Genomic DNA, 135,122 nt, shown 5'->3' with positions numbered 1-135,122 from the left:
TTTTTGAAAAATCTGTTTTTTTTTTTAAATAATATTAATATAACTATTAAAATATCAAAAATTATTTATTATTAAAGTATGTTGAAATTATTTATTATTAAAATTATTAATATTCAATAATAATATTTTATAATAATATTTACTATTAAAATATTATATTGATATAAAAATACTTAAAATAAAATTATTTATGATTTTTATATTAATATTTTAAAATATTTAAATAGTATTAGTTTTCTTAAAATATTATTTTTATTAATATTAACATAGTAATATTTATTATTAAAATATTTATACTATTAAAATATCTATATTTTGTATTGAAAGTGTCTACTATTAAATCAAAAAAATCTTTTTTATTTTATATTTAGTATTAAAATAGTAATACAAATACCATAATAAATAAAATATAAATTTATATATTTTAAACTAAAAATAATAAGAAATTATAAAAAAAATTCATATTAAGAAAATAATATTACTATATTATTTAACATTAATTATTAAAGTAATAAACATATTATTAGATATGTTATTATTTATATTAAAATAATAATATATACTATTTATTATTGAAATATTAAAAATATTTTTGTTTAATAATATAAAAATAAAAATATTTAAAATTGAAATATGAAAAAACTTTTAATGCTAATGTTTTGATTTTTTAATTAAAATTAAATAAAATATATTTATTAATATAATAATTTTTAAATCGAATCAAATTAAGTTCGAATTTAAAATATTATATTCAAAATCTTATTTGAGTATTACTACAAAAATGTTAATATTAAAAATTTTTTAATATTTAATTTTTTAAATAAAATTAAATAAAAATATTATTTATTAATATAATAATATTTTAGATCGGATCAAATTAAATTTGAACTTAAAAAATCATGTACAAGATCCAACTTGCAGAAAATCATACTTAAACACATTGAAAGTAATTATATTCATAAACAGTTATTTTTTGGAAATTATCTTTTCTTTCTGAAAATGGTAAGACAATTTTTAGAAAAATTGCTACATTATCTGTTGACCATTAAATCATATTTTGTTAATCAAATTAGTTTTCTACCAAATAGACACCTAAAAATGCAAAAATAATTTTTTAAAAATTATTTTTTATGAAACAAATAGAGTTATAATAGGAAAACATTTGAATACATTATTATTTTTATATTTTAATAAAAATGGTAGATTAAATAGATAAGAACATTAATTAATTAATTATTATATTAAAAGGAAAATTAAAAGTGCTAATTTTATATCTTCTCTACATAAAAAATGTGAATTCAAAAAATGTTAAAAGTGATTAACTTAAATATTTTATTTAAAAAAATTACAACATATTAATATTCAAATTCATGCACGTGCAATCTCTTCCCATATTTTTAGATTATGGCCTAATTTGTATAAAAATATTTTATTAATTTATTATTAAATTAAAGAACAATCATTTATGTTAATTCAAAGACTTAAAAAAAACCAAGAGGGGGGATAAATTGGTTGATAATAAAATTTTTAAAAATCAATATCTAATAAGCACAAATCTATAAAACAAAATTTCTAAGTCAAATGAACACAAGATATGCAAGTAAACTAGCAATCTTAAAAAAAATAAGAGATAGAGATGAAGAATTAGATAGCAAGATTTGTATATGTTCGATTCTTTTTTTAGGCACCTATATCATCTCCCTAACCTCACTTGCTAAGGAGTTCAATCTACTATATGTTGAAGGTTACAACTTAGCTTCTCAAAGCTCTAGACAATCAACGCCATAAACTCTTAAGGGTTATCATCCCCCTTAAGCTCACAATTTCACAAATACAAAGTTTTTGAAGTGTTTTGCAAACTTAAATAATCTTTCTAAGGTTGGGTGTTTGCTAGCTTGAAGTACAAAGTAATATTAACAAAAGAATTTAGAGAAAAACTAATACACGAAGGATTTTTTACACTTTTCTCTTTGAACTGGTTTGAATGCTTGAACAAGATGGTTGATTGAGGCAATAAGTTCTTCTTAGCTTTTCATACTCTTGATAGAAGCCTTCATTTATATATACAAAAGGAGTAGATAGTTGTTATTTTGCATTTAATGCTTCAAACTTGTAAAATATCATATAAGAAAATAGCCATTGGGATTCTCTGGGCATCAGGGGATTGATTCCTTCATGTAGGAGACCGATTGGATCAATTATAAGAAAGCCCAATTTTGTGCGAGAAAACACATACCCGATCGATCAAGTAGTATACCTGATTGATCCAGTGCTTGGGTGATCAATCCTCTATGTGAGGAGATTGATCCCTTTTGTTGTTTTTTGACCCCATTTTGCATTTTATATAAAAAACAAATTGATCCCTTTAAGGGAGGGATCGATCAGTAAGTTCAAACCCTAACCAATCGATCCTTGCAGGGAGGGGATTGATTGGTTCTTAATGAATTTCCAAAAGTTTTACTTTTGGAAGAAAAATGGATCGATCCCTTTGGCTAGGGGATCGATCAAGCAAATGAGGGGATCGATCCCTCCTCATAGGGGATCGATCCTTTCTATCCAAAACATGCCATGAACCCGTTTTGTTTTCAAAATTTGTTTGTTTTAGTTCTTAAATGAATTTTGGCAAGATAGAATACTGAAAAAATATTCAATTTAAGATTAAGAGAATTTGATTCAAGTTAGGTAAATTTTTGTTTTGTCAATTCAAAACTTTTAATCAATTCAAGGCTAACAATCTTCCCTTTTTTGATATGACAAAACTAAGTGAAAATTTTGCTTAAAAAACATTTTTTCATTTGAAAAATAAGCTCCCCCTGAATTTAAGCATAAATAAATTTTAAGAGATTTAAAAAAAACTAAGAACAAGAACAATGTCAAGATCATCAAGTAAAAATTTTTCATACCATCAAGATCATCAAGTAGGAATTTCTCATATCATCAAGATCATCAATCAAATAAAAAAATTTTATACCATTTTCTCTCCCTTTTTTTTATCATAGCAAAAAGGATGAAGTCAATTAAAGGAAGATAGCAATCAATTCGATGCCATACCAACTCAATTTCACAACTCAAGCTCATACCAATCTCAATGTCAAATCATTAAGTAATATACCAATTTCACATGTCAAATTTCAAAGTGATTAGCAAATATCATAATGAAGATGAAATGTATATTTCATTAATATAAACATCAAATACTAAAGATTGATAAAAAAAACATACTACAAAGTGTTTTTAAGGAAAAATTTACAATATAAAAAAAATAAAGATGTGGAAAAACATATGAGAAATGGCATTGGGAAGGATCATTAAAGAGGAGGTGGAGAATGAGAAAAATGAGGAGAATGGTGTCCTATTTGTTGTTGTGCATTCCAAATGTGTTCAATATCAACTCTAACTTGATAAATTTGGGAAACCAACTCTTGTTGGGTCATTTTCATATTTTTCAATCTAGAATTCATAGTCTCAGTCACTAAGTGTAAATTGTTCATTTGAAGCATAAGCATTTCTAAAGCTTCTTGGATATCAAATAGTGGGGTAGAAGGTTCTTCTTAAGGTGCATAAGAAATATCTAAGGTATCATGCTCTTCTTCTTTTTTTTCTTGTACAACATTAATTTCAATTTTTCTAATTCATAACCCAGCTTCATTTTATGTGTATCCCATACTATGCAAAGTAGGAGCACCAAGAATGCTCAATGGATCATTAAACATAATTTTTTTATCACCTCTAGTATTAATCCTCAATTTTTTCAAAAGATTACTGATTGTAAACCCATATACTAAGATGTAGTCTCTATTTTGTACTACCCTCATCATATCACTAAAAATAAAAGTGCACTAGATTGGATTTTTTCACATGTTTGATCTTATACATCCATCAATAATCTTGTTTCTTAATGGTTGAGTATTGAATGCCAAAAAGTGCCAATATATGAGTGACAATAAGGTGTAATAACCTATCAAGCATTAAAAGTCTAGTGGCTTGAGTAGGAGCAACTCTTAAATTGTCATTTTTAAATATATCTTGAGCTAGTTCGAGCATGTCACACTTAGTGTTAGTGTCTTTCTCATCATCTAGCATAAATACTTCAGCTAACAATTGTTTACTAACTACAATTTTTTTTGCCCATCACATAGGTTCTAAATCTATTAGGATAATATCTATATGTAGACCCTTCAATTTCAATACAAGTAGCATTGCTATAGAACACTTTAACTAGATTTTCAAATAAAATTTCATCCATGCACAAATAGTTCATCCACCAAAATCTCTCAAATGCATGTAAATAAAGGAACTCAATAGATTGTAGGAATTCAAGAGAGATTACCTTCCCATGCTTGACTTTTTTATGAGCAAAGTGTGTTTGATATCTCTAATTAGCATTAGGATTTGTAAAATTTTGATTAAATAAAGGCCTTATTGATGAATTAGAAGCCTCCATTGAAGGATTCCTCCTTGTTCCAACATTTTTTTTAATCTTTGGGGCTATGAAAATAATAGGATAGTGGAAATAGGTAGGCTTATATAAAATTGATGAGAAAATTGGTGATTATAGGTGATAAGTAGTAAAATATGTTTGAAAGAGGCAAGAAAATTGAGTGAATATATTAGTTTAAAAAAAAGATCAATTTTCTAGAGTGAGAATAATGAGTGGAGATTTGTGTGATTTGAAGATTTTTAAGGATGATTTTTGTAAGAAATTAAATAGAAATGAAGCAATTTGTAAATGATTTTGGTTAAGAGAGATGAATTTTGAAAGAAAATAGAGAAAAAATTACTAGGGTTTAAGGAAAAGGCGTTTGGAGAAGAAGAAGAAGAGATGAAGGGCTGGAATGATTGGCTAAAAAAGAGAAGGGACTCAATTTTGAAAGGCCAAAATAATGTGCATAATGTTAGTTTTGCACGACTCGATCGATCGGTTATGAAAGGGGATCGATCAGGCATAAGTTTGCCATGGACCAATTAATTAGGTTCATAAGAAGGATCGATCAGTTTCTCACATTTTTCATTTAATTTGGCTACTGAACGAAAAATCGATCTATCCAGTCCAAGGGGGATCGATCGGTTCCTTAACATTTTCCCTTAATTTGCTACTAAATCAAAAGCCAATTGATCTGGTCCAAGGGGGATTGATTGATTTTGCTTGTAGCAATTTCTTTAAAATAATTTAAAAACCATGCAATATGAACATTCAAATATGCATCATATAATCTACACAAGATTAAAAAAAAATGTCAAGATAAACATACATTTGATCAATTAAAGTAGCAATATTCATCATACCATCAAGAAATTCATTTCAAAGAGCATTCATCATACCAAGTTTACCTTTAATTGTATAAAATCTATCCTTATCAGGAGGTTTTATGAAAATATCAACTAATTGATACAAGGTATCAACATATTCAAGCACAATATCATCTTTTGAACATGATCTCTAATAAAGTGATGCCTAATTTCAATATGCTTGATTCTAGAATGTTGAATTAGATTTTTGGTGAGATTGATGGCATTAGTATTACCACATTTAATGGGAATGTGATCCATGGTAATTCCAAAAACCTCCAATTATTGCTTAATTTACAAAACTTAAGCACAATAACTTCTGGCCACTACTTATTCGACTTTAGTTGTGAATTGAGCAACATTATTTTATTTCTTGGAGAACCATGATATAAGCATATTTTCAAATAATTAACAAGTACCGAAAGTGCTCTTTCTATCAATTTTGTAACCATCAAAATCCATATCAGAATAGGCATGCAAAGCAAAAGATGAACTTTTTAGATAGCATAATCCTAGTTTATAAGTGTCATTAAGGTATCTAAAAATTTTTTTGATAGTAGATAAATGTGATTCTCTAGGTGATGATTGAAATCTAGCACACAAACATACACTAAACATTATATCTAGTATACTTATAGTAAGATATAGCAATGAACCAATCATAGCCTATATAACTTAGAATCAATACATTTACCTCTTTCATCCTTGTCAAGTTTTGTTGAAGTGCTCATAGGTATTGAGCAAGGCTTTGATTCTTTCAATCCAAACCTTATGAGCAAATCCTTGATGTATTTAGCTTGATTGATGAATATATCATCTTTTGTTTGCTTTACTTGTAATCCTAAAAAAAATATAAGTTTTTCCATCATGCTCATTTCAAATTCACCTTGTATAGTTTTAGCAAATTTTTGACAAAGAACTTCATTAGTAGCACTAAATATGATGTCATCAATATAAATTTGCACTATAAGAATATCATTTCTTTTTGTTTTAATAAAAAGTGTAGTATCAACCTTTCCTTTATTAAAACCATTTTTAATTAAAATTTTGGACAATATTTCATACCAAGCTCTAGGAGCTTATTTTAAACCATATAAAGCTTTTGAAAATTTATAAACATGATTTGAAAATTTAGGATTTTCAAAATCGGGAGGTTGCCTACATACATTTCTTTATTTATAAAACCATTTAAAAATGCACTCTTGATATCCATTTGAAAAAGCTTGAAATTTTTGAAACATATAAATGCAAACAACATTCTAATGGCTTCTAACCTTGTAACTGAGGCATAGGTTTCATCATAATCAATTCTTTCTTCTTAACTATACCATTATGCTACCAACCTAGCTTTGTTTTTAACAACATTTTCATGCCCATCCATTTTATTCCTAAAAACCCATTGGTGCCTATAATAGGATGATCACTAGGCTTAGGTACAAGATTCCACACTTGACTTTCTTTAAATTGGTTCAATTTTTCTTGTATAGCTAATATCTAATGATCATCTCCTAAGGCTTTATCTATGTTCTTGGGTTCAATATGAGATAAAAAAGTAACATAATTACACACATTAGAAGAAGACCTAGTTTTTATCCCTTGAGTTAGATCACCAATACTCTCACTATCTTTGACATATTTTCTTTTTTTATGGTGATTTGGTTCTTTCTTTATATGTTGTGGCTCATCTAGAAACTCATCATTTTTTTTTGTATGTTTTCTCTAATGTCATGTGATACATCATTGATATATTCTTGAAGTATATTTATATCATCATCATTAAGATGCACTTTTCTCAAAGATAGATTAGATTCATCAAAGATAACATGTATAGACTCTTCAACCACTAATGTTCTTTTATTAAAAACTCTGTAGGCTTTTGAATTCAAAGAATATCCTAAGAAAATTTCTTCATCACTTTTGTATCAAAATTTTTAAGATCATATTTTTCATTATTCAAAACAAAATATTTGCAACCAAAAGAATGAAAATAACCTATGTTAGGCCTTTTTCCTTTAAAAAGTTCATAATGAGTTTTCTTTAAAATTGACCTAATCATAGCTCTATTTATAATATAACAAGAGGTATTTATGGCTTTTGTCTAAAAATATCTAGGTAAATTATTTTCATAAAGCATGATTCTAACCATTTTTTCTAAAGTTTTATATCTCCTTTCGACTATCCCATTTTATTGATGAGTTATAAGAGCAAAAAAATTATGGCTAATATCATTTTCATTACAAAACACATTAAAGCCAAGGTTTTCAAATTCTTTTTCATGATCACTTCTAATACTAGATATTGAATAGCCTTTCTTATTTTGTATTTGCTTACTAAAAGTGATAAATTTTTTCAAAGCTTCATTTTTTGAATGTAAAAAAAGAACCTATGTGAATCTAGTAAAATCATCAATAATAACAAACTCATACTGTTTTTCACTAAGACTCATTCTTCTAGTAGGACTAAAAAGATCAATATAAAGTAGTTGAAATACAATTTTTAGGTTTGAAAGAGATTTTTCTATGTTTTCTTTAAGCACATGCATCACAAACCTTGTCATTTTCATATTTCAATTTTGATAAACCAACAACTAAATCATTTTAAGAAAGTTTTGAAATTACATGCATACTTGTATGTCAAACGCTTCTATGCCAAATCCAACTTTCATTTTTTTTAGCCATAAAACAAACATTTTTAAAGGAAAGATTATCTATATGCATTACATAATTATTTCCTTGACGATGTCCAACAAAAATAAGTTTATTAGTTTTGATATCAATCACTTGACAGCATATGGATTCAAACACAACTCTAAGTCTTTTGTCACATAATTGACTAATACTAAGTAAGTTATGCTTAAGTCCTTTTACAAGTAAAACATTTTTAATAGTAGTAAAAGAATTGTTACCAATAAAGCTAATGCCTTCAATTTGGCCTTTAGAGTTGTCACCAAATGTAACATCTCTTTCATTTTTAGCTTTTAAGTCTTTAAAAAGAGTCTTATCTCTGGTTATGTGTTTTGAGCATCTACTATCAAGATACCATGGATTGTTCTTACTTGAATTTATTTTGTAGCAATGCTCATCCACCTTGGGCTCGTCAAGAGTTATGAGATATAAATTGGCTACTTCTTTTTCATTTGATTTATCATCGAAAAAGTCATTATCACTCCATGTTGTAACCATTACTTTCTTCTTTGGCTTTATCATGTTTTGTTTTTTCCATAAAAGACAATCGAGTTTAATATGATCTGATTTATTGCATTCATAACAAATAATCTGATGATTTTCTCTTTTACTTAATTCTCCTTTGATCGTTTCTTTTTGTGGTCTTCTTTTACTTGAGGACTTATTCATCCTTATGAACTTTTTGAATCTTTTTGCAAACATGACTATTTCTCCATCTTCATCATCCTCTTCTTGTCTAAGATTTTTTTTATCTTCTTAAAAAGTTTATTTAAGAGTAATGCCACTTTTTTTATTGGTTTTTGTCCCCTTTTGAGCTTCATCTCATAGGTAAAAAGAGAGTCCATTAGTTCATCCAAAAAAAGTATGTAAAGATCTTTGGATTCTTTAATTGATATCACTTTAGCTTTCCAGCCCTTTGGTAGACTATTTAAAATTTTTCTTACCATTTTACATTTGAGTAAGTTTTTTCAAGAGCCTTTAAACTATTAATGATGTCGGTGAAGCGATATGACATTTTAACAATGGTTTCATCTAATTTCATCTTGAATGACTCATGATCATAAGTGAGCATGCTAATTTTGGTCTTTTTCACTTGATTGGTACCTTCGTGAGTGATGATCAACTTATCTCAAATTTTTTTTGTATTTTTACACAAAGAAACTCTATTGTACTCATTAGGCCCCAATACACAAAAGAATGTATGCATTATTTTGGCATTGAGTTGAGCCATCTTTATATCATGGACATCCCATTCACTCTCTTATTTGATCACCTCCCTATTATCTACCATCTTCATTAAAATTTGAAGGCCATTTATAATGACTCTTCAGACTTCATAATTATTGGCTTGAATAAATAATCTCATCCTAATCTTTCAATAGGAGTAGTTGTTACCAATAAAGAGAGGAAGTCTTGTAATTGAATGGCTTTCACTTCTAAGAGATGTAATGACTATTTCATTTGTCATGAGACACATTTCTTGTTGCTCATTGCATTTATTATAGCTTGAGAATGGTTGTTCTATATTGATCATCATATTTTTTTGAAACATTTTCAGGATCATTCTTGTGTTGGTAGACCTACAAAAAGAATACTAGCTCTAATATCAATTGTTAGCTCAAAAACCTGAAATAAACTAAGAAAGGGGTGAATTGGTTGATAATAAAATTTTTAAAAATCAATATCTAATAAGCAAAAATTCTACAAAATAATTTTTCTAAGTTAAATGAACACAAGATATACAAGTAAACTAGCAATCTTAAAGAAAATAAAAGGTAGAGATAGAGAATTAGACACTAAGATTTATAGAGGTTCGATCCTTTCTTTAGATACCTACGTCCTCTCCCTTAGCCTACTTGCTAAGGAGTTCAATCTACTATGTGTTGAATGTTACAACCTAGCTTTTCAAAGCTTTAGATAATCAACACCATAAATTTTTAAGGGTTATCCTTTCTCTTAAGCTCATAATCTCACAATACAAAGTTTTTGAAGTATTTTGCAAACTTAAATAACCTTTCTGAGATTGAGTATTTGCTAGCTTGAAGTACAAAACAATATTAACAAGAGGATTTAGAGAAAAATTGATATAAGAAAGATTTTTTACACTTTTCTCTTTTAACTGGTTTAAATGCTTGAACAAGATAGTTGGTGGAGGTAATAAGTTCTTCTTAGTTTTTCATACTCTTGATTTGTAGTGAAAACCTTCATTTATATATAAAAAGAAGTAGATAGCTGTTGCTTTGCATTTAATGCTTCAAACTTGTAAAATATCAAATAAGAAAATAGTCGTTGGGGCTTTCTAGGCATTAGGGGATCAATCCTTTCATGTAAAGGATCGATTGGGTCAATTATAGGAAAGCCCAATTTTGTGCGAGAAAACACATACCCAATCAATCAGGTAGTATACTTGATTGATCCGATGCTTGGGTGATCGATCCTCTATATGGGGGGATCGATCTCTTTTATTATTTTTTGACCCTATTTTGCATTCTGTATAAAAAATAGATCGATCCCTTTAAGGGAGGCATCGATCGAGGAGGTTCAAACCCTAACCAATCGATCCTTGTAGGGAGGGGATCGATTTGTTCTTGATGAATTTCTAGAAATTTTACTTTTGGAAGAAAAATGGATCGATCCCTTTGGTTAGAGGATCAATCGGACAAGGGAGGGGATCGATCCCTCCCCTTAGGGGATCGATCCCTTCTATCTAAAACATGCCATGAACCCATTTTGTTTTCAAAATTTGTTTGTATTAGTTCCTAAATGAATTTTAGCAAGATAAAAGGCTGAAAAAATGTTCAATTTGAGATTAAGAGAATTTGATTCAAGTTAGGTAAATTTTTGCTTTGTCAATTCAAAACTTTTAATCAATTCAAGGCTAACAATTTATTTTAACTATCAATTAATTTTTATTTTGTTAGACTCTATTAAATGCAACACATATAAGCCATACATGTATTAACTAAATCAATTATTAAAATTATCCTTGACTAAATAATAGAAGAAGTAATTGTATATGTTAGAATTTGAATTTAAAATCTACTTAATATCATCTTTTACGAGTTACTACATAAATCAAATAAATTAAAAACTCTGTGTTTCATATGATTTCACTTTTGAAAGTATATAAAAAACTTGTGTTCTATCTAATTTGACTACTGTCGAATTGTTTTTAACTTTTACTAATTTGTATTAATGTGAAGCAAGTAATTTCCAAGAAAAGATGAACAGATTGGTTGTTTTTGTTGCTATTTGTGGTAGATATGCTTGGATGGTTCTGAGCTAAAGTATTTTTGCAAGCTTAAAAAATCATTAGACAAGTGCTAAGTGGTGCAAAAGGCAAGCAAGGTACAGTAATTATGATAGGAAGGCAAAATAGTCAATTTAGAAACGTAATTTTTTTTGTCAAATAATGAGAAGAGTAATTTGGTAATATCTTTAGGGATTCTTTTCTATATATATATCTATAACAAACAATTATTGTTGTCCCTATAGTCTTTTAAACATTGATTTGGGGAATAGCTATTTAATGTCTTTAAAGAGAATTGAAAAAGACATTTGGGGATAGAAATATTGCTTTGTTATCCTTTAAAGTAATCTTTAATAATTCTACTACCTCTTTTAAACAGAGGTGGAGAAAGTGAGAAGCTTCTAGACACATTGGGAAAGTAGAAATTTCAACATTTAAAAGTTTCACAACTTTAAAAAATGAAGAAAAAAAAGGCAAAGGGAAGCAGAAAAAGAAAGAGAAGAAAATAACGAGAACACCATCTGGTAAAAGGATGGGTTTAAAACTTTCGAAAGAGTGATGAAAAAAAGCAAGACAAAGGGATTGAGCATGGGATTTTTAGGAAATAGGAGATTTTCAAGAAAAAATTAAAAATAATAAAAAAAAAGACAATGGATTGGGTGGGAAGGAGATGTTGGAAAATGAAGAGAAATTCAAAAAATGTCGAGACTGAAGAGGAAAAAGAAAGATCTTTTCATCAAATTTGTTTTTTTTTTTTTTATTATTTTCGAAAGAATAGAGGGAGGAAAAGGGATGAAACAAAATAATGTAAAAAAAAAAAAGAAGAGAGATTTGACCTAGAAAACATCAATCTATTTGCCATAGAAATTGGGTCATTGATAAATGAGGTTTTTCTTATTCAAACTTTCAATTTGATATTTATCCATTTTATTTTATCTATTTTTTGCTATATTGTTTGATTTATTTTTTAGGATTAAATTTGTTTGTTGTAATTTTTCTATATAGTTGATGTATGCATTTTCATCCAAGTTCACAAAAGAGATGATTTGATTTAGTAGAAGCAAGTCATGTTTACTAGTGTATATGACATATGTAAGCTTAATTAGTTTTATTTTTTAAAATTTATAAAAAAAATAAGAATTTAATTATTATTACTTTCTTTTTTATTGTATTAAAAGATTTAGCACCTTTTATTATTTATTTTCATTTTCCAAAAGCAATTTGAGTATGCTTACATATATGATACAAGGAAGTGGTTTACATTTTCTTAAGGCTTAATTATAAGACTACATGAAAATTGTCATATACTGACGCTTAAAAATTCATCAGTATAGCATAATAAACATTATATCGACGGTTAAAATGTATATTTTGTTAAATTTTAATTGTTAATATATCTCTTGTTGGTATAGACTTATATTGATAGTTTTTAAAGTGTCAAAATGGGTAGTAGAAATATACCAACGGTTTGAGTTTGTTAGTAATTGTATATCTGTTGGTATAGTATTTGTTGTATGTTCTGCTATTATTCATTTTACCAATGGTTAACTCCAATCAATATAAACTTATATGTTTTAATTTTTCTTACCTATACTGACAGGTTATTTGACAATATATCGTTGACCAATAGTCAATGCTCGTCAATATAGCCTTATATGTTTTTACTTTTACCAACAGTTGACGATTGGTGATATCAGTTGTAGACACCCCATTTTGTCCGATATTCTTTGTCAATTAAGATTAATCCAAGCTCAGTTGCAGAGATTTTTATTTATTTTTATTTTAGATTGTTTTATTTCATATTTATCTTTTTTTATTATCTGATTTTTTTTTTTTTTTAAAAAGGAAAGATTGAGATTAAGGTGGATGATGATCAGAAAGCATGATTGGTGGCTAATCTTTAGCATTGGAGGACTAAGTGGAATAGAACTGAAATTCTATAAAAAACAGCATGGTTTTATAAAACGAAAAAAAGATGGAGGAAATCGGAATAGGAGAGAAGAAGAATCCGAATAGGAGACGAAAAAAAAAGAGGAGAAAGGAGAGAAGAAGAATCCGAATAGGAGAGAAAAAAAAACAGAGGAAAAGATGAGTCTGCACCCAGTTTGCATACCAAGAGTTGTTGCGTGCTGGGGCAGTATTTCCCCCAAGATCTGAGAGTTCTGCACCCGTACTTACTCCTCCTAAAACACAGTTTTTGTTTTGCAACAAACAACTTCTGCATCACAGCAGAATGCCCTTGTTCTCTTTGATATGTTCTCTGATAGTAACAACACCTCTGATTCTGTTAACACCCAGTTTTCGGGTTTAGATGGACAAACCAATCCTTGGACCCCTCAAATTCAGCAGTAGCAGCCGGATTTTCATGCGAAGGGAACTGCTACAATGGGTATCTTTCCACAATCTACTAGACAATGGAAGATAACAAGAAAATCACAAGAACCGATTTTGATGTCGCAGTCTTCTGGAAGTGTGTCATTGAGCATCTCTCCATAAAATAAAAATCAATGCAAGAAAGCAAGAAAGTTAACAAAACCAGGGTTATTCACAAAGTCCTTGAAGAGTGCTTCAGTTTATATTTCCTCACAAAATAAGGGCCAATGGAGAATAAAAAAGAAGCCAGTGAAATCGGTTTTGATGTCAAAGACCTTCAAAGGTGCCTTATCGCCGACGTATTCACCCAATGGAAGTCAATGGAAGATGACAACAAAAGATCAGCGATTGCATAAGTTGGTATTTGAGGAAGATGGACTGCCTGATGGAACTGAAGTTGCATACTGTGTGCATGGACAGAGATTGCTTGAAGGTTACAAAATGGGCTATGGGATAATTTGTCGTTGTTGCAATTGTGAGGTTAGCCCCTCACAATTTGAAGCTCATGCTGGTCGGGCTTCTCGCCGAAAACCCTATGTTTACATTTACACATCTAATGGGGTGTCTCTGCATGAACTGGCAATATCTCTCTCAAAAGGTCGTCGTTATTCTGCCAAGGATAATGATGATGCATGCATCATCTGTGCTGATGGTGGAAATCTTTTGCTTTGTGATGGATGCCCGAAGGCCTTCCATAAAGAATGTTCATCTCTACCGACAATTCCTCGTGGTCACTGGTACTGCCAATAGGTGCCGAGGCTGGTGGCTGGAAGCCATCATTTGCTCCAACCACAAATGGTGGGCTTTCCATGCTTATATATTGGCAAGGTTACTACGGTCCACTAATGGTTTTCCTCCACAGCAGCAACCTTTACTCCGACTCCCACCTGGCTTGCCAATGCCACCTTCCATACAGCAATCTATGCAATATCTAGCCATGAATGTGTCATTACCTGTTACAGCTTCTAACTTGCCAACTTCTCAATTTTCTGAAAACAGTCAGATGCTGCCACCCTTTGCTCAGAAGGACGTGGAGACCGTTTGTGTGTCATCTCCAAAATTGACGTTAGCACCAGACATCTCTGCACTTATTCGAAGAAGGATAGCTGCCTATCCTATGTTTGTGATGATAGAGAGGAATACAGTTAGCAAAACCAGCTTCAAGACAGGCTCACCCAAGACCTTAAACCCGAGCCATTCACTAATCAAAACCAAAGCCTTGAGTTGGAACCCATTCAAGAAACAATCTAGGCCTGATTCAGAAAGTTGACTTAAATTGGTTTTGATCCGAGATTAAGCTCAATTTTTGGTAAGATATTTTCTATCCCGTTTTGATTTTTTTTGGTTGTAGCATGCCATTTATTCACTCATTTTATTTTATGTTTTCATGATTTAAAAACATTGGTTAATAATAAAAATAATAATTTCAAGAAAAAAAATATTTTTGAGGAAAAGTTAAAAGTATCAATTTTTCTTAAAAATAAATTAAAAAAACGATTTTTGAAGAAAAGTTAAAAGTATCAATTTCCCTCAAAATCAAAATTTCCAAAAAAAATATTTTTGAGGAAAAGTTGAAAGTATCAATTTTTCCTGTACAAGAACAATCATCCTTTCCTCCCTTTTTATTTTGATTTTGATTTTTCTTTAAATAATCCGACGACGGAGCCTCTGCAAGTGAAACAGTAGTTTTTCTTGCATACTCCTGAGGTGAGGGAATTTTTTCAATTTTTTGCTAAAAGTATTAGAGTCAATTGAGAATAATTTTCAATAATTAATTACTTGGTAAAATTTTAAGGCTTATTGGATAACACAAATTTCAGTTGGTACCATCTTTTGATGGGCGTTGTGAGGGTGCTATAACCTTCATTACACGTAACCGAACTCCCGAACCTTGTTCTGGTTAGTAGACCTGGACCTATTCTTTTAGGGACCCTTAAACTTAGGTGTTCCCTGAAAGGACAGATTCCTTAGGTGGCCAATCGCACCTAGATAAAAAAGATTGGTGGCGACTCCCTTAAGTCAATGTCTAGCGATAGATCACCGGATCTAGACGTTATGATAGACACCCAATTTGGTCCAGGCCCGGATCAATTGGGCTTGGCCCAAATGGGTAAGCCCAATTCGGTTCCTACTTTGTATTATTTTTATTTTTATTTTTTTTCTTTTGTATTTTATGTATTTTATTATTTATTTATTATTACTATGTATTAATATATGTATATCTTTATTTATTTATTTATTTTTTTCTGTTAATATTTATATGTATTTTATTTATATAGTTATATATTTATTATTATATTATAATTTATTTATTATTATTATTATTATTTTATATTTTATTTATATTTTATTTTTATTTATCTAATTATATATCTGTTATTATTATTATTTTTCTATTTATCCTATAATATTTTTTTTATTTATCTTTTCTAATTATCTATTTTTTTATTTGATTTTTATTTTGGAAGGTTGAGATTGAAGGCTGAAGAATCCTACTGGGAATGAGGATTCAATCAGAAGAGTCCAGATTGGATTCAAAGATTGAATTCCCGTCCAAAGAGGAATTGGGATTGATCAGAAACTCCTGATCAATCCCTATAAAAGGGACTCCTAGAACAGAAGCAAACACACAGACAAAAACAGTGAGCAAAGCTACTGATTTGAGAGAAAAGGAGGCGTATAGGAAGCTAAGAAAAGGTTTAGGAGTGTTCTGGGAGCTAGAAGAAATTTTTTGAAGATTTTTGGCGATTTTTTTTCTGGGAATTTCTGGAAATTCCAGATTCCGGTGAATTTCTGCCAGACCCGCGCGTGTCGCCCCCCTCCGAGCCAAGCCGAGCCGAGCCGAGCTTCCAAGCCACTCCCCCGAGCCGTTTTCTCTTCCTTGAGCCGAGCTGATAGCCGAGTCGCTTCAGGTTTTTTTTTTTGAAATTTTTTATTTATTTGTTTTATTTATTTATTTATTTATTTTTCATTTATTAGATTAGATTTATTTAATATTTTTTATCTTTATCTTATTTTTATTTTTGTTTTACTTTTCTTTATTTTTTATCTTAATTTATTTTCACTTTTATTTTGTTCTATTTTCTTTAAAAATAAATTTTCAAAAAATATTTTTGGGGAAAAGTTGAAAGTATCAATTTTTCTTAAAAATAAATTTTCAAAAAAGGGATTTTTGAGGAAAAGTTGAAAGTATCAATTTTCCTTAAGAATAAATTTTCAAAAAATATTTTGGGAAAAAGTTGAAAGTATCAATTTTTCTTAAAAATAAATTTTCAAAAAAAAGATTTTTGAGGAAAAGTTGAAAGTATCAGTTTTCCTTGGAAATCAAAGTTTCAAAAAAAATATTTTTGAGGAAAAGTTGAAAGTATCAATTTTTCTTAAAAATAAATTTTCAAAAAATATCTTTGGGAAAAAGTTGATAGTATCAATTTTTCTTAAAAATAAATTTTCAAAAAAAAAATCCTTTTGGGGAAAAGTTGAAAGTATCAATTTTTTCTACACAAGAAGAATCATTCTTTCCTTCCTTTCTATTTTGATTTTAATTTTTTTATTTTTCCTTAATTAATCCGACGACGGAGCCTCTGCAAGTGAAACGGTAGTTTTTCTTGCATACTCTTGAGGTGAGGGAATTTTCTCAATTTTTTGCTAAAAGTATTAGAGTCAATTGAGAAAAAATTCCAATAATTAATTACTTGGTAAAATTTTAAGGCTCATTGGATAACATAAATTTCAGCTGGTACCATCTTTTGATGGGCGTTGTGAGGGTGCTATAACCTTCCTCACACGTAACCGAACTCCCGAACCCTGTTCTGGTTAGTAGACCTGAACCTATTCTTTTAGGGACCCTTAAACTTAGGTGTTCCCTGAAAGGACAGATTCTTTAGGTGGCCAATTGCACCTAGATAAAAAAAAGATTGGTGGCGACTCCTAAAAGTCAATGTCTAGCGATAGATCCCCGGTTCTAGACGTTATGACATCAGTATAACCTAAAATATTTGAATAGAAAAGGCATCGATATAAATATTAAAGCGTTGGTGGAAACTTTTCTTTTGAATTATATTTTTAATTATTAATATTAATTTATATAATCATAATATGATGTTATTTCATATAAAGTGAAAATACACAACGAAATAAAAGATATTTAATAATATTCCAAATATAACTACAAGCAAATTATTTTATAATCCATAAACTTAGAATAAGTCAAGAACTAAAGTTATTATACTAAGTTTAGATAAAAACAAATGTCATTGAATGTTTATAAACATGGTACTTGAAGTAAATAAATAATTTTCCAAAGCAAATGATGCCAGCATAGATTTATACATAGAAGCATATGTATATGTAAAATAAAAAACACAATTAGATAATTAAATTAAAAGTAAAAAGATTTAGTGTCCATAGTAAGTAGGTGCCCCAAAAAACACAAGGGATCATCTCTAAAAAAGTTATTGGTTTCTATCAATATTATTTTATTAATAGATTTCTAATCAGTTTACCATCTATAATAGCTATGACAAAGTTCCAAGTCGTTTTCACATATCAAAGCTCAAAAATCTATTGAGTCTAAAAGAGGAACATGTACAAGAAGAGATAGTAATGCATAACTATGATAGAAACATAAGTTTTAAAAAATAATTATAGCACTCCACAAACATAATGATCGAAACTGAAACAATCATAATTGGAGCAAACACAGTTTTTGGTTCACATCCACTTATATAACAATTCATTAGCACAAAATTACTACAACGTGCCAATGAGTTTACCATTTTCCTTTTGATTAGATTGGTGACTAGAATTTGAAGACCAATAGTTTTCACTTGTGATTTCTGGAGTATTACTAGCATCAAAAACCTAAAAATAATTCAAAAAAAATTTGAATAAAATTCAAGATTCATGAACAAGAAGATAATTTACATATATATAAACTAAAATAAATGTTATATATACATCTCTATTCACCATGTGGGTAATAGTATTCAAGATATCCATATTCTTTTTAGAAAATTATTTTTGAAGTAATAATAAAATAGTACTTAAAGTTTCTTTCAAGTCTTTAATTTCAGCATTCAACACTTGTACATCTTCCTTATGTTAGACCAATTCAGAAGATAAAGGACCATGTTATTTAGCTAAAGTAGATATTGTACCCATACAATGAACACGGCCTTTTCTCTGTGGTCATTTAACTTTTGAATAAACATCATCTTTTCATGAACTATTTTCAAAATTTTGAGCACTAGTTTTACTCAAATTTATTTTTCATGAGTTTTTAAAATTGTAAACAAACATTTTAGTACAAATAAACTAAACATAAGTAAAAGCAAGTATAAACTAAATTAAATACCACAAATTCAGCTGCCTTGTCATTCATAACACTTTTATCTTTATGTGTATAAAAAAGAATATACACCTTAGCATGTGATGGTCATGGAATTCCATTAGCTTATTGTTTCTATAAAGGTATAATATTAATTATTGTAATGATAAAATCATATATATAAAAAGTAAACTTCATATTCGTTTAACTGAGTGCCACAAAGAAAATTGATATATGTACTAAGGTTTGAATGATCCTCGAAAATGATTTCGTTTTTACGCATTGAGGCTCATCTAGTTTTGAGCAATTTGTTTTGTTTATCTCACTTTATTCCTTTAATGAAAAAGAAAATATATATTATAATAGCTCATTGTTATATCATAGTGTTAAAAGAAAGTAAATAGTATATTTTATAAACATTTATCTTCGTTTTATTAGTCAACTAATGTGCAGTAAGAAACGAGAATTGATCATTGTCTACTTGAAAATAAACTTTTGCAGCTATTTCCTCTGGTGTCTTGTATTCATTATAAAATTTAGATTTCAATTCGTTCGTCTATTGCCTCTATTTAGCACCCATGTTTGTTATTACTCAAGACTTAATTTTTTAAATTATTTCTTCGTCAACGAACTCATCAGAATCAGACTTGTAAAATTCAAACTTCGACTATAATTTCAAAAAGGTAATTGAATTGTAAAAAAAATGTCAATATATATTATATGAATTGATACTATTAACTGAAAACTAAAATATTATTATTATGTCATTAACTAGCAACTAAAACATTATCGTATTGATACCTTTAATGTAACCATAATGATAATTTCCTATTTGTTAGAATTTTCAATCTTAATTTTATTGTTTTTTGCTTTTTTGTTTAAATGTTGTAAAAAAAGCATACATACCTTTGATGTGTTGAAAAGATATTCCAATACAAATATTAAGGTTGATGCTTGACAACATTTTCCTTAAAGGGTTTGCTATAAACTGTTATTTTCTTTTCTCTTTTGGTTATTTTCTTTTCTTTCACTATTGTATTCAACAAATATAAACAAATTAACTTAAAGAATATATATAGATGCTTTGGGATCCCAAACAAGCATCTTCTTCCATTTTCTTTTATAGACATTGAGCAAGCCATCATTCTTATTTAGATGTTTCTTTGTTTTTCCTCTTTTTCTTGCATGTGTTCTAAAATTGTTTATGACACTTTGCCTTGTGTTGTTAATTGGTTTTAAAATTGGTTACTCATTTTGATTTTCCTATGTTTAAGTTGTTATATTAATGCTGAGATTTTTTATGTTTTTTGTTGCATGTATTGTTGAAGGTGTTCTATCAATTAAGTTAAGGTTAGTTTTTATTTTTCTTTTATTGTAATATTGTTATTTGTTTTAAATCAAATGTTATTTATTGGATTATGATATTTGTATATCTAATGGCTTTATGCAGGAAAAAAGTGAGCTCAAATTTGTATTTTGAATCCAATTTGCTTTAGTTTTAAACTGTATTGACAATTTTAATTTCGATTATTGTTTTTGGTATCCTAATTAGCAATTTTTATCTAGAATTACCTTCACTTTCTATATGTAGTAGAAATTAGCTTACTTGTGTTAGACTATAGAGATTGTCCACGACATACATAATCATATAATGAACTTAGTTTATAAAATTGCATTTGAACTTATTACTTTTCGTGAATTGGCAACAACAACAAAGAATTTTAAAGTAGATTACCTTCTAGGTGTAAGAGATTTTGGTCGAGTATATAAAGGGTGATTGAAACATCGTAACATTGTAACATGCCAATAACTCATCATCTCTCATCCTTTTTTTTTTCAAACTTATATACTATTAATAGGCAAACGAAGAATAGTTACTCATTCTTAAATTTAAGTTGAGCAGATGATTTTGACGTTGTTACCAACATTTTGGATTGTGATACATACTGAAAGCATTCATTGAGCTTATCGATTTCAATGGTGTTTGCCTTATGTTATGGAGATTGTGCAGGCGATCATGATCTAATTATAATAACTGGTGTTGGTAGCATGGATAGTAAGAGCTACCAGTTTATAGGCCATCAAATAGGCAATGAAAAATGTTTTTCACAATTTTGCAAATGCAACTCCCCATGGGTATGGTTCAACGATATTTTATTTGAACAACTAATTTTAAGGTTGAGCTTGCATAAGATGTAATGTTTATTTAGTATTTGAATTGTCTTAGAATTTTTTCTTAGTTTATCTTACTTTGTAAAAAATATAAAGATAAAAAAAAATGTGATTATAACTTTTAATATGTAAGAAAACATGGTAAAAATCAATTTTAATTTTACTATTTTATGTTATAATTTTATAACTGGATTTTATTTTTTATTTAAGTTTTTTTTATGCAAAATTTATAATTGCTTTCAAGATTTTTTTTTTTCAAGTTAATTTTAAAATCCATCCTCGTGCCTATAATTAAATGATATATAATGTTTAAGCTAATTCCTATTCAAATTGTATATAGTAATATTTAATAGAGTATTGTTGAATATTAATTTTATAAATCTTTTAAAATAAGTTGATTTTTGTTTAGCTGCAACAAAATGCTGGCATTTCTTCTGGAAGATGTTAAAAGAGGCGTTAGTTTTCGTATTTTTGGATTATTTTTTTTAATTCAAAATGGAAGCATGATACGAGAGGGAAATTTTTTTTAATAAAATGTTGACGTGGCAAGTTGTACAACATTACCTTCGTACTACTAGATGTTACACTAGCAAAAGCGAACAGTCCTGGTACCCGAAAAGCGTGAAACCCCACGAGGCCCCTCTCTCTATTTTAAAAGGCCGCTCCGGAAATCTTGCTTTCTCAGTTCACCCGACAGCAAAACATCAAAGGCGAAACTCTCTTAAGCAACCAAAATGTCTAGGGTTTTAAAAGGTTTCAGGGCGCTGTTAGCTTCCCCAGCGGCGGCAGGGTCTTCGTTAGCAGCAGCCAAGTTTTATACTTCTGCTTCTGCTGCTGCTGGCGCTGCTGCGAAATCCGCTGCTTCGAAAGTGGCTCAGAAAACTCCGAAAAAGTCAACCACTTCAAAACCCAAGACTGCAAAACCAGCTGCTCCTCGAACCATGACTCGACCCTCTGGGATTTTTAAAGTTACTCCTGTTTCTCCTGCTTTGGGTCGGTTCCTTGGAGCCGGACAGGCTTCCCGTACTGAAGCTGTTAAGCAGATCTGGACCTATATCAAATCCAACAACCTCCAGGTCCTCTTTTTCTTTATTTTTCTTTTGCCTTCAACTATAGTTTTTTTTTTTTTTTTTTGTATTTTACTTGTGTTTTTGGCCCTCTTCCCTTGGGGTTTTTATTTTTATTTTATTAAAGTTTCTTTATTTTAATCTATCTTGTGAATGATGAAAATATGAAAAAAAAACCGGTAAATAAATTTTGGCTTGAGTAAATGTCTGGGGAAATGCTGTTCAACTTTGGTGTTTTATGTGTTTGATTTGTTTCTTTTGGGGTTTTTTTTTTTTTTGGGTGTTTTTGTTCTGGATTTAAAGTGACATTTATAGGAGAAAACTGGGTATAACTCAGAGAAGGGATGAGACAGAAGGTAAATATTAGTTTCTTCATGTAAGAAAGTGTTTGTAAAGGTGAAAGCAAAGAAGGGACGGTTCCAAAAGCGATTTCTAAAACTTTGGAGTCCGTCACCTCTGCTCACCACAGGTTATCCCACCATGGCCCTTCTTCTTGCATTTCCTGGTTTTCCACACATTAAAATTTTGCTTGGATTTTAGATAGAAAATTTTGAGACTGGAAAACTGGAATGGGACTTTCCTGTTTCTTGTGACAATTGATGTCTTCATTTGCTTTTCCACAGAGTTTCAAGAGTTTAGTTTGCTGGATGGGTATTGAAAAGGACTAGGGAAAGGAAATAAAAAAGAATTATATGAGGATATTGAAGAATCAGACTTTAATCTAGGGTGGCTTGTTCCTTCAATTTAGTGTTAGATCCTAGAGGAGGGTAAACAAATTGAAATAAGGAATTCTGTTTGTCTTCTAGACTAATGAGACTGTCCTTGACAAGGAGGCAGAGAGCAATAGGTGCTTTAGGTATTTGGTGATTGAGTTGTCTAGTTGCTTGTTGTATTTGGTGTTTCATTCTCTTTCTTGTTATATGGTCCCTCCTAGTCAACATTTTCAACCTCTGCTTCCTTTTTACTCTTTAATGCTTGCTTAAGAGATTTCATTGGAGAATCCTACTTCTTCCATATATTCACTCATGGCATATGCATTCACTACAAACAATCTAAGCACTTGGCCTTTTAGGGCATTTGATTGGCATTTTATTACTGATTAGCTATTAATGGTGAAAAGAGATCATGAATGGGGAAAGATGAATGTGGGAGAGTAGTTGAGATAAGTCTCCCTGCAGTGCCAGCTAATCCTTCTAACCTCATGCATGTGTTTCATATTATGTTTATGAAGTTGGGTAACACGAATTTATTCTGGCCATATTTGTTTTTCTTATAGGCAGGAAACAATACCCTTGATCATAATTTCACATGGATGCTAGTGTTTCTTTGTTTGCTGGATCATGTTAGCAGTTATTGTCATTATTTCCATATATGCTGCTTGTCATGATGTTAAAGTTGCTGATTTTACTAATTTATGTTTAATATATTTTGTTCAGATATCATACTGAGTGACTCAGACATTGTGTTATGAGGAAAATTTCTGTCTGATAACATACACTAACATATATGGATACTTTTGCCTGCAGAATCCCAACAACAAGAGGGAGATCTTTTGTGATGCAAAGCTTAAGACCATTTTCGCTGGAAAAGAAAAGATTGGTTTCCTGGAGATTGGAAAAATGTTATCCCACCACTTTGTGAAGACTACCTGACCTGTATTGTTTTATTTGGACTTGTGCTACCCAACCAATGTCGAGCTAGCTCTTCTTGTCATTCTGATCTGAACTCTTTTCAATGTATGTTCATGTTTTGCGTGTCGTTTTGAGAGCTGAGCTCGTAGGGGTGGTCTGGCAACTGAGAATGTTTCTAGCTTGGACTTGTGTAAAAATTTAGTAGGGACTTGAGACCGAAAAAGCCGCATTTTAATTTTACTGTGTATGTAGTTTAATCATTCAACCATGTGGAAACCATTGTTGACTTTAACATTCAAAGTTCACCGTTATATAAGCTGGCTCGTTTATGGGTATGGCAAGCGGTATCATTGTGAGCTCAGTGACTGCCCATGCAATAAGCCGTGCTCTAGCATATCGCTTAATTTGAGGTTCAAATTAATATAGGATGCATGCCGGTTCTTGAATTTCATGTCCATCGCGGTTAGGTTAGTTAAGTTTTCAGTTAGAAAGGTTTCTTAAAGTTGGGTTATTTTTACTATGATTTGAGTTTCCATACAAACATTAGTGGTTGGATCTGGGAGCTCTTGTCACCTATAGCCCATAGTCATCATTGATTTTCCATGGTCTATGATGATTATGAAAATGTCAATATTAATTGGGATTATAAGTTGGGGAAAAAATATTGGCATTTGAAGGTTTTGTTTTGAAAGTGGGGGAAACAAGATCTGGCAGGCTTAGCTCCATGGGATTGCCTAAGAACTGTTTATAGATGCATCTCTCCTGGCCTTCTGCCCCAGGGTAAAAGCTTGAGGCCTTTCTCTCTTCCTCCCTACCTGACATTTAACAAGGCTAGTACAAGTATACAGCTGGCGATTCTTTTTGTTTTCTTTTTTTCTGTTACAAAGGAACCTGTAATATGAGAATAAAAGAAAAGGTTGCAAGTGATAGGATTTCCAAGGAAAAGGTAAGAAACAAAATGAAAGAAGAAAAAACACCAATTTCAAATATTGGCAAGTATACAAAGAATAATATTGGGTGCAATGAGTTCATTGATAATTGATAAATCGATGTTAAATGAAGAGTCTTTTTTTCCTTTTTAGTTTTAACTTTAGTATCTCAGACTTGATTAGTTGAGAAGATGATGTATCCACTGCTCTACAACTTTGGGAGAACCATACCATGGTCTCGATACATCATCTGAACCAACCGGTGAGTGGTAGACTCCATCCAAGCTAATGTTAAGTGCTCCCTCTAGATGAGCTGATACTTCTGGCACAACTCCATCACCCCATACATCTGCCTGTCCACAAACCTGATTCAAGGCTAAAACTTACCATGAGAAACTAGCACTTAACAGACTGCAAAACATATACATCACTTCTGCAAAAATATTTTAGAAGGAAAAACAATAGAAATTTGAATGGAAAAATGAACTCTTATGAAAGCCTACGATATCAACATTTTTGTTTAAAGAACCAAGAACAAGGAGCCATGATGGTTGGTGTTACCTGTTTGTACCCTTGACCAACAAAGCGAGCACGAAAGGTTGTGGAAATGGTCGTTGAATCGGTCTTATTTTTTACAACAGCAACATCTGACATTGGTTGGTCATCATCAATGGAGACCACAGAATCGACATCCAGATTTGAGTCACTAAAAATGCGAGCTCCCTGAAGGTACCTGCATTTACCATTTAGATTAGAGGCACAAGTAAATTCTGCTAAAGCTTATTTGGTTTACTCTGCGTCGAAAGTTCTGTTATATGTCACTACTCATCAAATATAATAATCCATACTTCAGTTTTCAGCTTCATTATCACTGTCTTATCCAAATTTTTTATATTAAGAACACTGTGTATGGTTTTATGTGAATCATCAACAAGTTTCTGGAGTGAACCACATCCATACAACCATATATTTCATATTTGCGAGTTTGAGTTTTTGGTTCATAACAAAGGTTTCTTGCTTTCTTCCATAATTCTTAGATTCTATATAATTTTTACAAAAAATGTGGTTCAACCTTTAAAATCCTACCAAATACAAATATGTTTGCAGAGTTGACTACAATATCCCTCACCATTCATCTTAAACCAACAAGCCTTGTAAATGGTTTATTTTTGTGTGCATAATCCAAATGTCTGACCAGCTCCATCCTCTCAAAATACATTGCAATTTTCACTGCAATTGTGAGAGATATGAATTTCACATATTAAAAACAGCTTGTTCTCTCAGATAAGAAGGAACAGACAAAGGACGAAAGGGAATACGTCTTCCAGCAATATGTAGTATCATAGCCATTTATCAACTGGGTCAAGTCATGCATAGATGGTACCGTTAACGTGAAAAAAATTTGGCATCTTAAATGGAGTGAAGTAGGATTAGTGCAGAAACAGAAAATAGAATCAAGAAGAAAAGGATCTTGACTTTGATTTTTACCTCCCTGCAATACATACATATTTCAGCTCTGGAGTATAGACAGCTTTTTTGCAGTATTGTTCAACATAATATAGCAAACCCCTTGTTTGATCAATGACTCCTGTCAACCCTCTCGGAGGAGGCCTGCAACAGAACCAAAACATCCATTAGGCTTATAAAAATTTGCTTAAAGTTTCAAGCACCCTTCTTCCCTCCACCTAAGCCTTGAGTTGAGAGGTAGAATGATAAAAGAAAAAGAAGAATCCAATGCTCGCAAACGGAATTACTGTAGTTTGTAGAATATCCATTAACCCCTACAAGGTACTAAAATTATTGGAACAGAAAATAATTTGAGACAAAAGGATCAAAAACTCAGTCAAGAATTAATATTTAGAATTGAAATAAAAAAACCTACAAGTGAGGAGTACCAAGAGTCAGAAGCAAGGATATGTGGGAAAATTCAATTTCTTCCATGTAAACACGTGCTAGCCATCCTCCTGCTGAGTGTCCGATCAATGATAATGTCCCATCTACAATCAGATACTTTACTGGTTTAGAAGATATATACCTTTTGACAATTTCTTTTATGGGGAACCCAAGGAACAGAGACAAAGGGTTGCAGGAAAGGCAAAAATACACAAGGAATAGGACAAAAAGAAAAATAGTAATATCTAATGGCCAGTCTCCATAATTATTGCATTACCTGCATGAATGATATATATTTTTATGGTAAAAGTTTCCTTGACTAGAAGAGATGATTTACTAGTAAATCAATCTTCAGAATTTGTTCAAAATGCATGAAAACAGCAATACCATGGGGTTTTTCAATTCCCTTTTCTTTTCCAGAAATGAAATAGCTAAGGGTTGCATATGCTATTTTGAGATTGTTTGGCAAACTTTCTTATGTAAATTTTAAGAGGCTTTTACATGACGAATCATTTGTAATACTATTAATTATGAGCAAAAATGCTAAATCTAGATATGCATTTGCTTGATACCTTGAAACTTTACTACTGCCCTACTTCAATTTTCTTGTATCATTTTGCATTAAACACAATGAGAGTCTTGTGGCAAAATTTTGAATTCTTGGTGATGGAAGCAAATAAGTTTATACAACCAACAACTGTAATACTGTAATGCCCCTTTCTATACAATTTAATAGATACTTCAGAGAAGTTCCGCATAAAGGAAAGCAAAATAATAAAAAATTACTAACACACAATTCAAATGACACCTAAATTGCAAGGTAATGGCAAAGATACATAATCATACCCTGTGCCAATTCCTTTGCATCTTGAACTGCATCATCAACCCTCTTCAAATACCTGCTTTCTCACAATATCAATCAATAAACAAAGGGGGGCAGCTTTCTATGTTAAAACTTGTATACATTTATATCTATACCACATTCAACATTGTTTTAATTAAATAGGATCTTTGGCAGAGAAAGATTTAAGATACCAGTCAAGAACTGGCCTAGGCTGCAGAGTGCCTTTCCAATAGTTGGGGTCGGCCAAGCCAGCTGCATTCCTCAGCCAATCAATTCTTGAAACCTTAGCAACAACAGTGGGCACTCCATACTCTTGCAAGGTCAACTCCAACTTCTTGTAGTCACCTGTATTATTCCCTAGCCCCTGGAAAAAAACCAAAACTAAAGTGTCAAATGCAAAATAGCTTAAACATTTCCATGTATACATATAGCAAACAAATGCATGGAGGAAAGTAGGGAGATTTAACTGGAAGGATGACGGCAGGGCGGTAGTTGGTGGAAGAAGAGGAAGAAGAAGTGGAGGAACACTGGGGTTTGAAATTGAGTGGACGAAAAGCCAAAGCCAAAGCCATGCCTCCCAGAAGTTATGAAATTCTTCTTCTTTTTGACTGGCTTCTATTATTAACTGTCTTAAGTCTTTTCGACAGTTAGTTACTTTTGTGAGAAACACCAAGAACGTGTTGCACTTGGCAGAATGTCTACCTATAATTCTGGGAGAGGTATGCGGTTGCATGTGAAATTGCCCATGAAAATTGGGACGGTCTGATTTTCATTAAAAAAACAAAAAACCACTTGACCCAACATACGTTGGAAGGTGGCCTGACCCTTGAACACTGTTCGGGTAGCTCAAAGTTAGATGGTTTATGCATGGGCTGGGCCTGTTTTTGGCAGATTTGCTAGTCTTATAACCATTTGCATTTTTTTAGATACACTAACAAAAACATGGATCATGAGATTGTAGGGAGAAATGAAGGAATGAACCTGTCAAAATAGACGGAAAAAAATGGCTTCTTCCATATGCTTACACGGTTTTGGAGCGCCAAGGGCTGCAAAAGAAGCTCTTTCCTCACTAATAGTACACCACAAATTCATTTCTTCTATTCAAAACAACTATTGTTTTACCAGAGCTTTTGCTTCTTCTTCTGTTTCTATTACTGCTGATAAGGAACTACGGAGTCCTGACCTGGTGGCCCTCGAGTATGCTGGCCTTAACCTCACTGACAAGATTTCTCAGGTACCCTCTTACTCTTCATTATCAAGTTCTATCTTTTCATGATAATGGGTCATCAAGATTTTATCTTTTTATGACAATGGTTTGTTAAAATTTTCTCTTTTAATTATAAATTTATAATGGGTTATAAAATTTTTGTTCTTTTTATAGTAATGGTACTTTTTTCCCTCTACTTTATTGCAGGAGTTGGGTCATGTAAGAATCAGGCAACATGTCAACCCTCTGAGTTCATCTTTCTCTGTGAGTAATTTCTGGTGGCTCTTAAAAAAAACGCTCTTTCAACGCAGTAGCTTGTGAGGAAACAGTTATTTATTTCTTATGTTAAATTGGCAACGCAATGGTTTTGTCTAACTGGCTTCTGTTTTTCATGCGTCTGGCTTGGAATGAGAGCTTGACTGGTTGAATTGAGTTGTTTTCTGGGCAGGTGCCAGCGCCTGTACCTGATTGGAGTGAAGTCTTCAGGGATCCAACATTGCCACTTATGGTGGATATTGGAAGTGGTAACCCTCTACTCAATACATCTGTTAACTGCTGCTATCCATTGATAATTCTTTTAAATCATGGAGAGATGATTGATACACAAATGAAAACATGTTAGCTACTACACAGTATTTGTAAATTTACCTTTTCAATCATGGAAAGCTGCTAATTTATTATCCAATTAGTGATGAGAACCATTTTAGCCATGTCGAGTTTGGGAGAGGAGGTGGCTGTTCCCTATTAGTCATTAGCCTCTTGCTGATTTTTAAATCCTTTAGAATCTAAACCAATCAACAAGATACTTGGATCCTTTTGCAATAAATGGGCATTTGCATTTTCTCCTCTAATATTTGGACTCAGATATTGATTGACAACATTGGAAAGGCTTTAGCAATGTATAATTTGTCAGTGTCTTTCATTATCCAATAATGTGATCCATTATGATATTGAGCAAGTAGGTTAATGTTGGGCAGAATACTGTAGAGATGTGGTGCCATGCTCCTTTAGCTATTTATTGTCTTCTGACTGGTCCTTTTTTGAGCTAAATAACCATGTCAGTAGTTTGATAACTCAACTTTCATTTACTTTATTGTTTATTTGATTAGCTCTCACGACATCTGACTCAAAACCTTGTTCATATCATTCACCATGTCTTTCAAACTTGGCTTCACAACTTAGATTATTAGCATTATCATCGTTGGCATCTTTCTTTTAGTTTTTTTTTTTTTTGTTTTCACTTGCATTGTGGTTAGTACTACTATTGGAAAAAGTATGGATATGTATTGATAAATCTAACAATGATGAAATAAAAATCTCAGGAAGTGGTCGATTTCTCATGTGGCTTGCGAAACAAAATCCTGATTCCCAAAATTATTTGGGACTGGAAATACGAGCAAAAGTATGAGATAGAACTCCTTGGATTGCTACTATTCACTCAAGAATTCTTCTGATTGAGTAAATTTTCATTTACTTGGTCTACTTTCATTCTTCTGATTGAGTAAATTTTCATTTACCTTTTGCCTGTCATGCAGCTGGTCAAGCGTGCTGAGTTTTGGGTAAAGGAGCTGGCTCTTAGTAACATGTAAGGCTTTGAAACTCACTTTATATGAAGAACAGTTTTGTTGGGGATTTGATCATGTATACTTTATTGCAGACATTTTATATTTGCAAATGCCACAGTTTCATTCAAACAGTTAGTATCTACTTATCCTGGACCATTAATGCTAGTTTCAATATTGGTGAGTGTGGTTACGCCACTGGATCATTCCATGTACTTGTAATAGTAGGTTAACAATACTTGCACTATTTAGTGCCCAGATCCGCATTTCAAGAAAAGGCATCATAAAAGAAGGGTTGTACAGGAGCCTTTAGTAGATTCCATCTTAACTAGTTTAATGCCCGGAGGAAAGGTATGCCCTTCCATTCACATTGAATGATAATCATTTGGCTTTTTGCATGACATGTGAATACCATAAACTATTGTAGACACTTTAAAACCATTCTTGTAACTTTCTTGTATTATCTGTTGCGGGATCTTATTAAACTGATCTCAAGCTTCTGCAGTTACTTTTTGATATTGCCAATTTCTGTTATGATTTATTTCTTATGGTAAATTTATATTAAAGTAAATATCATGTGAAATATGCCTTGATAGATCATCTTGTTTTATGATGCCTTATGCATTTAGATGACTGAATCATTCACAGCAAATTCTTATAGTCTTAAATTCCTTTTTTGGTACTTCTGTTCGTGCTTAAGTTGCTTGGAGTATAGCATCTGTCAATCGAATAAAAAACAGCATTGAGCAGTTTATTAGGACATTTAAGTGATAGATCATGCATATGGATACCACAAGCACAAAAGAACCTTCTGTTTAGTGTTTTTTCCACTTCAAAATATGTAAATGTTCATCGTTGATTAGAAAAGGTTTTTCTTTGTCCTTGGGCAGGTTTTTATACAATCTGATGTGCTTGAAGTTGCTGTTGACATGAGAAAACAGTTTGACTCGGAGTGTGGTGCACTTCAACACATTGACATGGTTGATCCAAGCGTGTTATGTGATGATGAGGGATGGTTATTGAACAATCCAATGGGTATCAGGACTGAAAGGGAAATCCATGCAGAATTCGAAGGTGCAAAAGTCTACAGGAGGTTGTACCAGAAAAGTATAGTACTAAATTAGAAGACAGGTAAGCGGCAGGACTATAGATCCCAAATTGAGGCAGATGGCTCTCATCTTGTACATAACAAAATAGATGCAACATAAAATGTAGAAATAAGATTTTAGCACCAACAACTCCTTTTCTTATCTTAGGTTGCTACTTCCTTTATAAAAGAAAAATTGTCGTTCATGCATGCAGGAAGTTTCATACCGGTGAAGAAGACTGACTTCAGAATTCAGATTCGAGAATACAGTTGGGTTTTAGGCCTTCAATTTTGTTAATATGAAACTTCATAGCATTTTCTTGAATGCATTGAAAACCCCTCATTTGCAACTAGCGAACAGCCATTGCTAACAATCACTCTTGGTGCATGAGGAAGCAAAAAATACTACCATTATCATAGTCGGCTAAAAGGATTGACGGCTTTGACGCTTTCAAACCCTGGTCTGGATTAACAATTCATTCTAAGCTTCAACCTTATTTTGCGTAAATTGACTGGATAAAACAACTTCTTCGAAAGTTATTTCAGATAATAAAGAAACGAAAATGTTTCGTACATTCCAATTGTGTAGCAACATATTGTATGGTGCACCAACGTGTATCAATGAAACCGCCCTGTTTGCCGACAACGACAAATTTCATATATTTTATACTTAATTTTTTATAAAATATATGTATCATAATTTTTAATTACAAAAATTAAAAATATATGAAAATCAATTTTAGAATATAAAAAAGAGAATTAAATGTTACAAAAAAATGATATTGTTTTGTGAAATTTAAAAAAATAAATAAATAAATTGAGAAAATATGGAGATTTATATTTTAGAATCACGACGTACGATAAATTTCAATCAAAATTTACATTAACTTATAAAACAATCCTTAAAAAAATTGTTGACATCATAAATCAAATCTAAATTTTAAAAATAAAATATTTTATTTTTACCACTTTAATCTATGTTGTTTGTATTAATAATCTTACTTGGACTAAAGTTTTTACAAGTTAATTAAAATTTGACACATGCACTGTGTTGATTAAAAAAATTTTTAATTGTGGTTTTGAAGATATATATAGACAAAAGTTAGGTTGTTTTTAAAAAGTGGATAGTTATTTTTTATTTAATTTAAAAGGCAAAAACATTTTTAATTTTATATTTTATTAAAAAAAAAGTGTATATGTTCCATAATAATTAAGAGAGAAATTAGAGCGATGTAACTAAAGATATAGATATATCAGGAAGCACGTGTGATGAAGAATCATCTAAAACGCAACCGCGTTGAAGCAACGCGTACTAAAAAATTAAAGCGAAAAACACATCACCTACAACTTATATTTTTAGGTGATAATTTTTGGAAAAGAAAAAATTTGGTCCTCTTTTCCTATAAATATTTGCCTCGAAAAACTACAACTCTCTCAAAACACCTTCGTCCATAAAATTCACTTCGATAAATTCTTTAATTTTTGTTTGCAAAGCCAAAGGAAAGGAGTTTCGGTTCCAAAAATCCTCCAACCCAGGTAAAATAAACGAAACCCATCTCTCTATTTCTTTTAGTTCGTTTACAAGAATATTTTCTTTGCTTTGATCCAAAATTCCTGATTTCCTTCTTCTCTCTATCTGCCAATTCATGGAATCTTTTCCCCTTGTTTTTTGTTTATGGGGTGTTTTTAGTTTTGGGTTTAATCCATAATTTCGATATCTTTCCTTTCTATTGGTAAAAGTTTTGATCTTGTATTATCTATGGGGTTTCCTTTCTTTTCTTTTCTTTTCTTTTTTTTAATATTCTTATCATAGAATAACTTCAATTTCAATTCAAATGAAACATATGATGTTTAATCGTTTGGGCCTTATTTGTTTGTATGTATATATGTTTGATTGATTATGTATGGTATATAGATGTGTGTTTGCTATACATGCATGTCTATATAGCATGTCACCTTGTTGGCAAAGGCAAAGGACTATGTGTGTGTGTTTTGTTGTATGAATATGGACATGCGTTTATGTATTTGCCTTTAGATCCAACACATTCACTATGCAGACAGTAAATTTAGAGGAGAAGAATATATGGATGTGTATGCTCATGAATATTTCAAGAATAAAAAGCACCCATATATTTGGCAATAAATTGTAAAGACAATGAAATGAAATCATAGCTCGTTTATAACTCTCACTGGATATACTCTCAATAGAATTGTTTTATTTTGTAAATTTCTTGTCATTATTGATAAAGCAAGAGAAAATTTTCTGATTTTATCACTTGTTATTGCTATCTTCCAAGCCTTTAAATGATGGATTTTGAAGTTAGCATTCCTGTATTCATGGTACACTAAAATGTCGTAATGTCAATTTCATTGTTAGTTTGAAGCATGTTCTTGACCTGATACCAGGATCTGTTATGATGCCTCCATCTTACTGTATAGAATCCTGATCAAATTAGTGGTTTTAATTAATAGCAGAGAGAGTATGGCTATTTGATGATTAATTCATTATTAATGGAAGTGGAAAGCTTGTCTCTGTTTGATAGATGGGACTTCAGAATTCATTGTAAACTATGGAACTTGAATGTCATTGAAACTTCTTGATCTTCTCCTATTTACTCTTCATAATCTCACTTTTTCTTGTATCAACTTTATGAAACCAGCCAAGCCTTGATTACTCTACTCATATCATAGCATTTGCTACTGTTTTCCTTTTCAGCGTTTTCTTTTCAATATTTTCCCTTGAAGTGTGTTTCAGCTGACAGTGATTTGTTTTACTAACTTTTAACAGATTAGTTACTCAAACTCACTAATTTCAAGTTAAAGAAAAATGGGAGGTGGTAAGGACAAGCATGAAGGCGAGTCAAGTGACAAAGGGCTGTTCTCTAGTCTCGCTGGCTATGCTGCTGGACATTATCCTCCGCCTGGATCCTACCCTCCACAAGGATATCCTCCTCATGGATATCCTTCACAAGGCTACCCACCGGCTGGATATCCTCCTCCAGGGGGATATCCTCCACCAGGGGGATATCCTCCTCCTGGTGGATATCCTCCTCCTGGTGGATATCCGCCTGCTGGATATCCTCCTCCTGGAGGATACCCTCCGGCAGCTTATCCAACTCATAGTGGACATCCACCAGCTGGTTATCCTGGTATGCTCAATTACCCTTTATTTTTCCTATGGCTGTTTCTTATTGCTGACATTAGATTGAAGTTGTTAATCCTCCCTAGAGAAGACCTTATGGTCTTTGATTTCCACTCATGCTTCAAAAACATAACATTGGATTTTAAACTTATGGCTGATTGTCATTCTTTTTTGTCTTCTTTCAATAAAGGTTTTTCACTTTTGCTTTAAAGCTAAAGAAGTTTCATCAATTTCTTCTTTGATGAACTGCATCCATTTCCTTTAACCTTCAAAACTCAAAAAGGATCTGGAGTGATGTTCAATTACATATAAATACTATTATATTTTAATCTTATAGCATCATTTGACTTGAATAGTAAAATTTACAGGACAAGGTTCACATGGACATGGTGTGGGAGGATTAATAGCTGGGGGTGCTGCTGCTGCGGCTGCATTATATGGGGCTCAACATATGGCACATGGAGCTCATCAACTTGGGCATGGGGGTTACTATGGTCATGGTCATGGAAAATTCAAACATGGGAAATTTAAGCATGGGAAGTTTGGGAAGCATGGCATGTTTGGTAAACATAAGGGATACAAGAAGTGGAAGTAAATTCCTGTCTCTGTCCCATATGTCTCCTATCATACTGCTATATCGTTTTAACAGTTACTGACTTTGTCCTTTCTTGACTTCCCCCCAATAAACGTGGATTTGTTTCAGTTTATTTGTGCCTGGCATGTTAATACTATCACAGTTGCTTATATATGTGCTGTTGTTTTTGAATATGAATGAGTTTGTTTCGTTGGAAAGGGAGTTGCATGTGATCCCTTTAGCCCTGTGCTAATAATACCAGGTCATTTGTTTGTTCGGTTGGTGAAAGCAGCCTTTGCAAGAAGTATATACTGGTGGAAAACGGGGGCCAATTGAAATTATTTGTAGCTAATAGGAAATCAACACCTTTCTGTTCTCAGTTAGGTGCTAACTCATTGCTAGACTCATTGAACGGTTTCCCGTTTTGTCAGTTGACTTTCTAATTGATTTATATTCACTTTTACAATTTAGTATTGTTTTCTTTTAACTATTAAAAGAACATGTAGCAAAAAATCCAAAACTATAATAATTGTTTTCCATTAAACTGGTACATTAAAAAAAGGGAAGATCAAATTAAGAGATATTATTTTATTTAGGATTTGAATTTTGATAATTGGAATTAAAAATGTGACATTTTATTTGTTATTAATATGTTCAATATTTTAATAGATCCACATGATGGTATAAGAATTTTTGGATGGATTTGGGCTTTGGCTTAAAAATCTAAGTGAAGCCGTTGGGCGTAAGTCCCAGACAAGTGCCCCACGTTTGGACACCTTAATACGACCAAGAAAAGATTTGTCTAGCATTCTATAACAAAGGCTACTTGCACATAAAATTTCAAGGCTCTAGACTAACATAAAATAATTAGTCTCAAGAAAATAACTTGAAGAACAAAACAAATTCAATTATCCTAACCATGTCTAGCACTTACTAAGATAAGAAAATGGGGATAATCAAAGCAAAAGGTTGTAGTAGTAAAGTTTCAAACAAAAAGGAAAAAAATGTAATTTAACCACTAATAAAGTCACAAATTAAACTAAAAGGTCTCGAATTCGAGGTTTAATTAATCAATTCATACAATTACTTTTAAAATATGACATTCAATAATTTTAAATTTAAATTTTAGCACTTATAATTTTTTTCTATTGAAAATTTTTTAACTAAAAAACTAACGAGGTGTTAAGATTAGACCAAAGAATACTAAAACTGCTAAAGGCATATAGTGAGTGTGAATAGAGAAGGCAATCTAACCCGAAACCGGCGAGTTCCAACGCGACCCGACCTCTTAGGGTTGATTTTTTTTTTTTTTTTGAAAATCAGATATCGGATTAGGTTAGGTGATATAAAAAAAAATTCGGGGTTGGGTTGGGGTCGGATTTTAGGCAAACCCGACCCTACCCAACCCGATATATATAAAAATTATTTTTTTTTAATTTTCTATTATATATATTTTTATATATTTAATTTTATATTTATATTAAAAAAATATTTTATATTTAAAAAATAATATTTTATTAATTTTGGGTTGGATCGAGTCAGATACAATTTTATAAAATGTCAAGTCGGATTGGATTCGGGTATAAAAAATAAAAAAATTTTATTGGATCGGATCGGGTTCAAATTTTGTATATTTAAAATTGGGTTGAGTTCGAAGTGAGCAAAAACACGCCTCGACCTGATCCGTTATCATCACTAAGTGTGAAAAAGGAATTGAGAGAGGGATAGGATGACCTAGCTGGTAGTACCAAGGTCATGTACAACCATGTGCATGGCTTATTTGATAAGAAAAGATGGTGGAAACCTTTTGTATCTTTGGAAAGGAAAATGCCGCCCCAGTCCTCACTTAAACTCAATCAACAACTTGTTTTAATCTAATATTATTGTTTAGTTGATTAAACTTGATTTATGTTCATACTTCTTACTTTTTGTTCTTAGTCAAATTTGGATAAGAAATATAATAATTCTTTAATTATGCTAAGGATTATGTAGCTTCATATCCTTATTACATATTTCTTTCTAATTAGTATAATAATACCTAAATGTGCCAATTGCTGATAGTCGGATCAATATTTGAAAATCTTAAATATTAAAAAATAATATATGAGTATTAATTTTTTTTGATATAATTCAAGATAATATGTAAATTTAATTTGTATCTTTTTTTAATAAAATTTTGTCTAAATAGATAAGATGGTAATGTGAATAAGAGCGTTTCGAAATTGAAATATATATTATAAATTTTAATCAATCATATATCTATTTTTTAAAAAAAATATCTTGTACTATATTTGATTTTTTTTTTTCAAAATCGTATTTTAACATAGTGTTTATCTAAATATCACAATTTTTTCTTCTCAAGATAATTTAGGCAAGTCATTTTGTTTATGTTTAGTGAAGAAAAATTGAAAAAAAATAACATTATTATTATTTTTTTATTATTTACTTGGTGAAAGGATATTGGAAGTAGTAAATAAACAAAACACATAGCTTTGTGATTTTAAATTTAAAATTCCAACACCACAATATTAAAAAAGCTCTTTTATGCACATTTATTATGTAATGTATAAATATAGACAATTTCTTTCCTTGTGTCACCTTATCCACATTGATTATGATTTTATTGAATTTCTTCTTAGGTAAGAGAACAAGGTTTTAGACTAAGTGCCACATGGGTGACCCAAAGACAGAAATTATTTATTTGAACATGATGTTATAGCGTATAGATTCGCGTACCTACAGCCATACATGGATTAAAAAAGAGTCGTTATCAATTTTTTTTATGTAGGTATGATTGACGACCTGATTAAATCTATTCTATTTAAAGATAAATTCTAATATTGACTTAGATATTTTTAAATAATAGATTTTGATCTACGAAACCATAGTTTAGGTTCAGGAGTGAGGTTACATGTGAAAAAGGTTATAGTACCCTCACAACGCTCATCCAAAGGATGGTACCAGTTTAATTTTAGATTATCCAAGTCTTGAAAATGTTTATATTTTATCAAAATATTTAATATTGAAAATTAATCCTAAAATTGTCCTAATAGTTTGATAGTAATTTAAGATAATTTTCTCACCTCATGAGTATTTATAGAGATTAGTGTCTCACTTCAAAGAGGTTTCGTTATCGAATTTATTAATTTATTTTATTCATAAAAATTAGTAAAGCCTATCAATAGTTTGATAGGACTTACTTTGAAAAATAATCTTCCAATAGTTTAGAGGATAAAAATTATTTATTATTATTATTATTATTTTTTTGAAAATCAATTTATGAAACTTTCCAATAGTTTGGTGGATTCTAATAAAAAAATTAAACTCATGAAAATTCTCCAATATTTTGATGGAATTCATGAATTTATTTTGTAAGGATTTTTATTTGAAAAGATTTTTTATTTTTTATTATTATTTACTTTTTTATCTTCTTATTGAAAGGATTTTTTTTTTTGTAAATATATTTTTTAAAAAACTTGAAAAGATTTTTTTATCCAACTTATTTTATTCTTTTAGAAAAAAAGGATTTTTATTTATTTAACTGGAGATATTAAATCAATGCAAAATACAAAAATATGGTAAAATTATGTAAAAAAAATAAAATAGAATCCTAAAAATAAAAAAAAATTAAAAATAAACTGAAAAAAAAAAAAGGAAACCTTACGATTTAGGTCAGGTTGATGTAGGTTAGCACAAGATCCTAACTCAGGCTAACGTGGATCCTAAGTTGTCCAATAAGATGTCGTTATGGGCTACTATATAAGTCACATTTTGCGTTTCAAGCCTCAGAAGTTCTCTACCTCTTCTCTTTCTAGGACATAAACTCTCTTTTTTCTCTTTAGAAATTCTCCAAGAAACCCACTAAAAACTTCAATCGAGAATCGAAAATTCCACTGATTTCTAAAGTAGTCATCGAAAAATTCAATAAAAAATTGAAAAACCCATTGGTTTTTAAAAAATTGACAAAAAATGGCTGAAAATTCAATCGATTGTCAAAAAATTAATAAAAAAACTCATGTTCAACCCAAAAATGTAGAAAACCCAAAAATTTTCAAAAAGAAAAAAAAAAAACAAAATTTCACTAAAAGTTTTTAGAATACACAAATTTTGCCCAAATTTTTTTAGAAAAACCCCAGAAAACTAAATCTAATCCCAGAAACCCTAATTTAACCCAAAGATTTCCAATGAACCTAGAGTTCCTGAAATCAAAGCCTCAGAAACCCTTATTACCCAAAAATTCTCCAAACCACCAATTCTCTAAAAATCTCATTGTGTGTCCACCCTATGTAGAGTTAGTTCAATTTATAAGTAGCTTTAGAATCAGTTTTAGGAAACAAACATAATCAATCCTAGGCTTGAATCTTGGGATTGAGTTCTATCGAGTGTGATTTTTGGTCCAAAATTTCAGTAATTGATTTTGCATTAAAAATTTTGATCATGTGGGATTCTGATCCTGATTCAATCTTTCTTGTTCACGTACAAATTGGAGCAAAAAGGAAAGAAGAAAAGAACGAAAAAAAAAAAGAAAGAAAAAATAAAAAAAATATAATAATATAATAATATAATAGTAATAATAATATAATAATAATGATATTAATAATAATATACCATGATATTATATTTTAATCTATATTATGATAATAACAAAAATACTAATAACAAAAGAAATCGACCTAATTAGGTCGGACACAAATGAGTGTCTTTAGTTACCCTTTTTTGCACATCTTTATTAGATAAGGATGCCTGGATACCCATTCTGTTTGAGTCAAATCAGGAATGATCCATAAATCTGAAAGATGATTTAGACTAAGCTAAGATTGGGTGACTGGAATGAACTATGAGCCAAAATGAAGCAACGAGGACCAAGTTGAGGTCGAAAATAAATTACCAGGACAAAATCACGAATCATAAAGAATGATTTGAATTGAGTCAAGATCAGATGATCGGGATGAAATCACAAGTAAAAAATGAAATGACTAAGATCAAATCGGGGTCGAAAATAAATGATCGAGACAAAAATCATGAGTCATAGGAAATGATCTGGACTGAGCCAATATCAAGTAGCTAGGGTGAAATCATAGGTCAAAAATAGAATGATCAGGACCGAGTCAAGGTAAAAAATAAATAACCATGACAAAACCATGAGTCATAAGAAATAACCTAAACTAAACCAAAATCAAGTGGTAGGGCAAAATCACAGTTCAAAAATGAAGTGACCATGACCGAATCAATATCAAAAATAAATAATCGAGATAAAACCAAGAGTCATAAGAAATGATTTGGACTGAGCCAAGATCAGATAAATAATGTAAGTGTATACCCTATCTAAGATGCAAATGAAACATCAATTTTGGTACTAAGATTCTATATTCTCATTTCTGCACACTTTTGGTAAAGAATCCATCCTTCATTACCCTGAATATTTATCTTCATCCTAAGGAAAGTTATGGAAGTTAGTTTTCTCTTATTTGGAGGAATTCATATTTGGTCATTGTCTTTTTTAATCCTTCAAAGTAACACACAACTTTTTATGACTTTGTTCAATTATTGATCATTATCTCAATTTCAAAATATAATATACAAATTATACACTTCTTTTATTCATGGCAAGGTATAAAGAAAATTGATAATGTATAAAAATAAGCTGGCTTTCATTTAGTTAGATAAGCAATAAATTATAAATGATGGTATAGAAAAAAAATGTATAGAGATGGCCATTTGGGATAACAATACCCTAAGACAAATGATAAGATAACCATGACAACAACTCTTGGATTTCTTAAAAAACTCAACCAAAATATGATGCCCTAACATCTCAGAGCTCTTTAAAATTCATTGTCTCTGGTATGCCTTCAAGTGATGCCTTCGAGTTTGTTTTCGTTCAATTTAAATTGCCTTTCAAGGTTTTCAACTTGAACTTTTTCTTTGGATTTGAGCCCATTTTTTGGGGTTTTCAACTTGAACTCTCTTTTTTTTTTTTTTGGGTTGAAGCCACCCTTGTGGGTTTTCAACTTGAACTCTTTTTTTTTTTGGGTCAAGCAAAATACTTCGTCATGACATTAGAATTAACAGGATTAGGAAGTTTATCTCCATCCATTTCTAACAAGATTAGGGCTTTTCTTGAAAAAGCTCTTTTTACAACATATGATCTTTCCCAATTCGGAGTCCATTTTTCTTTATCATCATGTTGACTTGAAAGAATTTTTTTTAATACCAACTTTTTTTCTCGAAATTAACAAGGTCAAACCTTTTTGTCAGGAGCTCTCATCATTTTTTTTTGGTATAATTGGCCATAATAGAGTGCTTCTAATACTTTTTCTTCAATGAAGTTTAATTATTCATAGCACTTTTAGACCTATTCAATTTCTTCTAATCCCACTTATCTTAGGACCCTTAAGGATGTGATCTCTACTTCTATTAGCAATACACCTTTCATTCTATAAGCCAAGGAAAAAAAGTTACCTTAATAGAAATGTGCCCCAAGGTTTGATATGCATGTAGAGCAAAAGGTAATTTTTCATGTCAATCATTGTATGTTTCAGTCATCTTTCTAGAATTTTTTTGATGTTTTTATTTGCAGCTTCCACTGCTCCATTCATTTTTGAGCGATATGAAGCTGAATTATGGTGTTTGATTTTAAACTGAACACATACTTCTTGTATTATCTTACTATTCAAATTCTTTAGATTGTTTGAGATTATTCTTTTTGAAAGCCCATATCTATAAATTATCTCTTTTTTTATGAATTTACAAATCACTAATCCAGTCACAATTGTGAAAAAGGCTTGGATAATCTCTAGTTTATTAAGCAAGGCTTGGATAATAAAAAATCATTTACTAGTTTGACTCTCAATTGTCCCTATCGGAGTTGTCAAATTATCATAACGTATAGATCCGAAGACCTATCGCTAGATATGGATTAAAAGAGAGTCACCACCAATCTTTTTTGTATAGGTATGATTAGCTACCTGATTGAATCTGTTCTATTTAAAAAGAAATCGTAAGATTGACTTAAATATCTTTAAATAATAAATTCTTATCTACGAAACCAGTGTTTAGGTTCGAGAGTGCGATTACACTTGGAAAAGATTATAACATTCTTACAGCGCCCATCCAAATGATGATACTAGTTTGATTTCAGATTATCCAAGCCTTAAAAATGTTTATATTTTACCAAAATATTTAATATTGAAAATTAATCAAAAAATTATCCCAATAGTTTGGTAACAATTTAAGATAATTTTTTTATCTCAAGGGTATTCATGAAGACTAGTGTCCCACTCTGAAAAAGTTACGTCGTAGGATTTATTAATTTATTTTATTTAAAAAAATTAGTAAAGTCTCCCAATAGTTTAGTATGACTTACTTTGAAAAATAACCTTCAATGGTTTAAAGGATAAAAATTATTTATTATTATTATTTTATTTCTTTTGAAAATCGATTTATAGAACTTTCTAATAGTTTGGTGGATTCCATTAAAAAAATTAAACTCATGAAAATTCTCCAATAGTTTGATGGAATTCATGAATTTATTTTATAAGAATTTTTATTTGAAAAGATATTTTTTATTTTTTTATCTTCTTATTGAAAGGATTTTTTTTTGTTTTTGTAAATATTTTCTTTTTTTGAAAACTTGAAAAGTTTTTTTTTTTATCTAGCTTCTTTTATTCTTTAGAAAGAAAGGATTTTTATTTATTTTTCTAGAGATATTAAATCAATGCAAAAATACAAAAATCTAGTAAAAGTATGTAAAAAGATAAAATAGAATCTTAAAAATAAAAAATAAAAATAAAATAATTGAAATATAAAAATAAACTGAAAAAAAAGAAAAGAAAACCTTGTGATTTGGTTCAAGTTAATGTGGGTCGGCACGTAAATCCTAACTTAGGTTCAGCGGATCCTAAGTTGTTCAAGACAATGTCATTCTGGGCTACTATATAAGCCACCTTCTTTATTTCAGACCTCAGAAGTTCTTTGCCTATTCTCTCTCTATGCTAGAAACTCTCTCCCTTATTTTTAAAAATTCTCTAAGAAAATTACATAAAACTTCAACCGGAAATCGGGAATTCCATTAATTTTTGGAGTAGTCATAAAAAAATTCAATCGAAAACTAAAAAATCCATCGGTTTCTAGAAAACTAGTCAAAAAATTGCCAAAAAATTCAATTAGTCATCGAAAAATTCATCGAAAACTCATGTTCATCTAAAAAACCTAAAAACCTAAAATTTCTAAAAATAGAAACAAATTTCACCAAAATTTTCCAGAATATACAAAATTTACCCAAATTTCTTTAGAAAAACCCCAAAAAACTAAATCTAATCCCGAAAACCCTAATTTAACCCAAAGATTTCCAATGAACCCAGAATTCTTGAAATCAAAGTCCCAAAAACTCTTACTACCCAAAAATTCTTTAAAACACCAATTTTCTAAAAATCTCTCTGTGTGTCTATCATTTGTCAAGTTAGTTCAATTTATAGGCAGCTAGAACCAGTTTTAGGAAATGGAAAAAATTAATCTCAAGGTTGAATCCTGGGATTGAGTTCTGTCAAACGTGATTTTTGGTCCAAAATTTCAATAATCAATTTTGCATTAAAAACTTTGACCATGTGAGATTTTGATCCTGATTCTATCTTTCTTATTCACGTGCAGATTGGAGTAAAAAAGAAAGAAGAAAATGATAATAATAATAATAATAATAATAATAATAATAATAATAATAATAATAGTATACCTTAATATTATATTATAATATATACTATGATAATAACAAAAATACTAATAACAAAAGAAATCGACCCAATTGGAATCGGACACAAATGGGTGTCTACACATGTTTAGCCTTTGAATAGACAGAATCATACAGACATATATATATGGGTAAAAAAACTTGTTATGTTTGAACAAAAATTTGCCAGTTGTTATAGTTTTATATTGAAAATAGAGGTAAGAAACCATGTTTAAAGGTTACGAGTTTATAAGAATTTATAAATGTAATATTTTATTCAATTAAATAGTATAAAGAGAGGGTAAAAAGGTTAAGAGCATATTAACAATTAAAAAATAGAAGAGATATGCATGTTTTTAATTTTTTTTAGTACAAAAAATATACATTAATTATTAAGTTAAATATTTAACTATAATTATTTATAACAATTTATTAAATTTGGGTTCTTTTATTATTTTCTTTAAATTGATTGTCAAATGGTAACAATTAAGATTTTTTAAAGTTTTTTTAATTTAAAAAAAAAGTTGAAAAAATAACAAAAAAAAATCACAAAATCCCTAAAAATCACAAAAATATCATCAAAATCTCAATTAAAATTAAATTAAAATTTCACAATAATAAAATGAGATAAAAATTTTATTAAATAAAAAAGTTGTTATAAATATGAACTTAATCAAATGCAATAAATATCAATCAACTATTAATTTTGTAATGATAAAAAAATGACACATATAATATATGAATTAGTTATAATTTAAATGTTAAAATTGATTTTAATTTTTATGTATATATATTATTTCAATAAATTATACATTTTATGAAAATTATTCTATTTATACTATTATTTATAATTTCAAAAAAAAATAAAAGGGTGAAAATAATATACTTAATTAAATTACATACAATAGGACTAAATAATGCAATTGAAATATTTGTTTTATACATATATTCTTATTCTTATTGTATAAAAAATTATTTAATACACGAAAAATATACTTATCTTAAGTTTTTTTTTTAATATAATTTTTGAATGATAGAGATTTGAACCCAACTCTTTGATAAACAAAAATGCATATTTATTACTAAATAAAAATATTTAAATACTAATTTTATTATTTATCTTACATTTCAATTTATTAAAATAAACTTATGAGAGGTTTAAGTAATTATATAAAAAAATATATGCAAAAAGATATAAATATTTTTAAAACTTAAAGCGTATTTAAATAAGAATTTTTTTTATCGCGTAGCTAAGTGTGGACAAAATCTTCTAATTTTTCTTTAAAAGAGTTCATGAAACTTTTTGATTGAGGCTAGGGAGGATTGTTCTACACCATTCACCAATCATCCTTCATTATCCTTTCTTAACTCTATGTATATGGAAAAGAAAATTTTTTATGATTAATATATAAAAGAAAGTAGCTGCCACAGTCGTAGATAGAAAAATTGGGATTGAAAATGATTTTTTTTTAATGAGGAATCTTAAAAATCAAGAAATGAAAAAAAAAAAAAAAAAAACCCACTTAGAGTCAAGGTCATAAAATCAAGGTACTATATATCAACACCTAGGGTTTTTCATGTTTAACATTTGTTATTGGTCCTTTTTCCCCTTTTTGTTTAAAATTGTTGGGTTTTTATTGAGTTATCAACAAGGACAACAACAACCTACCGCAAGAGTTTTGCATGTTCACGTGAAGAGTGTTTTAATGGTTTGGGGCACAATTTCCTTGTGCTTATGTCACAGGTCAAGATTTAATCTTTAAACTTGCATAAATTTAAAACCTAAGCATGCACTTATCTGATATCTCAGATCAATCAATTTATTATGATTCACATCCTTGTAAGATTTTATCCACTTTGACTACTTTTACTTCACAATTTTATCTTATAAAAGACATATCACAATGAGAGAAATGTGTGAATCCTTGTATATTCTAATGAATCCCTTTTCGTGTCTAATGTGAGATTGGAGCACCTTGCCTATTCCCCTTTAGAGATATTAGAGCACCCTGCCTACTTCCCTTTAGAGCGTTGGACATGACATTATTCCCCACCTAACCTCATGACGTTCTTGTCACGAAGACTGACCACTTTGTCTAACTTTCTCAAAGCGCTTGGCGTGGGGATACTTTTATATAATAAAATTGTGAGACCAGAAGGACCAAAGCGAATAATACCTCACAAGAGTGTAACTTACAGTAGGTAGACTATCTGGAATGCTAGATGAGTGCATAATTGAGTTTTGGAGTTGCAAAACTTAAAGGTTAAGTCTCGACTTGTGACACTTGCACATACAATATAGCTGTCCATAGCCCTTGATTTTTGCAGCCAAAATTTTGACTTTTTGAGCAAATTTTTGTTCAACATGTTGGTTCACAATGCCATTTTTGGAGACTTCTGCAACTTTTGTCTGAGATTCACCCTCCTAATTACCTTGACTTAGGGCATGAAAAACGAAGAAAAAGAGAAAATTCAAGGGTCCTTTTTTTGTTTTCACTTGAAGATTTTTTTAGTAAAAGGTGAAAGCATAATTGACTCTTTCTTATTGTGTATTTGCGTAACACGAGGTAATATACCTAAGCTTATAACTTTTTAAATGAATAGCATATCTGGTTTAATCCAAATAATTCACTTATTTTCTTAAGAGATAAATTCTTATAATGTTGAGATTTGATTTCAAAACTTATAACAATTTTTTTTAATCCTTTAAATTTTGATTTGTCTTGTAAAAAAAAAAACGATATTACTCAATATTCATTTATTCTTAAACGAAAATTTTAAATTTTTTCTATCTCTAATATTTTTTCGAATGATTTTAAAATGCATTCTGTCACATCTGCTTAATGCTTTCAAGATTTTACTTTCAAAATACTTTTCACAAAAACCGAACAATACTAAATAAAAAAGAATAACTCTTATTAATTGAAAAAAAAAAAATCAATCAAGAATAAAGGGGAGATATCAACTGTATACTAAAAATTGTATCATAATTATTATTACGTTATCAACACTTTTTCCTTGAGTAAAGCATGATATATATAATCCAAACCTTTGATTGAACTCAAGATGATCAAATATAAAGCTTTAGTATTAGTTACCTCCCGGTGGTCTTGTTCAAGATTCATGTAATAATTAATTAGAGCTCGAAAATTCAATCATGTACCATAAAAATCTAATTGTAATTATAAGTTCATACATCATGCTCAAAAGATGGCGTTAAAGATTTTAAAAATGAAGAAATTCATGCTCAAAAAAGAAATTTATTCTGGTATTATCTGTTGCGGGATCTTATTAAACTGATCTCAGGCTTCTGCAGTTACTGTTTGATAGTGCCAATTTCTGTTATGATTTATTTCTTATGGTAAATTTATATTAAAGTAAATATCATGTGAAATATGCCTTGATAGATCATCTTGTTTTATGATGCCTTAAGTATTTAGACGACTGAATTATTCCCAGCAAACTCTAGTCTTAAAATCCTTTTTTGGTACTTCCGCTTGTGCTTAAGTTGCTTGGAGTATAGCATCTGTCAATCAAACAAAAAACAGCATTGAGCAGTTTATTAGAACATTTAAGTGATAGATCATGCATTTGGGTATCACAAGCACAAAAGAACCTTCTGTTTAGTGTTTTTTCCACTTCAAAATATGTAAATCTTCATCGTTGATTAGAAAAGGTTTTTCTTTGTCCTTGGGCAGGTTTTTATACAATCTGATGTGTTTGAAGTTGCTGTTGACATGAGAAAACAGTTTGACTCGGAGTGTGGTGCACTTCAACACATTGACATGGTTGATCCAAGCGTGCTATGTGATGATGAGGGATGGTTATTGAACAATCCAATGGGTATCAGGACTGAAAGAGAAATCCATGCAGAATTCGAAGGCGCAAAAATTTACAGAAGGTTGTACCAGAAAAGTACAGTAATAAATTAGAAGAAAGGAAAGCGGCAGGACTAAAGATCCCAAATTGAGGCAGATGGCTCTCATCTTGTACATATCAAAATAGATTCAACTTAAAATGTAGAAATAAGATTTTAGCATGAACAACTCCTTTTCTTATTTTAGATTGCGACTTTCTTTGTTAAAAAAAATGTGTGCATATATGCAAAAATTTTCATTCTAAAAAAAAAATTGATTTCAAAGTTCAAATTTGAGAATATAATTGAGTTTTAGGCACTCTTCCATTTTGTTACTATGAAACTTCATAGCATTTTCTTGAATGCATTGAAAACCCCATATTTGCAACTAGCAAACAGCCATTGCTAACAATCATTCTTTGTTCATGAGGAAGCAAAAAATCCTACCGTTATCATAGTCGGCTATAAGGATTGACAGATTTGACGCTTTCAAACCCTGGTCTGAATTAACAAATCATTCCAGGCTTCAACCTTGCGTTGCGTAAATTGACTTGATAAAACAACTTCTTCGAAAGTTATTTCAGATAATAAAGAAACGAAAATGTTTCATACATTCCAATTGTGTTGCAGCACATTGTATAGTGCACCAACGTGCATCAGTGAAACTGCCGATGTTTGCCGACAACGAAACAATTTTAAATATTTTATAATTAATTTTTTATAAAAATATATGTATCATTATTTTTAATTACAAAAAATAAAAAATATGAAAAATAATTTTAGAATATAAAGAAGAGAATTAAATGTTAAAAAAAAAGAAAAATGATATAGTTTTGTGAAATTTAAAAAATAAATAAATAAATTGAGAAAATATGAATATTTATATTTTAGAATCACGGCTCTCTATATTTATCACGTGACTTAAATTTATGTAGCAAATGTGAAGATTTAGATAAAAAAGTGAATGGTGGAGTAGCATTTTTTTTTTTTTGGTCCAAATGACTGTCATGATATTCAGATATTGAAAAATATGAATATTTTCAGCTTTTCATATAAAATTGAATTGGGTTTTGATCAGTTTATTAAAAAGGGAAATTTTACTCTGGTAATAAATTTTAAGATATTATCACATAGAAAGCAGGAATCTTATTTTATATATATATATATATATATATATAAAAAGATTTTATCACATTTCAAAATCACGATATATATATTAAATTTCAATAAAATTTACATTAAATTATAAAACAATCCTAAAAAAATTGTTGACATCATAAATCAACTTTAAATTTTATAAAAAAAATATTTCATTTTTACCACTTTAATCTATGTTATTTGTAGTAATAATCGTACTTGGACTAAAGTTTTTACAAGTAAATTAAAATTTGACATATGCACTGTGTTGTTTAAAAGAAAAATTAGGTTGTGGTTTTGAAAATGTATTTAGACAAAAGTTAGGTAGTTTTTTAAAAGTGGATAGTTATTTTTTATTCAAGTGAAAAGACAAAAATAATTTTTATTTTATATTTTATTAATAAAGAAGTGAATATGTTCCTTAATAATTAAGAGAGAAATTCAAGTGATGTAAGTAAAGATATTATATTAGAAAGTACGTATGATGAAGAATAAAGTAAAACACAACCGCCTTGAAGCAACGCGTACTAAAATGAATGCGAAAAATTTTTAAAAAATTGGTCATCTTTTCCTATAAATATTTGCCTCCAAAAGCTAGAACTCTCCCAAAACATCTTCTTCCATAAAAATCATTTCGATAAATATATTATTTTTTGTTTGCAAAGCTAAAGGAAAGGAGTTTCGGTCCCAAAAATCCTTCAACCAAGGTAAAAGAAACGAAACCTATCTCTCTACCTCGTTTCTTTCGTTTGCAATAATATTTTCTTTGCTTTGATCCAAAATTCCTGATTTTTTTCTTCTCTCTATCTGCCAATTCATGTAATCTTTTCCCCTTGTTTCTTGTTTTTGGGGTGTATTTAGTTCTGGGTTTAATCCATAATTTCGATATCTTTCGTTTTTATTGGTAAAAGTTTTGATCTTGTATTATCTACGGGGTTTCCTTTCTTTTCTTTTCTTTTTTTTTTTTTTAATATTCTTATCATAGAATAACTTCAATTTCAATTCAAATGAAACATATGATGTTTAATCGTTTGGGCCTTATTTGTTTGCATGTATATATGTTTGATTGATTATGTATGGTATATAGATGTGTGTTTGCTATACATGCATGTCTATGTAGCATGTCACCTTGTTCGCAAAGGCAAAGGACTATGTATGTGTGTTTTGTTGTATGAATATGGACATCCGTTTATGTATGTGCCTTTAGATCCAACACATTCACCATGCAGACAGTAAATTTAGAGGAGAAGAATATATGGATGTGTATGCCCATGAATATTTCATGAATAAAAAGCACCCATATATATGGCAATAAATTGTAAAGACAATGAAATGAAATCATAGCTCGTTTATAACTCTCACTGGATGTACTCTCAATAGAATTGTTTTATTTTGTAAATTTCTTGTCATTATTGATAAAGCAAGAGAAAATTTTCTGATTTTATCACGTGTTATTGCTATCTTCCAAGCCTTTAAATGATGGATTTTGAAGTTAGCATTCTTGTATTCATGGTACTCTAAAATGTCGTAATGTCAATTTCATTGTTAGTTTGAAGCATGTTCTTGACCTGATACCAGGATCGGTTATGATGCCTCCATCTTACCGTATAGAATCCTGATCAAATTAGTAGTGTTAATTAATAGCAGAGAGAGTATGGCTATTTGATGATTAATTCATTATTAATGGAAGTGGAAAACTTGTCTCTGTTTGATAGATGGCACTTCAGAATTCATTGTAAATTATGGAACTTGAATGTCATTGAAACTTCTTGATCTTCTCCTATTTTCTCTTCATAATCTCACTTTTTCTTGTATCAACTTTATGAAACCAGCCAAGCCTTGTTTACTCTACTCATATCATAGCATTTGCTACTGTTTTCCTTTTCAGTGTTTTCTTTTCAATATTTTCCCTTGAAGTGTGTTTCAGCTGACAGTGTTTTGTTTTACTAACTTTTAACAGACTAGTTACTCAAACTCACTAATTTCAAGTTAAAGAAAAATGGGAGGTGGTAAGGACAAGCATGAAGGCGAGTCAAGTGACAAAGGGCTGTTCTCTAGTCTCGCTGGCTATGCTGCTGGACATTATCCTCCGCCTGGATCCTACCCTCCACAATGATATCCTCCACAAGGCTACCCACCGGCTGGATATCCTCCTCCTGGAGGATACCCTCCGGCAGCTTATCCAACTCATAGTGGACATCCACCAGCTGGTTATCCTGGTATGCTCAATTACCCTTTATTTTTCCTATGGCTGTTTCTTACTGCTGACATTAGATTGAAGTTGTTAATCCTCCCTAGAGAAGACCTTATGGTCTTTGATTTCCGCTCATGCTTCAAAACATAACATTGGATTTTAAACTTATGGCTGATTGTCACTCTTTTTTGTCTTCTTTCAATAAAGGTTTTTCACTTTTGCTTTAAAGCAAAAGAAGTCGCATCAATTTCTTCTTTGATGAACTGCATCCATTTTCTTTAACCTTCAAAACTCAAAAAGGATCTGGAGTGATGTTCAATTACATATAAATACTATTTTATTTTAATCTTATAGCATCATTTGACTTGAATAGTAAAATTTACAGGACAAGGTTCACATGGACATGGTGTGGGAGGATTAATAGCTGGGGGTGCTGCTGCTGCGGCTGCTTTATATGGGGCTCAACATATGGCACATGGAGCTCATCATCTTGCGCATGGGGGTTACTATGGCCATGGTCATGGAAAATTCAAACATGGGAAATTTAAGCATGGGAAGTTTGGGAAGCATGGCATGTTTGGTAAACATTAGGGATACAAGAAGTGGAAGTAAATTCCTGTCTCTGTCCCATATGTCTCCTATCATACTGGTATACCCTTTTAATAGTTACTGACTTGGTCCTTTCTTGACTTCCCCCCATAAACGTGGATTTGTTTCAGTTTATTTGTGCCTGGCATGTTAATACTATCACAGCTGCTTATATATGTGCTGTTGTTTTTGTATATGAATGAGTTGGTTTCATTGGAAAGAGAGTTGCATGTGATCCCTTTAGCCCTTTGCTAATAATACCAGGTAATTTGTTTGTTTGGTTGATGAAAACAGCCTTTGCAAGAAGTATATGCTGGTGGAAAACGGGGGGGCAATTGAAATTATTTGTAGCTAATAGGAAACCAACACTTTTCTGTTCTCTGTTAGGTGCTAACTCATTGCTAGACTCATTGAACGGTTTCCAGTTTTGTCAATTGCCTTTCTAATTGATTTATATTCACTTTTACAATTTAGTATTGTTTTCTCTTAACTATTAAAAGAACATGTAGCAAAAAATCCAAAACTATACAAATTGTTTTCCATTCCATTGGTACATTAAAAAAAGGGAAGATCAAATTAAGAGATATTATTTTGTTACGTATTTAGGATTTGAATTTTGATAATTGGAATTAAAAATGTGACATTTTATTTATTATTACTAGATGTATAATATTTTAATAGTTCACATGACGGTCTAAGAATTTTTGGACAGTTTTGGGCTTTGGCTACAAAATCTAAGTGAAGCCCGGGCTAAAAGTCCAAGACAAGTAACCCACGTTTGGACACCTTAATACGACCGAGAAAAGATTTGTCTTGGATTCTATAACAAAGTCTACTTGCACATAAAATTTCAAGGTTCTAGAATAACATAAAATAATTAGTCTGGAGAAAATAACTTAAGAACAAAACAAATTCAATTATCCTAAACATGTTTGGCACTTACTAAGACAAGAAAATGGGGATAATCAAAACAAAATGTTATAGTATTTAAGTTTCAAACAAAAAGGAAAAAAATGTAATTTAACCACTAATAAAATTGCAAATTAAACTAAAAGGTCTCAAATTCAAGATTTAATTATTCAGTTCATACAATTACTTTTAAAATATAACAATCAATAAGTTTACAATTTAAATTTTAACATTTATAATTTTTTTCTATTGGAATTTTTAGAACTAAAAAACTAAAAAAGTATTAAGATTAGACCAAAGAACACTAAAGCCGCTAGGGGCATAGAGTGAGTGTAAAAGGGGATTGAGAGAGGGATGGGATGGCCCAGCTGGCAATACAAAGGCCGTGTACGACCATGTGCATGGCTTATTTGATAAGAAAAGATGATGGAAAAATCTCTTGTATCTTTGAAAGGGAGATGCCGCCCTAGTCCTCACTCATACTCAATCAACAACTTGTTTCAATCTAATATTATTATTTAGTTGATTAAACTTGATTTATGTTCATACTTCTTACCTCTTGTTTTTAGTCAAATTTGAATAAGAAACATAATAATTCTTTAATTATACCAAAGATTATGTAGCTTCATATCCTTACAATATATTTCTTCCCAATTAGTATAATAATACCTGAATGTGCCAACCAGATCAATATTTGAAAATCTCAAATATTAAAATACAATATATGAGTATTAATATTTTCTAGATATAATTCAAGATAAATATGTACCATAGCAGAAATAATATGTAAATTTAATTTGTATCTTTTTTTAATAAATTTTTGTCTAAATAGATAAGAATGTAATGTGAATAAGAGAGTTTCGAAATAAAATTAAAAAATGTATTATAAATTTTAATCAATCACATATATTTTTTTTAAATATCTTGTACTATATTTGATATTTTTTTTAAAAGATTTGGTTCAAAATTGTATTTTAACATAATATTTATTTTGTTAAGCATCTAACTCATAATCAATTCATAGTAAACGGAAGAGTCCAACTTAAATATAAGACTAAAAAATATTAAAAATTTATTAAATATGGGATGACCCACTTTAACATATCTAAATATCACAATTTTTTCTTCTTAAAATAATTTACGCAAGTCATTTTATTTATGCATAGTGAAGAAAATTTGAAAAGAAATAACTTATTATTATTTTTATTATTTACTTGGTGAAAGGATATTGGAAGTAGTAAATAAACAAAACACATAGCTTTGTGATTTTAAATTTAAAATTCCAACACCATAATATTAAAAAAGCTCATTTATCCACATTTATTATGTAATGTATAAATATAGACAATTTCTTTCCTTGTGTCATCTTATCCACTTTGAATATGATTTTATTGAATTACTTCTTAGGTAAGAGAACAAGGTTTTATACCAAGTGCCACATGGGTGACCCAAAGACATAAGTTATGTTTTTCATTACTTTATTTTTCATTTTTTATTTTTAAGTTTATTTTGCTTTCGAGATGATTTGAACATGGTTGGCCTTTGAATGGACAGAGTCATATATATATATATATATGGTAAAACAACTTGTTATGTCTGAAAAAAAAAATTGCCGGTTGTTATATAGTTTTATATTGAAAATAGAGGCAAGAAACCGTGTTTGAAGGCTACGAGTTTATAACAATTTATAAATGTAATATTTTATTCAATTAAATAGTATAAAGAGAGGGTAAAAAGGTTAAGAGCATATTAACAATTAAAAAATAGAAGAGATATGCATGTTTTTTTATTTTTTTAGTACGATAAAAATACATTAATTATTAAGTTAAATGTTTACCTATAATTATTTATAACAATATATTAAATTTGGGTTCTTTTATTATTTTTTTAAATTGATTATCAAATGATAACAATTGAGATTTTTTTAAAGTTTTTTTATTAAAAAATAAAAAAGTTGAAAAAATAACAAAAATATCATCAAAATCTCAATTAAAAATTAACTAAAATTCATGATAATAAAATGAGATAAAAATTTTATTAAATAAAAACGTTGATATAAATATGAACTTAATCAAATGCAATAAATATCAATCAACTATTAATTTTGTAATGATAAAAAATAACATATATAATATATGAATTAGTTATAATTTAAATGTTAAAATTGATTTTAATTTTTATGTATATATTATTTCAATAAATTATATATTTTATGAAAATTATTCTATTTATACTATTATTTATAATTTCAACAAAAATAAAAGGGTGAAAATAATACAATTAATTAAAGTACATAAAATAGGATTAAATAACACATTTGAAGTATTTATTTTATACATATATTATTATTATATAAAAAATTATATAATACACGAAAACTATATTTATGCTTAAGTTTATTTTTTAATAAAATTTTTGAATGATAGAGATTTGAACCCAACTCTTCGATAAACAAAAATGCATATTTATTGTTAAATAAAATATTTAAATATTAAATTTATCTTTTACCTTACATTTCAATTTATTAAAATAAGCTTATGAGAGGTTTAATTAATTATATAAAAAATATGCAAAAATATATAAATATATAAATATTTTTAAAACTTAAAGCGTATTTAAATAAGAATTTTTGATCCCGCAGCTAAGCGCGGACAAAATTTTCTAATTTCTATTTTAAAGAGTTCATGAAACTCTTTGATTGGGGCTAGGGAGGATTGTTCTACATCATTCACCAATCATTCTTTATTATCCTTTCTTAACTCTATATATATGGAAAAGAAAATTTTTTATGATTAATATATAAATGAAAGTAGCTGTCACAAATGGTAGATAGAAAAATTGGGATTGAAAATGATTTTTATTTTTTTTAATGAGGAATCTTGAAAATCAAGAAATGAAAAAAAGAAAAAAAAACAACCCATTTAGAGTCAAAGTCATAAAATCAATGTACTATATATCAACACCTAGGGTTTTTTCATGTTTAACATTTGTTATTGGTCCTTTTCCCCTTTTTGTTTAAAATTGTAGGGTTTTAATTGAGTTATCAACAAGGACAACAACGACCTACTACAAGTGTTTTGCATGTTCAGGTGAAGAGTTGTTTAATGGCTTGGGGCCAATTTCCTCATGCTTGCACATGCAATATAGCTGTCCATATCCCTTGATTTTTGCAGCCAAATTTTTGACCTTTCGAGCAAGATTTTGTTCGACATGTTGGTTGACAATGCCATTTTTGGAGACTTCTGCAACTTTTGTCTGAGATTCACCCTCCCAATTACCTTGACTTAGGGCATGGAAAACTAAGAAAAAGAGAAAATTCAAGGAACCTTTTTTGTTTTCACTTGGAAGATTTTTTTAGTAAAGCGTGAAAAGCATAATTGACTCTTTCTTATGGCGTGTTGGCGTAACACATGAGGTCATATACCTAAAGCTTATAACTTTTTAAATGAATAGAATATATGGTTTAATCCAAATAATTTACATATTTTTTTTAAGAGATAAATTCTTACTATATCAAGATTTGATTTCAAAAATTGTAATAAGTTTTTTTTTTTTTTTTTAAATCCTCTAGGCTTCGACCTCTCTTGTAAAAAAATATTATTATTCAATATTCATTTATTTTTAAACAAAATTTTTAATTTTTATCTATATCTATCGAATGATTTTAAAATATATTCATCACATTCGCTTAATGCTCTTAAAATTTTATTTTCAAAATATTTTTCACAAAAAATGAAGAATAGTTAATAAAAAAAACCAACTGAAAAAAAATCAATCAAAAATAAAGACGAGATATCAACTGTATACTAAAAATTGTATTATAATTATTATTACATTATCAACACTTTTTCCTTGAGTAAAGCATGATATATATATAATCCAAAACTTTGATTGAACTCAAGATGATCAAAGATAAAGCTTTAGTATTAGTTAACTCCCCGTGGTCTTGTTTAAGAGTCATGTAATAACTAATTAGAGTTCCAAAATTCAAACATGTACCACAAAAATCTAATTGTAATTATAAGTTCATACATCATGCTCAAAAGATGGCATTAAAGATTTTAAAAATGAAGAAATTTATGAACATATTGGTTCTAGGTTAACATTTTGATGATATGATCAAAAATTTAGGAGTGAACGTTGAAATTATTATTGTCCTATTTTTATTTTTCTAGTCCTAATGTCAAACTTAGTGAGATTGGAACAAATATATAAAAGAACTACATATAATTTTTTTTTGCACAATTTGAGGATAAAAACATTTTAGGTTTTTAAATTAATAAAATATTTTTTTAAAAAATAATTATATAAATTATTTGAATTAAAGTAAAATTTAAAATAAATATTTTTTGTACAACTAGCAAATCTCAAAAAAAAAATAAAAGTTGTAATAATTTTTTCCTTGAAGAAAAAGAAAGTATTCTAACTCTAAGCTAAGCCGCCAAAGCCAATTTTCCTTTTCCATTACGTGGTCTTTGGGCAATTTTTTGTGCATTTTGTTTATGTCAAAAAAAAAGAAAAGAAAAAGAAAAACATAAAGTGGGGCTTTTCCCATCCCATCCCACGCTTCACGCTTGTTTCTTTCTCATCTTAGAGACTAATTTATTTTGCTTCTTTATATAGAAAAAAAAATAGATAAAAGTATATTCTTCCATTTTCAAAATTTTTAAGTTAACTTTTTAAGGTTTTATTTTCAAAAAATAAAATTCAAAAAACCTTTTTTAAAAAGAAAATGTATTTTAAAAAAATAAAAATTGGATAATAGATAACAAGTCTCATTGGATAAGGTATTTTTTAAAAAAATAAAATAGTAAAAAAATTTCTTTAGCATTTTATGAATATTTAAAAATAAGAACTTTACTTCCAAAAACATATTTTTAGGGATATCCAAAAAAAAATTATGTACAAATGAGATCAAAATAAAAACATTTCAAAAACTAAAAAAAAATAATATATTACAAATTTTACTTTTTGGACTAGTGCTTCCACAAGCTTTAATTTTTTGAACTCGAGGATGTGAGATAAACACCAATGAAAATTTAGAAAATACTTTTTTTTTAAATAATATAACATAGTTTTGAAAATAATTTTAAAATATATAAAAAATATAAAGTTTAAAATTTTTTTGATTGGTATAAACTCTAGATTATGCAACAATAAGGAATGGATTGAATTAATAGGAATCTTGTATTTTATTTATAAAATTTAAATTTAATTTTCATTGTTAATAATTTTACTGAATATACTATTTATAAATTTAATATAAATCAAGACTTGAAATATTTTCGATTTTAAAATTTTTGTAATAAAAAATATAATAAACAAAGAAATAAAGAAATCAGTTACGATGATGAAGTCAGGCATATGGCTCCGAAAGCGATTCCTTCTTCCCAGTGCATCTCAGCCAAACCCCAGCGTTGATTACAGCTGTATTCACGTCCTCTCTCTCCTCGATTTTTCCTTTTTAGTTTATTCTATTTCTATTAATAATTTATTTATTTATTTAATTTTGTTTTGCATAAAATATTTTTCTTCCCTTTCTCCATAGATAGTCATAGTAATACTAAGAAAAAGACAAAGTCTTAACTTTCTCCGTCTATTTCGTGACGAATTATGCAATTTTTTTAAAAAATTATCTTTGAATATAATTGCAGACATTTAGAGAGAAAAATATAATCAAAAGAAAACAGATTGAAAGGGGGATAGAAGGAGAGAGATTTATAAATATAAGAAAAAAAAAGAAAAGAAAAGAGAGGTTCCTCGTAATTTGTTAAATAGTCTGTCGTTAAAACCCAGATTGTCTTAAAAGCCCTTTTAAAGCCTTATGCTTCTTCCTTCAGGGCTTCAGCACCAATCATCCTTCACATTATTTAGAAAAGCTTAGCTTTTTCTGGAGAAGGGAAAAAAGAAATTTTTTGGGGTTAGAGCCAGAAAAAGGAAAGGATTTTTGGACTCTGGGGAATGATGTTTTGATGGTTTCCTTTCTGGGAAATTTGCGTCCTTCAGCTTTTGTATGAGGAAAAAGATTCACCCAAAGGTGGGTTCTTTTTTTTTTTTTTTTTTAAATATTGATTTGGGTTTTTGTGTTTGTGTGTGGGTTATTTTAGGTGACTTTGACTTTTCTTAGTTGGTTGGGTGCAAATTTTTAGCTGGGTTTTTTAGTTGGGTTTCCTTGTTTTTGTTTGGTTTGCAAGTAACCAAGAAATCTTTTTTGAAATTCAATGTGGGTTTTCCTTTTTAAGTGGAAATTCTATACAGGATTTCTATTTTAAGTGGGAATTCTTGGTGGGTTTTTCCTTTTGAGTTCAAGTTTCGAGGCGTTTTTTCCTTTCTTTTTGGGTTGGTTGATGGGAAAAGTATGTTAAAAGAATAGAATTTGGAACTCTAAACAACATGTTTCTTGTTTGTAAGTTTGGATTCTATTAAAATATAGTCTTTCTCATGGAAGCTTAATTATGGTAACTTTTGGTTTAGTTGAGGTCAGTTGTTTGTTTTAGGAGGAACTTGAAGGTGTCAGAAGAATGATTGAAGCCATATTGCATTGTTAAGTGTATAATGAAATTTTACTAAAGATACTGATGGCTTTTTTAATTTATATGATCAATTTCATGAGCATAGAATGATTAAATGAAAAGTTAGTTAGGAAAAATGATCATGGATGGCTTGCTTCTTATCTTGACTGTTTCTGGGCATATTCTTTTTCTTATTACCGTGTAGAAAATGAGGTGTCCAGTAGTTCTAGGATCTTTAGTAGTCTATTTATAGAAACCAAAACACACGATATCCTTCAATAACGTCAACTTTTGCTACTACTTTCTATTCCTTGTTGCACATATGATAATTGTAGTTTACATTGCAAGAATTTCAGATCTATTTCTACTCGAGGATTCATCCTGTTTCCAGTTTCTTAGTCTTCTATGAGCTGATTGAAATTTTTGTTATTTTTCAGTGATTTTAATGTTCGATTTGAATTATCTTTAAGTTGACTGGAAAGTTTTGAACTTATAGAAGAGTAAGCAGAAAGTTAAAAGAAGCATTTAGGTGCACGAAAATGGCTGTCGTTGGAAACAACAGCATATATGACTTTGCTTAATGATCCTGTATAGACATTTATGTTGATTGTTGGGAGTTCCTGGGGTTTCATTTCAAGGATCATATGGTCCATACAAGCAATATGTATATGCTAATACATAATATGGTGTATGTTCCCTACATAAAAACAACCAAACTGACTAAGCTGTTTCAAGTACTTAACTGACTGCCTATATTGTCACCTTTTATATTTAATTAAAATCATATTGATTGAAGTTATCAACAAGCACATGGCCTATTGAGGCAATAAGTTTGCTATAACATGCTTCTGATTTTGTTTTTGTGATCTAATCTTCTCTTGTCTGCTTGCATGACAGGGTTGTTGAGTTGTATAGCTTAAAGCTTTTTATACAATGGGGAAATATTTGTGACAATAATGGATCCTCAGGCTTTCATCAGGTTGTCAATAGGCTCACTGGGTCTGAGGATTCCTGGATCAGCCCTGACTTCATCAAAACCTGGAATTCATGCATTCTCTTCCCCATATTCATGTGAGATAAGACTCCGAGGCTTCCCTGTGCAAACAACATCAATTCCCTTAGTATCCTCACCTGAAGCTACACCTGATATTCACAGCATTGCCTCAAGCTTTTATCTAGAAGACTCTGATTTGAAGGCTTTGCTGACGCCTGGCTGTTTCTATAACCCCCATGCATATCTGGAGATCAATGTCTTCACTGGGAGGAAAGGGTCACATTGTGGTGTTGGAGTCAAGAGACAACAGATTGGAACATTCAAGTTGGAGGTGGGTCCTGAATGGGGTGAAGGAAAGCCGGTGATTCTTTTTAATGGATGGATTGGCATTAGCAAAAACAAACCTGAGAACGGAAAACCAGGAACAGAGCTTCATTTGAGGGTAAAACTAGATCCTGATCCAAGATATGTATTCCAATTTGAAGATGTAACCATGTTGAGTCCTCAGATAGTACAGCTTAAAGGTTCCATCAAACAACCAATTTTCAGTTGCAAATTTAGTCGAGACAGGTGATGTAAAGCTATAAATTGCTTAATCTGTTCCATTTGTTGAAGTTAAAATTTGAAAAGCTGTAATTAATCTCAGTTTTTAAAATATATTTTGACCCATTTAGTTGACTCTTGGAAACAATAGCCAGGCTGCTTTTAAAAAATCAATAAGAATTTAAGATATATTTTCTAGTTATTTCTTCATTGTTAATGAAACTTTTCATGATTGTTTTGAACTATGCAGGGTAGCAAAGGTGGACCCATTAAGCACTTACTGGTTAGGTTCTGCTGACAATTTAGACATAGAGACAGAGAGAAGAGAGAGGAAAGGATGGAAGGTGAAGATACATGATCTCTCTGGCTCGGCTGTTGCAGCAGCCTTCATAACCACTCCCTTTGTGCCATCAACAGGTTGTGATTGGGTTGCCAGGTCCAACCCAGGAGCTTGGTTGATTGTTCGTCCAGATGTTTGCAGGCCAGAGAGCTGGCTGCCTTGGGGAAAACTTGAGGCGTGGCGTGAGCGTGGCATCAGAGACTCTGTATGCTGCCGATTTCACCTGTTGTCTGAAGCCCAGGATGCAGCAGAGGTTCTCATGTCCGAGATACTTATTAGTGCTGAAAAGGGTGGGGAGTTTTTCATCGACACTGACAGACAAATGCGGCAGGCACCAACTCCAATACCAAGTCCACAAAGCAGTGGAGACTTTTCAGCATTAAGTCCTATTGCTGCCGGCTTTGTAATGAGCTGCAGAGTACAAGGGGAAGGCAAGAGCAGCAAGCCATTGGTGCAACTGGCCATGCGACATGTGACATGTGTCGAGGATGCTGCCATCTTCATGGCACTTGCAGCAGCCGTTGACCTCAGCATTGAGGCATGCAAGCCTTTCCGAAGAAAGTTAAGGAGAGGATCCCATCGTTCCTTATGAAAAAGAGAGAGTTAGTGTGATTTATTTTCAATGAACAAAGATGGCTCCATATTTGTGTTAGTTTTTGTAACATTTGGCGTTGTGTACAGGATCTTCTGGTTTACGTGTGTTCAAAAATTGTATAACTCATTTATGGTGTCAGTACAGCCTAAATGACGCCTACCTATCCAGTCTTCAAGCTAGGGCCTTTGTACAGGTGGTGAGGTTATTCTGTTTTTCAGTTCTGATAAGGTTTGGGAATATTGAACTTTTACCTCCCTTCATCCTCGCGGTTTTCCCTCCTAAGGATTGATCAATTTTTACTTTTAGACCTAACCAAACTTTAGTCTGCACCTTCGGTTGTCATTGGTGCCATGATGTTTTAAAACTGCCAATTGGATTATATCCTGTTAAACTTAGAACTCGGTGCATCCACTGGTTACAATTGGAACCGTTGTGTGAAAATACGCTAATGGCACCTGAGGCACGGATCAGGTGGCGGACGCAATTCAACCAAATGCATGTGTCAATTTCCACCAGTAACCAAACTTTACAAATGGACTTTTGAAACAAAACTAGTTCTAGATGGTACATGCTATTGAGTTTAATTCATTGCAGGCCTTGGGGTTGTTAAGGTGCTTTGTCAATGTGGCTTCGAACACATGATGTGGAGCGCGAAAACATTGTTTCAATGAACTACAAGATAAAGATTTGTTTATGCGTTGAGAAGCTTATTTTTTGTTTTATTTATCGATGAATGGGCATTATTACGACATAACATAGCACGCCATTTTGAATGACCAAGTTACCATCTCGTTTGGATTCTGAAACAAATTGCAATTTAAAGGAGGTTGGGTTTGAAAAACGTAATGGAGAAGCAGGAAGATATAGCAACATGAGGAAGCTGAGGAAAGAAATTTCCCTTTTTAAGGAATAAGTGGCAGCCTCACTCAGCTCTCTGCAACTGAAAATAGGCATGAATTCCCGTTTTTTCACTCAAGATTTTGTTTTCCAAAAAATGTGAAAACCCTGAGAACAATTACTCACAAGAACAAATTAATTGGCATGAATTATATTTGGAAAATTCATTTCAAAACATTAACATTTCAAGAGATATCTTACCTGCATTCCAAACAACCTGATTGTGGCTAGAAATAGAAACGGTACAAACTTAGAACCATCAATGTCAATTTTTTGAGTTACAGCCACTAATTAAAGCCGTCACTAAGCCTCTGTTGTCTGAAACAACTTTTCAACCTCACTTATGGTACTGCGAGCATCTTCGAATTCTGAGCCTTCCTTCTCATTTGCTTCCTCCAACTCAGCCTGAAATTAAATATGTAATTAATCAAACTTCATTTACTTAACTGATCTTCAATCAGATATATAAAGTTATCAGGATATGAAATTAGGAAATCCAAAAATAACCTAATACAACAGCAAAGATTATAATCCAAATGCCATAACCATGTACACTAAAACAGAGGTGACAGCAGAACTTTTCCATTTCTTTTCCAAGTTAGTGTGAATTTTGAAAGTCAGTTATCTACCAGTGACAGCAGCTAGAGCTCTAATTATCTTTCTAGCACCTAAAAGATATCAGCAAATGCAAATTCGGTTATAAGCAGTATACATACGGGGCACAACTATGGATGGCAATGGATCGGGTTAGGGAGGATTTTTTTACCCCAAACCCAACCTGATTTTATAAACTTAATATCCGAACTTGATCCGATATTAAAATATTATTGTTAATACCCAACCCGTATATGTTTAAATCCGCAACTGATCCGACCTGAAATTAATAAAATATTAATATTTAATATAAAATATTATTTAATATTATATTTTAAATATAACTATAAAATTAAATAAATATAAAAATATATATAAACATAAATATAAAAAGTAAATAAATAATAAAAAATAATATATATACTGGATTGGGTTGGGGTGTGTTTGCATGAAACTTGACCATAACTTTTTTATAAAAAAATCCTACCTAAAACCCAATTTAAAAATTAAAAAAAAAAAGACCTTATAGGGTAGGGTTCGGTCAGAACTTGACGGGTGCAGATTGGATTGCCAACCCTAAGCACAACCCCTAAACAACTACTATCGGGACATAGTCCAATCAGAAAAACAATCTCTTTACAGAGGCCATGGCAATATAGATTTCAACAATGGATTAGTGCAGCAGATTTGATTACCAGTCCATCCAGCTTTGGTGCACCACAAACTCCAATACTGAAACAGAACTAATGAAATGATATTGAATATCATTCTTCATCCCTAACTTTTGAATCAAATTCAGTCAGGACCAAAGTCATTAATTAATATATTAAAACCAGATTGGGATGATCTATGAGACTCTTGTAGAACAAACAATGAAAAAGAATCAAATCACAGCTCATTAACAGTGAATTCAGTGAGAGAATAGCTTCATCAAATACTAATGTACAATACCAAAGTTCCTTTAAGGTCAGCCAATGAAGCCTCTAGCCGCTTGTGACAATCAGGGATCATCATCCTTGATTCAGCCAGCACATTTTCCTGTCCCAGCAGATAAAAATTAACATCTAATAGAAAGCAATACACATGTAGTTCCAAATTAAAGATACACAATTTTACCCAGTGAACAAATATCACTAATGAAAAATAACATAGGATTTTGCAGATGGGTTTTATCAACAACTTAAACCTCTTCAACAGTAAAAGTTTTACCAGCCCAAACAACCCTTAAAAAAGAGCAGCAATTGGAAATAGTAATACCTGTTGCTTGAGGTCATACGGGTCAGCTCCTTTCTCTTTCATGTCAGCTGTTTTTGCAGCTTCCCTTTCAACCTCTTTTTCATAAGAGTGCAGCTCTTTAACAATTCGCTTGCAAGTCGATGTCTTGATTTTCAGATTCCTAACTGTTGCCATGCTAACCTGTAAAAACCAAATGTTTTCGATTATTGATTTCGACACTAAAATTCCAAAAATATATCCCATATTTATACTATTTATCCTTGCATCCCACATTTCTATATTCCTTTTTACTATTAGTTTCCTTGCATTTTCTAGGAACCCAAACAGAGGGTTTGGGTTTCTCTGGAGAGAAAAGTTTGGGTCAGGGGAGAATCATTTCAGTAAGTAGAAAATTATTATTATTTTTGTTTGAAAATTTGAAGAGTTGGGTTTGATCGATCTTGTTTGATTAATGGAAAGAAAACCCCAAAAAATGAAAAAAAAAAAAAATACATACCTTCGGAAATGAGAGGGGATCTGAAGATCCGAGGACCGAGGAGTTGAAGTGAAGCTTCAAAAAGTATAAAGAAGGCCAACAAAAGGAAAATGGGATATGTTCATGGAGAAGGGCCTTTCTTTCTCTTTTTCTTTTAAATCAAGGAAGAAAAACACGGATTTATTAAAAAAATCAAGGATGCTTCAAAAGGGATTTTTTTTTGTTTTTTTGCTAGAAGGATACTTCGAAAGGATTTTCATTCTCTTGTCATAAAGATTATTTTAAAAAACTCAACAAATTGAGAGTTAATTAAATTTAATAACTTATATATTTGTATATCCATTTTATATTTAATACATATAAAATATAAAATTATAATATTATAATTAGTATTAACATGTGAAATATAAAATATATATTTTTATTTTTATTAAAATTTTAATCGAATTTTTTTTCTAAATATCGTTATGCCACGTATATAATTGTGAGATCAAGGATCGGGAGCTCTCTTTAAATACAAATATACATGTATACACATTATTTTATAGAGTCAAATATATTTTTTAAATTAATTAAAGTAATAAAGTTTCACAATGTTTATTGCTGCAAAAGTAATTATTATTACAATTATCACAAACAACCAAGTCTATGTTCATATGATTTTCCAAGTTTGAAGTAAATTAAAAAAAAAAGAGGGTTTATTTAACCAAAATTTAGTGGTCTTGCCACTTGTTTCGGTTTTGGTTGACCAATAGATAAAATTATCTGTCTATGAACCAGTACATCTTCCTTGACAGTGTTATCCTCCTGGGTTTAAAGTTTCAACTCCAACCATTTTGTTCAGAGATGATTCACTTATCAATTCAAGAGAAGGATAGTACAGAAAACATCCTTGCCTGTCTGATCAGGAAGCTACTTTAATTCCAACAAAGTCAAATGGCTAAAGAGAGAGTTCTTTCACCCAGACACTGAAAATTTCTTACTGATAAAAGGAACAACGGTATAATTTATACAATCATACCCCACTATTAAAGGTTGAATACTATTTCCCTCTTGACAAATTATATGGTCATTGGGGCAGAAGCTACAACAACAGTTTATATATTCAACATTGAGGTGCAAGTACAACATGAACCAGAATCACCTCAGGATTCAATGGCCTCTTTCAATTCCTCTCAAATTCTATAAGGAGATGGTAAAATTGCACAACAGAAGACCCTTTATGTATGCTCACTTTGACTCGTAATAACCTAGCCATTTCTCTCGCAATTGGTCAAGAATGTTTCCTCTCCCACTTGCTTTCACGTCTACCATCCCTCTCTCTTCTCTCTAATACCTGCCTGGACTTGCTGCTCCCCCTAGATCCATGCCTTTGGGAAGACCCAAAACCACCTGATTGGCCATCGAATGTGGATACTAACTCTGGATCACCAACACTACCTGTGTCTCCTGAATCCTTACTTCCGTCAAAATTTTCTTCATAACTGCTGCTACATTCATCTCCACGGTCACGTGACTGTAAAATGGTGGGGGGCTGGCTTGAAAACGATCGTGATCCAGACAGAACAATCGTTGGTGTTGCAGCAATCAATGAACTAGTGGTAGTTTCAGGTTGCAGGCTGCTACTAGTTCTCGTGCTTCCTTCATTACTTGGTCTTCCATTTTCTCTCTCACGATACCTTTCCCGAGGCCTATTGCAGATGAAAATTACATAACAGAAAAAGCATTTTAATGCAAATTCCATGCACTGTTAATAATGTTGTACTTAAGTAAAGGCTAATACCGTTCAAAAGGGAGAAAAATAGAAGGTAGTAGTTACTTGATAAGAATAATCATGAATGGGATACAGCAAATCAAGCCCAATAAAGAGCATACTAGAATTTTAACTCACCAAGTAGACCATAATCATAGAAAATTCAAATAAACAGACACATAAAACAGACAACTGTTATTCTTAAATTAGCAGAGATATACTAGCTGCTATTATTTTTATCAGATATCAAGAAACTTAATCCATCCCATCTGCAATCTTGTATACTTCAAAGGAAACAAAAACGAGCAGATTGCACCTAGAAAGCCACAGTTCTACTTGAATTTTTTTAATATGCAGAACAAACAAATTATGATGTCTCGCAGAAAAAATTTTGCCAAATTCATCAAGCCAAATAACCATAACTTACAAATAGCAAGTAATGCAAGTATTCTCAAAAGCAAATTATGATTAATAGGTTATCTTATAACTAATGTTATAATAGAATAATGTTACTTTTTGTCACAATAGAGTTGGTAACTATAGGATATAAGGGTTAGTTTGTTGTTGTTGTTGTAGATTTGGTAACTCTTTATAAGCTAGTACTTGGCCCACTGGGGAAAAAAAACACCAGAATGAATGATTAGTTTGACAAAGATGAAAAAAAGCCATACCTAGTATGAGATGAAGGGAAGTCACGCCTTGAAGACCTTAGTCCAGATTCAGCTTGCTCCAATTCTCGCTGAAGTTCTCTCTGCATTTCACAAGCCAAGAAACAAAAATGATCATCCTGTACTTGCTGTTTAAGTCACCAACAACTTGAACATTACTGATAATGAGAATCACATATAACTTAGAACAGAAAGGGAGGAAGAAAAGGATAGAGTGTCCATCATATATGTGGGAATACACTTATTTACAGCTGATTGGAATCTTGTAATCTGTATATTTATATTTGTATCTCTAGAATTAAGTATTTGTATCCCTAGAATTAAGGACAAAAAATTAGGATAGACAATCCCTCAATTATAGGATCAGCTTTAGGAAGATTTAGTTTCCTAGTTTACCCATTAGTTAATTGTATAAAAACCTAAGGTGCTTGTATAATTTTTTATGAGCAGTTTTTCAATATACATTCAGTTTTACTCTTATTTTTTCACACAGTGTTATTTCTTAGGTTTTCCACATGGTATCAGAGCTTTAGGCTCTTCTTGGGAAGAAAATTTTTTCAGCCTTCATTGCTAAATTCTACTTCAGGCCTTCATAGCTAAATCTTGTTAAATTTTTTAGTCTTATTTTTTCCTTCTTTGGCCTTCATTGCCTAGAATTGTCTCTGGTTAAACCTTTATTATTAGGACTCGTTTTAATTCTGAGAAAGATAACCATGCCAGAGAAAGCATAATCTGCCACTACTACCCAATTTAAGGAAGTGACAATTGGTAAAATCACCAGAATACTATAGAAGTCTTGGGAACAAAGAGAGTCGGACAGAGAAAAGATTGAGAAACTAAGATGCCTATTGATAACTCCCGAAAAGCCTACTAGGATATGTTCTTTGGGTAAGGTCTTTAGTTGAAGTAAAGCTTCTGGTTCTTATGAATTAAATGTCTCGATTAAACCTATTACAAGTTCTTGGCTCATTGACTCAGAAGCCACAGACCATATGACACATTCCTCACAGAAGTTTAGTACATATACCTTGTGTCCTAGTAATAAGAAAATTGCTGTTGAAAATGGTTCACTTACTACAGTGGTAGGATTAGGAGATGTTCAAATTAATCCCTCATTTGTTCTTAAAAATGTTCTTCATGTTCCTAGATTATCTACTAATCTAATATCTATACAAAAACTTACCAGAGACATGAATTGCAAAGTAACTTTTTATCCTTCTTACAATGAATTTCAGGACCCGTGTTCAGGGAAAAGAATTGGATTTGCCAAGGAGAAGGATGGACTATACTATCTTGAGACATCAAACAACACAAGTAATATTAAGAATAGTTTACCTTTGTCATTTCTTTCTAAAATATCCCCTAATAAAGACAAAATTTGGCTTTATCATTTTCGTCTTGGACATCCTTCTTTTGAAACTTTGAAAAACATGTTTCCTTCTTTGTTCAATGGATTAAATGTCGAAAATTTTCATTGTGATGTTTGTGAACTTGCAAAGCATACATGTGTGTTTTTTCCAGTTAGCAATAAAAGAAGTTCTACTCTTTTTTACTTAATTCATAGTAACATATGAGGTCCCTCTACAATTCCTAATATTTCTAGTATAAGGTAGTTTGTTTTTTTCATAGATGATTATATCAAGGTCTCTTCGATATTTTTACTTAAATCCAAATTAGATGTGAATAGTGTGTTTTTAAGCTTCCAAAACATAATCTGGGATCAATTTGGAGTGAAAATTAAGAGATTTAGATATGATAATGCAAGACACTATTTCAACCAAAGTTTATTTACCTATTTCCAAAAGGAAGGAATTATCCATAAGTCATCTTGTGTTAATACTCTATAGCAGAATGGAGTGACAGAGAAAAAAAACAGTCATTTACTAGTCACAACTTGAGCTTTATTTTTTCAAGAAAATGTACCCAAATCCTATTGGGGGGAAGCTGTTCTCACTGCCACACATATTATAAATAGGCTACCTTCAAGGATTTTGAGATTTAAAACTCCTATGGAACTACTCTCACAATATTATCCCAACTTTAATACCACAAACAACCTCACACAGAGGAGATTTGGTTGTACATCATTTGTTAATGTTCACAATCATAATAGAGGAAAGTTGGATCCTAGAGCAATTAAGTGCATTTTTGTGGGATATTCATCAACTCATAAAAGGTACAAGTGCTATCATCCTCTTACCAAAAAATTCTGTGGCTGTATATGTCACTTTTGAAGAAAGTAAACCATTTTTTACTTAACCTTATCTTCAAGGGAAGACTTCATTAATGAAAGATAAGGATAACGACTTCTTTTTGGTTGAGTTGTCCTCTTCAACATTTTCACCTATTAATTCTTCTGAGTCTAAACCTGTTTCTTCTGAGTCCAAGTCAGACACTGAATTTGAGTCTGAACCCATTCCAAACACAGAAGATGTGACAAAAGATAATATTATTCTTGATTCTATAAAGGAATTACAAGTGTACTCAAGAGGAAAGTTCCAGATCTTGAACTAGTGCAAGTCCAAGAGCCTAATCCTAACTCTGGAAATGAGATAACTAAAATCTTTGACTCTGTTTCTCAAAATGAGCATGAATCTCCTAAAACTATAACTCGTGATTATAATCTACCTATTGCCATTAGGAAATGAATCAGAGAATATACTAAGCATCAACTATACCCAATCTCTAATTTTGTGTCATTTGAAAAGTTCTCACCATCCCACAAAAATTTCCTTGTGAGCCTAAGCACTATTTCTATTTCAACTACATTATTCGAGGTATTATCCAATGAGAAATGGATTCAAGTCATGAAAATAGAAATGGAAGCCTTAGAGAAATAAGACATGGGAACTAGTAAAGTTGCCTAAAGGAAAAAATCCAAGTGGGTGTAAATGGGTTTTCACTATAAAATACAAGGCGGGTGGTACTGTTGAAAGGTATAAAGCCAAGTTGGTGGCTAAGGGCTACACTCAAACTTATGAAACGGATTATCAGGAAATTTTTGCTCTAGTTGCCAAGATGAATACAGTTAGGATTTTGTTATCATTGGCTACAAATTACAATTGACAGTTTCAACAATTTGATGTAAAGAATGCTTTTCTACATGGTGATTTGGAAGAAGAAATATATATATGAAGGTTCCATCAGGATTTGGAGGTCATCTAGAAGCAAACAAAGTATGCAAGTTGAAAAAGGCTTTATATGGTCTTAAACAGTCTCCTAGGGCTTGGTTCAGGAGATTTGCCAAAGTAAGGTTAGCAATAGAATATAAGCAGAGTCAAGGAAATCACACATTGCTTTTCAAGCACTCTGATTCAGGGAGAGTCATAGTTCTATTAGTATATGTTGATATAATTATAACTGGAGATGATGAAAAAAAGAGAGAATCTCTAAAACAGTTTTTGGCTAGAGAATTTGAGATAAATGAGCTAGGAGATTGAAGTACTTCCAAGGAATTGAAGTAGCTCACTCACAACATGGTATTTTCATCTCACAACAGAAATATGTGATGGATCTTTTGAAGGAAATTGAAAAACTTGCATGTAAACCTGTAAATACCCTTAAAGATCCTAATCATAAAGTTGGAGAGGCTAATGAAGATGTTGCTGTAGATAGAGAGATGTAATAGAGATTAGTTGGAAAACTCATTTATCTCTCACATACCAAACCTAATATAGCATATGCTGTGAGTATGATAAGTTAATTTATGCATAGTCCTAAAGAAGTGCACCTACAAGTTGTCTACCATGTATTGCACTATTTGAAGGCCAATCCTAGGAGAAGTACTTTATTCAAAAGAAATTTGAGGCTGGTTCTAGAGGCATATATAGATGTTGATTATACAGATTCAGTAACTAATAAAAGATCCACCTTAGGCTATTGCACTTTCCTAGATGGTAATCTTGTGACTTGGAGGAGTAAAAAATAGAATGTGGTGGCAAGATCAAGTGTTGAAGCAGAGTTCAGAGCAATGGCTCAAGGAATTTGTGAACTACTATGGTTAAAGATTATCCTAGAAGACTTGAATATCAAGTAGGATGGACCAATGAGAATCTATTGTGATAACAAGTTTGCAATAAGCATTGCACACAATCTTGTGTAACATGACAGAACAAAACACATTGCAGTAGACTAGCATTTCATAAAGGAGAAATTGGACAGTGGGATGATTTGTACACAGTATGTATCAACCAAAGGTCAACTTACAGATGTGTTGACTAAAGCTCTCAGCGGTGCAATATTTCAAGAAATTATTTCCAAGCTAGAAATGGAAAACACCTACTCACCAGCTTGGGGGGGAGTGTGAGAAAACACTTATTTACAGCTAATTGTAATTTTGTAATCTGTATATTTATATTTGTATCTTTAGAATTAAGTATTTGTATCCCTAGAATTAAGGACAAAAAATTAGGATAGACAATCCCTCAAATATAGGATCAGCTTTAGTTTCCTAGTATATAAACCTAAGATGCTTGTATAATTCTTTATAAGCAATTTTTCAATATACATTCAGTTTTACTCTTAGTTTTTCACAGTTTTATTTCTCAGTTTTTCCACAATATATAGCGAGGACACTTGGTGTGCAAAGGCATCCATAGTAAAGGGCAGCGGTTCTCTGATATTTTGTATAAAGACAGAGGAAAAGGTGTACTTCAGAGACAATAAATGCATTTTCAGCAAAGGATCACTATCAAAGTCTACTCATATTATCTGCCAAATTTCTGACATTCAAGTTTCAACGCACTAAAAAATGCTCAATAAAGTTTGTGTAAAATCTAATTATAATAAGATTGATAAAATCAGCAAGTGCCATGCCTGTGTTTGCCTCTCCTTTTCCATATCAAAATTGTGACGTAGTTCCCTTGTTTTAGCACGTTCAAGTTCCAGCAAGCGCTGTCTCTCAATCTCTTTTTCAGCTTCAGCTGTCCTTTCCCTGGCACACAAAAGGCAAGCTGTTAGCAACTGTTGTAGACGTATTTGCTCACTCTAAAATTATATAATTTTAATAATCTGGAACTAAGCAACACAAGCAAAACCTATCAAGTTCTTGCAAAAGCTCAGCTTCTCGTAAAGCTGCCTGTTCCAGGTATTTTTGACGAGCACGCCTCATAAGAAGTTTCTGTTGCCTGCGAGCTACAATATCTTCTTCAAGTTTGTTCTTCTCTCTGCAGTAATAGAGTCATGTCAAAATTATGACTATAAAATCTAACATTTCTGGCACCCTAAGTGAGCAAAGTCACCGAGGCTGTCAGCAGAGCATGTGAAATGAAGTTTGAATTGTAAAATTGAGAAAAGAAATAAACCAAATCTTGATTAGTAGGTAAATGAAGCCAACTGTACCGAGTTTTATTCTATTTTCTTTTTGTAAACATGGAACTTCGAAGTAGAAGTGGAACTTACAAAGAATGAATGCACTCCTTGATTTGCTGAAGTCGGTTTTCATCTCCCACAGGAGCTGGGCAAAAGCAAAGTTGCATGATAAATAAAAAGCATTAGGGTGCTAGATTAAGACCATGTTACTTAGAGAAAAGAAGATGAATGATGAAGACCATATTATGAACAGAAATATTACTGGCTAGATGCGGAAGCTGATGCCCTTCAGAATCTTTCAATGATTCTTGCAGTGCAGCTTCTTTTCGAATAAGATCCAATTCCATTTCAGCCTCTTCTAGTTCCTGTAGCATAAGAAGTTTAAATAACCGCATCTGGAAGTCCAAATTGGGAAACAGCAAAATGTTTACAAGCTTACCATAGCCTCTTGGTCAGTTTTTTTTGCAAATATATCAAAGTATGACTGAACAGAAGTTAGATTAGCAATGACCTGTTATAAATAAATTATGATTGTTAGAGATAAGGTTACGAGACATAAGACAGTGGACGATTCATATCAGAAGAAACAAAAAATTGGAGAGGCCAAAGAGGAAGAAGAAAACTATAATGTAAGCAGGCAGATAGTCTATAATATTCTTGTCCAATTCCCAACTTTATTTTCTACATAATTGAAATATCTTTTCTTTCTCTCTTCTTTTTTCTTTTTCTTTTACAACGGAAGTCAGAATACTGGTAATAATAATCTAAAATGGTAGCTTTCAACATAAAACAAAATCGTTTCAATATTATATACATGTAAAATTAAAGCAATGAGAAAACATATTATCTCATGATGTAAGGTAGTTACAAATTACCTATAGAAGCGTTGACAGCAAATCAGATACAAGATCTTATTTTATCTTAACAAGATAAGTGGAGAGCAGAGATCGGCTGACTGCTACCATGGATGCTAAAATCAAATCAATACTTATGTAGGACTGCTGACTGCTTCAATTTTTGTTTCATTTATTTATTTATTTTTATAGATGACGAAATATAGCCTTAGAAGAAACCAAGAGGTGCCCCCTAAATAAAATGCTAGTTTTTACAAAACAATCAAAAAATAAAATCTAAAGCATTGTATAACCAAAAACTGTTGCCAATTGAACCAATAGGACAAGTATAAAGCCAAGTATCTAAAAGTAAATTAGTTGCTAAGGAAGATTAAATTTAGTAGAATAGGCATTTTGGAGTAGAATTATAGCTGTCTGACCATATAATACAAGGCCTATATGGAAGAACTTAACTAACTGCAAAGCTGTATAGAGATTAAAGGAATATTAAAATTAGTATAATTAGCTTTTTGGAGTAAAACTATGGCTGTTCTAAAATAGTTCTAGGCAAGGCCAATGGAAGACATGAAGAAACTCAACATTGCAAAGAGCTAGCAGACAAGAAGACAGAGGAAAGAAAAGGAACACAAGTGTATGCAATCAAACAAACGTTCAAAGTTACAATGGTAACACATGAATTAAAGTAGTCAAGTCAGACTCTAAAAGACATTTACCTGCTGATGTATTTTCAATTGAGAAAACATAATTCTTTTTTCAAATAGATGACAATTGTTGACCAAAACTTCATGTAATACCATCATAACATAAAACTGGTTCAATGTTACTGATATATGAGATACTAGATTGCATGAAATCAAAGTAATAGTGATTTTTTGCAGTCAATTCATGTTATGGCTGGTGCCAACTTTCTAACAACGATGTAACAGAACATTTAAAAAGAAAAAAGAAAAAATAGAAGAATCATAATCACTCTTACCTGAAGAATTGATTCCCGGGTACTCCCAAATTCAGGGTCAGATTGTTTTGGAGAACTTGAAGAGAGCACTTCTTTCAGGACCTTTACAGACAGAGTAGGTCAGTCTATTATGATAATGTCTACAAGTGAATAAGCACAAATTTTGTGGATCAAGAAATCCTTATATACATAAGATTTTATGTACTCATACAAACATTAGCACATAAGTATAGGTATGAGTATTGTGGGAAAACATTTATTTACAGCTGTTTGTAATCTGTAAATTTATATTTGTATCTCTAGAATTAAGTATTTGTATCCCTAAAATTAAAGCCAGAAAATTAGAATAGATAATTCCTCAATTATAGGATCAGTTTTAGGAATATTTAGTTTCCCAGTTTACCCACTAGTTAGTTGTAAATAAACCTAAGGTACTTGTATAATTCTTAATGAGCAATTTTTCAATATGTATTCAGGTTTACTCTTAGTTTTCCACACAGAAGATATGACAAAGGATAATATTATTCTTGATTCTATAAAGGAATTACAGGTGTAGTCAAGAGGAAAGTTCCAGATCCTGAACTCGTGCAAGTCCAAAAACCTGATCCTAACTCTAGAAATAAGATAACTACAGTCTTTGACTCTATTTCTCAAAATGAGCATGAATCTTCTAAAACTATAACTAGTGATTATGATCTGCCTATTGCCATTAGGAAATGAATCAAAAAATGTACTAAGCATCCATTATACCCAATCTCTAATTTTGTGTCATTTGAAAAATTCTCACCATCCCACAAAAATTTCCTTGTGAGCCTAAACACTATTTCAACTACATTATCCAAGGCATTATCCAGTGAGAAATGGATTCAAGCCATGAAAATAGAAATGGAGGACTTAGAGAAATAAGACATGGGAACTGATAAAGTTGCCTAAGGAAAAAAATCTAGTTGGATGTAAATGGATTTTCACTATAAAATACAAGGCAGATGGTACTGTTAAAAGGTATAAAGCCAGGTCGATGGCTAAAGGCTACACTCAAACTTATGGAGTGGATTATCAGGAAACTTTTGCTCTAGTTACCAAGAAGAATACAATTAGGATTTTGTTATCATTGGCTGCAAATTACAATTGACAACTTCAACAATTTGATGTAAAGAATGCTTTTCTACATGGTGATTTGGAAGAAGAAATACATATGAAGGTTCCACCAAGATTTGGAGGTCATTTAAAAGCAAACAAAGTATGCAAGCTGAAAAATGCTTTATATAGCCTTAAACAATCTCCTCGGGCATGGTTCAAGAGATTTGCCAAAGTGATGATGATACAAGCAGAGTCAAAGAGATCACACATTGTTTATCAAGCACACTGATTTAGGGAGAGTCACAGTTTTATTAGTATATGTTAATGATATAATTGTAACCGAAAATGATGAAAAAGAGAAAGAATCAGTAAAACTGTGTTTGGCTAGAGAATTTGAGATAAAAGAGCTAGGGAGATTGAAATACTTCCTAGGAATTAAGTAGCTCACTCATGGCATGGTATTTTCATCTCACAACAGATATATGCAATGAATCTTTTGAAGGAAACTAGGAAGCTCGCATGTAAACTTACAAATCCTTTATAAATCATAAACTTGGAGAAGCTAATAAAGATGCTGCTATAGATAGAGAGATGTACCAGAGATTAGTTGGAAGACTCATTTATCTCTCAGATACCAGACCTGATATAGCATATGTTGTGAGTGTGATAAGTCAATTTATGCATGGTCCTAAAAAAGTGCACCTACAAGCTGTCTATGATGTATTACACTATTTGAAGGCCAATCTTAGGAGAGGTTTCTTATTCAAAAGAAATTTGAGACTGATTCTAGAAGCATATACAGATACGGATTATGCAAGTTCAGTAACTTATGGAAAATCAACCTCAAGCTACTGCACTTTCCTAGGTGGTAATCTTATGACTTGGAAGAGTAAAAAAACAAAATGTAGTGGCAAAATCAAGTGCTGAAGCAAAGTTCAAAGTAATGGCTCAAGGAATTTGTGAACTACTATGGTTAAAGATTATCCTAGAAGACTTGAAGATCAAGTGGGATGGACCAATGAGACTCTACTGTGACAACACGTCTACAATAAGTATTGCACACAATCCTATGCAACATGACAGAACAAAACACATTGAGGTAGACCAAAATTTCATAAAGGAGAAACTAGACAGTAGGTTGATTTGTACACCATATGTATCAACCAAGGGTCAACTTGCAGATGCATTGACTAAAGATCTTAGCAGTGCAACATTTCAAGAAATTATTTCCAAGTTGGGAATGGAAAACACCTATTCACCAGCTTGAAGGGGAGTGAGGGAAAACACTTATTTATAGCTGATGGTAATCTTGTAATCTGTATGTTTATATTTGTATCTCTAGAATTAAGTATTTGTATCCCTAGAATTAAGGACAGAAAATTCGGATAGACACTCCCTCAATTATAGGATCGATTTTAAGAAGATTTAGTTTCCTAGTTTACCTACTAGTTAGTTGTATATAAACCAAGGTGCTTGTACAATTCTTAATGGGCAATTTTTCAATAAACATTCAGTTTTACTCTTAGTTTTCTACACAGTTCTATTTCTTAGTTTTTCCACAAGTATTAACACATAAAAAAGCATTTTTCTTTTCTAGAAACCAAACACCAAAGCATTTTCTACATATCTTCGCAATTGTACTATAACATACCTCTTTAGCATCATCTCCTTCATTTCTCAACTTACACAAGATTTGGCATGCCTTCTTCTGAAGATCTGGAAGTCTGTATTCTATAGAAGGGAAGGAAAAAAAAAACTAATTAAAATGCACACAACTTTTGCTTATTGTTTAGGCTAGATTTATACAAACAAAATGACATGAGTACATACCAGCTTTGGAAAACCCTAAAGTCTCAATATTTTCCCAAACCTTTTGAGGAATTAAAGAAATATCTTCAGCTGGAGAGTATAGACAAGCACTAATAATAAGTGCTAATGAAAGTTTAAGTAATGGTCCCTCACAAATAGGATAAACAAGCTGGCCCAAGCCATATAGAAGACTATCAGCAGCTGCAAGGAAGGATTGTAACTGAGGCCTCTCAACAAATGGGATATAATCTACAAGAAGTGTCATTGCACGAGCCCTCAAGGTTAATGATACATCTGATGATGCCAGAACAGCCACCTGATCCCATGTACTTGAGACCAAAGCCGATAGTATCTTTTCAGGAATAGAATGAACTAAGCCGGGGGAAACTATCTTACTGCAAAACTTAGAAGACTGTACAGCTTTCCCACCATCTTCATCTTGTCCTAGCAATCTACCCAAGTGCTGAAGCACTATGAAGCGTTGCTCTGGTTCAGAGTGGCCCAGCATTGTAACAAACATATCAACTAGAGGAGGAATTTCACTTTCATGAAGGCTATGGATGCCTCTTATCAATAATATCGACAACCATTTATCAGTTTGCAAACGCCAAGAGATTTTTGGTGCCTTGCAACTAAAGTTTTTGATTGCTGTACAAATAGGATCAATAACATCATCAAGAGGAAAATTGAGGGGCACTCCGAGAAGGCAATCAAGAATCACAGATGCAACTTGCCAGCAAGCCTTTTCTTGGAGCATCAAAATTGTTCCAGCAAGACCTTCAAGACCAGTTTTCCACTGAGCTGGCAACTGGTCAACTGATTTCGAACGCAAAAAATTTTCACTGTTATCCCCTTCAGCATTATGAATTGCTGGAGCAATTGAAGACAAACATCTCAAGTACATGAAACACTGTGACAATGTAATAGTCAGCTTCTTTACAAGCTGATGATGAAGAGACCAACATTGCTCAATAGATGGATAAAGCTTGGAAATAAGACCCTCTAAGGCTTTTGTAAAGTCCTCTATTTGCTCGTGAGACAGATTGTAATCTTTCTCATTCAAGACAAAAGCATCAAAGTTGTTACTTTCCAGCTTCTCAGAAGTTTCATTTGGAGTAGAGCAATGTAATATATCATTAAGAAACCATGAAAAAGATTCTGAGCCACTTTCACCAAGTGTCGTGGAGTCAGAACAGGGGGAAAACTGAAGAGGAATAAAATTACAAACCCTCAAATTCTTAAGTAAGAAAACCTTGCAACTTCCCATAACACCATTGAAAGCACAGAGGTAGTCATGAAAAGAAGTAGTTGGCTCAAAAGCAGTAAAATCAGCCCATAATGGTAATGACTGCAACAGTTCTCTTCTACGTTGGAATGATAAATCTGGAAAGACAGAAGCCAGTATGAAAATTGTCAGTGCTCTGCTAAATACTTTCTCAACGGAACTGTCTTGATTCTCATTTCTTTGTCTGATGTTACTGAAAAGCTCATCAAAGCATAAAGACTCAAAATTATGACAAGAATCACCAACTAATAATTGCTCCCCATCAGAAACCTTATGCAATGAATATGAGATAATTGGCTTTAACAGATTTAATACAGAATCAAGAAAAGACACATCACAATAAGAGGCTCCACAGAGGGATACCAAAACTTGCACCAGTCTTGGTATCTCAGGCACCAGTGCTTCCATGTGCTCCACAACAATGGCTTCTAGTATGTAGAGAATTATTGCCTTGGCATTCTTTGCAACATAGCCCTTTAAATGACTAGAACTACTCTGTGACATAGCTTGGCCCTTGTGGAAAAAAGGCCATGAGCACAAATCAGAAAACCAGCACAAAATATCAGGAACAACAGCAGTAGGTAGTGATCTTAGCTGCAACCCAACAGCTTCCAAAATGATTTCCCCAAAAGCTTCAAACTGCTTTTTCATACTTGGAAAGAATTTGCAGAGATCAGGGTAGATGACATGGAAAGATTGATCTCCAAGCTGCCCATCAGCAAGTTCAAAGCTATTAGGGATTGGAGAATCTTGTTTACCCCCAGATTGTTCAATCTTTCGATCTTCATGTTTAGGATCAACATATTTATCTACTACTGCAAGCTCATCTGCAAATATAGAGAGTAAATATGTCAGTTCTGACATGTCTGAAGTTAGGAAAAGGCGCTCCTCTATGAACTGTTTTGCATTTCGAGATACTGCCATCCAGCCGAGGAAGCGAACAAGAGGGGAAGTAGAATGAGAAAATGTGGATATTTTCTGCATCCAGGCTGACGGAGGAATTAAGTTTCCATGGCGGAAGCCATTGTTGATATTCATTGCAAAGTCAGATGCAACACCACCACCACTTGAAGCAATTACCAATCTTTGCAGCAGAATCCAACGGCGTTGTATTCCATGTATCTTTTCAGGATTCAACTGGCACTTGCCTTCTCTGAACTGACAATACAAAGATGATAACATCCCATTAAGGTAGTTAGCAGATTGCAATATGATATCAATCACATATTCAGGGGTGCAGTGTAGCTTAGTGGCCGAGTGCAACAGAAACACAAGACACTGCATGAGAATTTCATGCAAAGAATGTTGTACTCCTTGTAATCGCTTAATCAGAAAATTGCACAATAAAGCTTGATTTTGTCGAACCAAGGTGACAGCATCCGCTGACTGTATATCAAAGGGAGACATCTCTATGACTTGTTCATCAGATTCTGCAGTGTAGCTTTGACAATCTTCTCCATCTGACAACTTTTGATGATATTTCCTATCTAATTCAGCAGCCTCAAGGAGTATTTTAATGACAACCTTGTCTCTGTTCTGTTCAAGATGAGCTATTCTTTGCAAATTATTGTTAGTCTTCTTCGAAGCCCTTCTAAGCTCCGAAATTTCAAAAACCTTCAGAATTTTTACCCCACTGGCGCTCATCTGGTTCATAATATTTGAACTGGCTTTAAGAGATATCACAAAGAAGGGATTGACATAGCATTCTGCAGCCAAGAGCAGAGCATCTATAGTAGCATCATGGCTTTCAATAGAAATCTCATGCTGCGAGTGTAAATCTGAAGCCAACCGCTGAAATTCAGATGCCTTAAGCTCGCAGTCTCCGAAGTTCATAAGTTGAAAATAGTCTGCTTGCAAATTGAAGTATTCAGCAGTGAAACCAGAATCCAAAACTAAACCGCTTTGAAATTGATTAGAAAATTTTTTCTCAATGTCTTTCTGTTCTGAGTTTAACTCCGCTTGGTTTAATTCCAGGACTTTTTCTTTAGAACTGCTAGAAACATTAGTCAGATTGATACTCTGAAGTTCTGGAGGGGCAAAAAGAAGACTAGCATCTTCGAAAGCATCCATCTTAACAGTTGTATCAGACATATCTGCCTTGCCATCAGAGTCTGAACGTAGGACAGAAGAAGCATTTAATGATTCAGGCTCAACATCTTTAGAAATGGGAGATTTGCACATGTCAATTTCTGGAGGTAATTCTATGCGGGGTTCCAATATTGAAAGGAGAACACTGCATTGACAGTTTAAAAGACCCATCACTATCTATATAGTCAATGTAACACAATATGATATTCCCTGATAAATTTAGCAATCTTAGTTGAAAGACATTGAGAGATGAGCTTTTCAATTTCCAAGGAAATATAGGGAAAAAAATATGTTTTCCATGCTGCAATTGATCTGAATATTTCCACACACTTGCAATTGTTAATGATATCAAAGATACAAATTACCAATTAGATATCACTCTAGTATAGGGCATCATATCATTGCCCAAATTATTTCATGATGCTATGCCAACAAGTTACAAAAGTAAAGAAGTTCAAACCTCCAGATAACATTCCACACCAAAGTAATGTGAGAATAAAACACTGCATACCAATAAAATGATATAGAATTCAACAATATGAGATACCTAGGGGCAACTGATTGACGCCTCCATTGATATTCCAAAGAGGGAAGAACCGCTGGTTTTCGAACAGCTGTACGGATGATGTTGAGGGCAATCAGACAAGTTTGCTCTTGCTTCTCCAGGAAAGTAAATGTTACATCACCAAAGGCTATTTTGCTTGTTGACGTACTTATGGCAAGATCAAGAAAAGGCTCTAGCATCTCCACAAGAAAGAGAATATTGTGCTTGACTTCCTGAAAGGTACAATAGAACAGTTAACAACATGATTTCTAATGATAAAACAAGCAAATATTTGTATTGGATGGTAAACCAGATGAAATCAATTCCTTTCTCTTAGAGGTATTGTGCAAATGGTGGCGAGTCTATTGCATTCCCACAGAATTTTGGCAGTTTCCACAAAAAAAAGATATGTACAAAAAGAAAAGGACGATTTTGGTACCTTATACTTCCCTAGTATATCATCCATGTGACCAGACAAAGCTAGCACTATGTATTTGAGTGCAGCACGAGCACGAGCATGAGCCATTGTGTGGCGGGCTCCCTGACAAGAGATGTCAAAAGAAAAATAATATAAGTAGATCACATAAGAGAAACAAACAAAAATTGTTGTAGGCAACAAATTCACTGCATAGTACATGCACAAAGGAAACATAAAGGTGATTCCAAACTACTTAATACCTTCCTCTATTTGTAGGCCCAGTAATAACTAAAACTAACGAGCCCACCACTTGGATTATGAGAGCAGGTCAACAAACAATTTAGGATCACACTATGTTAAGAATCGACCTAAAACCAATTGATAAAACAGGTAGAGATGCCTCTCTTTGATATAAGGTCCCTTATAAATCCCAAAGCAGTTTAAGTTTCATGGGATCTTATATTCATGGGTGGGTTCTCCCTGAGATACCAGGAATGCTGCATGCCTTGTGCTTTGTTATGGGTTTGCTTATTTTGTGGTATGAAGGGTTTGTTATTTCACCAAAGGGACATTTAAACTGATTAACCATATAAGGTGCATAAAAAGTGGTTAGAGATCCAAACACTTCAGATTGATTGGTTGAGGATGAATTTTATCTTTCAATTTTTGGCCATCAGAATGGGGCATGGGCCTTACGGGATTGCACCAGTTGCAAGTATCACGGATCCCCAACCATATGCAAATCAAAACATCTTAATAAGTTAAACTTAGTATATCACAGCCCCGATATTGCAATGATGCCACAGTTGTTAAGCATTTAAGCCAGATAGGCCATAATTCATTATGAGCTAGAGATGAAAGTTTTGAAATGAAAATCAGACTAATAAACTGAGAAATGACATGCATTTCACTTAGAAAAAAATGTTTCAAAACTAACCTGATTTCAATATCTCGCCAAGTTTTAAACACAAAGTGAAGGTTTTATGAATAACAGTTTTGAGTTCATTCTCAACCAAAGCCATGGAATGTGCTAAAAGGACACCAGCAATTAACCATTTAGCAAGCAACCCCACTCAGTTATAAACTGTAAAGATCTGTCATATAAATCTCCTGGGTTTAAATTTTGTACTTAAATAAAAATCTACATACATGTTTTAAGTAAAATGATCATGCCTTATTATCTATCTTTGAATTCCATTTTTCTTTTTCATTTTCAAAGATTCATAAGATTACCTGTATTATGCCCAAAAGGTCCTCCACAAGCTCCACAGTTAAATCAACCTGCAGCCATCAAGTTCCATAATGACATTTAAAAAAATTAATTAAAAGAACAATTATAAACATAAATGGCAATCAGTGGTGCATCACCAACCATCGAGTATAAAGTTTATACTATGAAGACATGCTCCACACCAACCTTTGCAATGACCTGAGTTATCCAAGGGGCTAGCACGCCACAACATAGATCAATTAGAACACATGCAGCCTTAGCCTGTAGAAGAAGTTGAGGTTAAACCAATTTGTTTCTTTGAGTACATGAATCTTATGAAATGTAAGCTATGAGATATTAAGGAGGTTTTTGCTTGTATAGGGAGAAAACATATTAAAGGGGCATAAGTCCTGCAAGCTACTGTTATAGATCCCATTTTGACCAATAGAACCTGAATAGTTGGTTGCCAAGTCAAATGCTGACATATTTATTTACAATAAAAATCGAGTTTGGCATATGAAATTCTAACTTGCAAGGTAAGTCGAGAGGATTTCTTTTTTACATATACTGTTACACTAATTTGCAGGGTAAGTAGGCCTTTTTTAATATTGCACAAGCTTATGTATGCACATGGTTTTGTGTGTCAGAGAAAGAGAGATCATGACATGTGAATATTTCAATCAAGATAAAAAATTCACAACCATAGAAGAAAATGAGAGAATAACTGCTTCTGGGATAATTAAAATGAACTGAAATTTACGAACATGAGATGGTGAATATGATGATAAGTAGCCAGCACAGGCCTGAAGAAGTGGATGGTACAATGAAGATGATGCTGTCACAACAATCTGCAATTAAAAAGCACCGAAAATAGAAATCAATCAATCAACAGCATTAAGCTAAAAATTCTTTTTTTCCCAAACACACATTTATATGAAAAGCACAGCAACCTGAGAGAGAGCTTGTTGAACAAAAGGCTGTTTCCATTGAGAAAAAGTATCATCAACATGATCAGCAGGACTGCATACGAAAGGTCTAAGTGCTGCAACACCACAAGGAACCAATAAAATGAATAGATTCAATATAACAGGCTCAAGAATTTTAGTTCAACCATGGTCATTACTATCTTAAAAATGTTTGATGGCATATTTCTGCTGCAAACAGAGAAATAATTAACAAATTTAAAGAAGATGCAATATTGGCTATCCAATCCAACAAATTTTTAGATGAACATCAACATGAGTTATTAATAATTTAAAATAATTAGGCAAAAAGTTAAAACATCTGAACACAATTTTTATCTTTCTTGCTGTTTGGAGAAAATTTTCAAAATGGCATATACTTTTCTACTTTTCAAGAAAAAGAGTCAACATGACAAGTATAAATTTTTTACTTTTCCAAATAACCTTTAAGAGGCAGTGACATGTGCCAAATCCATCATGTAACAAAAGAATTATGACAACCTTAAAAGCTTATATGGATATAGTCAGCCTACCTGGCAGCAATGCTTGCACAAGTGGTAATGCAGACCAAAAGTCAGAAGTACCATCTGCTAATTCGCTGCAGAGCTGAGGCTGCAAAACATACAGAGTGAAAATCTAAATTGTTAGATCAAGATGAAAGAAACCAGCATAGCAAGTGCAATAATTCTTAAAAGGAATCATATCTTGAAACTGTAATTGACCTGTGACGCACAAGCATAGAGAACATGTAAAATCCCTTCTTCCACTGCCCCCACATCCAAGACGTTAAGAATTCTAGTGTCCCAGTGATCATCTATCACTTGGAATTCCTCCCCAAATAATTTTGAATAATCAGCCATCGGAAGAGGATAAGGGAACTCTAATTTTGATGACTCATCCAAAGCTGGTGTAACTTCAGCTGACAGGTTTGATTCGTCTGCCATCATAAGTGGTTCTGTAAGCTTCTGAAGCATTCTACAAGCCTAAGGATATAAGTACAGCTGGGTAAGCACATTATCTTTAAGCTGAAATTTCATTATCAAGGTAAAAAGCAGATGGGTGCATTACCATTCTGCAAACAGTTCCTAGATTAGAATCTTTATATGCTTTTCTCAGCAGCAAAAAAATTGCATCAGGACGGAACACTATGGAACTGGAAGTGGATAAGACAAAAGGTGAGGTGTTACGGGATCTCCTTGGCTTCCCATGCAAAAAGGGAAAAGAGACATATTAGTTTTCAGTTACTTATAACGAATCAAGAATGTTATGCAACATGGATATATATATATATATATTATCACACAAAAACAAAAATTTAACTCAGATAATACTAGGTATATAAGTGGTAAGGCTGGTAAAAGACAGAAGAATACAGAGTAATACTGGAATCATGCACAAGCATCACCAAACAATATAATTTAGGGAGATGGAAAAAAGATATACACTTCTCTTTCTGTACCTAAGAGATGTGTTTCTAACAACGAACCCAGTTTAACTGAGTACAACCTTCATCTCTAATAAAGCACCGTTTAAAACTAAATGACATATAGTTGCAAGACCATAAGTCCACTCCACTAAAAAACCAAACCAAACTGATGTAGGACATAATATTACTTAACACTCCTCACATGTGAGCAAAATAGATCAATTGAGGTATATGGGATGTCACATGAACAATTGTTCAAACAGGATGAAGAACAAGGGAAACAAACAAATTAGGTGTTGTCTAGTATCACTGCAAATGTTTTCATTTAATATATTTTTCATTTTGAAAATTTCTTTCTCAATTTTGTAACATCAAGCATCAAGTTTGATTAATAACCGGTTACAAAACTTTGGCAACAAACCAATTTTTCATATTTGGGAAGAATTTATCAAAATCATCCAAAATACAAATTGGAAAATTTATTATAGATTTTAATTGTTGGAAACAAAATTAATTTACCAGACAGATTTTTCGTAATCTTTAAAGAAAGTGAAAACAAAAATGCTGTCAAACAACCTTAAGCTTCAATACCAAGTCATAACTGAGGGCCCATTGATATATTTTATTCTCTGAGAATCCCATATATACAAACCGGTTTAGTTGACAACATCAACTAAGCATAGGCCTAAGTCAGACATGCTAACATTTAACTAATAGAATAAGGGTGACCATGATTCGACCTTTGACCAGCTGGGGGACACTAAGACCATGTTAAAGCATTTAACAAATATTTTTAGCATCAGGTAGAGAGCCCCAACCTGAACATATGACTAAACCAAATCTTATAACGAGCTGATCTGAAATATAACACAAATTAACAATCTCAATCTAGTTGGAGTTGATAATATGGCTCCATTTAACCCAATTTAAGGCTAATAAACTCCTTAAGATTTTTATTAGAAAATTAAACCTCAGCTTACCGGTTACACTTATTGGTCTACCCACCCTTACATGATTCCTTGTCTTAAATCACTCTTTCATCTCGTTGAATCCTTAGGACCATCTTGCATGTAACTGAACCATCTAAGTTGAAATTCTCTTATATCATCCAAAATTGGAGCCACCTTCACCAATTTGTTGGTAATGCCTTTTTATATATTATTTTCTAACAATCCAGCATTCAGCACCATATAACAGCACTCAAGAGGCACTACAAAAATTTTGAGCTCAGGTTGGCTGGTAACTTTGCATCACAGAGTATTCTAGCTGTATTTTTCCATTTTACAAAGCCATAAATGATCACATGAAATGTCCTCTTCAAGTTCTTCTTTGATATTAAAATTGTATATTTCTTTTAAGAACAATAGAAACTGGAATCCTTAAAGAAATATATAGACACTATTTTTAACAGAATAAGGAATATCTAGATCTTTCCATCAAACAAATCAAAATGAAAATTAAGTAACTCTCTCATTACCAATAACTGGACATAAGTTTGCTTAGTAAATCAAAGGTAAACCATTGTAAATGACAAAGGAAGGCGATGTAAAAAAGTGCGCATGAGATACCTCAAAGTTAGAGGAAACAGTCAATGATGATAATGCCTGACTATTTCTAGGAGCTTCAGAATCAGCAATATTGCCCGAAGATCTGGCAGTTTCTCTGAAGTAAAATAACACCATGGACCATCAACTTAAATAAAAAATGACTAAAGAGTCTAAACATGCAAAGTAAATTAATAAATTCCGTGAAAAAAGGCAGGATAAACCTACCTTTCATTCACTATATTAAGTATTGGGTAAAAGGGACCAGCAAGCATTGCCAGAAAACGTAAATTGGAATCAGCAGCATCTGAAAAACCAGCAAAGTCTGCCTGAAAAATGACAAATATGTTCACAAATGCAAAAGCAATGGCAGAGGAAATACCAGAAAACAAACAGAAAAAGAAAGAAAAGGAAAGATACTGATGACATAAGAAGCAAATGTACCTCAAGTTGGGGAAGGAACACAAGTAATCGATTTGTCATGTCTTGAAGCAACTACAAACTAATGGGCATCAGAAGGCAATGAAGAAAGAAACATGATGATCAAGGCAACAACACTAAGTAGTATTATAGGCAACATTTTTAAGGTGCTCACCTGAAGATACATATCATGAGCATCTTGTTTGCGTGACATAATGTGTGGCAATAGGTAATTAACAACTGGCTGAAACTCTGGTTCAAGACCAGCCACTGATATCCCGATCAACTATGAGGCAAGAATTATTTAAACAACTTTAGTGCCAATAACAAAAATAAATAATAATTACATCAGAATTATTGAAATCATCAATTAAAAAATGTAAATTTAACTCATAAGGAAAATAGCTGGAATTAGCATCATAGTGATCATCAAACAGGCATATTGTCATCTATGATTCAAATAAGAACACAGCATTTGCTGTTACTTGAATTTTGTGATTTCTCTCATGCTACAATGTCATGTAAATACTTTGCATTTATTACTTGAACCTTGGTCCACTAAATCCATTACATCCAAGATTTCTAAGTCCATATGACTCATCTGTAGAATGACAAGTTCCCTTACTAGTGTCACAAGGCTAAATGCACCTTATGGGAATTAACAAAAAGAACTTGTTGCTGACAAAAGATATGGATACAACCTCATCAATGCTTCACAAAATAATAAACACAAAATGCAATTAAAACAAACCTCAATAACAGAAAGGGGATTAAAACATCTACTACATGCATGAGAATTAACATGTATCTAGCTTTCTAACAATAAGAAGTGAGTTTTTAATTAACTATCTAGTATTAGCTTATTTAGATAACAAAAGAGTATTAAACTGGATGAAGCCCAAAAAATATTGCAGAATATCCAAAGAAAAACTAAATATCATCCATGCAATAAGAACACTATGCTCATAGATGTTACCACAAAAAAAAGTCAGTTAAATGAATCCTTCCATACCAATTTCTACAACTATTATTAATAGGATCCAGTAAAAAGATTAGACAGGAAGAATTTTTTGAGGGGTAATTACTAATTTATCAGGCCATTGCTTGCTGCGTAACAGCTAGATACTAAACATATTCATTTTCACTACACTAGTTTTTTCTTTTTCTTTTTCTTTTCCTTGAAAGAAAAAGACAACAAAAATATTCATGATCAACATAGTAATGCAGAATATCATGGTAATGCAGAATGAATCCATAGAGTAATTCCCCTTAAATCTATCATTGAAAGAACTACATGATTCTCACCTGAATAAAAAAAATTGCTATCGGGTTTCCTCGTAAACAAGATATTCGTACATAACGGCATGGAGCATAGTTCATAGAATACATCATATCACGGCGAGGTGCTTCACAACGGGGGCGAACTTTTACAAATGTTTCTGGCTGTAAAGAAAACCCAGTCAACAAGCCATGTGATAAATTGCTTAAGATAAATTGCATTTTAGAATCCCACATGCAGCAATGCTTCCACGGTTCCCATGATAAATATCACACAGTAATTAAAATAATGAATAAAGGTACAAGAATGCAAGTCACTGCTATGTGTAATTAGATGATTTAAATAAATTAGAAGATAAGTCTTTTTTCAAGTTACAAATAAATTTATTCAACAACAAACCAATAATAAAACTATTATGCATTCTAGTCTAGCTCTTATTCAAAACTATGAAATTCTATCATGCTAGTTATTTGTACGGCTTGTTGGTTGGGATTTGGATTATACTCTACGCTAGCTCACTCCATTCATTTTCCCTCTTGCTGTTCAAGTCTCCCTTTACAAGGTCTCAGAAAATGGATACTTGTATGCGATCCTTTAAAGGCTCTTTAGATACTTTAGGAGGCTCCTACAACCATGGATCAAACTGCACTTAGCCTGAATCATTCAGTATTTTGTTCCCCCACCATATGAAGAAGAAGCAAAACTAATGCAAGATGTTTTATTACTGTTTTTTTTTTTTTCCTAATTTTACCACTTGCTTCTCAATCTGGATGTCTGTTAATGCAGGAAATCTAAGGCCAGACCTCCAAGTAATGAGCAAAATAGTGTTTCCATTTAGTAAACAAGTCATAAGAAAGAAAAAGTATGTAAATTATGTTGCAAATAATGCAATTGGTCAATTATAAGCCAAAGAGTAAATAATTCCTGAGACTCTCCTATTTAAGAAGTGAAATGTTACTTGTCTGCTCTCAGAGTGGGCAGTTAAGGTGAGAAGGGAATCACTCATTCTCAAAACCAGTGTTCTTCAGACCAAAAAAGCCATTGCAGTTACAATAAAAAATAATAAAATAGTATGCAGCTCGTCTGCAGGTGCTAAGGAAATTAGACTCAGGAGTCCACAGCAAGCCTTCTAAAACAATAACATAATTGAGTTTGTATTTGAAGAGTTTAGCTCACTTTATCTGGATACCTGAGTTATTTCTTAGGAATTACTGTTCCCCAAACTGCTCATTCAGCTTCTTGACAAATATTATTTTGAGTAAAAAATTATTTCACTACTCAATAAATTGTGAAAAAAATTAACCTTTAGCCATCTGCTAAGAGAGAAAACTCATCCATTTTGCAGCATATATTGTTTCTGAGAGATGTTCCTACTTTCTAGATGAAACTAAAACTTAGCATAACAGCAAGATGTGGTAATAAACAAAACATCACAGAAATAAGTAAAAACATCACTTGGCAAAATCCATGCACATCTAGTATAACCTTGACCGTATGCGCTATAAATGTTGCAAACAGTAACATTAACAAAATAAGGTAAGCATGGATTTTCAACATGAGAATCAAATCACACCAAAGGAAATCAAACCTAAATGGTTTAGTTGAATACCCAACCTTATAGCGTAAGCCAACAGCTATCTCCCATTCAAGCACGGATTTGTTATAAATCTGTATATGTGACAATAGGCAAGGTTCCTGTGAAGAACAAAAACAAAGAGAAAAACATTTAGACATGACTAGAAAATTTCCAATGACATATAATCATTAAAATTCATGTAAAGTGATTTGACATCTGCAACAATTTTACAATAACCCAGAGGAAAGCAAGAATATCAAGCAACACTGCTGGTAAAAGCCCCTAGGCAGTAGTAATCACTTGCAATCTCACCTTTATCTAGGTTAATGGAGTTTGGAACTCCAATTAGTAGGAAACAAAGAAAAACAAGACCATAAATGGGCTTATATTACATTCATGGAGTTATCAGCTCATAGAAATATACATGTATTGATATTCACAGTGAGGTAATTTCAAACAATTAGAAAAAAAACAGCAGTTTACTCAGATTTGGTATAATTTCTTGCCTGATCCTTCAATCATTCAAAAAAATAATAATAAAAACAAAAACCAATGTTCAAAACATGCATGCTTACTAAACTAACAGGCTTCATATTCATGTTCAAAACAAGGAGCAATTCTATAAAAATTCATACAATTGCCTCAAAGAAAAAAGAAAAAAAATTAACAAAACAGGACAGAGAACCAAAATTTAAGCAGCAAAGCAAGAAACAGAATAACACCAAAAAAAAAAAACACAAAAAATTAACATAAATAGATACAAAAACAAAAATGAAAAAACCAAGAAAAATATTCCACCTATAATTACAAAAAAGCTATAAAAGTTACTTACATCAAGCTCAAGTAAGATCCATTCCTTAGTATTCGTAGCAGTGGACCAATGAGTCCTGAGGTCGGTGTCGAGAACGTGAGAGGCTTTATGAGAGGGTGACTCTCGAGATGTTGCTTTCACTTTGTAACTCAATGGCTTCACCCTTGGCTCCAATTCTATCTCCATCTTTTCTCAATATCTTCTTTAAGCCCTCAAAAGCTTCTTCTTTTCCTCTTTTTCTCTGTTAAAGCTTTCTGGGTTTTCAATCTGAAGGGGATGGAAGGTGCCTGACCCTGTTTTTCCCCAGACTCAGAGAAATAATCTCTTCTGCTTAATTTAACGGAGAAAGGAGAAGACTTTTTTTGTGGGACAAATATGAGAACTTTTCGGTTTCTTCAATCAAAATTGCCTGACTAACTTGGATTAAACTTTGGGGCCTTTTGGTTTCTAGTAAATGGTCATTTTGGGTTAACGATCTAACAACATTAACTTTTGGGCTTTATCTATAATTTTAGGTTTGGGGCTTAGTAATTGATTTGGGATTTCTATGTTCTTGTAAATTGAGCTTTATCGTTTTAGATTTTTATGTAGGTTTGGGCTTTTTCATGGTTTAAGATTTTGGGTTTAAAGTACTATATATATATATATATATGTCTGTATAATTTCTCGAAATAAATATTTATATTAGAAGGAATCCATTTATATTAATTTTTTAAAAAGTTACATTTTTTTTAGTCAATTCAAACTTAACTCTTGACAAGAAACAGTAGAAATTTGAGTGTTTTTTTATTCAGTCGTTACCTAATTATCATTTTTATCAGTTGGGAATTGGGATGGTTACATCTTTGAATTGAAAATTATTATAGATTTGTTGTACAAGAATCAATAAATATGCAAGCAACATTGATTCTTCCCAGTCATGCTTAACTTTTCTGCTGGGCAGGGCAGGCAATATATGCTTAGCTTACATCTGACTTGAATAAAGTATTTGCCAAAATTGTTTTAATAATCCATGATTCTAGTTACTACTTACTAGCCTTTATTTAATTTTTTGCTTTTGGATTATCTTGGTGTCCATTTATCAAAATTATTATTCATTGAATCACAAGTTTCATAAAAAAATGGTTTTGCTCAGTTTTGACAATCGAACTTAGTTATATATATATATATATATATATATATGTATGTCTTAATATGTTTGTCAGATGTGTTCTTCACATTTATCGCCAATTCTACCAAATTGTTCCTTCAGCTTCTTTTCTTAGTGGAATTGAGAAAACCATGGCAGGATCAGCAGATTTGAAGCTTTTGGGCACAAGGCAAAGCATGTTCTTGCAGAGAGTGGTATGGGCATTGAAGCTGAAGGGTATTGAGTATGAGTTCATTGAAGAAGACCTATTCAACAAGAGTTCAATGCATCTCAAGTCAAACCCAGTTCAGAAAACAGTTCCTGTTCTCATCCGTGGCCAAAAACCCATACCCGAATCCAAAATCATCCTGGAATACATTGATGAAACATGGAAGGAAAGACCCAACTTGCCACAAGATCCTCTTAAGAGAGCTTATATGCGTTTTTGGGCTAAATTTATTGATGAAAGGGTAATGCTTATTAGTTGCTTTACTTCCTAACAAGCTTTGGAAGGGAAATGATCAACCATTTCTTTTTGTTACATTTCATTATTATTTATTAGAGATTGTTACAACCTTTGATCTCAAATTGATAATGACTACCAACCGCATTAGTGGTTATTTTAAATGATCCATTTTTGTGGGTCAACTTCTTTTTATTATCATTTTTAGAATTATATATACTTTGCCTTCACAAGAAGATTACTGATTTATAGTTATTTTTTTTGCTTAGTTGGTGGAATCAACAATCAAGGCATTTTTTTCCACCGGAGGAGATCAGGCAAAGGCGACTGAATCCGCCATCGACGCCTTACAAAAATTAGAAGAAGAGATTCGTGGAAAAAGGTTCTTTGGAGGTGAAGAGATTGGGTATCTCGATATAGCAGCAGGGTGGATGGCACATTGGCTACCAATTGTAGAGAAAATAGGTGGCTTCAAGATGATGGACTCAACAACATTTCCTTCCTTTGATTCATGGACTAAAGAATTTCTACTAGTTCCAACCATCAAGCAAAACCTTCCCCCATCTGATGACCTGCACAATGGCTACGTTGCTTTTCGAAACGCCATGTTAGGGAAACAGTGAAAATAATGCTTTCAGCATTAGCTTTTAAAGAGCTCGATTCGATACCTCTTTTCCTAATCAAATAAATAAAATATTTGGACCAATTTTACGCATTTCAGTTTATAGAGTTTTGTCTTATATATTAATGTCTCATTTAATTAATTTTGATAATTCAGTGCTAAATTTTTTTTTTTTTTTCAGTGAGATTAGCTACAAACAAAATTGTAGAGCTTTACACTCAATCTCAAGATTTTCTCGCACTTTTACTATATTTTGATGAATTTAATAGTAGTAATTACAGACTTGTTAAGTCTTCTATCTTTTATAACTACATCTTTAATCAATAAATAATATTCTGTCATCATAATCCAAAAAATAAAAATTATAATTTCTTTGTATATAATCCAAATGCAACTAACACCACACTAGCCTCCCAAAATGACATTGGCCCCTTTTTTTTAATCATAATTCTTTTTTGTGGCCCTAAACCTAACTAACATATAGTTGTTTTTTTTCTTTAATTTAACTTTTTGCATTTGGATTATATTTGGAAATTAGAAGTGCACTTTGAGCTACAATTAAAAAAAGACTTAGGGTAAATTTAAATTGGAAGTCTTCTTTTCCTCAATATTCAAAGACTTAGGTCTTCCTCCCAAAAAAAAAAAAAAAAGACTTGGGATATACAATTGAAATTCAAATGGTGAGTTCGCCACCAAAATTTTAGTATATGGTACTCGTTTTCCTATTATCATTTAGAAAATCATGGCAGCTGTTGGCAATTTGAAGCTTTTAGGGACAAGGCATAGCATGTTTACCCAAAGAGTTGTATGGGCATTGAAGTTGAAGGGCATTGAAGTTGAGTTCATTGAAGAAGACCTTGTTAACAAGAGTTTGTTGCTTCTGGCATTGAACCCTGTCCATAAAAAAGTTCCAGTACTCGTTCATGGTGGAAAACCGATAATTGATTCGAAAATCATCCTGGAATACATAGATGAAACATGGAAGGAAAGACGTCTCTTTCCACAACATCCTCCAGAGAGGGCTTATGTACGTTTCTGGGCTGCGTTCATTGATGACAAGGTGATCAGCCCAACTAATTTCATTCATTTTTAGTCAATTATATGATTTTCATTGTGATCTTCTATTCTTTTATCAATTTCTTCAAAAGAAAAAAAAACAAAAAAACAAAAACATAGTCTGAATATTTTTAATGGCTAGTTGGATTACAACATTATTGAAAATTTCTGATGTAGTTGATGGAAGCATCAAAGAAGGCATTTGCTTCAACAGGAGATGATCAAGTGAAGGCAATCAAATCGACTGTCGAGGCCTTACAATTACTTGAAGAAGAGCTTCATGGAAAAAAATTTTTTGGTGGAGATCAAGAAATTGGGTTTCTTGATATAGTAGCAGGATGGATTGCATATTGGTTGCAGTTTATTGAGGAAATTGGTGGTTTTAAGGTAATGGATTCAACAAGGTTTCCATGTTTAGATTTATGGACCAAAAATTTCCTACAAGTTCCGAGCATTGAGCAAAACCTTCCCCCACCTGATGAATTACGCAATGTCTTTAGTGCCATCCGAATGGCTATGTGCCCCAAATAGTTATAAGAAATAATTTGAGTACTTCTATTTATTTTCTTTAGATTCATGTTTGCTTTCCTCCAACTATGTACTTGACTTTCCCTTTCATTTGGATCTATATTGTGATGCTGGTCTTTGGAATTTGCGGTTTTTAATTTGGTGTCATATTATTTAATATGTATATAATCGATGAAAAATTTAAATTTTATGAATGAGATTAAGAACTAACTTGTCGGAGAAAACTATGTATAGTCTTATTAATTATCAAAGTTCTCCACAAAACGATTTTGACAATTTTAGAATTTAATGATCGTTTACAAAATTCAATTAGAATATTTGACATAGAAGTGGGTGGAACCAATAAAAAAGTTTCATGAATTTTTGGGGGGCTCCAATTTTAGCTAACACTTTTGGACCACAAAGCCAAATGGGAACTAAAGTCGTCAAAATTTTCCGGGACTCATTAATAGCAATGATCATAACGTTATATATATATATATATATATATATATATATATATATGATTTTATTTATTCAAGAAAGCAGAAAATGCATATGTTTTGAAGAATAGTGTACATCAATCAAAGCGACCATAAAAAAACAAAAGAAATGATGAAATTGAAAGGACTACAAAATATTAACTCCCTAGTTTTGGAAGAGATTAGCATTCAGCGTCTCGATGTTATGCTATGTTTGATAAGAAAGATTAAAAGAGAAAAGGATGAAATTAAATGTTCTGGTTGTGGTAGACACAATTTATGGATCCAATCAGGTTAAGTTCCGATTTGAAAATTCGTATTCAAGGTTTGGTCAGATCATACCAAGCTTTCACGGCCACTCTTTTCAGACACAGATAGGTTTATTGGTGCATAAATCACAGGGAAAAAAAAAAGCTTAAGAATGTAAACATAAAAAATATACAGATATCTTAATTGTCAATTGTAAATTACAAAAAATGATTATTGTAGTTTTGAAGGGGAAAATATTGAATGCACAGAAAAAAAATGGAAGGAAAAACATTGGAGTGGTTTTAAAGAAGAAAACACAATTAAATTGTCAGTTTGTAAGCATTAATTCCAAGAAGTATATGCAAATGGTTATTATTGTTTTTGTGTTTTTCATTTAATTTCTTCTCTTTTCATTCTATTGGCTATAAAATAGCCAGAGGTAGCTTTTGGGAGATGAGGGTACCTTTCAATTAGCTCTGATCAAGACTGCGGCCCAAGTGATCCAAACCCTTAATCTCTTCAAACAAATCACAATGCAATCAAGCTATCTTACGAGCTAAGCAATTAACCTGACTAGGTACATGAACAAAGAGACAAGTTTGACATTGGGAGGCCAAATATCTGATATCGTCATTCATAACATCGCTCTCCAACGAATAAGCAAAAATTGTCTTTACTTTGAACCTCCAAAATGGCCTGCATCTGCATGCTATCTCCTTCATCATCATTAAATTATGAAAACCATTTGCTGTGGCCACTTTTAAACCAAAACAAATTGCCATAATCTAGGCGTGAAGAGCATGAGACAGAACTACTCTTTGACATGAAACTGTACTAAGCAAAACTTGGCCAAGATGATCTCTGATTTTGTCTGCTCCAATGAACCAAAGCAATTGGTCGGGATTGAACCTAACTTGAACTTCACAGCCATCCATCCACGGTTCCACAAAACCAAGTAACTAGTTTTTTTTAATATATTTTAAGAAATATGTGTTATTCTGTTAACATGTTGATAAATTTGAAATCTTAAATTTTAAATTCAATATTCGATATATGATAAAAAAAACTTAAATTTTACACAAGAAATTGAGATGATATATATAGTCACTTGTCTCTAATATATTAAAATTTAAAATTTTCATAAAAATAATAAAATATAGGGCAAATTGTTACTTTGATAAATCTATTCAAAAGATATCTACTTTAACCATAATAAATAAATAAATTTTAGCTCCAACACCATATTAAATTTTAGATTGTCCAATCGAATCAATTAGTAAGAGATGAAGAGTCTTTGTTATATTTATGAGTTCAAATTATTCTTAATTCGATAGATGTAGGATTGTTTTATTGATTGTAACCTTTTTACTCAAAGAATCAAATTTGAATTTTTTTTTTTAAATTATAATTTTATATGAAAATAACTATAAAATCTGACACAAATTTTAACATCAAAAGAAGTCTCACTAATCCTAATATTGCATTAGACACTTTTTCTTCAAAACCCACCCAAATGTTTTCCCTCGTCAATATAAAATGCACATTTGCCTCAGCATAGCTCAGAGAGCCCATCCCCAGTCCAAAAATCAAAGCCTAGTAGCCAACACAAGAGTCCGGGAAGCGTTAAATACATAATAATTAGCTCACGCCAAGTTTCTTCCTCTCTTTCTCTGTGTCTATCCAATTATCTCTCTTTTTTTCCTGGTAAGTTGAAGCTTTGGCAATGGTAGGACAATCAAGGAAATGGATGATACTAGTTGCAACAACATGGATACAGGCTTTTACAGGGACAAACTTCGACTTTTCATCCTACTCTTCAACATTGAAATCAGTTCTTGGGATATCTCAGGTGCAGCTGAATTACTTGTCTGTTGCTTCAGATATGGGGAAGGTATTTGGTTGGTGTTCTGGGGTGTCTCTGATGTATTTTCCATTGTGGGTCGTCATGTTCATGGCTGCTTTCCTCGGGCTTTTTGGCTACGGTGTTCAATGGCTTGTCATCAAACAAATCATTACCCTTCCTTATTTCCCAGTAAGTTCAATCTTTAGTACTTGCTTAAATTGCTTGGTTTCTGCTTCCTGGGATTGTTAATCCGTTTTTACTGAATCTTATATTTCTTTTTTCCCTTTGCTTTCCATTTTTCTTCTCTATTCAGGATCTTCGACTTTCCTTCAGTTTTTTCTTCTTCTCTTGTTCTTGTTCTCAGGGGGTGGGTGGGGCGTGTACAATAAGTCCTTTTCCTTACCGTCTCTTTTTCATTCCTTTTTCTAGTTTCTATCTTTGACACAAATAAATTAGCGAACCTCACTCCTCCACGCAAGCCAAAAACATTAACACAACCTGAAGTTCGTTCCTTGTGAATCTAACAGTGTAAGTTAGTTTGGCAAAGGGTTAACATGTAATTTCATTTTTGAATTATAGTATTCATAGAAAAATATAATGACTAGTTATTCGAATTATCTTTCCGTATCACTAATTAACATGATAGTTGAAATATTGACCAATAAAAATGTATTACATTTTATGAGATTATTGATTATTTTTTATCACATTAATTTATCAGAATTAGTGTGTGAAACAAAACATTTGATGCAAAATAAAATATTTTTTTTATAAGTATCAAATTATAAAAGGTAGTATAGTTCACACGTTAACCCTTTGGCAAATGGAAAGTGAAACGATAATATGTGTACCAATCAGGCGTGGGGGTTGTAGGTTGTAACTGGTGGTTGAAGTAAAGAATAATTTTCAGACCCTTTTAGAACCTTCCTCATCCTTTAGATGCCCACCTTAGGTCCAATATCAAGATAATGATTACCAGTTTTGGTTTGGGACCTTTTTTTTTTTTTACCCTCAATTGTTTTTCCCAACTAATTTCTGTCAGAATTGATCACATAATTTAGTTAACACCGATGAGACAAATAGTAGGAAAGCCGTCCAAGAAGAGTTACCTAATACTTTCACTGCATATTTTGGTCGGTAAAGAAAATTTGCATAATCTGATTATTCAAAGTTAGCTTTTGGGTAAATTAATTTTCTCAAAAAAATATTTTAAATAGATATGATAATTTTAAATATAACATGATTATATAATAATAAAAAAAAACATAAAATTGATAGTGTAAAGTTAAAAAAAAGGTTTTGATAAAAAATAAAAAACATATGTTATATTTGATTTATCGACATTAACAATAATAAGATAATTTTTATGATTTCCTCGTGTTAAACATAAATAAACAAATATAAATGCACAAAAAGCCTAATCTCAAACAAATATAATTTTTATTTTCAAGGCACGTCTTGATTGAAAGAAAGTTAGGATATTTATTTATGTGGCAAAGATTCAGTAAAAAACTTGTTTCTGGTGAAGGTAATTGGGGATTTTATGCTGAACTCACTCTGTTTGACATTAGATTAACTAATGTTTGGTACCTAAGGATTAGTTAGTCCTTATATGATGTGATTGAAAACCACTGGTAAATTTTTTAGGATCACTGTCTGCCAGTTAGGTAGCCAACCTTCCATTCAAACCTACCTTTCTTGCATTGGCTGCATGGGCCCATCTCCTGTACTCTAGGAGTCACCCTGAACTTGATACAATTTATTCAAAAATTCAACATCACAATGTAGAATAAGCCAGACAGCTTGTGCTAGAAAAATGATGCAATCCCATTTTTATTGAGGAGAAATAACTTAACATTCTTCATATTTCACATAAAAAGAAAATTTTACATGGCATAAATAGGAAATGAGTGAAATAGAATGATAACAAATCCTTCGTTCGCAGCCTATGAATAAAATTGCTTCATTTGTTGCATATTATGAAAGACCCTTGAAGAGTTGAAGTTGTTGCCATGTCTACGTGCTCGCTATTTGCTGACACAATCAGCAAATAAGGACCAAAGAGGTCAAATTCCACTCTGCAAAATCCCTCATTTCTTAATTAGGGGAAGATACTTACCATTGAGGCAAAACTTACAATTCTATACTAACATTACTGAATGCGTTACTTCATTTTTTGATAGAAAAAAAATTCTACTGAATTCATTGCTTGCAATATCTGGTACCTATCTGTACGTTACAAATGATTCTGCTCAGTCATGCAGACAAACAAATATTACAGGGAGTTGATGGATAATACCCTGGTGGGGAAAGAGGGAGATAGTTGCTTGAGTAAAAGCCTTTGATTAGTGCTGAGAGGGCATTACATTGAAAACTAATTGTGATTTCCTGTGAATCCATGGCAGGTATTTCTTCTGTGTTTGGTTGCTGGTTGTAGCATCTGCTGGTTCAACACAGTATGCTTTGTTTTATGCATCAGAAATTTCCCAACCAACAGGGCACTTGCTTTGTCCCTCACCATCAGTTTCAATGGTGTAACCGCTGCACTTTACACTCTAATTGCCAATGCAATAACCCATGATGATGACACCCTCTATCTCTTCTTAAATGCACTTGTGCCTCTTCTTGCATCCATCTTAGCTCTCATCCCAATCCTCCGCCAACCACCTTTGCAACTTCTTTCCACTGATGTTATTAGTCAGGACTCTTTCATTTTCATTGTCCTCAATGTTTTAGCTGTTATCACTGGCCTATATCTTCTCCTGTTAAATTCACTTTCATCTGAAGCATTAAGGGCACGCATTCTCCTGGTGGGTGCCTTAATGTTATTGCTCCTACCTTTGTGTTTACCTGGCATTGTCTGTGGTAGGAACTGGGCTCGTCGTACCATCCATAGCAGGTTTTGTCTTGATGTCTCGAACTTCAGATTGGTTGACCCTGATGACCTCGAGCTCCATAAGGAATTGATTGGAAATAATCAAAATAATGGCTCGAGTGTCAATCCATTTTATGAGACAAATAAAGAAGGGTTTTTTGGGAAGGTAATGGAGAAAGGCAGGTTAACAATGCTTGGTGAGGAACACTCTGCAAGATTGCTAGTGCGCCGGTGGGATTTCTGGCTATATTATGTGGCCTATTTCTGTGGAGGGACAATAGGGCTGGTTTATAGCAATAATATAGGGCAGATTGCGCAATCACTCGGATACTACTCCCAGATTAGTACAGTCGTGACTCTTTACTCCTCTTTCTCATTCTTTGGTCGTTTGCTTTCAGCTGCCCCAGATTTCCTGCGTGAGTACGTATTTACTGCAAATAGTATATTTATGCTGTTTAAAGATTGCATCAACATCAAACAATAAGCACGGCACCACTTTATTACCTTTAGAATTCATTTAATAGATGAAAGGCATCTCCAGCAAAGTAGCATCCCTTTGCATGGAAACTGCCCGTACTCTTTCGGTACCATACGGCCATTATTAGAGTTCAGTAGTCATTAAATATACAGTTGTAGAATTCAGAAGCAATTCTGAATTGAATTTGTTTCATAATTGCAGAATGAATTCTACTCTAAATTTTAAATTGACTTCCATAGTTCCATGTAAGCTTTTAACTCAGAAAATGATGACTTAAATGCCTTACAAATGCAGCAAGGTGTACTATGCAAGGACTGGGTGGTTAGCAGTTGCCCTGGTGCCAACACCAATAGCCTTCTTTCTGCTTGCTGCATCAGGTAGTGAGGCAGCATTGCATGCTGGCACAGCCATGATTGGATTAAGCTCTGGATTCGTATTTTCAGCGGCAGTGTCCATCACATCAGAGCTATTTGGGCCTAATAGTGCCAGTGTCAACCACAACATCCTCATCACCAACATTCCCATTGGATCACTACTGTATGGTCTCCTTGCAGCTTTAGTATATGATTCTAATGTGAAAAGTTCTATGCAAGAAAATTCATTGGAGGAAGCAATGGTGTGCATGGGTAGGGACTGCTATCTGCAGACATTCATATGCTGGGGATGCATTTCCATGTTAGGCCTAATCTCAAGTTTTCTGCTCTTCTTAAGGACCAGGCCTGCTTATGACGACTATGAAAGGAATAGAAGTCCAGCACAGTTCTCGTAGAAAATAAAGTCCCTTCTCCTCTCTCTCTCTCTCTCTATTTTCCGTTCATTGGATCTCACATTTGTAATGCACTTGGGAGGGTATAACGACTCCCAAGAAAATTGGGTAAAACCAGAAGTGACATTGATTCATTGAATCATACATACGACTAACCATATAGCTATCCCCATCAGATCGGGGGGGGGGGGGGGGGGGGGTGGCGCAATGTTTCTAACGTACCATAGAATGGAAAGAAAAAAAAAAAAGGTTAGATTATGACTCGTGGAATGCATCATTGTAAATGTGAAGGCAGACTACATTTTAGCTAGTTTTTACCAGTCATGACTGAAGTATTGGCTATTCTCACAGTTTTCCATTATTCTGATGCTCTCAATTACGCATTTAATCTACAGAAGTTGCTAAGAGTGTTTAAGTGTCAGATGCAGCTCAGGAAATGACTTGAGGAAAACTTTACATGTTCCCTTTTTCTTTGAGACAATTATCAAACTTGTCACTAGCTCTATGCTTCGATATTAATGAGTTTTGTTATTATACTTCAATTATGTTAAATTTTGACAATATTTTTATTTTTATTAAATTTTGGATAAAAATTAAGGGAATACTGCACGTTAAATTGCTTGACTCCTGTCTCAAGTATTTTGATGTTGATAGCAAAAAAATTGAAAATGAAACAATGCGTCAGTACTTTATAAATATAGGGTATTAAAGATAGAACGTTCCTTCATTAAGAGACTTCTAGTTAAACTTAAAACTTTTTTAAAATGATAAATTCATTAAATGACAAATCATATTTAATTTTAAAAAAATTATTAATAGACTCTTAATTTAATATTTAGTAGTTAAGTTTTCGAACTTATATATAATAACAATTTGACAACTCTTTCTTTCTTATTTTTAATAGAAAGACAAAATGCAAATAAACAAAACTTGCATATATATATATATATATATATATATATATACTAGTTTTTTTCATATGCTATACACGTAATTATTAACCAAATTATAATTTTAATATAATAAAATAATTTTAGTATTTTTATAGTAATAAAATTGAAATAACTATCATTATCCTAAATTAAATTGAAAATATAGATTTAAGTTTGAAAAAAATAAATATAACAAAAATTTTAAATTAAAATTTCAATAAAAAATAAATATTTAATCTTTCTCTATTTTGACTTTTTTAAAAAGTTTTCTTTTAAATCTTTTGGTTTTATGTTATCATCTTCGTTCATTTTTTATATATTTCTTTTTTTAAAAATTTTTTTTCAAAGAATTATCTTTTATCACAATTAAATCGAATTTTGTACTTCCCTTTCTTTTCTATTTTATGCTTTTTCTCAAGTGTTTTCTTTTAACTATTTTGGTAGTAGATTTTTATTTTTAATTTTATAAATTTTTTTGCTACAGATAATTGTTGAACTTATTTAAACTATTACTTTTTATCTATTTGCTATTGAAATTTTAAATTCTTTATTTTGATTTGAAACCATATTGTTATAAAGTTTTTGTTACTTGAAATAAAATAAATATATAATGTTTTCTTTTTCATGATCACTTACTTTTGTTTTTGATATGTACTTATTTATGTCATATAAATCATTTTGTAGTTTAATTTTATAGTAAAAAAATGCATACTTACATTAATTTTACTAATTAAAAAATATTAATTTATAAACATATTCTAAAAAAAAGGATTTGAAGCAATCAAGAACTATTAATATCTTGATGTAATTATCAATGATGTTTATTTATTTATTTACAAAGGATATTGATGCATACTTACATGAATTTTACTAATTAAAAAATATTAATTTATAAACATATTCTAAAAAAAAGGATTTGAAGCAATCAAGAACTATTAATATCTTGATGTAATTATCAATGATGTTTATTTATGTATTTACAAAAGATATTGACTAAAACTACTTTTAATATCGATTATTGATTTCTTAAAAAGCCACTAAATATGCATAACTTACTAAAATATGTTATAAAAAGAGTTTAAATAACACACTTTACTTAAAGGTATATCTTATCATAATCAAATTGTATTTTTATGTTGTCCTTCAAATATTGAAATACTTTGCTCAATTAACTTTGGTTCAATATTATTATTGTTTGTTAAATAATGAAATATAAGAATTCTAAAATTAATAAGATATGACCCATTTTAGATAAATATCAAAAGATATTATCATATTTTGATGGTAAATTATATTTTAAATCTTAGACTTAAAAATTGATAATGAATATATTTTTAATATTTGAACTCTTTTTTAATTAAAATGGAGTAATTTCTTTATTCGATAAACACTTAATTATATATCTAGTATAAGTCATACAAAAAATTTATCATTTAATCGATATTGTTATAAAATTACAATTTATAGAATTTATACTATTATTAGTATTATTTAATCATATATTTTAATTTAAAATATTAAGTACTTAAGAAAATAACTTATAGGTAATTTTTCTATAGTGTTTTTTAATAAGTTTAGACTCATTATTTCTTTCTTTAATTTTAAAAATATCTTTAAAGATAATAATTTTTTGTAGTTGCTATCATCATTATAAAGGATACCACATAACACAACAATTTATTTTTACTAAAGATATAGCATTAATCTAGTTACTATTAATTTATTATCAAGTAGACAATCAATGATACACAAATTTAGGTAAAGTCATTCTAAATTTTTACTTCAAAAATTGATTTTTTTAATAAAATTATGTTGTTATAATAATTGGTACATTAATATTGTTTTAATCATTTATATATGTGTACAATATCCATAAATATTTGTAATTCAATGCCTAGTATTAAATGGCAATAAATATAATTTTTTAAATGAATCAAATATGTTACACATATTTTTAAAAAATATATCTCTATATCAATATCCAACCAAAACAAAAAAATAATTACTAAGTTAGTAATGATTTACTACTATATATTATCAATAATTTACTGCTAAGTTATAGCACTAACTTACTATTAAAATATGAATAATTTATTATTAAGTTATCCATATTTTACTATTACACTAAAATTGATTTATTATAAGTTATCATTAATTTATTGTTATCACTAATTTATAACTAAATTATAATTGATTTATCATTAAGTTATCAAAATTATTATTCAATTAAAGCTGATTTATTATTATAATTAATTTATTACTAAGTTTTGACTTTACTCTTGCTAGTAACCAAAGTTCAATCATTAAAAACTTCAAGCATAAAAAAACTTATCAATGATTGACAATTAAGTTATCACTTATTTATTACTATGTTATCAGTTATTTATTATTAAATTATCAATGATTTACTATTAAGTTATGAATGATTTACTAATAAATTTTGATAATTTATTATAAAGTTATAACTAATTTTCTTTAAAGTTATCAATGATTTACTATAAAATTATCAATGATTAACTAATTTACTATTAAATTATCATTGATATATAACAAAATTATAAGTGATTTATTAGTATGTTATTAGTGATTTACTACTAAATTCAATGATTTACTACTATATTATTATGCATTTACTAATTACTATTGATCTATTACTAACTTTTTAATAATTAGCTATTAAGTTATCAATTATTTATCACTAAGTTATCAATTGAATTACTACTAAGTTATTTATCATTTGCTATTAATTTATTAATAAATTACAATATCTGAGATAATTTTTTATATATATAATAACATCATTGTTTCAATCAAAATTAGAATTTTTTTACTAATTTTTTTTAATGAATAGGTTCATGGTAGGTTTATTCTAGTTCCTAATGATGAAAGTTCTAGATTTGCTCTTTCTAGTAACTAAAGTTCAATCATTGATAACTTCAAGTTTATAAAAATGTTATCACTAATTAACAAATAAGTTGTCAATTATATATTAATTGCTATCTTATCACTAATTTACTACTAAATTATCATCAATTTATCACCAAGTTGTAGATGATTTATTACTAAATTATAATTGATTTACTACTAAATTATTGATAATTTACTATTATGTTATAGATAATTTATTATAAAATTATTATTAATTTACTATAAAGTTATTGATGATTTACTATGAAGTTGTTAATAATTAACTAATTTACAACTAAATTATCATTAATTTATAACTAAATTATCATTTATTTATAACTAAGTTATCAGTGATTTAATATGACGTTATTAGTGATTTACTACTAAATTATCAATAATTTACTATTAAATTATCAATGATTTACTATATACTGTTATATATTTACTACTATGTTATCATTGATTTACTTTTAAGTTTTAGTGATTAACTACTAAATTGTCATTAATTTATTGCTAAATTATTTATGATTTACTGCTAAGTTTATAATTTAATTACTATTAAACTAAAACAAATTTACTATTAAGTTATCTGTAATTTAATATTAAAATTTTTTTATTTACTATTAAATTGTCAATAATTAACTATTAAGTTATCATTTTTTTTAAAGTTCTCATTGATTTACTTCTATGTTTTTATGCATTTACAATTATGTTATAATTGATTTACTATTAAGTTATTATGCATTTACTATTATATTATTATTGATTTACTACAAAGTTATCAATTATTTACTATTAAATTATTATTAATATACTATTAAGTTATCACTAATTTACTATACTAAATTATTACTGATTAACTATTAATTTATCAATGATTACTATTAAGTTATATTGATTTACTTTTAATTTTCAATTATTGATTACTACTAAGTTCTAAATTATTTACTACTCAATTATCATTAATTTATTATTAAGTTATTTATGATTTACCACTAAATTTGTCAATTAATTACTACTCCATTTATCTGTCCCAGTTAAATTGTCACAATTGACTTTTTTTGTTAAAATTTTTTAATTTTAACATCTATTATTTTAAATATTTCAATAAATCAAAATTTATAAAACATGTATTTAGAAACCATTTCATTTAAAGTTTTTAAGATATATTTTTTCATATTTTTATCAATAATAATATAAAATAATAAGTGATCAAAGTTAAAATAAATTGACCAACAAAAAAAATGACAATTTTACTAGGATGGAGGAAGTATTAAACTAAATCTTATTTACCATTAAATTATTATTAATTTACTACTAAGTTATCATTAATTTACTATTAAGTTATCACTTACTTTTATTAAATTATTCTTAATTTACTACTATATTGTTATGTATTTACAATTATGTATAAATAATTTACTATTAAGTTATTTGTTATTTACTACAATATTATTATGTATTTATTATTACATTATCATTGGCATACAATTATCTTATCAATTATTTACTACTAAATTATTATTTATTTACTATTAAATTATCCATAATTTAATATATAGTTATCATTGATTTAATATAAAGTTATTACTGACGTTATTTAAATTATCACTAATTTACAATAAAATTATCAATAATTTGCTACTATATTACTCTTTTCATCTTTATTTGTTTGTCTTCTATTAGCTATTACGAAGTTTAGGAAAAAAGTTTTGACTTTAATGTATTTAATGTTAAAATTAAATTTTTTTATAAAATTAAAATTTTATGTTTTTTAATGTTAAAAAGTAAAAAAAATCATAAAAAATAATTTAAAATAATTTAAAATATAAAAAAGTAAGAGTTTTAGATGTTTAAAATAAAAAAATAAGACATAATTTTGGGACATCACAAAAAGAAAAGATGGACAAAAAAAAAAGACAGAGGAAGTATTATACATTTAATATTATGTTATAATTTATTTACCACTAAATCTTCTATAATTAATTTAATTGTGTAAAGCATATTAATAGGTGAAATGTGTTACAAACACTAAAATATTCATATATAGAAAAATTATTTTAAGTCTTTCAGCCGTATTACTTACAGTAAATGGGGCATGAATGACTTAACCAAGAAAAACTATTTTAATAAAAAAATAAAAAGTAGAAAATATTTTAATTTGCTAAAAAATATTTAATAAAAATAAGTAGAGATAATTTAATAAATTATCACATTTTATACATAATATAGATATATATTAAATATCTTCTTAATTATAAAATCTCTTATTCAAAATAGGTTATAAAATCTAACGTATGTAAATATTTGTCAGTATTCTAAATTTTTAGCTAAAATTTAAATAACTATTTATATTAAAGTTGGCTAAATTCCAAATCCAATACTTTTTACACATTAATTGAAAAAAAAAATTAGAGATCGTATTATTATCTATAATCTAATACTTTTTTTTTATCATGTTCATATATATTGTGATATATTGACCTATTGAGTAATAAATAGACTAATTTAGTAATCTTAGGATCTATATGAAATATTTATTGATTCATTTATCTTATTTTTGTATATATATAATTTAATTTTATCAATTGAGTTAAATTTTTATCTTAATTGAAGGTTATATAAATAAATATATTTTATTCTGCATCCTTATACTTCAAATTTTTTATCATGCGACTAATGAGTTTAATTATAAGTCTTCCTTTTTTTTTATGAATTAAAGAATTAGTTAAACAAACATGATTGGCATGTAGTGTATTATTAATAGAAATCAACCAACTTAAAAAAATCACTTTTAATATTGTTTGGAATTCATATTTTTTTTATGTATATATCATAGATGATATATGCATTTATGTATAATAAATACACTCATTAAAATAAAAATAATTATTAAATAGATACTTTCATGATAAGAATACAAATCAATAATCATACACTTTAAGTATATAAACAAATAAAATGAAATGAACTATAACATTATTGTTTCAAAGAATCTAATAATTGGTTAGAGAACTAACAAAGTTTTGATCAATTAATCAATATTTTTTACTATCAAAACACAAAAATATGTTAGAGTATTCTTAATTGAAAAAAATAAATTTATATTTTGCAAGGAAAAATCATAAAATATATTGATAATATAGTTTTTAAATTCCACAAATTAAGTTAGCAGTATGACATATACCCTTTAGGCTTTAGAGTATATTAAAAAAAACTAATTGAAAAAAAATGAATGATATGTTAACTTCTTAATCAGATTGTGAAGATTAAAAAAAAAAAAATACTCAACTAACAATATATCGGATAATTTCTTTTCTTCAAGATTAATGTTTCTTAGTAATATTGACTTTGGTTTCATAAAAATATCTTAAGTACTAAATATTTGAAATTAAATATAAAAAAATAAAATAGACAGAAATTAACTTGGGTGTAGTATAGAATCAATCTATAAAAGATAAAATAAAAACTAAGCTTAGTAACAATTTAAGGGTACATGAGATTATGTTCATAAAGTAAAGATTCATTTAGGCATTGTAATATTAAAACGTGATTGCATAGAGTGATTAAAAATATTACAATCAACCATTGCAATAATTAAACATATAAATGAATATTTATCATAAAAATACAAAAAAAATCAAACATACAAACTTACCATAATACGTGTACTAATCTTTTTGAATAATTTTTTGATAGTTTAATTTATAATTTTGTATGCACTTTAATTTTAATTAATCTAAATTAAATAAATAAAATATAAAATATATTTAAGGACTTATGATATATATCATTAAAGAAAGCAAAGAGTAAATTATATTGAATCTTGAAAAAGAAAAATTATATGCTTTACTTAAGAAAAAAGTTAAATGTTTTGGAGGCATACATATTATGATATAATAATTTAAACTAAAACCATTAGTAATTGAGAAACAGGAAAAATATTTTATCTATATTTTATTCAATATCATGTATTCATAGTATGCCACAACCATAAGATGAGAATGTGTTTTGCATGAATTTGATTGAATTATTATTTATGAAATTTAACAAAAAATAATTCTAAAAATAAAGATGAGAGTAAATTTGAGTTAATTTTAAATAACAAATCCACCATGTGCCATAAATAAATTTTGAATGTAGTTTAATTTGATATGAATTTTATTTGTAAATTTTTAATTGATTTAAATTTAAATAACTAATTAATAAAAAATTATATATTTAATGACAAATAATCTTTATTAAATAAATAAAAAATGCTAGAAATTGAAATATAAATATGTTATTTTTTAAAATTTATAAGGATATTTATATTATTCATTTTTAACACTTGTATATTTAAATTTAAATAACTAACTAATAAAAACTATATATTTAATGACAAATAATTTTTATTAAATAAATAAAAAATACCAAAAATTTAAAGGTAAATATATTATTTCTTAAAATTCATAAAGGTATTTATGTCATTCATTTTTAATACTTTTAGAGTTGACAATGAAAAATTATATGCTTTACTTAAGTAAACTTAAATGTTTTTGGGGCATACATATTATGATATAATAATTTAGACTAAAACAATTAGTAATTGAGAAACAAAAAAAAGATTTTGTCTATATTTTATTCAATATCATAAACTCATAGTATGTCACAACCCATAAGATGATAATGTGTTTTATATGAATTTGATTGAATTATTATTTATGAAATTTAACAAAAAAGAATTCTAAAAATATAGATGAAAGTAAATTTGAGTTAATTTTAAACAATAAATCCACCATATATCCCACAAATAAATTTTGAATATAGCTTAATTTGATATAAATTTTATTTGTAAATTTTTAATTTATTTAAATTTAAATAACTAACGAATAAAAAATTATATATTTAATGACAAAAAGTCTTTATTAAATAAATAAAAAATGCTAGAAATTGAAATATAAATTTTTTATTTTTTAAAATTTATAAGGATATTTATGTTATTCATTTTTAACACTTATAAATTTAAATTTAAATAACTAACTAATAAAAGCTATACATTTACTGATAAATAATCTTTATTAAATAAATAAAAAATGCTAGAAATTTAAAGGTAAATTTGTTATATTTTAAAATTCATAAAAGTATTTATGTCGTTCACTTTTAATACTTTTAAAATTCACACTTTTATATATAAATGATATATATATATATATATATATATATATTGACGAACCTTACTAGACACATAATACAACCAATTTCATTATTTCAACTTAAAATATTAACATACACTAACAATTTGACCCTTGCCAAGTAATCCAAAAGCCAAATTAAAAACAAAACAATGACAACTTCAATCTAATTTTTCATATACTTGCATGCATATATAATACATGCATACATTTGCATACTTTTCACATTGAAGACACACCGTCATAATACTAAAATCTTATTAAGAGGGGGGGGGGGGGGGGGATACTAAAAATCAATTATTTTGGAGGGTGGGGGGCATGAAGTGATCATTTAAGAAATGCCAACACGGTTTGAATGAGAGTGAGCACAACCACCATAAAAGCAGCGACAGTTCCAGTTCCTCGCCAAAGATTGGTGAAATACACACGCTTCAGAATTGCTAGATTCTCCTTGCAGAATGTTGCTATTACGTGCTTCCGAGCATTTTTGTAATATTTGTTTAATCGACTCCCTGTTTCCCGGTAGCAAGCAGCAGGCTCGCCTACTCCCTGCATAAGTTTCTTAATCATACCTGCCAATGCTTTACTGGGATTTATTCTGCTAACGATAATTCCCTCGTTTTTACCGTCTTTGCTTAAAACCCCCTTTTCCATTAACAAATCTACATCTTTGTCAGATCTAATGAGATAATTCATTAGTTCTATGTAAGCACAAACATAGGTTTCACCTGGATAGTGGCACATCTCCAAGGCCATCACGTTGCGAATGTAAGCTTCCGTGTTCGAGTGCACATTCAATTTGGGGATTTTAAGCTCTTTCCCTTCAAATTTTATATCGAGCCAGCTTGCACTTTGATCATCTACTGGTTTAAGCTCAACACCAGCGTCATGCAACATTGTCGCACTATACACTGATTCAGTTTTTCTTTTTTGGGCCATGGATGGATCTGAATTTGAGGCGCAATTTTTAACCAGATGGCATCTCAACAAACCGGTGAAGTGTAGGATTTCTGCATCCACGAACCTTTTATCCCATGGAATATCAAAGTAGAGGCAAGCATGATAAAGAAAGGGAAAAGCAGAGGCGGGGGCAGCACAAGAATCAAATTTGTCTTCACGAGGGAAGTTACAGTATAACTTATATAGTTCTTCAAGCACAAAGAAAGGGATCTGATTTTCAAGTAAGAGCAAGTCCCTCCGAAGACCAGCTGACCACGTTCCTTTTAATAAGAAGTCTTTAATTCCCAACTCTTGTGCATTTTCCTTCTCATAGTTCCTCAATAAGAGCTCGACGATAAACAGTGCATCATAAAATATCATCACTACAATGTCATCGTCTATGATGGATGATGCTTCATAACAGTTGAGAATTGCTTTTTCCTTGTGTTCAACGAAGCGCCAAAAATCTTCCAATGTCTTAGTCGAAGTCCTTTCACAAAATTTCTTTTGATAGCTCAATTTATACTTTGCCATTTTAGCCAAAATTTTTTTTCTGTAATGAAGAGGGCCTATTGAAATTAATTGAGGAGTATAGGCTTTTTCATTTCCTTGACGAATGTTCTTGGGGACCTCGTAGATAAAACCTTCCACGGACCCAAGCTCCAAATCATCATCATCTTCCGAGTCATCGTTTGCTGGATCTTTCTTTTTCCCAAATGATGGAGCGTTGATAGCGCGTAATGGATCCCACCTCGGTGGCATTTGTTCGATCTCCTTTTCATGTAAACAAAAGTCAAACTGACTAGTTAGCAACGGAATCAAATCCTGAATATTCTCATTTTCTCTCCTAGGCCTAGTTGCTCTGATATGAGTTCTTGTTTGTAATATTTGGTTCTTGGCCAGCATTCGGACAACCACAAAAATTATGGTATTACTAATTAAAACTTAGAATCTTAGGGGCATTGTAAATTTGGATTAAAAGATAAAAAGGTACTGCTGTATATATGATTATCCAATGAACCAACATCCTGGTAGGTAGCAAAAGCACGTTTTCCATAAAAATCACCAACATAGTTTGTAAAGATAGGATTAATTTTTTCACCCAAAAAAAAAAAAACAGACAGGATTAATTATGTTTTCAGTAATTATTACCAATTGTTATTTAATTGAACTAACCCATATGCTCATCCTCTAGCAGTTCTAATGACGCTAATAAGAAGAAAACAAATTCGAAGCAAGAAAAAAAAAAGGTTGTGGGGAGCTGGAGGAGGATGTATATAGTACTACTAACTTAATAATTTTCCAATCTTCTTTTATAAAGGAGGAACACTAAGATTTTAACTCAACCCTCATCTTCCGATATCATTTGAGCTAAGTCAAAATGACGTATCAATTAGTTGACCGAAGTTGATTTCAAAGTTTCATCTTGAATGAAAAAAAGACGTTTTAAATAACATGAAAAATGATAATGTTTTGATAACACTAATAGAGAGATAAAACTTACAGTTACAGGAAAACAAATGGCCTTTAGCTTCCAAGACTAAAATTTGCTGGAGCCTGGAATTACAAATAGAGAGAGATGGAAGGGAAGACTAGTTCACGGACTGGAAATATGAAGTTTCCTGAGGTTGGTAAATAGAAGAGCACATGCAATGTATATATATACACAAGTATAGGTGTTCTTCCTTTTCAGTCGAAGAAAAATCGTTGAATATTGACGTTTATCAAGAGACTAGGAACAGAACATTTTACATGAGACAAAAGACAAACATGCTTTTCCTGCTTTAAATACTAACACTATTAAATAAATAAAGACTCAAATTATACTATTGGTTCTTTTAATTACATGAAGAAGAGGATTTAATGCTATAAATTTATTTTTACAAATTGAATCCCTCAACTTTTATAAATTGTAAAATCCAACCCAATCACTAACAAGATTTCTAATTTGTCGTATTGATATGAGCGTCGAACAATGATAATTGATATTGAGTGTAATGATGGGATGTGTTTATGACATTTTGCAAATATTTTTTAATTATATGATATTTATGTGAAATTTTTTAATCACGCTACATGATCAATAATTTTTAAATAAGTTTTTAGCTAAAAAGGAATTTGTAAAACTTGGTTTATAATGCCTACCAAATATACGATTATTTAAATGGTTTGGTAAGAAATAAAAAATTAAAACTCATTTTTTTAAAAAATAGAGGAGACAACCAAGACTTCAAAATGAAAATCTTCATTATTAATTTAATTGAATGCAACTTATATTTAACTATAGAAGTTAAAGTAAATTTTTTTTTTTGATAATTTAACTTTTCAAAATTTTTGTTTTATTCATCTAACTTTGAAAAATAATATTTTGGTCATCTATGACATGAATACACCATTTGAACAAAGTATAATGATATGGAATAAATCCTAATCTAATTATTTTCTAATGGGTATGTGGTCAAAACAATACATTATAAATGTTGATGACTAAGAATAATTTATAAAATTTAAAAACTTAAATCGATCAATGATAATCCAATAAAATACATACTTTCTTGAAAAACTTCAACCCACATGATTTTAAAAACAATTATTAAAATCATTAACATGCAACTAAACATTCAAACACATAAATACATATTTATCTTTTTATTATCACATAAAGTAGTGTAATAGATAAATAGACACATAAGTCTCAATTGGTGATTAAAATTTTTTTTATAAATATATATTATTTAGGTAAAAAATCATCACTTTTGAAATAAAATATTATATCTAACGAATAAATTTTTTTTTTTAACAATTGAATTCAAAAGCTAAAATCATGATATTCAAATGTCACAAATAAAGATTCTCACAAAACAAAATTTCTCACAAAACATATAATCTTGCAGAGCATTCTATTGTCAACCTTAAGGCATTTGATTGTGCTAAACAAAATTTTAAACAATGTGAAAAAAGCAATTGACTGCCAGTTATTCTTGCTAGATTTCTTTCAAAGTCTATTTGTATATTTTTAAACTTTATTTGTTTAACATAAATGCAAATTATATGTATTTTTATCGATTATTGTATAAAAAAAACTTAATAAACACCTTTAAAAAAATGTATTTTGGTAATATATTCAATATCTAGCCATTTCTACCACCGTGCACCATCATATTTGGGGAAGCGGAGACTATCACTGCACCTGAACACTAAGCCAAAAATCCCAACCCCGTCGACCACTCATCATCAACACCAAATCCCAACACCTGGCTATCCAGATCATCATTTCCTTAGGTACTATAGATCTAAGACAAAATTCAGCCAACACTCACAACACAAAAAACCAACAACAAAGAAAAAAGAAACAACAAAATAGAGGAGGATTTTCGAGTTTGAGGCAATTTTAGGTTTCGAAAAGTTTTAGGAAAGTTTTATCCAGGTATTGAGAGAGGAGGAGGAATTGAGGAAGAAACAAAGCTTAGAAAAGCCACATTTGATGGCATCGGAGGCAGCGGCAGAAGTGGTGGAGTTTATTTTTCAGAGTCTCAGACAAAATCATTACGATAGTTGATAAAAAATAATATAGATAATGCTTGAAATATTTAGAACATAATTTGAATAAAAGCAATTAGATACTATTTTCTATTCATTTTATTCTATTCTGCATATCAAAATATATACATAGTTTATGTGCAACCTAGTGTATATTTTTAGTATGTCCTTTGCACATTATAAATTTAGTAACTTTCTTATCACCATACTATGACCATGTTATTGTAGCAAATATCAACGCGATTTTGGATGTTGTTGCCTTAGTTTCAATTCCCCCCACCCTGCCTCCTAACTCAAAATTTTGGATTCCCAACAAATAGACAATGCATAAAATATAAATTCAAGTGTGAAAGATACTTACATATACAACATATTTGAAATTGAGATTATTTTATAATTTTTATTGATGCAAAGATAATACATTAAATATGAATTTAAGTATGAAAGATATTTGCAAATGCATTCTGGAGTGGTCATTAGCCTTTATACGATGTTACTTGAAGTTTATTATTTTTATCGGTTCTAGTCTTTGCATAGATAACAAATTAAATATAAATTTAAGTGAAGGACATTTCCTACATATATGACATTTGCATGATATGACATTTTTATTAATTAATGCATATGATTCATGCATCGCCCATGCGTTAAATATGAATCTTAAATAAGACACAATTAATACAAATATTTACAGATTTTTTGGTGATCGTATGGCCTATGTTCATCCTGTTTGAAAATAGTATTTTGATTGCCATGTCACTTGTGCGCTGGGACGATGCCATATATAAGGTCAAGAAGGTGCCAAACAGTGAAGTAAATGACAAAAGAGGTTGAGACTAGTAACGATAACAAGCGGATTTTTATTCGTTTCGATTTTAATTCGATTTTATAAAAATTTTATTTGATTTCAATTTAATTCAATAAAAAATATTTTTTATATTCAATTCGATCTAATATATATATATATATAATTGTAATTGATTCATCCTCAAATTAATATAATAATTTTAATTTAGTATAATACTTATAAAATATTATTTTTTAATATAAATTATATTTTAATTATTAATATTTTAAATTAAAAAATTAAATAATAATTTTATTAATATAATATATAATATATATAAATAAAAAATTAAATAAATAATAATAAATATATATATCGGGTGAATCTATGGGTCTACCTAAAAACCTACTCTGATTTGACTTGACTTTAAAAAAAAATCTGATACGACACAAAATTTGATTTAAAAAAAAACTAATCTTATAAAATTGGATATATTTACCGTCCTTAATTGAGACTAGTATTAAAGGAATCGAATTATTATAATACAATGGTCTTAAAAGTGTTTAGGAGGGCCATGGCCCTTACCTGCTCCCTTGTTCACATCTGGTTGTCCGATTGTAGTGGACGAAGTTATAAATGAAGACAAACATTGGGTTGTTACTATATTTTTTTTTCATTTTGCTAGCTGGTTTCTTAAATGTGAAAATATTGATTGAAAGCAGAAATACTTATAAATGTGATCAGCACAAAGAATAAAAAGTTTGGTGAATGATAAATAGATCTGTTTAAAAGTTAGATTATTTATTTGATTTGTTGGGTTCGATTTTATTCAAGTTCAATTATTATAAGATTTTTTAAGTTTAAATTCGGTTTAATTTAATTTGAATTATTATTTAATTAATTTTAATATTTTAATATAATTATCAAAATATTTTAATTTAAAATATTTAAATATTAATTTAATTTTAAAATATATTTTAAAATATTAAAAAATATTTTAGTATATATTTTACTACTACAATAATTTTTTTTTTTTAATTTCAGGCTTCCCAAGGCAAGCCTTGGACAGATATTTTGAAAAGCCATTTGAATTTGACTTGACTTGGCTCGACCTATGGGCATTTCTAACGATAAGTGGTAAAAACACTAACAATAAGGTGTGTTTGATAAAGTGAAAAATAAAAGGATGAATAAAAAAATAAATAGAAAATAAATTTTGAATATAGTTGATAGAAAAAAGTAAGAGAAAGAAAAACAAAAAATAATCATTATCCACCCTTATTCATAAAAACCTATAATACCAAATTAGGACGATAATAAAAGATAAAATAAAAAAGATGTGACTCAAGTGTGCATAGTATTCATTATTTTTAAATTTCTTTTTATCTGCGCTTACAAACGATATAATAATAAGATAATATAAATTTCATTTTTTAATTTTATCAAACAATAAATGAAAATAAAATTATTTTTACTTTTCATTATTTCATTTTTACCAAATAAACCATGAAAAAAAATCTTTTTTTTTTATCTTTTCACATTTTTAAAAAGCTTTTATTCACCTTACCAAACAACGCGTTAAAGTTGAAAACAACGGTACCTAGAACAAACAAGAATGGCCTATATCATGAAGGTGCAGCTATCGATTGCTTTGAATTGTCCTTTGTAAAAAAAAATTATAATAAATCCTACTTTTAAATAAATAAAAAAAAAACGTCTCACCTACTCCTGCTTAAAAAAAAAATATAGTTTGGTAGGATTAGTGCCAGATCCATCTGAGCACAAATCACGTTTTGCAATTTTTTTTAATAATGCTAATAAAAATTACAACAAAATGAAACTAACGGGTATTTTCACCCTAAATGTAAGTACTTTGATTGGCATTGAGTGCTTGTCATATTTAATGTGGAAAATGACTAAAGTTTCTTTTTTTCTTTTTTTTTTTTCAAGAAAAGGACAAATATTTTGCATTCTGGCTCCATCATATGTCTTAGTCCCGTTCTTACCCTCAAAGTTGGGTTCCAAATAAAGTTCTCAATAAATAAGAAAAAAAATTAAGAAATGGTTTTGGATACATCGGTAATGAAAATTTTTTATAGTATAAACAAAATTTAAAATCTAATATATGTTTCACTTCTCTTTTAATTATTTTTTTAATTACTTTAAAAAATATATATGATCTTACTTTGATTAATTAAAAAAATTAATCAAATCAATTAAATTTAATTTAATAAAGTAAATTTTAAATTTAACATATAATGTAATTTGATTAATAAAAATAAAATAATTTAATTTAATTTAAAATCGAATTGACCAAACACACAGATTTTAACATGTACTACACTTGTGCATATACTTTTGGGTGATCATATGGCCTATGCAGCAAGTCCCCATTATAGCATGCATCCTTTGTTCTTTTGCGTCCATAACACTGAAGAAAACAAACGTTTGGTTGTTAGGATCTTTTATTTACTCTTTTTTTTTTTTTTCTTGAAATGTAAAAATTTAATGAAAGCAAAGAAAAGTCTGCACGCGGACAAAAGTTTTGCCGGATGGTGACAACTTGGCAACTAAGGTTGAAAACAAAGGTTCCACTAAAAGCATCAACTATAGGTGAGCATTTTGTTTATAATTTTTATATAATATTATAATTAATTATAATAAAAAATTATATAAAAACTTGCAATTAAACATATGAGCTTTTTTTAATTAATTTTATGTAATATTAAATTATAATTAATTAATTAATTAAATTATAATATTTATAGATAATATGTTTTTTTTAATTATTTATATTATTCAAATATTGAAACGTATCCCTGCAATGTTAGTCTGTTGACAACTATTGCTGGTTTCAACAAGTTTTGCACGTTGAGAAAGAAAAAACAGTAGCAAAAAATGCAAACAAAACAATAGTAACATTGAAGTGCTCGTTTTCTTTATTTTTAGACACAAAACCAGAAAGCATAGCACACGCTATATCATTTTTCTTTCTCTTTCTTTTCTTGCGACGTTTTTCGGTGACAATTTTTTATTTTTTTTTGTATGAAAATGAAACGACAAATAGAAATTAGACATCTCTCGGATGGTATAAATTAGAAAAATCTAATGCCCAAACCCCCAATGCAAGCAATACGAGTCTGTGTTACCAACCTCCACTCCATGGAAAGAAGAATCTGAAGCACCGCATTGGAAATAAATCAGAGATGAAAAAATAATTTATACTTGATGAATTTTGATTTTTATTGATTTAATTAGATTATTTTTTTGTTAAATTAGAGGTTGAGTTGGGTTAGATTTTTTTCATTTAAGATTGGGTTTGGGTCGGAGTCCAGTTTTTTATAGCACCACATATATATATATATATATATATATATTTATATATATATATTTATTATTTATTTAATTTTATATTTATATATATATATGTATTATATTAATAAAATTATTATATAATATTTCAATTTAAGATAATAACTTGATAAAAATATTATATTTATGTATAATTAAAATAAAATATATATTAAAAATAATATTTTATTAAATTAAATTAAATTAAATTATAATTATTAAATTAATTTTGAATTGAAATTACTATATTGAATATACAAATTGACTCGAATTGGTATCAAAAAATTATTTTCATATTAAATTGAATTCGAATATAAATATTAAGAGATCAAAATCAAGTTTAACGAAAACCCACCACGATTTGATGTGTTATCATCCCTACATACAACCATTGCTGCAGTACAAATGAAACAACAGACAATGAAGAAGAACATTCTCTAAAAGAACTCTAACTATTTTCATGAGTTTCCCGCTTCTCCTTCTCTAACTCCATTAGTTAGTTTATATTTGATGATATCTTAAAATGATAAACAAGAAGTTCACCAAAATCCAAAGTTTTAAGAGCTTCACTTTCTAAAAAAAGAAGAATTTCTGAGTCAAATGTATCAGCACTCCAAATGCGAATACCATCTTCAAAATTTTCGGGAGAACAAGAAATCCGAGCATTAACCTTGCATGGCGCGCTGTTTTTCATATTCCAATTATACTTCCTACATTTCTTCTTCTTCTTCTTCTAGGGTTTAATTTCGTCTTACTCTTAATAACAAATTTTAAGCACTCATCAAGAGGCACAGTAGTAATAGAAATCATTTCTCTAAAACCGACGGAGGAATTATCATCTCTTTCATCAGTTATGCATTTCTTTAGCATTTGGGTCACATATAGATTCATAAAAAAAGGTTCATCCACCGATAAAATGTCTATTTTTACAAATAGACAATTGTTTTATCTTTTCTCTCAAGATAGCTGGTATGACTTTGAGCAACGCAGAATGACATTATCAACCTTACTACATCTACGTCACTTTGAGCAAGCGGTATAATCGGCGTGTAATTATCATAGACGTAAAGAATCATAAACGAAGAATTATTGAAAATATCAAGTAATTTATCTGATTTCATTATACAATTCTGGGCATGGATCGCCTATCCCAATACTTTGGCTGGTAAATCTTAAACAAATTATCTTTCTCTTCAATTAAGTCATAATAATGTAGAGTATATCTCATGTTTTAGTGCAGGTAATGGCTACAGATGTGATGTCAACATTACAATAGCCAACGAGGTTCAGTGTGTGCCATGTTCGAGTGAGAGTTTTCCATTTTTCAGACGGGTAATTGAAAAGCCCCGTCGTATATATATGAATTGCGTGGTTAGCTTTGCCGTTTTCAATTTAATACACGACATCAAAGAAATATACGTCCTTTTTTTTTTCTCGTACATAGGAAATCAAGATCTAATTGTGGTTTTTTTGTTCCCGATTGTGTGTTTTTGTGTTTCTTGTTTCCAATCACTTGTCGATTGTTTTGTTTGGTATTGCGTCTGTGTTGCTTAATTATGGTTTCTTGTATTCTTTCTTGCCTATTGGTTATTTCGACTATGCCTACTGGGTCTATTGTCTCTGGGTTGTGATAGGTGATTGTGGGGCTGATGCTGGGTTCCTATTGGTTGTGTATGGATATAACTATGCTAGCCTTTTTAACCAGCGATGCGCAAGATTTTTTATTATATTTTTTATAATTTAAAAAGAGTGAGTTTTGAAATAAATTTTATTTAATTTAAATCAATAAATATCTTTCAAATTAAAAAAAAAAGTAATTGATACTGTGATTTTAAAATTTAAAGAAGTTTAACAAATAAAAAAATTATGAAGAAATTTATTAAGATAAAAATATCTTTTTGAGATTTTAAAGTTTGAAATTTTTATTTCGTAATTTAATTTTGAATTTGATTGTTCAATTTTGTTAAATTTAAAATATTTAACTTTTCAGATTCTTTAATTTGTGAATTATTAAATTAAATCAATACTTGATTTAAAGTATAATAGAGATTTAGATAACTAATAATTATTTTAAATGAATTTATTTAATTGATTAATAACATAAAAATAATAATTGTTACGTGTCAATTAAATAAAATAGCCACTTCATGTAAACAAATTTTATCATAATCATGTATTTTGTAATATAATATTATATATTATTGCTTTTTTTAAAGTTAGAATAACAAAAAATTTTATAAATTTTATCACTTAAGGAAGTTTTTATATCTTTATTGTATCAAAATACATTTTTTATATTTAATTTACATCCAAATACAATTTTAATATAAATCATTCTTTCATCTAAAATAAAATTTTATTTGAGTTCAAATAAAACAAAATTTTTTGAATACAAATTATAAGAGCTTACTTAAAGTAAAATAATTATTTTCTCGTTTTAACGTATTCCAAAAATAGTGAAGTTTCTAACTAAAAGTGTTACCAAATTTTATGTAAATTAAGAATATAGTATTTGAAATTTGATATTCTTTATGATTATTTAGACAAGAAATTATATGATGGGAGCTTTTATTCATACCTTAAAAATTATTCTCTACATTCAATTACTTTTTATACCCCAAATTTAAAATCTATTTTTTTTTACTAATTACACCCCTAACCACATTTTTAATTTTCCCTAAATACCCCTCACACCCATTTTTCCATTTCCTTTTCCATTTTTCTTCAACCATAAATTATCCCAAAAATTTTAATCCAAACTCTAAAATCACAAGTTCAGAGGTTTATCAAGCCATTAAACTTCAATTTAGAGATAAATGGCATGTAATTTTGTTTGATTTTGGTAAAATATTGATTAAATTAAAAATCCGAAAAGGTGATTTAAGTAAAAAGGGATATATTTGAGATGGACTTAAAAAATAGCTTCAATTGAGGATCCCATGAAGTATGGATAATGCTTGGATTGAAGAGCTTAAAGATCAAGAATATTAATGAAATGAGTTTTTGAAAAAGAATTATGAATTAATTTATTTAGAATTGTCTAAATGTTTATTATATTAGATGTTGTGAACCTTTCTAAGCACTTATCTTGGTAATTTGATGATTTCTTTGCTTGTTTATTCTTTGGCAGACTTATTTTTGTAATGAATATCCTTTCTTTACTTTTTTTTTTTCTTGTTCTTCACCATTTATTTCTTAAGAAAATGTGATGGATTCCATTTGTCATCAAATTGAAATGATGATGAATAAATAAATTACTGATATGAAAGATATTTGCATTATTTCAAAAAAAATTAAAAGTGATTAGGGCATATCAAAAATGAAATGTGAGTGATGAAAGAAGTTTAAAAGGATGTGGATCCTTGAGACTTACAAATGAAAAAAAAAAAATCTAAATGTTCAGATCCAATAATGAAATTAGTGAAAGGAAATTTTGGGTCATAAGTTGGTTGATACATTTATTGGCTAGTTCTAAAGAAGATAAAGAAGAACATAATAGAAAGTTGAAAAAGAGAGAAGACATAGAAAAGAGACTTAAGAACCCTTTACCACAATTAGAGATACATGACATTGATTTTTGCATTTCATGCATCGCATTCATTGCATCCATTACATTTTACATGTATCAAGTTAAGGACATAGCACTCATTATATTCATTCATTCCATGGATCATGCATATTTAAAAAAAATAGTAAAATTTAAAGTTTGAGTTTTGAAATTGAATTTGGAAAATTTGAAAAAATCTTTTCATTTATTGTATGCATTCATTGCATATGCTTGGAAAGAAAGGAGAAAGTAGATGTTGAAATAATTTTGATAAGAGACATTGGAAGATGGTCAATGGTGAATTAGATGAGATCAAAGGAATCACTTTAAGGGAATAATTTTTTTAAAAATTTTAATGCTTTTGTTAAGGATGAGTTGTTTTCCAAAGGTGATAATGATCTATAATACCTCAAAGCATGATCTTGAAAATCCCAAGTATCTCATTTTATTTTTCAAAAGTTTTAAAGCCTTCAGTGGGAAAACATTTTACTTTTGAAAGTTTCAAGCTTTCGGTGAGGGGAAAGCATTTTATTTTCCAAAAGTTTCAAAGCCTCTGATAAAAGAGAGCATTTCATTTTTTGATAGTTTCAAAGCCTCTATTGAGGAGGAGCCTTTGCAATTTTATTTTTTGATTTTTTTTTACCCAAACAAAATAGATGTTTTTATCTTCATACACTTCCCATTTTATAAAAAATGTACAAAATTGGGCATTTGTAAACATTCTATTTTGTTAGAAAATTTTTCAAAATCAAAATGAACTCTGAGTTTTAATTTAGCCTTAATTGATGAAATTAAATTTTAGGTCTAAAAATTGAAAGCCCAAAAATAACTTTCTTATCACCATATCATGACCACGTTATCGTAGCAAATATTAACTAGATTTTGGATGTTGTTGCCTTAAGTTTAATTCCCCCCACCCTGCCTTCTAACTCAAAATTTTGGATCCCCAACAAATAGATGATGCATAAAATATAAATTTAAGTGTAAAAAATACTTACATATATAACATATTTAAAATTGAGATTACCTCACAATTTTTATTGATGCAGAGATAATACATTAAATATGAATTTAAGTGCGAAAGATATTTGCAAATGCATTCTTGAGTGGTCATTGGCCTTTATACGACATTACTTGAAGTTTATTATTTTGTCAGTTCTTGTCTATACATAGATAACATATTAAATCTAAATTTAAGTGAAGGACATTTCCTACATATATGACATTTGCATGATAGGACATTCTTATTAATTAATGCATATGATTCTTGCATCGCCCATACATTAAATATGAATCTTAAATAAGACATTAACATTTAATACAAAATTGTACAGAAATTTGGGTGGTCGTATGTCCTATGTTCATCCTGTTTGAAAATAGTGTTTTGATTGACATGTCACTTGTGCGATGGGACGAAGCCATATATAAGATTAAGAAGTGCCAAACAATGAAGTAAATGAATAAAGGAGTCGAGACTAACAATGGTAACGGATGGAGTCAGATGGATTTTGTTCGCTTCCATTTTAATTCGATTTCATAAAATTCATATTTGATTTTCGTTCAATCTGATAAAAAATATTCATTTATGCTTAATTCGGTTTAATTTGTATATATAAAATTATAATCGATTTAATTTAAAATTAATTTAATAATTTTAATTTAATATAATATTTATAAATATTATTTTACATATTAATTATACATAAATATAGTATTTTTATTAAACTCATATCTTAAATTAAAGTAACAATTAATAATTTTATTAATATAATACAGACATATAAATTTAAAATTAAATAACTAATAAAAATATACTTATATATAAAAATTTCGATCGAGATTGATTTACTTAAAACTCAACTCTGATCCGATCCCGACTTAAAAAAAAAAACTGATCCAATGCGAAATCCAATTTAAAAAATATTAATTCTATAAAATCAAGTCAAATCAAAACTCAATAGATTCGGATATATTCGTCATCCTTAGTCAAAACTAATGTTAGATGAACCAAATTACTATAATATGATGGGGCAAAAAGAAGGTTTTGGAGGGCCATGGCCCTTACCTGCGCCTTATTCACCTCTGCTTGTTCGATTATCGTTGCCAAAGTTATAAATGAAGCCAAACATTGGATTGTTACTATGTTTTATTTGCCTTTGGCTAACTGGTTTCTTAAATGTGAAAATATTGATTGAAAGTAGTAAATAGATTTGTTCAAAGATTGGACTCGTTTGATTTGTTGGGTTCGATTTTATTTGAGCAAAATTATGTATAAGATTTTTAAGTTTGAGTTCGATTCGATTCAATTCGAATTATTATTTAATTAATTTTAATAATTAATATAGTTATTAAATATATTAATTTAAAAGATTTAAATATTAATTTATTTTTAAAAATATTTAAAATATTAAAAAATATTTTGATATGTATTTTAATATTTCAATATTTTTTAAAAATTTTAGGCTTCGCAAGCCTAGCCAAACCTTGGATAGGGATTTTGAAAAATCATTTGAACTTGGCCTGTTTTGATTCGATTCATGATAACTTTTAACGATAAGTGATAATAACACCAACAATAAAGTGTGTTTGGTAAAGTGAAAAAATAAAAGAATGGATAAAAGCGGATAGAAAAATAAAAAGAAAATAAGTTTTGAGTATAGTTAAAAAAAAAATTAAGAAAAAAAATAAAAAAATGATCATTTTCCACCCTTATTTATAAAAACCTATAATTCCAAATTAGAAGGAGATGTGATCAAGTATGCATAATATTCATTTTTTAAAATTTCTTTTTATTTCAACTTACAAATGATATAATTATAAAATAATATAATTTTCATTTTTATTGTATTTTTTTTAACTCCATCAAATAATAAATGAAAATAAAATCACTTTTACTTTTCATTATTTCATCTTTACCAAATAAACCATTAAAAGAAAAAATATCTTTTTTTTTTTTTATCTTTTCATTTTTTTTTTCATTTAAAAAAAATTTTTATTCACCTTACAAAACAACGCGTTAAAGTTGAAAACAGCAGTACTTAGAACGAACAAGAATGGCCTATTCATGAAGGTGCAGCTGTCAATTGCTTTGAATTGTCCTTCATAAAAAAAATGATTATAATAAATCCTCTTAAAAATTTTATAACAACTTATCCTACTTTTAAATAAAAACGAATACAGTCTCACCTACTCCTGCTTAAAAAAAATAAAATCTAGTTTGTTAGGATTAATGCCAAATCCATCAGACTACAAATCACGTTTTGTAATTTTTTTTTTTTTTTTGATAATGCTAGCAAAAATTACAATAAAATGACACTGACGAGTTTTTCCTCCCTAAATGTAAATATTTTTATTGGCATTGACTGCTTTAGTTAAGTCAATGCCATATTTTAATAAGGAAAAGGACTTTTTTTTTTTTTGCAAGAAAGGGACATAATTTTGCATTCTGACTCCATCATATGTCTTAGTCCCATCCTTACTCTCAAAGTTAGGCTCCAAATGAAGTTCTCAATGCATAAGAAGAAATTAAAAATTGGTTTTGGATACACCGGTAATGAAAATTTTTATTGTATATACGAAATTAAAAGTTTAATATATGTTTCACTTCTCTTTTAATTAGCTTTTTTTTTAATTACTTTAAAAAATATATGTGATATTTCTTTGTGGAGTCTAAAAAATTTTACTAACAATAAATGAAAATGACATAATTTTCCAAAGATTAATTGAAATTACTTTCAAATTGAACTAGGAACAAATCTATGCTTTTATGGAGATGTGGGATTAGTTCATGTATGAATATGATCCGTCATCCAATCCCTTTGAACCAGGTAAATTCCAATTTTTGTGAAACTTCCAGTCAAAATTGTAATCAATTCCTGATAGAACTGAAACTGTCTTTTGCAAGAAATGCAATACAACGGGATTATTAACCAGTTAGTTTGCTGACATCATTCTTGGGAGCTTTGAAATCCTTCTTGAGCTCTGAGTCGCCACCGAGTTTAAAGGGAAATGGAAAAGCCGGATTCTACCTCCGGTTCTGGTGGTTCCACTCTCTATAATGCTGTTTTCAGCCTCGACACCCACCTCGTCATGATCGTCTCCGATTCAGACACTGTTTCTGATCTTAAAGTGGGTTTCATTTCTCCTTTTTCTCTCTCAATTTTGTTTTATGGGTACATTTTTTGCTTAGCATTGTCTGGTAAAATTTTTATTGCTTTGGCTTTCGAAGCTAAAAATGTAGTTTCTTTAAATTTCTAAAGTATTACCTTTTGTTTTTTTATAAACTATGGGAAGGCACGGCTTAAAGAGAGAGCAGAAAACAATTTCAAAAAGATGACTGGTATGAAATACGCACCAAGTTTCATCACCTATGAGAGTCTTATAATGATGTATGCCTTTCGTGACTGTTTTTCTAGGGCTAGGGATATATTTGATGGGATTGTTGATTCTGGGGAGGAGATGAAAGCGTCAACCCGAAATGCCATGCTTGAAGCTTGCTGCATAAATGGTCTACCTATGGAGGTAGATAGGCTTTTTGATAATGTACATGACATGGGGATGATTCCTGACTCATCAACATATAAACTTATCCCTCTGTTGAAGATGAAGCAGCGGTAAGTAAGTGGTTTGCTTCATTACAATTTCATGACATAAAAACTTCTTTTTTACGTTATTTCACCAAATGTTGTGTAACTGCAGGCTTCCTGATGAAGAGGCGGGTGAAATCCCAGCTGCATGTGTTGTCATGAACCCAAATGCCAAAGAAAGCGAAATAGACATCATGGACTTTGCAGCCTCCAATGTTGCACACTACAAGAAAGTGAGGTTTATGCAATTTGTGGACACAATTCCAAAATCCCCATCAGTGAAGATCATGAGAAGGCTTTTGAAAGATAAGATAATAGAAAACATGGGAAAAAGCAGTTCCATAGCTAATGCCACATTGCCTAAATAAGCTAAACTACCTTTTTTTTTTTTTTCGTCTTAATTTTATTACTCCAGGGTACTCAAAGTAATCTCATATTTATACTCTTAAAAATGTTTGAACTCTCATAATATATAATTAATAGATGTATCTTATATGTTTCTGCTTGGGAATTTTAAAGGTCTTAATCTTAATGCTTGGTTGAGCTGGTTAATGGTACTAAACCAAATAATTGAGCCAAGATTTTGTGATCAGGTCCCAGGTTGACAAATTTGATAAGATGTTGCTCAACAGTCAACAGAAGTTGGTGAAGCAAATGGAAAAAGATGGTGTGGTACCTAATAAGAGGTTCTTCCTCGAGGCTCTAGAAGTTTTTGGGTCTTTACCAGCTAATCCAGGTTCTGTTAGTGCCATCGGGAGTGCCAGGCCAGAGAATAATGCAAAAAGTGAGAGGGAAGTAATCAATTGATTGGTTTATATATTCTTCTGATCTCCTTCCAACTGAGGGTGATTCAAAGCATGGTTTTTATTGCATAGGGATGGTTATCAAGTTCGGCTATAGTACAGCATTGATTGAATGTGGTATGTGTGTCCTATTTTCTGCTATTTTCTTTTTGCATCTAGACCTATGCCTTTATCATGCTTTATTTTATTTTTTTTCAAAATATAATATTATTTGTTAAAATCTCTTCAAAATTCACACCTTTAATCATATTGTTATGAATTCAATCTGCATTTCCTTGCAGCAGTAGTCAACAAGATGTTAAGCGTGATTTTTTTCAAGCATCTGTATGCCACAAACCACCTTTCAGAAGCAAAAGCAAGTTTTTTGCCAAGGTAAAAAACCATTAAAAACTTCTATCACTGCATGTCTTCCTGGTACAAGTCATTTCATTACGAGAAAACAGAGTTGTTTCATATTATTTTAATTGTTCAACGTTTTATTTTATTTCATTATCATTTTAAATGTTTTTACATTTTTACAGATTAATTTAATCAAATGCTAATAATATACCTGGAGTGAAGCCCGGGCATCCTTCTAGTTATATATAATATAGATTATTTTATATATTATGTTTTAGTTTTATTAGATGTCAATGCAATTTTACTTACTGATATAGTTTCATGATATCAAATTTAATTAGTCACTCTCATTAAATGAACAAACACCAAGAGAACTAGTAAATTACATCATATATTCATCATGATCTGTGTGTAATATTTTATTTTCAACCACGACCTTTAAAACATAATTTTTTTATCCATAAGCTTTTAAAATGATCCAAATTCATCTATTAAATTATTCTTAGTTAAAATTTGAAAAAATGTGGCATCTCAACCATATGTATGTTCATGTGAATGTCCAAATGAAAAAAACAAATACAGGCTTTGTTGACTTTTAAGTTAAAATTTGTCATATAAATATATATGTGGCATATTTTATTATATATTTATTATACTTTTTAAAAAGTCGTAAATGAAAATTTGACTTTTAAAAGATGTGGGTGGAAACAAAATCACACAAAAATCATGGTTGTAGTGCTATTTATCCCTAAAAAAGCATACAAAACTTTAGAAAATTATAAAAAGAACCTAAAGACAATAAACACCAAAAATCTATCATTACCAGTATAATTATATTCTATCCAAAAAAGAATAGTACGATTATATAATATATACTGGCTTGTGATCTGGGTAATTCATAAGTTAGTTGTCTACTTAAATATTTGTAAATACATAAAAAATAATATTTTATAGGCACCTATGTTTAAACTTTAAAAATTACAACATACTTAAAATTTAAATATTGAAATGATATATCAAGAAAAATAAACTTATTTAAAAATAAATGTGATAAATAGTATTAAAATCATAAAATAAAAATACACAATAAAAAAATAAATAAAAATTTGCATCTATAGCTATATGTTTATATCATTAATAAAAATAAGTTATATTTATTTTAAAAAGTATTAAATTACATTATGCAGTTTTTTATCAAAATAAAATTTTGAAATTTTATCTACTCCAATTAAATAAAATTGAACTTTTATTTTGAATCAAATAAGAAACTTTCATTGCTAATAACTTGAGTTACAATTAGCAATGATAATATCTTTTATAATTCTCTAGTATTCTTCTATTTAAATTAGATCATTAGTAATGTAAAGTTCAAATTGTACTAATACATTGCCTAACCTAATTTGCTTCTAGCCTAACATGCTCTACAGAACAAGAAATAGAATCTCTTCTCCTAAGCCTTGCATCATCTACAAAGTTACCTATCATTGAAAGGTATGTTGAAACTAGTTGGATTAGGTTTATTATGCCTAACGCATCCCTTTCAAGCACTATGTATACCCTGTGTCTTTAGCAATAACTGTTGTAAGATCTGCCATTCTTGGAAGACTGAAGAGCAACGACTATCCTATCCCTATATATGGCAAGTCCATTATCACTCTAATTGCATTTGTCATACAAATAGTTCCATCAAAATTGACTTTAATAAAATTTAACTATTAATTACTTCATTAAATAAAAACCTCTAATTAAATATTAGAGTAGATTATGTTTAATGTGTGAAAGACTCATGCAGCTTTGCTGTGCAGTTTGTTTCTCCTTTTTCTACTCTCCACTTCCTTTCTTGCTAGTTGCCCATCAAAATTAACTTTAATAAAATTTAATTGTTAATTACTTCATTAAATAAAAACCTCTAATTAAAGATTAGATCAAAATAAAATTAAAAAAATGAATACCTAAAGAGAACACATGAATAAAAAATTTTGAAATTTTATAAGCATTTGCTGATTTGTTACAAACATTACCACTAAATAAACAAATGTAAATACAATGTAATAGTAGTAGAACTCACATGTGACTTCTTTTTATACTACCTTTGATTGATCATTATGACTTAATGGAATGGAAAAGGAAGCAAGATTACTTGATTATGCAATTGTAAGAGAGCTTTCATGTGAAAGCCAAAATTTCAAAGGCTTTTAGCTTCATAGCTTGTAGATTGTTGTAGGTTTGAAGCTTTTCTTCTTTCTTGCTCAAGCTAAAATCTACCACTTACTTCTCCAGGATCTCCCTTTCCTTTTTTTCTTTGGCTGAAACTGTAAAATCCTTCTTCATAGAATTCTTTTTATAATGGCTCACTTCATTTTTAACTTTCTAAGTTTATACTAACTCTTCCCTTTTTTTTTTTTTTATGCTTCCCGATTTATGAAAGAGTTTTAAGAGTGATTTTTCTCTAATGATTTATTTTTAAAATCTTTAAAAAAAATCATATCACATAACAATAATTTAAGAAATATGTATTTTTTTAATTTAGTTTAAATAGATTAACTGAATTAAGTTTATTTAGCCAATTTTCTAAGGTTTATATAATCTAAATTTATTTTAAATCCATATATAAGAAATAATATTATCATACTTAAATTCTAAGAAAATATTTGGTAAGAAAATTTTGAATTAAAAGTATAATTTTTTATTTTTGAATTTGAATTAATAATGATTGATTTGATTTTTATTATATTTTAACTATAACTTAGACCAAAACATAAATAATTAAATATACATATGATTCTGTTTAAGTTAAATTTTAAAGATTTCAATAATTAAATAATTTTTTAAATATATTTATTTGATAAATAGTATAAAATTAGAAACTATCTTACATGTTGATTTTTTATTATTTTGAATAATATATAATTAGATTTAGATATGTCTAGATAAAAATGGATTTAAATTCAAATCAATATTTATATATTTTGAATATTTAATATGATTCAATGATTTAATTTGAAAGTTTTTTATATTTGATTGTTTTGAATAATATTTAATTAGTATTATCTTACATGTCATTCAAATAAATTGTCCAATAAGAGTCCATATTAACGAACCTTATCAAATTTTTATGTATGTTGTAATATAATATTATTATGATTTTAGAACAAAATATTATAAATAATTTAGTTATGTATTCATTTTAAGAAAAATTATTTAATATATTTTTAGTGAAAATTTTTTACAAGTGAGATGAATATGGTAACACATGTCATATTTTTTTTATTTTAAATATACGTTAAAAAAATGTATTACTCTATTTAAATTACACTACAAATGTATTTAATAATTTCTCTCATTTTAATGTGAAAATATTACTTTATCAAATTTTTATCTATGCGTATAATTTATACATTGACAACATATCTGAAGTTAGGATTGCGAATCAAAAGCATAGCTTGCAGCTTATAAAAATTAAATTATGTTTTCATTTTAATGTGATCTTAAATTGACAATGCAATAAATAGGGTATTTAAGGTTTTTATCGAACTCATTGATCGAACCGATTCAATTTCATTAATTTTCATGAAATTCTCCTATTCCAACTCCATTAGTTTATTGATGATATCTTCAAGTGGCAAACAGGAAGTTTACCAAAATCCCAAGTTTTAAGTGCTTCCTTTTAAAAAAAAAAAAAAAAGAATTTTTGAGTCAAATTTCAAAATATGAATATTGTTAGGTTAAAAAATGCTTGATCTAATCAAACATCTAAATCAGTGAAAGCAAAACCAAACGATTAATCAATCATACAAAAGATTGTAATTTAATGTGATTCAACTTAACCGGTTTACGTCCACAGATAAGAGAAAAGATTCACTAGTTGTAGAGAATTACAAACATACAATTTCAATCAATCATTCAACAATCAATACTCATAAACCCTCTCACTATCTTCTAATCCTATTTCAATCTCCTTTAAGCCTATGGAGTATTTTAAATCCAAACAAATATATACTCATGTGCATCCATGCATTATATCTATGTAAATGCTCTAATTTTTCTCTAGTTCACTCAAACATATATATCCATAAAGACACTCTCAATCTCTTTTAGTCTTAAGGGGCGTCTATGCGAATAAAATCTTACAATTCTCTTACATTTTTTTATTATACCTAACCCTATTGAGACTCCACCTATTTATAAGCATACAAACTTATTTATCATGAATCCATTTCCTCTTAGAATTTTTCATTTGCAAGTTTTTTTATCCATCAAATAATATATAACCAATCTCATTTTGAATAAATCTCTATTTAAATCTTTTATATTATTTGAGTCAATCCCAATAATCTCCACATTGATTCAAATTCCACCAATCTTAATTTTCATGCTAGACATGCTTGATTCCAATCACAATGGAAGTCTTGTAACAATCTTCACAGAGTGGGTTCACACTTCATACAAATCGATCTTCAAAATACGAACTCGAGCTTTTCTCTTGAATCAATTTTTTTTAGGTTTGTCTTTTCCTATACTTCGAACCTTTAGCTACATTACTAATTGTTAGGCTAAAAAAGCCCTAATACAATCAAACATCAAAATTAGTGGAAGTAAAATCAAATGATCAATTAATCACACAAGAGACAGTCAGTGACAGATCTTGATCTTTAATTTTGTGAGGGCCAAAATAATATTTTATAATAATTTTTTTCAAAATATATCAAATCTATTAATAATAAAAAATAAATAAAAATAAATAATAACAAAACTTATAATTATAAGTATGCTATATATATATATATATATATATATATAACAAAATGAATATATTAAACAATTGGTCTCATTATTTCTAATTATGAATCACTAATAATTTCTTTATAAAAATAAAATCATTATATTTTTTACAATATTAACACATTATTTTATCATATTTAATATTTAAAGTATTAAAATGAAAAATCACAAAAAAATATATTTAAATAAATTAAATTTGAAAAGAATAAAGTAAAGACTTTAATACAATAAATTAAAATATTCTAATTTTTTACATGATATTTTTACATTATAAAAAATGAAAATATATTTAAATTAATCATATTAATTATTTTGACATGTAACGATTTTCAAATAAAATGAGCATGCAGTAAAAATATTGATTTAAAAAAAGAATCACAATTGGATATTTGTCAAGTCAGTTTTAGTTATTATAATACTTGCATATCTATTAAACTTAAATTTACATGTTTGTGATAATATAATGTTGACAAATTTATTATTCATTTTAAATTGAAAATTATTTATAATAAGTAAACACAAATTAAAGCAATTTTTTTTTTAAATTAAGAGTTGTAATATTTAGATACAAATAACTTTTGTAACTATATATCAATTATAAATATATAGAATAAAGAATAGTATATATCAACACAATAACATTAAGGTTGAAGGGGCGAAACTAATGTTTTTATAAAAAAAATTTCAAAATTATTATAAAAATAATATTTGTATAAAAAAATTTAAAATTTTTGGGGGCCCATGTTTTTTAAAGGTTCTGTCATTGAAGACAACAATTTAACGTGATTCAATCCAATTGACTTATATCCACAGATGAGAAAAAAAGTTCACTACTTGTAGAGAATCATAAACTAAAATCTCAATCATTCATTCAACAATCAATGCACATAAACCTTCTTAATTTTCTCTAATCTTATAGAGTATTGTAAATCTAAACAAATAAATACCCATATGCACTCATCCATCATACTTATGTGTACCTTCTTATTCTCCTCTAATCCTTTTAAATATACACATCCATAAAAACGCTTTTAATCTACTTTAGTCCTATAAGGTGTTTATGCCAATAATACCGTACAAGTTTCTTACATTTTTTTATTATACCAAACTCCACTTTTTTAAAAAAAAAAGGTTAAAAATTTTATTAAGGAAGTCGCTTAATTGTTACAAAATCCAAGCTACGAAATCAGCATTTCTAAAAACACCCAGTTTAGCAAGATTATCGGCAAAATTGTTACCTTCTCTAAGCACATGACAGAGAAACCTTCTTGATTGAAGCTACCAGATTTGGTGATTTTGTAGAAGACGTCGTATTTCCATGGCCTTTGCTCCGCTGTGTTGATCCATGATATTACCACTTTTGAATCACTTTCAACCAAAATCTCTGGTTTTGAGCTAATGTTAGCTTTCACCATGATTGCGAGTATCTCCTGAATTGCTAGAAGTTCTGCTAAGTTATAGTCAACCACTCCTATGCTTTTGCAGGACATGAGCCTGACATTTCCGTTACAATCTCTTATTACTCCATCAATACCTCCCAGTCCAGGTTTCCCAAAAACTGATCCATAACATTAATCTTCCACGAATCTGCAGGTGGAAGAGACCAAACTGTTAGTTGTCTCTTAGTTTTCTTCTGAGTTGGAATCATAAGGCATTCAAGATTTTCCATGAAATTCAGCACACTAAGGTGAATGTTGGGGAATTTAGCCTTCATCCACCAACCAAGCCTGGTACAAATTAAATTCATCAATTCGTCAGCCGTCATCTCTTTCTTGTTGAAAATCTTTTCATTTCAAGCTAGCCATATGGACCAAACAACAGCGTAAAATAGAGTTTTTAAAGAGTTTGGCATTGACCAATAGATGTTCCATCTCTGACAAAAACTAACCAAAATTTCCATGCCATCTGACAGTAGAGGAAGAAATGCTCTATCGATTTGGCCTTATTACAGATGACACATTTGTTTTCTACTCCTCTCAAACACCCCCTTGCTTGTAATACTTCCATAACTGCAATACTTCCTCTCAGCAAATTCCAGCAGAAAAGTTCCACTTTCGGTGGTGTGATTCCTTGTCAAATTTGGCTCTCTGTTGGTATCTCTTCGTTGACAAGCTCCATCAACTCTGTTCTGAAAGCTTTTGGACTGTATTCACCATTTATCGCATGCGCTCTTATCAATCTATCCTGACCATATTTTGAAAGTGTGACTTTACCGAGAAGATTCATAAGCAGCCACCACGATTCCTTCTCCCAGTCAAAAACTTCTTGTCTCAAAGGAATGTGCCCAACCCAATTGTTCCCTCTCCATTCTCCAAATTCGTTAATCATCCAAACCTTATTTCCTGATA

At 30.1% G+C, this 135,122-nt stretch overlaps 11 protein-coding genes and 1 pseudogene across 21 annotated transcripts; 8 read left to right on the top strand and 4 right to left on the bottom strand.

Annotated features, from left to right (window-relative positions):
- The first annotated feature begins 21,746 nt into the window (after nucleotides 1–21,746).
- Nucleotides 21,747–24,084, top strand: LOC111277777 (upstream activation factor subunit UAF30-like). Its single transcript, XM_022864194.2, has 2 exons — nucleotides 21,747–22,170; nucleotides 23,688–24,084. Exons 1-2 carry the CDS (start codon nucleotides 21,829–21,831, stop codon nucleotides 23,811–23,813), a joined length of 468 nt encoding a protein of 155 aa, XP_022719929.2. The 5' UTR covers nucleotides 21,747–21,828; the 3' UTR covers nucleotides 23,814–24,084.
- A 615-nt stretch (nucleotides 24,085–24,699) lies between these two features.
- On the bottom strand, nucleotides 24,700–28,164 carry LOC111277775 (alpha/beta-Hydrolases superfamily protein). 2 transcript variants are annotated; one of them, XM_022864191.2, is made up of 7 exons: nucleotides 27,926–28,157; nucleotides 27,650–27,822; nucleotides 27,461–27,513; nucleotides 26,604–26,718; nucleotides 26,210–26,332; nucleotides 25,283–25,454; nucleotides 24,700–25,086 (listed from the first exon to the last, which is right to left on the bottom strand). In XM_022864191.2, the coding sequence occupies exons 1-7, from the start codon at nucleotides 28,028–28,030 to the stop codon at nucleotides 24,901–24,903; spliced, it is 927 nt and encodes a 308-aa protein (XP_022719926.2). In that variant the 5' UTR covers nucleotides 28,031–28,157; the 3' UTR covers nucleotides 24,700–24,900. The 2 variants fall into 2 exon arrangements, with proteins under 2 accessions (XP_022719926.2, XP_089619926.1); XM_089763800.1 differs by having other exon boundaries at nucleotides 24,981–25,097; nucleotides 27,926–28,164.
- A 222-nt stretch (nucleotides 28,165–28,386) lies between these two features.
- LOC111276970 (uncharacterized) lies at nucleotides 28,387–31,668 on the top strand. 3 transcript variants are annotated; one of them, XM_089763799.1, is made up of 9 exons: nucleotides 28,387–28,692; nucleotides 28,873–28,929; nucleotides 29,114–29,189; nucleotides 29,988–30,067; nucleotides 30,201–30,250; nucleotides 30,323–30,407; nucleotides 30,480–30,578; nucleotides 31,118–31,358; nucleotides 31,530–31,668. In XM_089763799.1, the coding sequence occupies exons 1-8, from the start codon at nucleotides 28,462–28,464 to the stop codon at nucleotides 31,349–31,351; spliced, it is 912 nt and encodes a 303-aa protein (XP_089619925.1). In that variant the 5' UTR covers nucleotides 28,387–28,461; the 3' UTR covers nucleotides 31,352–31,358; nucleotides 31,530–31,668. The 3 variants fall into 3 exon arrangements, with proteins under 3 accessions (XP_089619925.1, XP_022718710.2, XP_022718711.2); XM_022862975.2 differs by lacking the exon at nucleotides 31,530–31,668 and having other exon boundaries at nucleotides 31,118–31,473; XM_022862976.2 differs by lacking the exons at nucleotides 30,480–30,578; nucleotides 31,530–31,668 and having other exon boundaries at nucleotides 31,118–31,520.
- Nucleotides 31,669–32,750: 1,082 nt separating this feature from the next.
- Nucleotides 32,751–35,248, top strand: LOC111276967 (uncharacterized). The gene is made up of 3 exons (XM_022862972.2): nucleotides 32,751–32,850; nucleotides 34,103–34,463; nucleotides 34,825–35,248. Exons 2-3 carry the CDS (start codon nucleotides 34,142–34,144, stop codon nucleotides 35,049–35,051), a joined length of 549 nt encoding a protein of 182 aa, XP_022718707.2. The 5' UTR covers nucleotides 32,751–32,850; nucleotides 34,103–34,141; the 3' UTR covers nucleotides 35,052–35,248.
- Nucleotides 35,249–49,327: 14,079 nt separating this feature from the next.
- LOC149518139 (uncharacterized) lies at nucleotides 49,328–51,722 on the top strand (annotated as a pseudogene). Its single transcript, XR_016343602.1, has 3 exons — nucleotides 49,328–49,455; nucleotides 50,709–50,967; nucleotides 51,328–51,722. The product of XR_016343602.1 is annotated as an uncharacterized LOC149518139 (transcript).
- A 6,060-nt stretch (nucleotides 51,723–57,782) lies between these two features.
- LOC111276965 (uncharacterized) lies at nucleotides 57,783–61,673 on the top strand. Of its 3 annotated transcripts, none has more exons than XM_022862970.2 (3): nucleotides 57,783–57,868; nucleotides 59,849–60,515; nucleotides 60,739–61,673. In XM_022862970.2, the coding sequence occupies exons 2-3, from the start codon at nucleotides 59,908–59,910 to the stop codon at nucleotides 61,418–61,420; spliced, it is 1,290 nt and encodes a 429-aa protein (XP_022718705.2). In that variant the 5' UTR covers nucleotides 57,783–57,868; nucleotides 59,849–59,907; the 3' UTR covers nucleotides 61,421–61,673. The 3 variants fall into 3 exon arrangements, with proteins under 3 accessions (XP_022718705.2, XP_022718703.2, XP_089619924.1); XM_022862968.2 differs by lacking the exon at nucleotides 57,783–57,868 and adding an exon at nucleotides 57,995–58,476; XM_089763798.1 differs by lacking the exon at nucleotides 57,783–57,868 and adding an exon at nucleotides 58,572–58,724.
- A 769-nt stretch (nucleotides 61,674–62,442) lies between these two features.
- LOC111276966 (tubulin-folding cofactor A) lies at nucleotides 62,443–64,898 on the bottom strand. The gene is made up of 4 exons (XM_022862971.2): nucleotides 64,647–64,898; nucleotides 64,172–64,330; nucleotides 63,866–63,952; nucleotides 62,443–62,725 (listed from the first exon to the last, which is right to left on the bottom strand). Exons 2-4 carry the CDS (start codon nucleotides 64,322–64,324, stop codon nucleotides 62,624–62,626), a joined length of 342 nt encoding a protein of 113 aa, XP_022718706.2. The 5' UTR covers nucleotides 64,325–64,330; nucleotides 64,647–64,898; the 3' UTR covers nucleotides 62,443–62,623.
- Nucleotides 64,899–65,503: 605 nt separating this feature from the next.
- On the bottom strand, nucleotides 65,504–91,042 carry LOC111276964 (uncharacterized). Of its 5 annotated transcripts, none has more exons than XM_022862959.2 (26): nucleotides 90,639–91,042; nucleotides 89,845–89,925; nucleotides 88,257–88,394; nucleotides 87,127–87,237; nucleotides 86,976–87,026; nucleotides 86,760–86,860; nucleotides 86,556–86,649; nucleotides 84,630–84,761; nucleotides 84,284–84,544; nucleotides 84,095–84,173; nucleotides 83,550–83,641; nucleotides 83,364–83,447; nucleotides 82,807–82,881; nucleotides 82,623–82,670; nucleotides 81,411–81,512; nucleotides 80,975–81,204; nucleotides 77,076–80,572; nucleotides 76,897–76,976; nucleotides 74,187–74,267; nucleotides 72,796–72,867; nucleotides 72,619–72,721; nucleotides 72,447–72,501; nucleotides 72,083–72,211; nucleotides 71,862–71,979; nucleotides 67,050–67,129; nucleotides 65,504–66,316 (listed from the first exon to the last, which is right to left on the bottom strand). In XM_022862959.2, the coding sequence occupies exons 1-26, from the start codon at nucleotides 90,801–90,803 to the stop codon at nucleotides 65,899–65,901; spliced, it is 6,477 nt and encodes a 2,158-aa protein (XP_022718694.2). In that variant the 5' UTR covers nucleotides 90,804–91,042; the 3' UTR covers nucleotides 65,504–65,898. The 5 variants fall into 5 exon arrangements, with proteins under 5 accessions (XP_022718694.2, XP_022718702.2, XP_022718695.2 ...); XM_022862967.2 differs by having other exon boundaries at nucleotides 84,295–84,544; nucleotides 90,639–91,037; XM_022862960.2 differs by having other exon boundaries at nucleotides 83,403–83,447; nucleotides 90,639–90,955.
- An 856-nt stretch (nucleotides 91,043–91,898) lies between these two features.
- LOC149518138 (putative glutathione S-transferase) lies at nucleotides 91,899–93,000 on the top strand. Its single transcript, XM_089764355.1, has 2 exons — nucleotides 91,899–92,216; nucleotides 92,479–93,000. Exons 1-2 carry the CDS (start codon nucleotides 91,899–91,901, stop codon nucleotides 92,830–92,832), a joined length of 672 nt encoding a protein of 223 aa, XP_089620481.1. The 3' UTR covers nucleotides 92,833–93,000.
- Nucleotides 93,001–93,335: 335 nt separating this feature from the next.
- Nucleotides 93,336–94,538, top strand: LOC111277466 (putative glutathione S-transferase). Its single transcript, XM_022863907.2, has 2 exons — nucleotides 93,336–93,891; nucleotides 94,065–94,538. Exons 1-2 carry the CDS (start codon nucleotides 93,574–93,576, stop codon nucleotides 94,416–94,418), a joined length of 672 nt encoding a protein of 223 aa, XP_022719642.2. The 5' UTR covers nucleotides 93,336–93,573; the 3' UTR covers nucleotides 94,419–94,538.
- Nucleotides 94,539–96,589: 2,051 nt separating this feature from the next.
- LOC111277774 (protein NUCLEAR FUSION DEFECTIVE 4-like) lies at nucleotides 96,590–101,410 on the top strand. Its single transcript, XM_022864190.2, has 3 exons — nucleotides 96,590–97,157; nucleotides 99,374–100,263; nucleotides 100,616–101,410. The coding sequence occupies exons 1-3, from the start codon at nucleotides 96,849–96,851 to the stop codon at nucleotides 101,088–101,090; spliced, it is 1,674 nt and encodes a 557-aa protein (XP_022719925.2). The 5' UTR covers nucleotides 96,590–96,848; the 3' UTR covers nucleotides 101,091–101,410.
- Nucleotides 101,411–110,385: 8,975 nt separating this feature from the next.
- LOC111277462 (UPF0481 protein At3g47200-like) lies at nucleotides 110,386–112,661 on the bottom strand. The gene is made up of 2 exons (XM_089764354.1): nucleotides 112,544–112,661; nucleotides 110,386–111,813 (listed from the first exon to the last, which is right to left on the bottom strand). The coding sequence occupies exon 2, from the start codon at nucleotides 111,799–111,801 to the stop codon at nucleotides 110,428–110,430; it is 1,374 nt and encodes a 457-aa protein (XP_089620480.1). The 5' UTR covers nucleotides 111,802–111,813; nucleotides 112,544–112,661; the 3' UTR covers nucleotides 110,386–110,427.
- Between the last annotated feature and the right edge of the window lie 22,461 nt (nucleotides 112,662–135,122).

Source organism: Durio zibethinus, chromosome 7 (genome assembly GCF_047325235.1).
Source record: "Durio zibethinus cultivar Kanyao isolate XHJ-2024 chromosome 7, ASM4732523v1, whole genome shotgun sequence".
NCBI classification, from domain to species: Eukaryota; Viridiplantae; Streptophyta; class Magnoliopsida; order Malvales; family Malvaceae; genus Durio; species Durio zibethinus.
The sequence above is the reverse complement of the archived record's forward strand: the minus strand, read 5'-3'. Positions and strand labels throughout refer to the sequence as shown.

Coding starts and splice junctions, on each gene's coding strand:
- LOC111277777 (XM_022864194.2), top strand. CDS start 21,829: ATGTCTAGGGTTTTAAAAGGTTTCAGGGCGCTGTTAGCTTCCCCAGCG. Junction 22,171..23,687: donor TCAAATCCAACAACCTCCAG/GTCCTCTTTTTC, acceptor TTTTGCCTGCAG/AATCCCAACAACAAGAGGGA.
- LOC111277775 (XM_022864191.2), bottom strand. CDS start 28,030: ATGGCTTTGGCTTTGGCTTTTCGTCCACTCAATTTCAAACCCCAGTGT. Junction 27,823..27,925: donor GCCCTGCCGTCATCCTTCCA/GTTAAATCTCCC, acceptor GTTTTTTTCCAG/GGGCTAGGGAATAATACAGG. Junction 26,719..27,460: donor TGCAAAGGAATTGGCACAGG/GTATGATTATGT, acceptor ATCTGATTGTAG/ATGGGACATTATCATTGATC.
- LOC111276970 (XM_089763799.1), top strand. CDS start 28,462: ATGGCTTCTTCCATATGCTTACACGGTTTTGGAGCGCCAAGGGCTGCA. Junction 29,190..29,987: donor TATGGTGGATATTGGAAGTG/GTAACCCTCTAC, acceptor TAAAAATCTCAG/GAAGTGGTCGATTTCTCATG. Junction 30,251..30,322: donor GAGCTGGCTCTTAGTAACAT/GTAAGGCTTTGA, acceptor ACTTTATTGCAG/ACATTTTATATTTGCAAATG.
- LOC111276967 (XM_022862972.2), top strand. CDS start 34,142: ATGGGAGGTGGTAAGGACAAGCATGAAGGCGAGTCAAGTGACAAAGGG. Junction 34,464..34,824: donor TCCACCAGCTGGTTATCCTG/GTATGCTCAATT, acceptor TAAAATTTACAG/GACAAGGTTCACATGGACAT.
- LOC111276965 (XM_022862970.2), top strand. CDS start 59,908: ATGGATCCTCAGGCTTTCATCAGGTTGTCAATAGGCTCACTGGGTCTG. Junction 60,516..60,738: donor TGCAAATTTAGTCGAGACAG/GTGATGTAAAGC, acceptor TGAACTATGCAG/GGTAGCAAAGGTGGACCCAT.
- LOC111276966 (XM_022862971.2), bottom strand. CDS start 64,324: ATGGCAACAGTTAGGAATCTGAAAATCAAGACATCGACTTGCAAGCGA. Junction 63,953..64,171: donor CGTATGACCTCAAGCAACAG/GTATTACTATTT, acceptor CTGCTGGGACAG/GAAAATGTGCTGGCTGAATC. Junction 62,726..63,865: donor CTGACCTTAAAGGAACTTTG/GTATTGTACATT, acceptor ATTTAATTTCAG/GCTGAGTTGGAGGAAGCAAA.
- LOC111276964 (XM_022862959.2), bottom strand. CDS start 90,803: ATGGAGATAGAATTGGAGCCAAGGGTGAAGCCATTGAGTTACAAAGTG. Junction 88,395..89,844: donor CTGTTGGCTTACGCTATAAG/GTTGGGTATTCA, acceptor TTTTCTTTACAG/CCAGAAACATTTGTAAAAGT. Junction 66,317..67,049: donor TTCCCTTCATCTCATACTAG/GTATGGCTTTTT, acceptor CATCTGCAATAG/GCCTCGGGAAAGGTATCGTG.
- LOC149518138 (XM_089764355.1), top strand. CDS start 91,899: ATGGCAGGATCAGCAGATTTGAAGCTTTTGGGCACAAGGCAAAGCATG. Junction 92,217..92,478: donor CTAAATTTATTGATGAAAGG/GTAATGCTTATT, acceptor TTTTTTGCTTAG/TTGGTGGAATCAACAATCAA.
- LOC111277466 (XM_022863907.2), top strand. CDS start 93,574: ATGGCAGCTGTTGGCAATTTGAAGCTTTTAGGGACAAGGCATAGCATG. Junction 93,892..94,064: donor CTGCGTTCATTGATGACAAG/GTGATCAGCCCA, acceptor TTTCTGATGTAG/TTGATGGAAGCATCAAAGAA.
- LOC111277774 (XM_022864190.2), top strand. CDS start 96,849: ATGGTAGGACAATCAAGGAAATGGATGATACTAGTTGCAACAACATGG. Junction 97,158..99,373: donor TTACCCTTCCTTATTTCCCA/GTAAGTTCAATC, acceptor AATCCATGGCAG/GTATTTCTTCTGTGTTTGGT. Junction 100,264..100,615: donor GCCCCAGATTTCCTGCGTGA/GTACGTATTTAC, acceptor TTACAAATGCAG/CAAGGTGTACTATGCAAGGA.
- LOC111277462 (XM_089764354.1), bottom strand. CDS start 111,801: ATGCCACCGAGGTGGGATCCATTACGCGCTATCAACGCTCCATCATTT.